This window comes from Macrobrachium rosenbergii, chromosome 57 (genome assembly GCF_040412425.1).
Source record: "Macrobrachium rosenbergii isolate ZJJX-2024 chromosome 57, ASM4041242v1, whole genome shotgun sequence".
NCBI classification, from domain to species: Eukaryota; Metazoa; Arthropoda; class Malacostraca; order Decapoda; family Palaemonidae; genus Macrobrachium; species Macrobrachium rosenbergii.
This window is the reverse complement of record NC_089797.1, coordinates 12,536,596-12,680,774: the sequence shown is the minus strand read 5'-3', so window position 1 is coordinate 12,680,774 and position 144,179 is coordinate 12,536,596. Positions and strand designations below refer to the sequence as shown.

General features: G+C 40.8%; 3 protein-coding genes across 8 annotated transcripts in view; 1 reads left to right on the top strand and 2 right to left on the bottom strand.

Annotated features, from left to right (window-relative positions):
• LOC136837099 (probable E3 ubiquitin-protein ligase HERC4) overlaps nt 1-5,472 on the bottom strand; it is a 91,889-nt gene extending 86,417 nt beyond the window's left edge. The window contains exon 1 of one of the 6 annotated variants that reach the window (XM_067101709.1): nt 5,231-5,472. Coding sequence is in view for 2 of the 6 variants with exons in the window: in XM_067101711.1 (XP_066957812.1) it covers nt 4,930-4,932 (3 nt within the window). In the remaining 4 variants the exon portion in view is untranslated. Of the gene's footprint in view, nt 1-4,929 lie in introns of all 6 variants that reach the window. The other 5 variants (XM_067101714.1, XM_067101710.1, XM_067101711.1 and 2 more) reach the window with 5 other exon arrangements.
• Nucleotides 5,473-36,520: 31,048 nt separating this feature from the next.
• On the top strand, nt 36,521-102,728 carry TM9SF3 (transmembrane 9 superfamily protein member 3). Its single transcript, XM_067101707.1, has 11 exons — nt 36,521-37,069; nt 47,228-47,423; nt 77,967-78,089; nt 79,315-79,553; nt 81,790-81,921; nt 85,409-85,575; nt 85,918-86,012; nt 86,703-86,833; nt 87,022-87,230; nt 92,278-92,508; nt 101,261-102,728. Exons 1-11 carry the CDS (start codon nt 36,995-36,997, stop codon nt 101,403-101,405), a joined length of 1,743 nt encoding a protein of 580 aa, XP_066957808.1. The 5' UTR covers nt 36,521-36,994; the 3' UTR covers nt 101,406-102,728.
• Nucleotides 102,729-111,851: 9,123 nt separating this feature from the next.
• On the bottom strand, nt 111,852-142,769 carry LOC136836950 (2-aminoethanethiol dioxygenase). The gene is made up of 3 exons (XM_067101472.1): nt 142,524-142,769; nt 122,938-123,072; nt 111,852-118,668 (listed from the first exon to the last, which is right to left on the bottom strand). The coding sequence occupies exons 1-3, from the start codon at nt 142,701-142,703 to the stop codon at nt 118,225-118,227; spliced, it is 759 nt and encodes a 252-aa protein (XP_066957573.1). The 5' UTR covers nt 142,704-142,769; the 3' UTR covers nt 111,852-118,224.
• Nucleotides 142,770-144,179: the final 1,410 nt, after the last annotated feature.

Below are 144,179 nucleotides of genomic sequence, written 5' to 3'. Positions count from 1 at the left end.
AGAAAAATTTTGGTGATTTTTGACTGGTTGTCAAAGCTTGGGGGGAGGGGGCTCATTTTGCTCATGGTGCTCTCACATGGTTCAGGGACAGGCCAGGCACCCAGCAAGCCAGTTACCACGCACATCTTGCTTGTATATGCATAGTCTGAAGCTCATGCACACACTGAGCACAGAGCAATGTCAAATCTACCAAGTATGGGTGACAAGTCTGCTCCAGTACCTATTACTGTGATTGTATTGCACAATTTGTATGTACCCAAGGCACCAACTGAAGCACCACAAACCAAGGAGGATCCCTTCCAATAACAGATTTCCAAGCCTGGATCAGCAACCCTTACTCACTACCTCTGGTAATAGGAGGAGGAGGAGGAGGAGGAGGAGGAGGAGGAGGAGGAGGAGGAGGAGGAGGAGGAGGAGGAGGAGGAGGAGGAGGAGGAGGAGGAGGAGGAGGAGGAGGAGGAGGAGGAGGAGGAGGAGGAGGAGCTTGGGCTTCCACTCCTTGCCCCTGCCCTATGAAGGCGTAGAAGTAGTCAATGATCCTTGAGCATCATCCACAACCAGACATACTGGAAGCTCAATGGCATCGAGCTCCCTGCAATTCCAGCAACAGTAGGCATTAGCAGTCTACATAGTAAGAGGAAGTGTACTGATCCCCCAGCTCCCATACATACCCACCTCTTGGCCAAGAGAGGGGTGTACTACTCAGGGTGGCAGTCAGGAGGACCTGGTAGGCTAACTCATCTAGCCAACTCCTCTAGCCTACCTACTCTACCAAAACCTTTTCAACAGCAGCTACAGCAGATTAATAAACATTGGGGATCCACCTAAACAGAGAGCATGGAGGTTTACTACAGCCTCTAACGCTCTTTGCATACCCATTAAAGGCATTCTTTCCCTCGTATACAAAACAGTCAAGAGCAAAAAACACTCCACATCAAAAATTAAATAAAATTTTTCTCCTCCTCAAGAACCTCTAACTGTGACAGTTCCTCCAGTCCTTCCCACTCTTGGCTGTACCTCGCTGTCTATGTTGTTCTGTCTTTCCACCAAAAAAAAGCCATAGAACTGCTACTGGACAAGGGCCTCGGCACTGTCCCACTGGTTCTTGCGGCGCTGTGACTCCTAGCTTTGCTCCAGTCAGTAGGGTGCTTCTCCGGGAGAACCCACAAGGCGACCTCAGGTCCCGCCTGTCATCACTCTCTCGGAGAGTGGCAATCAGAGAGGCGGGAAGTGGAGAGGGATGAGTCTCTGTCCTGCCTGTTAAAAGATGAACTTCGCTCCTTGTCAGATCTATTCCTGGAGCGGGGACTCCGGTCTTCTGCTCTTAAAACATCTGGGAGAGATGCCACGATGACAATAAGGCTCTCTAGGTGAGACATGCCTGCTAGCTCTCAACCCACTTCTCCTCCTTGATCTGCTCCGCCACTAATCTAGGAAGATCCACTTCTCATGCTCATCCTGGAGACTCACCTGTACCTACAACAATGAGAGGAGGTCCCACACAAAGCAGAGGGACCCATCAAGGAAAACTGAAGCTACCGACAGCGTTCGCCTACTACCTCTATCAAGTCCTGGGGAACATGAACCTTCTAACCTCTGGCACTTTGAAGGGAGGAAAGGGGGTCCTGTGGAATCTGTCCTTGCACTCTTCTTACAGGTTTCCCTATCCAACCCATCTGCCCTGAGGGAGGAAGCTGGAGGGTGGGAAGAATGGGAAGGCTCTTTGTTGTCCCTGGTTTCCTTGTGGTGGGAGACAATGATACAGGCCCACTATAAGCCTCCTGACAACCTGTGCTGCAGTGGTTTTCAGTTTTTCACCCAGAAATTAAGCATTTTCCTGATTACATCTTTGCCTAGGGGTTCTCCTGCTGCAATGACAGGGCGGAAGGAGGTCCTGCTGGAGGCGTCACTGGAGGAGGTGGTCTCAGCAACGGCAGAAATATTGGAGGACATGGACTAGGGTGAGGACTGGCTTACCAGGAGGAGGAGCTGCCCTACTTATGATGCCTTTTCTCATACAAGAACCACCAGGGTGACTACCACCCCACACACTCATTACGCATGGCTCCTCTAACCCTTAATGGACGGGCATCATCATATGAGTACCTATAACAGGTTTTGAGTGATGAACAGGCCAACTCATATGAGTATTAATAGTACATGCCATACGATTTGGATGGATGAATTTAGTGGGAAAGATGTTCATAGCACTTCAATGGTCGATAAATAACTTATGGCAACTGTGTAGCTCAGCACAGGACGGGGGTGATTAGTGTGCCTTGACACTTCATGGGGGAATGTATTGCCCCTCTCTATCCCATGACATCTTTTTATTTATTTGCTCATACATATACCCATGGATTGCTGTTGGCTTTAGTTTTTACCTTTTATGATAGTATGTCAGCTATAATCGTAATTTTGCAGAGAAAAGTGCAAAGAAATACTAGAAAAAACTTGTATAACTCACAAAAAAACTACTGCATCTTCCCATCTCAGTAAATCTCATAAATATTTTACAACAAATACACTCAGAATTTGTTTGTGATTTTAGTTCTTATCTGTTATGATACTGTATAAGCTTAATTATAATTTTATAAAATAAAATAAATTAGAAAAAACATGTATAACTTAGTAAAATTAGCAAATTTTTACAAGTGTCTTGTAAAAGAGGTCCAGAACAGGGTTGTAAATAGTTACTTTCAACTTCCGGTGGAAGGTAGGGAAAAATTTTATCATTTTTTTTCTTACGCCATGTGCATTTGCATATCTTCCTCTTTCCAGTGAGGTGTTTTTTCTTAAATTGGCCAACCTTAAAGTTTGCCCAGTCTGGGGGTGTTTAATATATAGCCTATTTAGCCCATCCCTTAAGGGCTAGACTGATTGTGGATTTACCACTATTGAGGACATGAAATTACACAACAATGAAATTCAGGTTTCGTGTCCTCCAAAGTAGCCATGACACGCAAAGAAGGGAGGGGGTGTGCGCACGTGCACACACACACACACGGGAGACACACTACACAGGAGGTCGACCATGTGACTTGAAGAAACACAAATATACCACTGACAAGGCCTGTCCTATGTTGCAAACAAAAAGGCACTAATATTTCAGTAACACATACACTGGGCTACTGGAAGTGTAAAGGACACTAGGAAGCAATGACCCTGCAATAAAACTGCAACAAGGGCATGAACACATAACACACCCAAGGGCAATCTCAGCGGAAACAGGAGATGAACACAGTGACGTGAGAGCAGGTACGGCTGAAAACACCAGAGCAAGGCCAGTTCAGGTCACAGGCTACTTAGGCTTACTCGATAGGATTTTGTTTTTCTAGTTGTCAGTGACAGCCAAAGCACGTTTTGTGCAAAAAACTCCTCCCTTTATGAAAGTGTAGGTTTGTATTTCCATCAGAACGCATGTTCAACTTTGCAGTTTGTAGGAGCACAGCAAGGAGTCCTCACTTAACAGAACAAGCAAAAAAGTGCATGAATACTTCTTTATGAAAGAAGATACTGTACCTGTAGTTTGTATTCCCAAGAAAACTATTATTTGACAATTCTCCCTAAATAATGACCCACCACCAACACATACGGACTTAAAGTTAAAATAATTATGAAAAAGGTTTATACCAAAATGTGGGTAATTCTAAGGAAGAGCTCCACACAGAGACATTGATCATTAATGAAGTTTTTTCCCAAACAATATAGAAAACGGGTATTTTTGATGCAGTACCGGTGAGATAACTAGAAAAATTTACTGAAATAATTTGAGAAATTTGCCATCTTTGTGTCTTTAACTAGAAAATCTATTTAAAACACCATGTTTAGTACCAGCCCTGTGGAGGTGACATAAAATCATAAACAAAAGACGGTAAATTTCTAACATTATTTTGGTCACATCTTCAAATTAGTTCATCTCTACAGTACCAAATATAATCTTTTCTACTTGTCCAGTTAAAAAATTTCTTTAATAAACAATATCTCAGTGCAGAGCTCTTCCTTAGTATTACCTAAAATGAGTTCTGGGACCAGAGTAGATGTGGAAATGGGTAGACTCTCACGACAGCCAAAGAAAAAGCATACTGTTACCAACAGGCGCCTAAACAGTACCTAGCTGCTCGCCTACCTGTCGCCAAAGGTTATTCACATAAATAGCATTTTTATTGTGACAGGAAGAAGCTTTACTTTAAGCTGTGTTCATCCCAACCTTCGGCTAGGGTCAGGCTATGCCATACAACATTGAGAAGGCGACAGGGGTGACACCCTTAGCAGGTAGGGCCTAGCATACATGGTTAGGTGAAGATAAATTGCTGAAGGTGAAATTTCACCATTATCGCACTTTTCATTTGACATTTAGGCCTAATTCTTGAAACGACCAAAATTTGCAATTTTAGGAATGCTTTACAAATGACTGAAGATAAAAAAAATGGGTTAGCCCTATTTCACTTTTATGAATTTGGACAATCTAGGTTAGGCTGGGATGGGGCTGGTGCTCTAATGTATACCTAAGCCTAATTTATGTTGTATGGGGGATTCCAGGGCAATTTCAAGTAGGACCAGGTCCATTGGGTTAGGTTTAGGGAAGAGATCTAACTTGGAACTCAATTGTTTAGGTCATTCACTCGTTTTTGGGTAACTTTTTGGTTCCCCTTCCCCAACACCCCTGGATACCCACTAAAGGATATAGTCACACATTATATAAGCTATGGCCTAAGGATTTGGAAAATAACAAAACGAAAGATTTACTGCAATAATTATGATCAAACGGACATAAAACACTACCATAAGTAACCAATACACACCAAATAATAAATTCCCTGTTCATGTATTTGATAAAATTCACCGTCCGTGTATCTGACGAAGAGAGTAAAATAGGCCTAGGCCTAGTATCACTAAATCTAGTCTGAACCTGCGAATTGAACCTACCATCTGCCTTAGTCGACCCTAGGCTACAGGTCATGTCCACACCATTACAAATTGAAAACGAACGACGTAAGGTGCAATAGGCCTAGGCTAAACTAAACCCTTCATAAAACCCTCTTACTAAACAAGATCCTAAGCGATGACACGTAGGCCTTGGCTACCTGCAGCGTAGGTCTAACCTGGTGCACGAAGTCGCACGAGTCAACATTTCCCCCCCGAGGGAAAAACTACGACAGTGAAAGTCGTCCTCCAGGTCCTTTTATGACAGGTCTTCGTGGCAGAGAGGCCTAAAAAGACAACTTACGTCTCATTTGAGGTTCGAGTTAGGAAATACCCAGCGGCCTATAAAACCAGACAGCCCTCCACTCGGTGACCCCAAAAGTATTTAGAAATGAGTCGGCGGTCGATAGGTAGTCGCAGTCGCTGGAGTACGAACGCGAACGACTATTCTAGGAGTTTCGCGAAAGCACGAGGAAAATCGTCGACACCTTCATATTATGCCCCAATACCCCCTTAAAAGTTCCCAGTGCCCGTCAGTTGCGACTCTCGCTAAGGATTTAAGGATTTTGTAGACAGCTTATATATTCTGTCCACATGTAATTGCTGTAAACAGTTTCAAAAGATGGGATGTCAAAATAGAAAATGGAAAGAACATCCATATTATTAATGTGATAAATTGTGTTAATGACTAGAGCGCAAGTCATGGCACTATTGTCTTAGTTATCGCAATTATTATCCTTCTCCTGGCATAATTGTTTATGTTTATTATGGTCATAAAAAAACAGCCTTCACTCTTTGAAGTAAGGATAGAGAATAGAAAGCATCCGACTGTCTAGGTAAAAAAAATTTTTTCACATAACTAAACAGCTAACACTAACCGGTATTATATAGTCAACTGAAAACACCATAACAATATATCTTGGGGTAGATGTTCCCAGTACTCATTATTTGCCACTCTATTAAGGAATTTGTAGACAGCCTGCTGGGTAGCCTACAGTTTCAAAAGATGGGATATAGAGAATGGAAAGCACATCTATATTATAGTACAGTACTAAACTACGTCTTCCTGTAAATGACTTTTGCAAGTCATAGTACTATTGTCCTCACAAAATTCTAAGGTCCTATATATAGTTATCGCATTTATTAACTTACTCTTGTCATAATTGTTTACGTTCATTTTAGTCATTAGTTATAACCAGCATTTACTCTATGAAGTAAAGACCTAGATTAGAAAGTATCCCATTGCCTGGGTAAAACAAAATTATGTATACAATTCAATAGTTAGGACAAAACAGTATTGCACATTTATGTTTAATAATACAGTAAAGTAGCGGGAAAAAGACTATCAAAAAGAAATAAAAACTTGCAACACGAAAATAATTGTTTTTGCTACTATATAACAAGGATTTGAAACATTTGATACTCCCCATCTACATAAGAATTTTGGAATTGATGTATCATTTAAGAACAATAAAACAGGTAAAAAATGCACTTCATAGAACTCTCCCAACACTACTAAAAGTGTGTATATAAAATTCCAGGTAAGTCTTGTAATAACTTATATAGTTGTCAAGCTGCAAAAACATCCTTTAAAGAGAATAGAACAACATAAAAAATGAGTGAAATATGCACAGGTGAACAGTGGAATTTTTGTACATGTTAATGAGAACAACCACACAACTCAACTCAACTGTGGCAAAAAAGACAGCTTTATCTAATAAGGCACTGGATGAAATATCGTTGAGTCTAGTTTTATAGCAGGAACTTATATTTCCATAACGTGAATAACAGCCAAGGCATGTATACAGAGGCGTAAGTAGGGGGGGCCAGGGGGGGACACGTGCCCTGGGCGCCGACCTTAAGGGGGTGCCAAAATGAGCCTGGGGAACAATTTATGCGGCTTACAGGGAGCTGTGAGAGAAAAAAAGGATTTTGTATCACCATCAACATTTGTGTGTGTGTGTGTGTGTATTGGCGTGTTACGACAACGCTGCAGTCATGGCAGGGCACAAATCTGGTGTGCAGCAGAGGATCATTGAAAAGAATAGGAAATCTGTATTTGTCAATTGTGACAACCACTCACTCAATCTAGCTGGTATTCATGCAGCCAGTGAAGAATCAGTTACATTAACCTCTTTTGGCACATTAGATGCACTGTACAGTTTCTTCTCACGCTCAACAGTGCGATGGGACAAGCTGAGGAAAGCTGTGCCAATCACACTAAAATCTGAATCTGAAACCCAGTGGAGTGCAAGAGAAGAGGCAGTTAAACCAATTTGTCACCACTTTGATGAGTTGGTTATTCTACTGGAAGAAATGTCTACTGATCTGAAAGAAAATGTAGATACAAGGAGTGAAGCCAGTCAGCTGTTGCCACGGACTCTTACCTTTCATTACTTTTCTTTTGGAATCTTATATTATCAAAAATAGACCGCATTCAAAAGAGACTTCAGGACCATCAAACAAACTTCCACAATGCTGCCAAAGACTTAAAATCACTTGAAATGTATTCCGATGAAAACAGAGAAACAATCTGTAATGAGTCGCTCAGAGCAGCATTAGAACTATGTGAGAATTATGATGTTATGGTATAGCTGAGGACCAGAATAAAGACAAGGATGCCAGGAGAAACAACTACTGATGTAGGTCTCAGCGCAAAACAAGAGATCATGCGTCTAATGAAAGGTACAATAGATAGACTGCATGCTGAAATGAAACAACATAGCACAAGACTTGAAGATCTAGACAACAAGTTTGGGTTTCTTCTAGGTGTAGAACAATTCTTAAAAAAGATAAAAGTTCAGGATTACAGGATGACGAGAGAGTTAAGGAAAACTGTTTAAATGTAGGTGAATTCTACAGTAGTGATTTGGATGATAATGAACTTTATGAGGAAATCTTAGACTGCAGAATGCTCTTGGCAAGTAGAACGGATGTTCAGATTTCTACTCCAGAGAGGCTCATCCAATTCATTATACAATATGGTGATGAAAATGTTTTCCCCAACTTAAGAGTAGCAATCCAACTTATGCTCACAGTAGCAATCTGAATTGCAAGCTGTGAACGTTCGTTCAGTAAACTGAAATTGATTATGACTTATCTCAGAGCCTCAGTGGAACAGGATAGACTTAACGCCCTAGCATTTCTTAGTATTGAGCGTGAAGAGGTAGAACTCATTAACTTTGATGATGCTATTGATAATTTTGCTTCAGCAAAGTCTCGCAGAGTCCCGATATAATTGCCATCAACTTTTATTTTTTCTAATCTCTTTACAATCAATGTTGCATTTTAAATGTTAAATCTAAGCAGTTTCAGAAGCTGACAAATTAGTTTTACTTTTTTTTTATTCCGTTTTAATGAAAGTTCTTTGATTGGTAAGAGCTATTAGAGAATGACCAGTCAAATCATTACTCTAACAATTTTGCGACACCGTAAAGCTTGAGTGCATTTAAAAATCTCTCTAAAACTGTTTTTATCAATTCTAATTTACACAATTTTTTTAGTTCAGAACTTCAGGATTATGTATTGCCTTTTTATTTTTTGACGAATAATAAATCCTTATTTCATTTATTTATTTTTGTGCAAAATAGTGTTGGCAAAATATTTGTATCTCCCTCAATAATGTTGGTATCACTAAACTCCATGACTTTAACTAACGAGTTTGCATCACTGTGAAGCTTGAGTGCATTTAAAAAATTTATCTAAAACTGTTTTTATCAATGCTAATTTCCACAGTTTTTCACTTCAGAACTTCAAGATTCTGTATTGCTTTTTGAGTGTTTTTTTTTTAATACATCCTTATTTCTTTTTTGTGTGTGCAGAATAGTGTTGGTTAAACATTTGTATCTCCCTCAATAATGTTGGTAACACTAAACTCCATGATTATACCTTCTGGTAATAAACAATGTTAACTTGTACTAGAAAACTCAATATACCTTCTGGCAGTAAATAATGATAGCTTGTTCTTCATGTTGTCAACTGAATCATTGTGATACAGACCCAGAATCCTTAAGATTTATTCCTTGACAAAGGACGCTATTTTCTGAGCTTGCCCTGGGCGCCAGTAACTCTAGTTACGCCTCTGCATGTATAAGCTTTTTCCTGTTAGTTTAAAAAAGCTTGTAGAATGTTTAGACTTTAGGGAAAGTAGTAGTTTATGGGAAAGTGTATAGATAGTGTATAAAAAAGATTATCACATTTGTAGATATAGTACCTGATGAGTTTATCAACCTCCCTTTTACACCTGTCATGTGTGGATTGTAACAATATAGTCTCCATTGCTTTTTACGTTCGTCTGTATTGTCCTCTGTCACCTGTTTTGATGTTATATATATATATATATATATATATATATATATATATATATATATATATATATATATATATATAACCCTGTGGTTATAATGGATATATAAATCATGTCAGAGTGATTATAATCTGCATACAATATATCTATCTATCTATCTATATTTATACCATAAAGTTGCCCATAAAAAAATATGTAAATTAATTAGAGTAGCATTATAACTTACTGCGCCTGTTTCCCTCTGCTGTGCAAACAGGTGTGCGTGCGTGTGTGTGTGTGTGTGTGTGCGAGTGTGTGTAACGGTCACAATGACCTGTCAACTTCTCGATTCCTACACGCTTTTTGGATGCACCTGTGGGTTTACACTATATTATTCTCTATGAAAGAGATTTTCCTGCAAATCCTACGTTACATTTATCACCATCGAGATAAGACGCTTTATATACACCAAAATGTCGTTTAGGTTTAATTTTTGCAGAACATTAAACCCTGCTTTGCCACTGGTATTGGGATAGCTGAAAATACAAGAGTTGGGAGAACGTTATTCAGTCATATGATCTGGGTGTTATAAAGGTGACAGTTGTTTACTAATCATTTTAATTTCTTGGTCTAATATTCTGGCGAAAAAATCCTAAGTGCTTTTAAAAATTAATTGCAGGCTAAGCCTATTTTCACTGAGAAAAAAGTTAATGTAAGGTAATGCAAATGTGAGTTTGTAAAGACGTCAGGCGTCTCTTCATTTCGCATCAATCACGTTCATGCATCACATTTATTAACATGTCGAGAACCTCATGTGTAGAGTTTCCTGGCCTTTCCGCCGATATATATTTTATCATTGGATGTATGTTATGTCTCTTAAAATTGCCCTTTGTTTGACTGTCAACAAATACAAATTGCTCGGAGTGCGGGTCATGACAATCGGAGGTCGGGCACTACGTTTCCGTCCGCACTCTGCTATGTATACCTGAGCCCAGGTAACTAAATCATACCCCCACCAAAATCACTTTCATGTATCATAATAAAGTTTTCATTAACCTACCCATCTCACAGACTCATCATCAACATATAGTTACGGGCTGCTCTAGAAGCAAGAGCCCGTGCTGGAACAAGGCCAGCTAAATCTAAAACAACAAACAACAACACTAAATCATTTACGGGCTGCTCTAGGAGCAAGAGCCCGTGCTGGCACAAGGCCAGCTAAATCTAAAACAGCATAAATAAATCATTACGGGCTGCTCTAGGAGCAAGAGCCCGTGCTGGCACAAGGCCGGCTAAATCTGAAACAACAAATAAATCATCCTTACGGGCTGCTCTCAGGGCAAGAGCCCGTGCTGGCACAAGGCCAGCTAAATCTGAAACAACAACAACATAAATAAATCAGTTAAAACCCAGTTCGACCTTTTTGTCCCCACAAGTTTTTTTTTTATAGAAAATGGATTTACAGAATATTCCGTGTTATCTCTAATGATTAAAAGACTAAAATGAAAGTTTTTTTTTTTAATTTGAATTCGATACCTGAAATTAAGTTAGTTTAATTTTAGAAATAATTAAAATTGTCCCTACTAGGATTCCAGAAACTTAGAATGTTTACATTTCTCCTCCATATTACGTCTTCGGGTTCTGTGGGATTTTATAATTACCGTTTTAAAGTATAACACACATAAATCAATTAAGCCGCACATCTGCAGCCAATTTCGTTTTGCAGAACGTTTCTCCGTACGAAAATACTCAGTTCGACACAGTTCTAATGATATGAGTGGTCTAAGTAGCTGGTTCATACCTAGACCTAACAATTCTACTTTCTGTAGGGTATATGCGCGTTTGAAGTTATGGCTGAAGTCTTCTGAATGTCTTGTGTAGGAGGAAGAAAATGTGCTTAGAAATAGAGAGAGGAGGACTGCTGGCCTCTTAAAAAAACAAATGCGGTAAGCATGTGGCAACGGCCGTTTCCTGTTTCCGCTGAGGAATATTTTTACATAAAAGTTTGTATTTTCGTAAGAACAGAACCCATTTTCCCTTTTACATAAGTGTAACTGTAAAAGGATAACTTTTTCCTCCCGATTTATCCATACAAGGATGGAGTACACGTAAATTTTCCTTTAAGTTATTTGAATTTCATATAGCTGAGAGGTACGTTTAACACGTTTATAACACGAGCTTAATTTATTGTAGGCAATATAAACTTTTTGGGTTGAGTATAACACACTTACTTATTTCCTACACTGGCTTATCGTTCAGGTTTCTTACAAATCATTCAGTTCCTCCCGCAAAACAAACAGAGCCTTCCTTGTTAATAAAAAAAAAAAAAGAAGACAAGCGATTACAGACACATTTATTCATCTCACAGGCAGTGTTGTACTTTCATAACATTCTCAGACTGTAATTAGATGTCTATGAATCTTGCAAGCGCTACCGACACCTTACCGTTATTCCATTATTCAAAGCAAAAATACAAGACTCACATTGTATCTTAGGTAGATTATCATAAACAGATGCAACAGCTTGCTCTGTTTGTGACTCAGTCAGTCACAAGTCTTTTTATAAAGATAATTTTTTTAACAAAGGCAATATTTCTAAGATGATGGCAAGTGACCCTTACAATCTTACTTTGGTACCGATTTTTTAAATTTTTATTTAGCAATCAGAATTGAATTACAATTCATATTCAGCCGAATATCACCAAGGCTTCTCACGTTGTTTTTCTTCCCAATCAACGTAAGTTCAATTTCATTTTATTTTAGTTATAATCACTCAAATGTCACCCACACTTTGACACTGGTTAAAACAGCGTTTAGTTTCTCCTTTGCATCCCTAATGTCGTTTTAATCAAACTTGGTGTCTCTAGCAAATAGCTGGAACTTTACCCACGCCTTTAAATCTCTGCAGTAGATTCGACAATCCAGTCAAATCTACCTAACGCACTTCCTTGGGTGACACCTCTTGTCAATATTTCACAAGATGAATATGAGTTTCCAGTCTGTATATAATATTTCCAGTCACGCAGGTAGTCTTTCGTGTAATCAAAGGCTTCATCAACAATTCCAATAGATCTTAAATAATTTATAAATTCATGCACAATTGTATCAGAACCAACAGTAAGATCGAGTAAGACCAAAATACCACATTTTCCTTCATCCATCATTCTACAGAGCATACAGCATTCTCTGTGGAATATATTTACCTAGCAACTGACTATCCGGCAAAGTATTTATTCTTTCCAGGTGAATAGGTAATTCTCCATTATTAAGTTGATGCTACTTTGTATTGTAATTTACTCGTTACCTCCGAGGTGCTAGTACTCGACATGGCGGAAGCTCAATGGGATGCCGTGTTTAGTACAAGCCCCTCGTGGATCAAAGATATCGTTTATTAATATAATTTGTCGACCACACAATACAGAAACGGGTGCATGTAATGCTTAGATCCCCGATGGGCTAGTACTAAACACGGCGTCCCATTGAGCTTCCGCCATGTTTAGTGCTAGCACCTAGGAGGTGACACGTAGATAACAAGCCAAAGTAGTACCCATAAGATTTGAATATCATGTGCACCTTTCAAAATGGTTAAATAGTAGCCAATCTTTCAGGTGTAGGAACTTGCACTCTGAAATACTGGTATTTATAACCTTCACTATTTAACCAGTGAGGCATGAAAAATTTTCATCCATAACCAATTCAGCTATTGGCGTCGAATCAATTGCACTGTTTGTTTTATTTCTTTTTCAATACTAATTACATAATTGTTATTTACACTATTTAATCTCGGCATTCTTACACCAGTTTCAGGTTCAGTACTAATTTGATTCGTCGTTTCAACAAAAGCGACAATTATATTCTGAAGTGTTTCCCTAAAAATTCAAGGAAAATGTCAGCCAGTTCCTGATTACTGGAGCCATTAGGGAACCTTTCTTCTTCTTTAACATTACCGGTTAAAATATCATGAGGTCTATCAAATTTATTCATATCTACTGGTGCTTCTCGGATAATAAAAGCGATTCTCTGATCTGATAGATTCAAAACGAGTAACTCGAGTTTTCTTAATAATTTTAAGATGAGAACCCCCATTCCTCCCCTCAGCTACTCTCTCACGTAATATGAATGGAAGTTGATTTTTGCTTCTCAGATAATAAAGCTCACTCTGTTTCTCTGATATAAAACAAAGCTGAGGTTTAAAAAGGTTCATGATAATTCTAATTACATACAGCATTAGGCATAGTGGTGTCCTAGAATCTAGAGTATGCCTATAAGGACAGGCACTTAGTTCTAGGACTATCGATTATGATAACTTAAATCAGATACAGCATTAGGTATAGTGGTGATCCAGAGCATACCTATAACGACAGGCACTTAGGTCTAGGTTTATCGTTTATGATACCTTTAATCAGATACAATATTAAGCATAGCGGTGTTCCAGAGTGTCTGCAAGGACAGGCACTTAGGTCTAGGGCTATCGATTCACTACATAGATTTGTTGCGCTACTTGTCGAGGTATTTAGCCTCCAGATGCGACAATGTGCGTATTAATATGAGCACAGTAATAACGATTGTCTTTTTTTTTTTTCCTTAGGTTTCTGGGCGTTTAGACTGACTGATCACGTCTGATCCATGGCAAGGGAGCTCGAAGTCAAGATTCGTCTACGACAAGTTACTCTTGAATAGCAAGGGTGTGCATCACTTCCCCCAACCCGCTACCCCATTTTTTAACCTAATCAGTGCTAATGATTCATGTGGTTTACGTACAATGTATCAGAAAACGATTGTAACTATTTTTTTACCTATAAAGTCTATAGTAAGATGAAAGGTAATGTGTCGACGATAAAGCTTAGAGATTGCATGATAGTGCATATTTGATATGTTACATGGATCCTCCAAGCTTTCGTGGACGAGGTAGAAATAATTTTTCCTTTAGCTTCTCAAAATTTTAGCCAAATGCTGGTTTTCTCAGATGCCCTGAATAAGTATATATATATATATATATATATATATATATATATATATATATATATATATATATATATATATACACACACACACACACATATATATATATATATATATATATATATATATACACACACACACACACACACACACATATATATATATATATATATATATATATATATATATATATATATATATATATATATATATATATATGACTCCCACCCCTCATCGGGTCTACACTACTCTGGTCCGGCTGCAGTACCGTGGGACATGCTTAAATGAGACACAGTGGGCAATTTTAATAATGATCTGTATTATCTGAAACTTACACAAGGGCCCAAGTATCTAAGAAACTAATCTCTATAGTAAGCGCGAGTTAGAAGCCGAGGGAGAAACCAGCGGAGGGCAGTAAGGGAAAGTGCGTCTTTCCCCTAACTTGGGCGAAACCTCACTGACTTTTTCGAGGGGACGCCTTTGAGCATCTTCCTCCAGCCCTCTAGTACCTCACAACCCCCAGTTTCTTCTCTCCTGGACGTGATTGGCTTTGGCATTCTCCTTAGGCCTATCAACCAGTCGGTGCCTAACGAACTTTTGGGGGGTTTCTGAGGGGAGGAAGGTTCCTTCTATGCCTGAGAGAAGATGACCGTTGGCCGGTCCTGTCATGGCGTCCTGCGACATCATCAGGACTCAGGGGAATTCTTACAAGGACCGAGAAGGGTTTAGCACTCCCTTCCCAGGCCCTTTGCGTCCCTGCAAAGCTGTGCCCCGCCCCAACCCCCGACCCTCGCGCGATCCCGCCACAAGCTTCGCCCTCACAGTTACTAACTTAACCAATTAAAATTAACTATCTCTAAGTGGGCCAGCTGACGTGTGTACAAGCCAAAGTTTCAAATGAATTGAACACGTCTTACAACCAACAAAAAATTATATTTATTCTTTTATTTACTTGTTTTTTTACTGATTTTTTTTTTGTTTCTCTTCTGTTTTGTGAAATCCAGCCAACCAACCTCACTCTTCCCTGGAAACAGATCAATACCAAAAACAAATTCAAAAGTTTTAAAAGATCAAGTCCTGCACTGTACTAAACATAAAAAATGGTGGTCATAACAATAAACAAGAAAATAATACCCTTTAACGCTGCCTTGGCAATCATAACAATATGGCATCACATTTTTAAGCACATTGAATCCCGCAAATGTACAGTTTTACCGAAAGAACTGGAAAAAAACGATAATCTGGAAATTTAGACATAACAACGTAATATAAAAACAGTTAAATTTTTAACAAAACAAGAAAAACATAATTTTATAGCATCAATTTACCTTTGAGACAACTACACAAAATAATAATTACGAAACCTCATAAATCACGCACAAAAATTCCAGCACCTGTGCGAATGTAACATAAAAGAAATCTTATGGAAAATGCGGCATCCAGGTTGGTATATTACCGAACACAAAATAAGGGACAACAATAACGAAAAATGAAAGCATAGACCATAATAAAGATGCTGCGTAGACTTCCACATAACCACAATGCAAAAATTAAAACACTGAAACATAACACAGGAAATGACAGACACTCAGACATTTGGAAAAATTAAAACACAAACATGAAATATAAAACATAAAACTTTTGGTATGACTCTGATTCCCCGGCAAAGACGTGGGACGGCATTTACAGATTTTGATCACTGACGCTTTTCATTCACTTATGACATGGGCTCGTGAGCACGCTCTTGCGCCATCAGCATGGCACCGACTGCGCGCTTGCGTGTGCCACTGGTTCTTCTCCCGATACCCAGCCAATCCCGGCTAGGGGGATACCGGTTTGTTGGTGTGGAGCACTAGGCTGTCCTCAAGCACTGCACGCAGGTGTGACAGGTGTTGCTCGGTTACGGCCCCAGTGCGGATATGCTGAATAACCGCAGTGGTGTGTTTGATCTCTTTCACACGATACGGTCCCGTATAGGCCAGTTCGAGCTTGTGCTTCGCCAGCTGCTTTCTCCTCAGATAGATTCTATTAATCCTGGCTTCCTTAATGGATCTAACGGTCTCGCTATCTGCCCAAAGTCCCTAATGAATTCACGGTAGTATACTGCGAGTCCGAGGAAGCTGGCTACATCCTTCGCATGTTTAGGCTGTGGAAATTCTTTATGCTGCACCTTAATTGGCACAAGGCTTAAGGCCTTCAGAAGTTATGATGTGACCCAGAAATTCCACTTTGGTCTGAAAAAATTGACATTTATCTAGGTTAATTTTCATGCCATGGCGCCTTAACGCTTCTAAAACCTCCAACAAGTTTCTAATGTGGCACCGATTACAGTGATATCGCCTAAGTATACAAAAACTCAACGGCCTAATATGGGGGCTAAAACTGACATCATTACTCGTGAAATATGAGCCTGAGCATTCTTTAATCCAAAAGGAAGGAAATTATATTCAAACAGCCGATTATTCGCTATAAAGGCCGTTTTCTCTTTACTCTCGTCACCTAAGGGAATTTGATGGTAACCTGACTTGAGATCCAGCGTGGTGAAAAATTTACTCTCCCTTACTTTAAGCAAAAGCTCTTCGATCGAGGGCAATGGGTAGGCATTATCTTTCCTAATGGCATTCAGTCGCCTATAATCAACACACAACTTGAGAGAGCCATCTTTCTTCTTAACAAAACGATTGGAGAAGCCCAGGGGGACTTGCTTTCTTGAATAATACCCTGATCTTGCAAGTGATTTATTGTTTCCCCGATGACTTGTTCGTGACATGCAGGAGTTCTATTTTAGAAGGTAACTTATTCATTCTTCCGGGGGGCTCATCTCCAGTTGCTATCACATCTCGGTATTCTGTAACTATGTCTCCTACATAGCTGCGGTAATTTAAAGGCGTTGCTTTAACAGCTGTTTACAGTAGCCTTCTAAGCCGTGGTTCGCCGCGACCTTGACTCTGTGTAGTCAAGGCCGACACTGCGTTATCGGCTGTTACATGGTGCATACTTCTAAATCACAAAGAGACTCACTGCTTAATTCCTACCTATTATTACATACATTAATAAAATACACATATTCTCCTTCCCATCGACGATGGTAGGAACCCCTGGCAACATGAAGTCTGCCCACTTATTATGGGGATTAATATATACGAGTGTACCTTCTAATTTTCGTGCAGGGGCGACAGGAAGGGAATAAAGAAGGGAGGGAGGGATTACCTCCTCTACCTCAGGGCTAGCGGGTACCACTCCCTTGTCCCCCTTGGATGCCAGGCCCACCTTGACGCACCGTCTCCTATCACCCAAGACGGAAAGCTGTTGGTACCGCCCAGTTCCCACTGCCATCGACACTTCACTCCCCCTCTGTCCACCCCATAGAGAGCCACCAGGTGCTCTCGCACAAAGCCACTTCCCAGAATAATGGGAATTCCTTCCTTGTGAGTTGTCGTACAACATGGAATTTGTGAGTCAAGACTCGTCCACCTAGGGCAGATCTGTTGGTTTACGGTTCGCTGGATCATTATCTGATGACCACTCGCAGTGTTTAACAACAGACATCCCTTCGACGCTATAATACTAAGCGTCCTCCGATCAAAGAAACGCATGATCCATTGTCCAACAAGGCATGATGGCATGTCTCTGTTCCAATTCCCGCCTCAAGAACAGAAACTGAATCTTCGTTCTCGCAAGAGTGAGAAGGTGTAGGGGACGTCTGCTCTGTTTCCCCCACAGGTACACACACCCCTTGGGCAGAGGAAGCTCTCACTGGCGGGAGAAGACTCCCACCTACCTACTGGCCCGGGGGTGGCACTACTCGCACTAGGCCCGCTTCTTCTTTTGCGGTCACCGCCGCCAGTGGCGGCTGAGTGGCCCTTGGGGTGCCGGAGGGTGGTTGTTCACAGGTACACTTCTTCCTCCCCTTCCCCGCCGCTTTCCCCTTCCTCTCGAGGGAGGGGGCGCACCGTCTGACGCGATGTCGTTTTTTGTACACTTGCAACTAGATGGTCGGTGGCACTGCACCTGAAACAGTGCTTTTGACCGCATGTGGCCCTTTCTCCCTCACTGCCAACAGAGTCCCCGGGTCGTGCCCACGCTCCCTCTTCCCCTGGCCCCACTTGGTCGCTTGGCATTGGGGCCAACTCCGCTCGAGTTGGTTGGGGCTGGAAGAGCGCGCCTTTGTGTCACGGACTGGTTGGCGGCGACGACGATGGGTGAGGGGTAGGACAACGCCCTCCCCTCTGCTCGCAGCCGTCTCTTCTTATCTAATGCCAGCTGAGCTGAGTCAATCGTAGTCTCCAAGGGCTGCCCAGGGCCGATCAGCAGCGCAGCTACAGAGGTGGGGAGAGCCTTCACCAACATCCGTTTGCAGAATTCCTCTGTCCTCCTCTGTCTGCTCTGCGTCCGGGGCCAAACTTTCACAGTCGGTCGAAATTTGGGCTATGTAATCGGCGTTACTCTCCCCGACTCGTAATTCTGGACAATAGCTGGCCCACATTTCCCTTCTGTCTCCCTTTTTCAGGGGGAAGCGTCGGATAAGGGTTCGTTTAAACGATTTCCAATCCGTTGCTTTGCGATTCCATGATCTTAGCAACTCGGCTGCGGACCCAGTCATCTTCGCGGTGGTCTGTGCAATTCTCTGGCCATCGGTCCAACCACTAGTGGCATTTTCGACACAGTTAACAAAGGCTTCGATCGACACGAAGTCCTCTTTGGGCCTCGAATTACCGAATTAGAGGATGGGCAATAACGGTACGGAAATTTTCATCGCTACACCACCAGGTACTACACCGGCCGGCGCCGGAGGTTACATTGCAATCCCCGACGGAGCGGAAATGATCATTCCATTCTTGCTACTACAGTTTCCCGCCGACGTAGAACCATTATTTGTACTACCGCTGTTCGGAATTCCCGACAGTGTAGTAGTGTACTACTGTTCTTTTGACTTGCGTTCATCGGGTTTCCGCCCCCCTGCCGTCTCCACTTTATGTATGCCATAAAAAGGGCTCTTTCACTTTCTTCGTCCATTTCGCTATTTCCCCCACTCCTTATCGGACTAAGTTCCACCGCCTCTCTCGTCTTCGTCACTGTCAGCCCTGTGGGCTCTCATGCTTTTTGTATTATACTCCAATGTGCCTCAGAATAATATCACTCCACAGTTATTGGATTAGCACGATCGCAGACCCACAGTTCTCTATATTTACTAACAATTAACGCCTCGCAGCAGACCCTACACACCTGACACCAGAAGATGCGACCCCCACTTCTCATCGGGTCTACACTACTCTGGTCCGGCTGCAGTACCGTGGGACATGCTTAAATAAGACGCAGTGGGTAATTTTAGCAATGATCTGTATCATCTAAAACTTACACAAGGGCCCAAGTATCTAAGGAACTAATGTCTAGTAAGCGCGAGTTAGAGGCCGAGGGGGAAACCAGTAAGGGAAAGTGCGAAGATGAGATATGTCAATATATTCCACGAGAGAAAAGAGAATAAAACACTCCAATAGCTGGATAATTTCGCCTTCCACCAGGCCTCTTCAAGAGCTTTATTACAACTAAACAGAACAAGTACATACATAACAATCACAAACATTGTCTCTCACCAAAAAAAAAATTAAAATAAAAGAACAGTTGTCAAAGTTAAAATTTGCTTCTCTTTCCTTCTTGGATTTTGTCTGTATTTATATATATATTCATCACGTTCCATATTTTCGTGATTCATTTATATATATATATATATATATATATATATATATATATATATATATATATATATATATATATATATATAAAATATATATATATATATATATTATACAATCATGAAGCTACAAATGTCGTTTAATATCAAATTTTGTAGCTTCATGATTGTATATAGATCACGGTGTGATAAAATATATATATATATATATATATATATATATATATATATATATATATATATATATATATATATATATATATACTCGTATATATATACTCGTATATATACACATGCAGTGCGAGAAGGGGAGACATGCCGTTTGTATGTACTTTTGTTTCAATAAAAATTTCCGGGCCACAATCGTCCCGTTTTCAAGGTTGGTGAACTGAAATGTAGTACACGTGATTGTACGACATATCTGTCATTCTCTCGCTGATGATGTCTAGCCCTGGTTTTGACAGCTAACCTCTATCTATCTATCTATCTGTATATATATAATATCTTTCTATCTATCTGTATATATGTATCATATATATATATATATATATATATATATATATATATATATATATATATATATATATATATATATATATATATATATATATATATATATACATATACATATATATACATATATATATATTATTCTGAGGTCATTTCAAGAACTGTCATTATGATAAACGAAGAAGTCCTGAGAACTGAACAAAGAAAAAAGGTTCTTAAAATTGCGTCCATGTTGCAAAGGGGAAAAAAAACCATAAGCAGTGTCCAAATCTTATTCTGAGGTCTTTCCAATGAGGAATTTTTGAGAATTAAAAAAAAAGGAGTTTCTGAAAAAATGCTTCTTTATTGAAAAAAATGAAAGAACAAAAATTAAGCAGTGGCCGATACTGCAGCTCTCCTGTAACGGAGCTTTCGAAAAGAAAACATGCAGTATCTGACACTGAGTTATTGTCCAAGGAGATAGTCAATTTATTCGCTTCTCCCTGCCCACCCCCACCCTCACCCACACCCCAAAAAATCACAGAAGCAGCCTGACAGTCTTCCAGGGCGCGAGATAAGAGAAAAAAGTGACAAAGAAAATTACTTCACTTTAAACCACAATGCAGACTGCCAAGCGATGACGAGCTTTCTTTTCCAATAAGACGATACGATCGAAAGGCGCCTCCTCTGGAACGGGACACTTTCCGCTACTCCGTGTAATATCCTGAAGGTGGGCTGGGCGAAGACCGCGATTTTTCCGGGAATTGGAGGATCCTGACAATAACAAGACTGTGGGTGCTTTGGTATATACCGAAGTCTGGGCAAATTGGGTTTATGGTTACCAACGGAGCTCAGGGGAATATTACTATTCTTGTATCCTGAAGGTGGGCTGGACGAAGACCCCGATTCCTCCGGCAATTGGAGGATCCTGGCAATCACAAGACTGCGGTTGCTTTGGAATGGAATGGAATATAAAATTCAGGCCAAAGGCCAACCTCTGGAACCTCTGAGGTCATTCAGCGCTGTAAGGGAAATTGAAAGTAAAACGGTTTTAAAGCTGTAACAAGAGGAAAACCTCACAGTTACACTACGAAACAAATGTTAGGAGAGGGTTGGGGAAAGTAAGATGGAAATGAGAGAATATGAACGGAGGTACAATCAGAGGAATGAAAGCGGTTGCAGCTGGGGGCAGAAGGTTATATGCTGCAAAAGAACCTTAAGTAATGCCTACCGTGCACCGCGTGAGATGCATTGACGGCACTATATCACCCCCCTCCCCTACGGGGTGTGGGTGCTTTGGCATATACCGAAGTTTGGGAATACTAGGTTTATGTTTACCAAACGACGCTAAGGAAAAGGATGATACTCAATAAGATTTGCATAACTGACAAGAGGGGATGATAAATAATACCATCTATTCACATTTCAAATGAGGGGAAAATTCAGTCTTTTATATTCAAATCTGTTGTTTTCAGTCTACAATGAATTAACTTCGACCTGCTTGTATGCTCTATGATACTTCTAAAACACTTTGTTTTCCGTGACGCAATTCATATATTGCTTTCAGAAAAGCGAAAATCAACAAAACATATATTTTTACGTTTTCAAACATGTTCTTCATGGAATACTAATTCAACAATATCTTTCACAGACGAGCTGGGTGCAAGGTAAACGAAATCTTTCGTTTTCACAGAACCAGTTACATCTTTGAAATAACTTGGGGCACCAATTCATCTTAGTACGAAAATTGACATTTTCAGGATTATTTTGTTTAATTGCCATAAATTAAAGGATGTAAAATAAATGAACTTAATAAAATATACTACTTCTTTCTAATGAACACCATAATATTCTTTTCATTGGAAGCTTGAATTTCAAGCCAATGGCCTCTGTGGTAGGCTTGTTCCATATAAATAGGGTTCATCCTCTGAATAATAATAATAATAATAATAATAATAATAATAATAATAATAATAATAATAATAATAATAATAATAATAATAATAATAATAACATAATGTACATTTCATATCTGACGTAGACTTCTCTCTCTATTTATTAATTTATTTTTTCTTTTTTAATAGGTGATCTCGTCTTTCTGTATTCCCATTATCTTCCGTTACTTTCATTCTAATGAACACCACCATGTTCTTTGGAAGCATGAATTTCAAGTAAATGGCCCCTGTTGTGGGTTCGTTCCATATGAATAGGGTTCATCCTCTGAATAATAATATTAACCATCCCAACAGAAACCAAAACAGCAACCGACTTAGAAAAGGTGAATAGAAAAACAAATCATGGCGATAAATCTGACATAAAAATCTGCTTAAATTTGAGAGGTTAGTTAACTGAGTATAAATTTTCTTTGGGCATCAGATTTACATATATATTTTAGGAAAGACAACTCTGGTACTAAAAGAAACAATATTATTTTATCTGAGAAGGAATGAATATCTATCTATCTATCTATCTCTCTCTCTCTCTCTCTCTCTCTCTCTCTCTCTCTCTCTCTCTCTCTCTCTATATATATATATATATATATATATATATATATATATATATATATATATATATATATATATATATATATATATATATAATAATAGAGAGAGAGAGAGAGAGAGAGAGAGAGAGAGAGAGAGAGTGTGTGTATAAGTCATTAAAATATTTCAACACCCCGACAAAATAATCTCGTTCAATTAATGAAAATGCGTCGAAGCATCCGAATTCAGTACAAATATAAATCAATTTCCCGTCTGGAATAAATTCAGGGAACACATCACACGCCAACATTTACACATCTACAAAAAAGATCTACTTCAATATCTTGAACAGATTCTGCTTCCCTCAAAATCAGCATTCATAAATAGTAGTTGGGTGAAATCATACATTGATAACCACCTTTAACATACATGAACGTATATCCTATTCATAGTTTTAATCATGAATCTTTTTAAGTTCCTACGTACACAGACAAAAAATCTAGAAGTAATAAGGGTCAGAAAGGTGTGAGTACCAATGAACCCCAAAAATATTTGTTTTCAATGCTAGGCTGACCTAAAGTGGTTCGTGACGGGACGACCATCGGAGTGAAAGATGAGACATTATTTGTTACGAAATACATATGAAACACAGAAGTCCATGAAGTCTAACCCCCGTAGGGAGGTAGTGCCGTCAGTGCACCTCATGCGGTGCACTGTAGGCATAACTGAAGGTTCTCTGCAGCATGCCTTCGGCCCCTATAGCTGCAACCCCTTTCGTTCCTATTACTGTCCTCCTTTCATATTCTCTTTCTTCCCTCTTACTGTCCACCCTCTCCTAACAATTGATTCATAGTGCAACTGCTTTGAGGTTTTCCTCCTGTTACGCCTTTCCAGGACCCACTTATAGCGCCTTTCATACCTTCTTACTGTCAATTTCCTTTTCAGCGCTGAATGACCTTTTAGGCCCAGGTGCTTGGCCTTTGGCCTACATTCTATATGAAGCCCAACAGAATTTAATTATGGTTATGTATTCCTAAGAATGAAGGGCAAAAGTGGGGAAAGCATGCACTCCATGCAAAGGGTCCTCAAGGAATATAAACAAGCCATTTTCCATCTGACAGAGCAAACGAACAGAAACAAATCCAGCCAGGGCGCTACACTACTGACGGATGAGCAGGCGACGGACAAAGCTAATTAGAAAATCCGCCTAGAAAAAACAAAAATACAAATGAAAATATCAGTTGAGCCTCGCTGCTAATGAGGAGGAGGTTCGCAATTATAATTCGTTGCGTTTTGGGTCGCGCTTAATTGCGAAAAATTTCCCTGTGAGTCGCTTGCAAGGGCATCCCCGTTCTTAGCCAAATACAGAATTTTCCTCGCGTCATTAACAATGGTTAAGGGCGTTTGAAGAGTCTGAGATTGAGGGAATATAGAAAATGGACAGGGAATGGCTTTTCTTTTTTGGGGGGAGGTGGGTAGAAGGTTGAAGTAACATTTAATGTCTGAATTCACTGTATGAAAGTATAAATCAATTGACACACAAACACACACACGCTCTCTCTCTTTCTCTCTCTCTCTCTTTACACACACACACACACATGCATGCACGCACACAAATATGTGTGTGTGTGTATACCTCACATACCGTACATCATAATGACGTCATTACTTTTTCAAAGACGCTGAATAAAAATGCACAAAGATTTAAAATGACTGTATTTAAAATACAGTACATGCATAAGAACCTGCTTTTAGTAACTAAGAGCGCCTATATCAATTCTCGGTCTACACCAATGCTTCCCCAAGCACGCTAAAATTTTACCTAATCAACGCTCACAATAAATAATGCTACTCAAACCATATATATATATATATATATATATATATATATATATATATATATATATATATATATACACACACACACACATATATATATATATATACTGTATATATATATATATATATATATATATATATATATATATATATAGAGAGAGAGAGAGAGAGAGAGAGAGAGAGAGAGAGAGAGAGAGAGAGAGAGAGAGAGAGAGCGAGAGAGAGAAATAGCTGTATCTTAGTGGAACGTATCATCAACCGATAACCAAAATACAAGACAACTGATTTGCATAAAACTGTATTTGACTTCAAAAGCTTCATAAATGAACATCCAAGTGTTAGGAAGGGATTATTTTTTATGTAAACATAAATAATAATTAAATATATTAATAGACAAATAAATAGTAATAGCGAAGGCTTTAAGTCAAGGAGACAACAAAATAATTGTGTTTCCTGAATCAAGTTAAGCCTCCATCATATAGATAAAATATAAAGAGAATTTTATGGTCTGTGGAAATGCATTAGGGAATGTCCAGGGTAAGAAACGTCTCAAAAGTTGATCAGTCTTTTCAATAGAAATAATTTGTGTGATCGACATCTTCAGCAACAGAGATAAAGAAAATTTGTCTCCTACGAAAGGAGATGGTAATGAATCAATCATTTCCTGATAATGACGTTTTTCATTAAGAAAAAAGTGACTTGAAAAGTAAACAAGAAGGAAAAAATAGAGACAATTTTTTTACAGCGAGCACCGCTTAGAGAAATTCTCTTCTCGTTCGATCTGCAAAAAGACTTTTACTCTCTCTTTCTCTCACTCTCAAAACTTTATGCTGTCCTCTTCCTCCTCCTCCTCCTCTCTCTCTCTCTCTCTCTCTCTCTCTCAAGACTTTATGCTGTCCTCCGGATATATTATATAAAATATTAGAGAAAATAGTGGATAAATATATTCCGAAGAAGAAAAGTAAACACCAGTCATGCATACCAAGAGACAGAAGGATCTTGTTCCAGAAAATCAGAAAGTGGAAAAAAGCTTTTGCAAGAGAAAAGAATGCATGGAAAGTGATGGAAATAAAAAGTAAGATAGAAAATGCAGAACAAAAGATTATACAATCAAAAGAAAATGAAAAAGGGACTTAGAAGAAAAGACCCTATAAAATATCAAACAAAACCCCAAAATATTCTACTCATATGTGAAAAAGATGAATAAAAGAAGAGTAGAAATAGGCCCTCTAAGAAATGAAGGGCGATTAATGAACGAAAAAAAGGAAATATGCAACATATTAGCAGAAAGGTATAAGAGAGAATGATACAGAACAAGAGATGAAAACAGGGAATATTTATCGGACATAGATATTAATGAAGCTGACATTGTGCAGGCTATCAAAGAAATTAAAAATGGATCAGCAGCCGGACCACACGGCGTACCTGCCATTTTGTTAAAAAAAGTAGTTCATTCTATCGCAAAGCTGCTCGCAGTATTAATAAGACAGTGTAGACGCAGGCAAGATTTATGATGAACATAAACTAGCATATCTCACCCCTAGTTTCAAAAGTGGATCAAGACTAGAAGCAAGTGATTATAGGTCTGTGAGTCTAACATCACATATTATGAAAGTGCATGCAAGGGTAATGAAGAAAAATATAATGAAACATTTAATGAAAAATTCTTGTTTAATATAGGTCAACATAATTTGTACCTGGATAAAGTACACAAACCCAACTGTTAGCCCACTAAGAAAACATATATAAAAATATGATAAACGAAAAAGATACAGACGTGGTTTACCTAGACTTTGCAAAAGCTTTTGACAAGGTAGACCATAATATATTAGGAAAAAAATTAGAAAACGATGAGAAATTGGATGAAGCTAAGGTATAAATCCGGTGTGCCACAAGGTACGGTGTTAGCTGCATTGCTGTTTGTTATTATGATTGCAGACATAGATAGTAATGTTAAGGACTCGGTAGTGAGAAGTTTCGCCGGTGACACAAGAATAAGTAGAGAAATTACCAGTGATGGAGATAGGAACTCGCTACAAAGAGACCTCAACAAAATATATGAATCGGCAGAGGTAAATAGGATGGTATTTAACTCTGATATATTTGAATCAATAAATTATGGTGATAAAGAAAGAAGGAATGGTATATGCATATAGGGGACCTAACAACGAGACAATCACAAATAAGGAGGCACTTAAAGACCTTGGTGTGATGTTGAATAGGAACATGTTATGCAGTGATCAAATAGCAGTACTATTGGCAAAATGCAAAGCAAAAATGGGAATGTTGTTTCGGCACCTCAAAACAAGAAAAGCCGAACACATGATTATGCTTTATAAAACGTATGTACGTAGTCCACTTGAATATTGCAATATGATATGGTACCCACACTACCAAAAGGTTATTGCACAAATAGAGAGTGTACAAAGGTCCTTTACAGCTAGAACAGAAGAAGTTAAGGACCTTGACTACTGGGAAAGACTACAGTTCTTAAAATTATATAGTCTCGAAAGGAGAAGAGAACGCTACATGATAATACAGGCATGGAAACAGATTGAAGGAATCACCGAAAACATCATGGAGCTAAAAATATCAAAAAGAGCAAGCAGAGGTATATTAATAGTGCCCAAAACTATACCAGGAAAACTAAGGAAAGCACACAGGACATTAATCCACTACGCACCAGCATCAGTAATGCAGCGATTACTCAATGCATTACCAGCTCATCTGAGGAACATACCAGGAGTGAGCGTAGATGTGTTTAAGAATAAGCTTGACAAAATATCTAAGCTGCATCCCAGACCATCCAAGATTGGAAGATGCAAAATATACCGGATGATGCATTAGCAATTCTCTGGTAGACATCAGAGGTGCCTCACACTGAGGTACCTGGGGCAACCGGAACGAACTGTAAGGTCTGTAAGGTCCTCTCTCTCTCTCTCTCTCTCTCTCTCTCTCTCTCTCTCTCTCTCTCTCTCTCTCTCTTTCTCAAGACTTCATGCTGTCCTCCTCTCTCTCTCTCTCTCTCTCAAGACTTTATGCTGTCCTCCTCTCTCTCTCTCTCAAGACTTTATGCTGTCCTCCTCTCTCTCTCTCTCTCTCTCAAGACTTTATGCTGTCCTCCTCCCTCTCTCTCTCTCTCTCTCTCTCAAGACTTTATGCTGTCCTCTCCCTCTCTCTCAATACTTTATGCTGCCCTCTCTCTCTCTCTCTCTCTCAAGCACATGAAGGTATTAGCGAAAGTAGGACCAAGGGGAGAGCCCATGGCCATGCCATCTACTTGTTTAAATAGTTTACTGTTAAAAACAAATGCAGTCTCCAGCAGTGCCAGTTCAAGAAGGGTCTTAAAAAGCGTGCGGATAAAATGATTAAAAGTGGACTCAGGATCAGGGAATAACTTGTCAAGAATGAGTTCAATGGTCTCACCAACTGAAATATTCGTAAACAGAGATTCGATATCAAGGCTGGTCATGAATAAGTCGGAATCCTGTTATAAAATAGACTCTATAAACTGGAGGGAATTATTGAGAGAGTAACTGTTCTTTGTTACTGGTGATGTTTTATCTAAAAGAGAGGAGTTCCTTTTGTCACTGGGTTTGAACTTCTGCTTATCAAATTATAAACCTAATTATACCAAATTCTTTTTACCCCTTGAATCAATATTTCATCGACTTAAAGCTCTTCCTTTTGATGCCGACCTGGGGAGCCTACAAAAGAGATTATTTGAATTATCTCAAAGTACTTTCAGGAAATTGAAGACTCGATGGGCACCTTTTTTCAGAAAAGAAGATTTCGACATTCGACACCTCTAAGATTTCGTCCTCTTTTTTATTCCAGGTATGTCGATGATACGTTTTTTCTCTTCCTCGACTACGTGAATACACTACACCCAAATATGAAATTTACTATAGAAAAAGAGGCGAATAACTGTCTGTCATTCCTGGACGTTCAAGTATATAGACAAGACAATTCTTTAAACACCACGAATTTTAGAAAGAAAGCTCTTACAGGACTCGGATCTAATTTTTATAGTAGCTGTTATTCTAATTTCAAGAGTAATCCCATTTTTACCCTTCCTAATAGAGCACTGGTCCTCACATCTAACTGGAATGCCCTTCACAATGAGATTTGATTTCTAGTTAACTTCTTTAAAGGTAACTGTTTTCCACCCAGGCTAGCATATAGAAAGTTAAATCGATTACTAAACAAACATTTTTCTAGGAGACCTGAAGTCCTAACGGTACAAAAAATTAATTTCTTTGCAACCTCCCCGTACATCAAATGACTTAACCTTTCAAAAAAGATTTACGGAAATTATCAATGAGCATTTCCCAACTATATCAGCCAAATTAATTCGCAAAAATCCTCTTAGCTGTGGCTCTTTGTTCAAAGGATCAGCTTTGTCCTTATATGTCCTCTGGTGAGATCTATAAATACACTTGCTCTAAATGTATTTCAGGGATTTACGTGGGATCCACCAGTAGGCTTCTTAATCACGAAACGTTGGCTATAAAATAAAAAAGACAGCCTAGTGATGTGTGGTTTTCATCTGTCTCCCTCTGAATAATATATATATATATATATATATATATATATATATATATATATATATATATATATATATATATATATATATATATATATATATATATATATAAGTGCTAGACATTTATTTGTGCATCTAAAAGATATTTATTAAAACATAATGATTATATCAATAAGTTCCTCATTCAAACTGATTTCAATAAATTTTCCTTTCCATGCATATCATTATAAATCGTTTTACATTTGATTGATATTAAATAAGTAATTAATAGCTTGCCCTCAAAATCTTGACTCCTACCATTACCTTTTAGTTGCAGCGAGTATACGAGCGCTGTTTAGGGTGCTGTATGATATAAATTAAAAAAAAAAACAAAGAAAAATAGGAATGGGTTACATTAACTAGGATAAAACAATGGCGTTGACCTTTACACCTCTAACAATTGAAGGAAATGAGGTATCATTGCTTTTCATTTAACCTCTACTTCTAGTAACCGCTCCTGACTCGCTGCAAATAGGCCATAGTGTCGAAAACTGAGGCAAAACAAAACGGATTGTTTTTCTGTATCCCCCCCCACCCCTGAATAGATGTGGATCCAACAAGTGAGCTATAGACTGGTTCATCATGTGGATGAATTACATGCACTGGATTATTTGCAAAGTAGAAACAATACGAATATCAAGGAAATGGAAGAATTCCAAGCTAACAACTTAGTCCCAACAACTGCTGCGGAAATTGCGATGAAACCACCACAAAATGATAATATAATAGTAATAATAATAATAATAATAATAATAATAATAATAAAAATAATAATATTATTATTATTATTATTATTATTATAGAGAATGATAATGCAATCAAGGGGACGATAACAAATCCTGCTCGCCATCATTGATATCGCTGCGGCCTAGGATAGGTACTAATATCAGTTAGTGAATATGTAATCGGCAAGTGGGCAGAGCCACAGTGAAGAGACGTTTTCCCCAAAAGTAAACTTCTCTTCACTGTGGGTGGAGCCTCATGACGTCATAGGTTAATGTCACTGTTGTGTTCAAAACTCTTACCTGCGATTTTGATGGCTCTGGCATAGGAAACACACTTTTACTCTGATAAGTACCAGAACTATTGAACTTTGATATTAAATAATACTTGCAAAAATTAGGTAGGGTTATAAAATATACTCTTGCCAACTTTTACCTTTATTCGACGCTTTGGTAAAAAGGTGTTGCCGAAAAACCATGTTTCATCAGCTCTGAATCCCTTAGTAGGTTCCAAATTATTTTATGACTTGTGTGGCTTGGTTGGCAGCGGTCTCGCCTTTCAATTGAAAGACCTGGGTTAGATCCTGATGTGAATCAGAAATATATGTGTATATATACAGATATATATATATATATATATATATATATATATATATATATGTGTGTGTGTGTGTGTGTGTATTATATGATTTGAGTGAGAGTGAAAATAGGTATATTCATACAGTTGTGATTTAGGGGAGAGTACTGTACAGAAGCAAATAAAAGCATTCGAACCATGACATAGAAGTTATTTGTACAGCTTCAAGTGCAATTATTACTAAGAGGTACATATATAAAGCTATGTAACATGCCACAGCCATACTGACCTGTAATTCAACATACTTATTTACATTGTACAGTCTAAGTTAGGCTAGCCTGTAAGAGTGACTTGAGACTTTCATAGCTAGCCAAGGCTTGAGCTGTATTTCAAAGTCTGTGGAGAGGGACAGATAGACAAATCAGTATTCCTAAAGGTTAGGCTATGGTAGGCTTCCCTTCGTTATTTGATGATCAGCCCTGGTAGACTAGCTAGTTGGTAAAAAATTACTTGTAGACTAGCTAGTTGGTAAAGTTTGCTTGCAGACTAGCTGGCTGCTAAAGTTTACTTGTAGACTAGCTGGCTGGTGAAGTTTACTTTTAAAGCTATAATGTAGTTTGAATTTGAAGTATCCTTTAGGGTAAAAATGATAATGGTAAAATTGAAGAATACTACCTTTAAGTGTTCTGGCCGATCAAATTCAGCTGAGTCCTCCACATACCAGGAGGTTTGAGAACTTATTGATAACATGGTAAATAACATCATGACACTTCAATAACACTTAAAACTGCAGCAGCCCTAGGGCTAGGCCTCATGATATGTACATTGCAATACTAGTAGTAGGAAAAATTGTCAGACAGACAGTAACCGTACATGCTAAGTTATTAGGCTATATGAATTTAATGTCAAATAGGCTTTAATAAAAAGCTTATTACAACATTCATTATTTTATTAGCTCAAAAAGCAGATGAGTAGTTGACTGAAAGTTGACTGTGATCTAACATGTTTACTTGAGGTTGTTTCAACACAGTATAAAGATTTTCTCTAATGAAAAGTATGTCACATGTGAAATGAGATCCCCTGTTCTTTTGTGATCCTGTTTCTGTATGTAATACAGTTGATGGCCCAACGCTGAGTGTCAGAGGTGGCTCTGTTGCTGCTGGTCTGTGCAGTCACTGCCATATCTCTGAGAAATTTGAGAATCAACACATAGCAATGGCGTCTTCCTTGCACGCGACAGTCATGTGACTGTCCGATCTCTCTCTCTCTCTACATCTATTCTGTGACATACCGTTACTATTTCCATTCAAAAGTTTAATGAACAGTAATGAAAGCAACAAGGAAATCTAAAGAAAAGAAGAATCAGTTCAAATGTAAAACACTCGCCAGACGATGGATGTACCAGAGGGAGAGTTGCAGGAACGCCCTCAATCTCACATCTCCAAAACAACTGAGTAACCAGCGACTCCGAGTGCCAAGTCTCCGACGCCGCCATTTAGGCAATATCAAAGTCATTTCGCCATGTTTCAGCAGCACCTACTACTGTATATCAAAAGACTCGCCATTAATCAAATGCAATCAGCAGCGTTTTATTACCGACTGGCTGAACATTTACAAAGACATTCCAAACGTTAACGTTTATGTCCACGTTCATTGTTTGTTGCCATTCTCCTTATTTTCACATCCAAAGCTTTGCAATTTCTTGATTCACCCTCGGTTCGGTATCTTGTCATTTCTGTCTCGTTCAGTTTATACCCCTTTACCTTTACTTCATTTGAATTATCTTCTTTTGTTACATGTTAACCAGCACAGCTACAACAAACTTTGTCATCATTTTTTAACTTTCATTCCTTTTCTAGATGTCCATGCCTCGGGCCTGACGAATTTCAGGTTCACATTTCAGATTAATGCAGGTTGCTCCACCTGCAGCAGGTGTCTAAAATAACAAGCTTATCTTCTTTATATCAACGACTGACAGTCGGTAACAGTTTTTGTTAACTGATGCAGTAACCACATCAGCTTCCGCTGCATAAAATTACAGATCATTATTTTTTATTTTCAGTTCCGATCATTATTGGTACAGCACCCTCTGCCATGTCACAGCATCCCGTCTACTTCTTGTACCAGCAAAATTGGAAACAACATTGCCGTCAGAGGTAGACTTTGTGTCAGTAATTCCAATATCCTAAAGGACATTAGTAACCGCAGTACTTGAAGTTTGTGAAGATCGGATTCTAATAAATTATTTTCTTTGACTTTATCTGCATAAGTTTTCTTCGGATCATGTCAAGATAAGCGAACCGAACATCTCTAAGTCAAGAACAGCGAACCCAATGATCCCCATGTAAAGAATGGCCAACCGTTTCCGGTCCGAACTCCAATTCCACATGAGGGCTAGTACTAAACACGGCGAAGCAAGTGATTCATCTACACTGTTTCGCCGTGTTTAGTACTAGCCCCTAGGGGTCAAGTGTATTTCGCCTTGTTTAGTACTAGCCCCTGGGGGATCATGTTTAGAACAGCGAACCCGGTTAGTCCCATGTAAAGAATAACGAACCCAGTAATCTTGTAAAGAATAGCGAACCCTGCTGCGAGTGGGTTTGCTAATCTTGACATGATCTGTTTTCTTCTTTATGTCAGGAGCTTTCAACCTCTTCATCATGATAACTCTATCTTCATCACGATATTGTCAGTCTCAGAGTCAATGACCCGGGGAAAATTCAGTATCATCATTCGCTTCATCCCTCGTACGCTAAAGCTCAGCAAATTTGCCATCCTGTTTCAGTAGCCTTAACATATCGCTCGGCAATCTCTTTATCTCGCGTCTCATCACCAGCAGTTGATGCTGCATAATCACTGCATTCATTCACTAATGAATGGGCTCTATCATTTCAATTAGGACAGAGCCACTTCAGTCTCCATATGTTATCGTTACTCATACTGTCCAAGGAAACGCTTTTTATGATACCGTCCATCGCATTCACATCCTGTTCAGTCATTATATTTTCTTTATTTTTCGGACAAGCCAGTGTTCCCCCTTCCACTGTTATTATAATAGTGCATTGTCACTGATAATTGTATTTTGTACTGAATTGTACTCCATGTACAACATAACCGATTAAAAAAAGAGGAGAACGATTATCGTGGTTCTTAATATGCCAAGCACGTTCGTTCACTAATGCCACACCTGGTGCTAAACTCATTCGATTTTGATGCTTTGTATGAGGTAAAGAGCAGCTCCACTGCTTGTAGCCGAATGTGAAATTATTATTATTATTATTATTATTATTATTATTATTATTATTATTTCAGTAGATGAAATCTATTCACAAGGAACAAGCCCACAAGGGTCACTGACTAGAGATTCAAACTCCCAAAAAATGTCGGTTTCAACCTAGCTTCCACCGCAAACCCCACATAGAGCCAGTGATTTTTCATCGGCCGGGGTGAGACGCGAATTCGCCATATCTGAGTGGCATGTCACTTCACTAACCTCTATACCAGCGGACCACCTGATAAATAATGTTCCTTTTTCCTCAAAAGAAGAGGCACTGTCGTAGATGCATTAGGTTAACCAGAAGACTGCAAATCCAGCCTGTAAGAAACTACAATGGTCCCATTCTATGTAAGTTCATATCCCATTCCTATACAGGTAATTATGTTATCTTAATGTTCCCATTAAACAAGAACATGATACGTCCCTCCGTTTTCCTAAAGACCCAATGTACCTCAGGCACCAACTTGACGAAAGACTTTGAAAAACAACCACGTTCTTTAAAGATGAGGATAAAATAAAACCCTTTATATTATTAAAAAAAAAAAAGCTTCAGATCTTTAAGCTTTGCGAGGACTACTGTCTTCATCATCAGAGGGAATGAAACTGGATTAAAATTCCTACAAAGACAGTTATTTAAATCAGGTTTCTGATTGAACTTATGACTTGTGAGCCATTATGGTATGTCGTGGTTATGCTGCCCATCTGCTACTCAGTGGGAGCGGGGGATGTGCCTTGATTCTACTCACGAAGGCTAGGCATTTGGTTTTCAAATTCCATCAGTCCGAGGAAAAGTCTGGATTATTAGCTTCCCTGACGAATCTTGAGAGATTAGTTTCTCTGAAAAAATTATTGCCGCTTATCCTAAATAAAACATGACAAGACTAGTGTCCAGCCACCGTTGGTATTAGGTTAATTAAGACCATCTCCACAACCCTATGGCACTTTACGTTATTGCTTCAGTATAAAGGATGATGGTCCTTAAAATCAATTCACGAAATCACAACAATGTATGGCCATTGCATTATTTCTATCATTAACATCAACGGCTGTTTTGTGCTCTCTAATGTGCTTGTCGATAATTCTTCCGGTCACTCCCACGTAAGCCGAATTGCAGTTGTTACAACTGATGACGTTTAGCCCGGCTTCGACAATTTCGTTTACTAACTTTGATTTTACAAAGTGATTTGCGGATAGTATTAGCAAAATGGAATGCAGATTTTTAATGTGTATCCTCAAGATTTTTGGCGACTTTTTCTAATTTACTTTAATACGGTAAGGGTTAGGCTTATAGAAGAGCATAACACAAATTGCCTTTAGAGTTGTGGCAGTACAGTAAGGGTTAGGCTTATAGAAGAGCATAACACAAATTGCCTTTAGAGCTGTGGCAGATTTGAGGGCCAGTATTGGATATGTAGGTTAAATGCAGTTGTCATTTTAGTAAATTCTGAGGGGCGCTCAAAGTATCAGACTTACTGTAGAAGGTTTAAAAAATGCCGGGATCAAAACTTGCGGTGTCGCTATGGGGGTGTTAGGGGTGCACCCCCGCCAGTGAGATGGTTGGCTTCCCCAAAGAACCCCCTTCCCCGTTGAAATTCCCTTTGTAGCTACACTTTAACCCTTTAGTGGTCAAAAGAACAATCATAGTTATAGGTTTTAACACAAATGACATGTTTGCTCATGATATTTTGATCCGACTTAATGTTACCAACCTATGTATGAAGTGACTGAAACCATCGTTACAGTTTTGAATAAGTGCAATGCAGTTTGCTGCTGCTGCTTAGACTTAATTTCCAGGGAGAGAAGATGAAGAAGAGGGAATGGGATAGGTTGAAATTTTGAAGAGATTTTGGAGGGTCATAAGTCCTTTGTGTTCTTGATGATATGCACTATTTTGGTACATTTACACGACAAGGATATTTTACTATAGTTGAAAAGTAAAACTTGATCATAGAAATTAGGCTAGTGTTGAATATAAGGTTGTGGGGAAATTTACATTACAGTACTTGATACATTTGCATATAGTAAAAGTTGAAAATTAATTGAAAATTGATCTCTGTAATTTCAAATACAGGTTTACTAATTAATAATACTATTATTGTCCTTCATCACATGGATATATACATTCTAGAATAATATATTTTACTAATTACAGAATTGGTACATTAGTTTTGTGTAATTTTCTTTGGCCCCCCAAAAATATCTTGGCCCGCCTAGGCGCTCCCACTGATGGAATGCCAGGTACGCCACTGATCAAAACTGAAGATAAGATAAAATATCGCCTCTAACAATGGTTCTGAAGTATGAACCAAACTCAGAACCTTCCATATTTGTACAATAGTTAACTTTTCACAGTTCCAAAATCTTGGTTGCAGGTTTGAGCACTCTTTAATTCGAGCCTTGGTTTTCTTTATTAAAAGACAGCAAACGCGACTTTGCTTGTGTAACATGACCAAATACATAAATTAAAACTTCGTATTTCAAATATAAGAATAAAAGTATTTATTTGCATTTTCTACTGAGGTATTTGCAAATTTACTCCTTGTTATATTTTTCTTTCGCATTTGAAGCAATGATGGCATACAGGTAATTTTGCTGATTTTGACATCATCTGAAAAGCCTCCCTACAATAATTCTCCCCTTATCAAATATCTCGATAAATAGTGATATCAAATCTCGATCGTAGTATACACCCACTTGTTAATCGCTATACAACACTAACAGTCTTAAATAAAATAAAAAAACTCGCTAAAACGAGGAAAACGACGATAAAAACTGAATATAATCATCGCAGGATGTTCGTCTTCTGATATTAGAGACACTCCAACACGGAATAAAGTGTTGCATATAAGGCTCTCTAGTTTCGCGTCGTGCTCCCGTTATACGAAGCATACGACTAATTATTCATGCACGTAGTTAGTATAATAGAAACACTGAGTTGTCATACAGATTTATTTATGCTTCTTGAAGATGGGCAAACAAGATCTGGCGATTGTATAGAAGAGAAAACAGCCGCGGCGGTTTGGCGGTGTTCGTGTTGTATGTAAGCAGATGTCAAACTGCTGCCATCTGCCGAGCTGACGTGGCGTGAGTCGAGACTCGAGATGTGCGAGTGTAAACATTCCTGAAAGACTTCCCAAATTTACCAAAAACACACGAAGATGTTGTCGTGGAGGACCTTATTTATCGTCTGCAACCTCCTGTTCGTCGTCGTAGGGGACGAGCACACCCACACGGTGAGTCACTGGACCGTAAATAAATACCGGAGGAAGGGGCCTTCCATGCATGTCGTGGCCCACAGGCTGACCTCACTCATCGGTGACCTGTGCGGAAATCGCGAATATGACGGGAATTTAAATGTATTTCGGTTCGTTTTGATGTTGATTTAATGTGGTTGATTATTGCACTTACGATAAGCCTGGGTTTGCAACGGTGATGATGTTGGCCAACTCCAAGTAGGCCATTGTACGCTCCAACTTTGAACCTTCAAAAATCTGTTTTTTTAAAAACAATAGATTCGCCGACGTAACCAAAGAAAGCTATAGAATACCATTTAATGACAATCCGTGTATAAGCTCTTGATAGACTAACCCTTTACTTGTCATTGACAAATTGAAATGGCTTTATAGGCCTAGAAACTAGACTAGGCTAATGCTAGCCTAGTAGCCCAAGCCTAGTTAATTTGATAACCTTGACTTCTTATTACCGGATAAAACCTTCTTGGGAAAATTCAGTTTGAACAAAATCCTCTCGATTGAGAGTTTTGCCCAAAGTAGGACAAATACACTGGTCAAAATGAACGAGTCAAAGGCCTAATTTATTCTGCCAAGTATGGGGGTAAGCCTATTGCCATCAGTGTACCCAGTGCGTTGCACTGTAGGCGTTCATAGGGCGCTCTGCAGCGTCCCTTCAGCCCCTAGCTGTAACTCCTTTCATTCATTTTGCTGTACCTCTGTTCACATTCTCTCTCTTCCATCTTACTTCTTACTCTCTCCTAACAATTGTTTCAACGTGCACCTGCAAGGTTTTCCTCCTGTTACACCTTTATAACCATTTTGCTTTCGATTTAACTTCTATATTCCATTCCCAATTATTTCTGTGTTTTTACTACAGGTTTATAATCTTTTTAATTTGCGCCCCAGGAAATGTGAACCAGAGCCTTTTATGTAGGAATATCCTTCAGCTTGAACCAGGTTAAAGATAGTCATTGAACTTTGAGTGTAGTTATTTGGTGGTCTTAGGGGGTAATTAAGAGGAAGAGCTCTGCATGTTGAGATATTGTTTATTAATTAAATTTTTGGACTGAACAATATAGAAAAGTATGTACATGATGCAGTACGGATGAGGTAACTTGGAAAATTTTCCAGAATATTTTAGAAATTTACTATATATATTTTTTACACAAAAGCTATGTAGGATGCCATGTTTAGTACCGTACCACCCTCTTTGGGGATTACCCTAAAAAAATAAGACTGTAAATTTCTTACATTATTTTGCTAAAGTTCTCAACGTATCTCACCTGTATACTTCATTTACACCCTTGTCTGTATTGTTCAGTCAAAAAACTTCATTAATAAACAATATATCCTTGCAGAGCTCATCCTTAGAATTTCCAGGACTACCCTCCACTCACCTGCCATCACCAGGCACTTGTTTTGCTGTTACCTATGTCTAGTGCAGATTTGTGCTGCACCTTCTGCTAGGCTGCCTGTTGAACTTGAGTATATTTTTGAAAGTATGTTGGTTGGGTATTTCTCATGATGAAAGAAGTTCAGTTGAGAGGAGGAGGTTAGGAAGTGTTCACCTTTCTCCCCAGGAGGGACCAATCCCTCCATCGGTTCTTTCCAATCAAACCCTCCCAGTTCTTTTCTTCCTGCCCTTACTATTCTTTTTCGCCTACCTTCTTTGTATACTGCTCCTTTTCGGTTATTCATGGGAGGGATGGTGCCTGCCATACACACTCCTCTGATGATGATTCAGGTACCCAGGCCAAGCTCTTGGTGATTCTAATGAAGAGCTCTGCACAGAGATGTTTATTAATGAAATTTTTTGACGGAACAATATAGTAAAGGGTAAGATAAATTGAGAAATTCACCAAAATTTTATGAGAAATTGTCTACCTTTTGTTTATGTTTTTATGTTAATCCCTGAGGGGCTTATACTAAATATGGCTCCATGCAATGCTTTTCTTCATAAAAACATAAAGGACAGTATAGGTATCTCACGTAATTTAAATAAATTTTTGAAGTTATCTCACCAGTACTGCATTATATACACCCTTTTCTATACTGTTAAATAAAAAATTCACTAATAAACACTAAGTAAAAAAATTCACTAATAAACATTATCTCTGTACAGAGCTCCTCTTTAGAATTACCCAGCTGTCTTGTAGTAGGGATGAAGCCTGTCCCTCCCAAGCCCAGACCAGTAGCCCAGTCTTCATCTGAGTGAAAGGGCAGTGAGCCTTTGTATCCCTCTAGAAAAAGAGGGAAGGGGGAGAAGAAAGGAGGATGATGCTGGGGCTGGCTATCCTTCTCAGCTGCCACAAGTAGGGGGATACCTGTTGAGCCATGGAGCAATGTGGCAGAGACAGGACAAAGTCCTGGGTAGTTGCAGTTCTGCACAGCAGCTACTAGATTCCCTTCAAGGACTGTCATTCTCCATTACTCAGTTACCGGTATATATTATACTGTTCCAGATGTATTCTTCAGACTCCAGAGTCTCTATCCCTTTTAGAAGATGTGGAGGAGATGATGGAGGAAGGCTTTTTAGAAGTCGTAAAGAACCACTGTCTGGGGTTTTGCAGTCTCCTTTTCCTGTTGGAGAAGGCAGCTGGTGGCCAGAGACCAGTCATCCACATTTCCCCTCTGAACGAGTTTGTCTCATGCTCATTACGGTATGGAAACTGCATTTTTAAATATCTAACTTCCCTGGTAGTTACATATATATAGCTTTATCCCGCCGATTAAATCCCATACGCACGGCAGAAATTCAAAATTCAGCGGCAGTCGCCGATAGATGGTCAGGTGGCCATACCTGAGCGCCCTCTACCAGGTACTTAGAACCATTCCCAATTGTCCTCAGAAATTCCCTGCCGTCGTTCTATCAACACGTTGGAAATTCGCTCTACTTTGGTTTGCTTTACTACAATTGGTGAAGTACCCATTACTTGTTTGGTTTTCGTTGATGGCTTTCGCTGATTTTGGATTTTCCCTGGATTTTTCTTTTCTCATTGTTAGCCTATTTGGTCGGTTTCTGACTGTAACAATTGTTCTTTGTACTTGCTTTTCAAGATGGCTGACTCTGTTGTTAGAATGTGTGTTAGGGGATGCAAGAACCGGCTTCCCAAGGCTGCTCTTGATCCCCACACAGTTTGTAAGAAATGCAGAGATCATGTGTGTCTATTTGATGATAGATGCAAGGAGTGTGAAAGTTTGTCCGAGAAAGAGTGGAGAGAGTATGATCGCTATGTGAGGCGATTGGAAAAGGACAGAATTAGGAGAGCTAGATCTTCCAGTGTCCTTTCAGCTAGGTCTTCTGATAGTCAAGTCCTTTCTAACTTGTCTGATACTAATATTCCTGATCCTAACCCTAAGGTTATAGTACCCGATCCTCCTGCGGAGTCGGGAGTAAGTAATCCGTCTTTAAAGGATATAATGGCTGCTATTTCGGCCATAGGAGTTTCTGTGCAATCCCTTTCTTCGGATAGGTAAGTGATGTGGGGGGCAGTGCATAGTTTGCAACAAAAGTTCGGTGACAGTGTTAGTGCAGTGGAGGGTGCGTCCGTTCGTGTCTGTCACGCTCCTAGCCCTAGACCTCTTCCATGCTCCCCAACCCTGGGAGAAGGAACGCCGACAGGCTAAGGGAGGTGAGAGACGTTGAACAACGAGCGGACGTCCTCGAACGATCCTGTTGACGCATCCCAGGGCGCTCCCCTATGCGCAGGAAAGGCGAGATGAGGACGTGTTCGTCTTCCTCGGATGATGCTAGACCCAGACGTGGTTGGCGTCAATCACTAGAATCTAGACCTATCAAGAGATGCAGGTCCCCTTCCCGCTCCAACAACCCTCTTGCAGCAAATGGAGCTCTCCAGAGAGATTCCTGTCGGAAGAAGACGGCGTTTCTGCGCCTAAACAGAGGCGTAAGACGCATATCTCGTCGGAGGAAGAAGACGTGTACATTACTTCAGTTCACGCTTCTCCCCGCCCCAGAATGGGACGTGTCGCAAGCTGCGTCACCACCTCTTCATCAAAAGATCCCAGCTAGAGTCTCCGAAGTTGTGGAAGCTTTTGTGCAGTGCCATCTCCAGTTGTTTCCCAGCAGCAAGTGGCACCTCAAGTAAAGTTCTTGTTGGAAGTCCAGCAGTCCCTTGCGTCTCTTTTTGACTCTTACAAGTCGCAAGGACTAAGAGAAGAAGCACACAAGAAGGAATCTAAGGACGTCAACAGACCCAAGAAGAGGGTAAGGCAAGAATCAGAACAACAAGACGCTAACAGCCAGCAAGACACAAACTCGCGGCAAGTTGCAGCGCTCATAGACGCTTCCCCGCTACAAGCCGCACGAGTGACGGGAGGGGACAAGGATCGTGAAGCTCCCTCGCAGCAAGTTGGACGCATTTATGGCCGCACAGGACAATGCAGCACGATACATACTCGTTCGACATCGAAATAGCGGATCCTTTGGAAGAGATCTCGGAAGAGGAAACTCAAGAAACTCTTCATGCCGCTGATCTGAAAAGACTCCTTACTCTTTTGGCGGACTTATTTCCTAACGATTTTCAACAGGCCGTACCTCGAGTCCTCCCTCGCAATATTTGATGGGTAGACCCAGAAGTCTTCCTCATTCAAGAAGACAGTGTTGGCCAAATCAGTGAAGAGAGCCTTTTCGACACTGAATGATTGGATTTTTGAAGAAGAAGGAACAAGGAAAGACAACTTTTTCCTTTCCCCCGACAAGATTGGCTTCTAGATCCAGCATGTGGTACGAGACTGGGGAAGCTCTCGGTTTGGGAGTTCCTGCCTCCTCCCAAGGGGACTTCTCCAGACTCGTTAACTCTTCACGGAGAACAGCCATGACAAAAGCCAAGGTTCTGTGGTCCACTTCGGAGTTAGATCATTTGCTGAAAGGCGTCTTCAGAACTATTGAAGTCTTCAGCTTGATGGACTGGACTCTTGCAGCTCTTGCAGAGGTTTCAGATCAGAAGAATGACACGCAAATGCACCTTATTGCCTGTCTCGATAAAGCTGTGAGGGACGGGTCGGTCGAACTTTCTGCCCTTTTCACAGCAGGTGTTATCAAGAAACGAGCTATGCTGTGTTCGTTCTTGTCTTCTGGAGTGACTATAGCTCAGAAATCTGAACTGTTGTATGCTCCCCTTATCTAAACAGCTCTTCCCTTCAGAGCTGGTTAAGGATTTATCAGCAGCCCTTGCGCAACAATCAACGCAAGATCTGATCACTAGGACTGCTAGGAAAGTTCTTCCGGCAAACTTTTTAGCCAGGAAGGACAAGGAAGCTCCTCCCTATGCGTCAGCCCTTTTTGGGAGAGCCCTTTCGAGAGGAAGTCAGAGAATGGCTGCTGGAGGACAACCGTCGTAGCACCCCAAGCAGCAACCCAAATCAAGAAATGATCACAACAACCTCCAGACACAAGTGGGAGCCAGGTTATCCCACTTTTGGCAAGAGTGGAGCCAAAGGGGAGCGGACGACTGGACAGTTGAAGTTTTGAAGGAAGGATACAAGATTCCCTTCCTAAGGAAGCCCCCTCTTTCACAAGAACCGTTAGAGTTGACAGCTACCTACTGGGAGCAAAGCAGCAGCTCTTCAAGAACAGGTGACCCAGATGCTATCAAAAGCAGCAATAGAAGAGGTAAAGGACCTCTCGTCAGAGGGTTTTTACAACAGACTTTTTCTGGTACCCAAGAACTCGGGGGGTGGAGACCAGTTCTGGACGTAAGTCCACTGAACAAGTACGTAAGCAAAGTCAAGTTTGCCATGGAGACATCTGCGTCAGTCCTAGCAGGCACCAGACAGGAAGACTGGATGGTTTCGATAGACCTACAGGACGCGTATTTTCACGCACCAATTCACCCGAACTACAGAAAATATCTGAGGTTTGTGCATCTCGGGACAACCTATCAGTTCAGAGCACTTTTGTTTTGGACTAAGCACGGCTCCTTCGTTTTCTCTCGAGTGGCATCGAACGTAGCTCACTGGTTACATCTAAAAGGGATACAGTTTCGATGTACCTGGACGACTGGCTAATCAGAGCCAGGTCGCAAGCAAAGTGTCTGGAGGATCTACAAGTTACAATGAATTTGACGCAACAGTTAGGTCTGGTAGTAAATCTAGCCAAATCACAGCTAACGCCTTCACAGGACATCATCTACCTGGGGATGAGGATTCAGTCAGTGGTTTTTCGGGCTTTTCCAGCCCCTCTCGCATTCTGATTGCTTAGAAAGGTGAAGCTCTTTCTAGGGAGATGGACCTGTTCGGCGAGGGAGTGGATGAGTCTGCTGGGGACCCTCTCCTCGATCGAACAATTCGTCTCCCTGGGAAGACTACATCTACGTCCACTTCAGTTCCATCTGTCAAGCTATTGGAAAAGAGGCCAAGATCTGGAGACGTGGATTCCGATCCCTCTGGGAATCAAAAATCATTTGAGTTGGTGGAACGACCCCAGAAAACTTCAATTAGGCCTCGAACTTCAACAAAAGAACCCCGACCTAGTGTTGTATTCAGACGCATCGGACATGGGATGGGGTGCAACGCTGGGGAAGGGCGAGATCTCAGGTCTATGGGAAAACCATCAAAAGAAATGGCATATAAATGTCAAGGAACTGGTGGCCATTCATCTTGCACTAGTCCACTTTCAGGAGAAGGTCCAGAACAAGATTGTACAGGTCAACGCAGACAACACCACAGCGTTGGCCTACATCAGGAAACAGGGTGGCACTCGTTCGATTCCCTTTACGAGGCAGCAAAAGATCTCCTGCTGTGGGGAGAAGCGAACAACTTAACTCTGATCACCCGCTTCATAGAGGGAGAGAAGAACGTCAGAGCGGATCTTCTCAGCAGAGGAAGACAGGTTCTCACGACAGAATGGACCTTACATCACGATGTGTGCAACAGGCTTTGGAATCTGTGGGGAGAACCGTCAATAGACCTCTTTGCGACACAGAGAACGAAGAGGTTACCAGTCTACTGCTCTCAGTCCCAGACCAGGAAGCAGTGGCAGTGGACGCCTTCCTCATGAATTGGGAGGGACTAGACATGTACGCTTTTCCTCCATTCAAGATCCTAGACAGAGTCATGAAGTTCAGAGAGTCGAACTACGCCCGCATGACCCTGATAGCTCCATTTTGGCCCATGAGACCATGGATCACGGAGGTGATGGAGTGGCTAGTAGACACCCCAGATCGTTACCTTGTCGGAACGATCTACTCAGACAGCCACATATAGAGAGATACCATCAAAATCTCCTCGCTCTCAACCTAACTGCCTTTCGACTATCGAAAAACTGGCAAGAGCGAAGGGCTTTTCAAGGGAAGCTGCAAGAGCCATCACGAGGCGAGGAGAACGTCCACACTCAAGGTGTACCAATCAAAGTGGGACGTATTCAGGGAATGGTGCAGGAAAAATAACATTTCCTCTTCCAGTACCTCTCTAACTCAACTGGCAGATTTTCTTCTGCATTTGAAAACCCAAGGAAACCTAGCAGTATCTACCATCAAGGGATACCGCAGCATGCTTGCTTCCGTCTTCCGTCACAGAAATATTGACGTGTCGGGAGACAAGGACCTCACGGATCTCATAAGGTCTTTTGAGACAGTTAAGAGGAAGGACAACACGACCCCCTCTAGGAATTTGGACGTAGTCCTAAAATTTTTGACCTCGAATAGGTTTGAACCTCTCGACAAGGCTTCATGGAAGGATCTCACTAAGAAGACCCTTTTCTTGGTCGCTTTGGCTACAGCCAAGAGGGTAGGAGAACTACAAGCCTTTAGCAAGAAAGTAGGCTTCAATGGGGAAAATGCAGTCTGCTCACTTCAACTTGGTTTTCTCGCTAAAAACGAACCCTTCTCAACCATGGCCCAGATCTTTTTCCATACCAGGGCTGTCTCATTTAGTAGGACAGGAAAAAGAGAGAGGCCTTTGTCCAGTTAGGGCCCTAAAATTTTATCTACAGAGGACCAGAAACATGAGAGGTCAGACAGATCACCTCTGGTGCTCAGTGAAGAAACCGTTACCCTTATCAAAGAATGCACTGGCGTTCTTTATCAAGGACTTAATAAGGGAAGCTCACCAAGAATGTGACGAAAAAAGCTTCCCAATCCTCAAAGTCAAAGCGCACAAGTAAGAGCTGTGGCGACCGATGGCTTATAGACACAACAGGTCTATGAAATCGATTTTGGAGGCGACTTTTTGGCGAAGCAAATCTATCTTCGCAGATTGTTACCTGAAAGAAGTACAGACCCAATATGAGGATTGCTGTTCCCTGGGTCCGTACGTGCCTCCGGCGCCGTAGTTGGAGAGGGTACTACTGCCTCTACCCTATAACCTTTTTTTTGTATTATACCCTTGCCTTTTTTCTTGATTTGAACTCACAGGTTGTCTGTGAAGGTTGTTGCAACCTTCCACAGTCTGGGGTTGCAAGTCTAAGTTAGGTTTTATGGAGTGTGTTATTTAGTGATTTTAGTGGGTCAGGTGGTCAGCTCTTTGTCCATGGCTATGCCAGGATAGCAAGGGTGGTGGTCTAGTCATGTTAAGGTCGAGGACCGTGTGACAGCCCCATAGAGACTTTCTACAGCCCCCTGGATGGGTCGCTGGGTCTCTCAAGGAATGCAGGCGAATGAGGCAGGATAATTATGAAGTCAGCTTCCTTATCAGGTAAGAACCAGAGTATGTTTACAGCTAATATTTAGTGTTTAGTAATTATACGAATTCCCAACGGTGTTTTGGTTCTCTAACCCACCACCAATGGTGTCAATCAGCTATATATATGTAACTACCAGGAAGTTAGATATTTAAAAATGGTATTTTCATTATAAAATAAGTTTTTAAATATACTTACCTGGTAGTTACATATATAAAAGGTCCCTCTCATCTTCCTCCCCTCTGAGAACAGGGGCATGGAATTTCTGAGGACAATTGGGAATGGTTCTAAGTACCTGGTAGAGGGCGCTCAGGTATGGCCACCTGACCATCTATCGGTTGCACCTGCCGTGCCATCTGGATAAAGCTATATATATGTAACTACCAGGTAAGTATATTTAAAAACTTATTTTATAATGAAAATACCATTTTGTGTGTGTGTTGTAGACCTTAAAGTTACATACTTTGAGGTATCTGTCAATCAGAACTCTTGGAAGTACCTCGCTTTTTCTGCAATAGGACTTTCTATCAATTTAAAGTCCTGCGAGACAGCCATATGATCTCTTGGGCGTTCACCTTGGTTTTGGCTTGGTGTTCTCTCATATTGCCAAAAGCTGGGGATTTTGGTAAACTGGGAGGCAAAGTAGCGGGGCATGCTCATAGACGCAGTAGCAGAAAGAGTCTTTCCATTTGACTCTTGTGTGAGTAAGCTCAAGGAGGTAGTCCTGACAGGAACAACCAGCTTGCCTTTGGCAGGTCATCTGTGGCCACTTGTCTTTGTTTGAGACTCATTTCTCAAGTGCCCTTGAGCAGAGATAAGAGAGGACTTTGCTTTGTGGCTGGGCTAGCAGAACCTCTTAGTAGAAGCTCCTTTTAGCTCTCCATCTCCGGAAATGCATCTATTCTCAGATGTATTGGAGGAGGGTTGGGTTGCACACCTAAACAGCTTGTTCGCTCAGATGTATGGCCAAAGGACGCAATTCATCTGCATATCAACATTCTGGAGATGCAAGCAGCATTGCTAACTTTGCTGGCATTCCTGGAACAGAACCACCTTAGTGGTGTATGCCAACAAACATGAAAGGAAACTTTCCCTTTCTGTTAGTTTTCAAGGCAGATGCACATGGGGGCAATTTGCCTGCTGTTGATCTATCTTGTTTTTATAGCTGTAAGTTATATGTTCTGTACAGCATTTATGATTTTTTTGGCCTATAAAGTAGAAAATTAAAATGTGACTACTGAATGCTTAGTTAAATTGTTGGGGATTAGGCTATATATAAACAGTCAGGTATTTTTACTAGTTTTGATGGCATTTGTAATACAAGATTTTTCGGTTTTAAAAATTTTTGGGAGATACTCAAAAGCTATGCATGCTAGTGATTTGTGATTGGCTAATTTTATATTTTTGTTGCTGAGGTAACATGTCAATACAATTTATGCCAAAACTGAATGAATCCCTGCATTATTTAAAAAGATATTGGGAAATCCCCATTGCTGAAATTTTTAAATATTTTATTGCAGTATAAGGATTTAGAAGAAGTGGTGCTATGGATGAACACTGTTGGACCATATCACAATCGACAGGAGACATATTCATACTACAGCCTCCCATTTTGCATGGGCCCAAAGGAAAAAATCTCACATTATCATGAAACTTTAGGAGAAGCACTTCAAGGTGTTGAACTCGAGTTTTCTGGGTTGGACATTGATTTTAAAAGTAAGTTCAGTTGTTATTGTACCTTTACTGTGTTTTTTTTTTTTTTTTTTTTTTTCTTCATTTTTTTAAGTGTGAATTTGATTGCCTATGCTGCAATTTGTTGTTACTATTTAGAATTTGATGGTAACTGTCAAGTATTTTGAGATTTGATTGTGTGTTTACCAGATGTTTAGAATTGTTCGAGCCATTGCCTAGTTGTTCTGTATCATGTATATTTTATCAGAGGCAAGGGCATTTATCATGTGGCATTATTGTTCTGACATTTAATTTTTGATTTATTAAAAGATGTAGTTTACCAATCCATGATATCACTTGTAAAACCAGATATTAATTTTCACTGTTAAGTGTATAGTGTGTTGTAAAAATTATGGAGATGGGTATAATAATATATATACAAAACCCACAAAATACCCATAACATTGTTTGTTTTTAAAAATAATCATAAATTCTTTATAAAAAATCTGAGAGAGACAGCGAGAGCGCGCAGTGCAGTGTATGTGTATGCTGTGTGCATATATACCTTGTACACACATGCACACTTACTGAAAGATGTGTAACTTTATATTGCTGTATTGTATGAACACTATCCCAGTGCAATACTGGAGTAATTAATGCCAATAGAAATAATGTATGAGAGAGAGATGAGGGGTGGGCCCATAGTAAGTGCTTAATGTTTCCACGTATGATGCTCTTAAGATAATTGATGCTCTTAAGATAAAAGCAGTGTGTGTGTGCTCCTGCTTACCTGATCAGGTAGTGGGGCCAGCCTGGCTGGTTTGGTTTCTGTTTAAGGTGCGAGAACCAAGCCAGGCTGAGTTGAAGAGGAATGTTCTCGAGGCCATTAAGCTCATTTGTGAGTAATGGTCTCAGGGAAGTTACCAAGGTTTCTACTCTGTACCTGGTGTCCTCCATCAAGTCCACACCATCCTTTCTGTTGGCCCCCCTCCCTTCGTGTGACCCATTCTGGAGGATGTAGATTCTCCGATCTCTGGATGAGGAATGATCAAAATAAAAGGAATTTTCATGAGAGCTTAGAGATAAACTTTTCAGCAGTTTTTGAAATCAGCACTTTCATAGTTGTTTAAAATATGAACTGTTTTGCAATTTCCATTTCCACTTATCTGGAAAAATATTTAGCATTCAGAACTATTAAATGTGCCAGGTTTTGGCAGAAAGACCTCAGAGATTTCACAAGATAATGAAAAAACTCATCTGTGCTTTCCAGCATTGAATGAAAAGCAGTTTGGTGTGAAGTAGCCCATTGTTCCTACACGAATACAAACCATCGGTCCTTACATAGGAATTATCATCAGCGCAAGCAGGAACAGGCAATTCTACACAACAAGTTTGTTCGGTAGTTGCACTACCGGTGGGAGGGACAACGGGTACCCTCACCATCTCCCTTTGCTGAGTTGTGCAACCACTTGCCTGATTGCCTTCGTCCAGAGCAGATGCACTATTGTCTTCCTCTGCCCAAATTTTTACCGACTGTTATACCTGCACTTCATTCTGGCGATTTCCTTCCTTTTTTGTTGTGCTTGAGTATTTTTGTACATGAAACTTACCCGTCAGATATATACTTAGCTATAGTCTCCGACGTTCCCGACAGAAATTCAAATTTCGCGGCACACGCGACAGGTAGGTCAGGTGATCTACCATACCCGCCGCTGGGTGGCGGGAATAGGAACCATTCCCGTTTTCATGTCAGATTTTCTCTGTCGCTGGTTCCAGCAACATCTGTTGTTGGTTCCTTCTGCTTTGATTTTCATTTTTCGCTTGCTGAGGATTATTTTGGACTGACCTTTGGTGACGTATTGGATCTTTGGCTTGGCATACGCTTTTGTGGACTGTTTTTGATTTTGGCTTTGGTATTTTCTTAAGAATGTCTGATCAGAGTGTTGCACCGGTGTTTCGTGTGTGTGTAAGGTCTGATTGTAAGGTGAGACTACCGAAAGCTTCGGTAGATCCTCATTCTGTGTGTTCGAGGTGTAGGGAGAATGAATGCTCTTTTGAGAACACGTGTGTTGAATGTGAGAATCTCACTGAACTGGAATGGAAGGTTTTAAACTCTTATTTGAAGAAGTTGGAGAAGGACAGAGTTAGGAAGGCTTCTTCCAGAAGCGCTAGTAGGTCTCTTTCCAAGGAGGTAGATTTAGATCCTAACACTCTTCCAGATTCTCCTGTCACTCCAGTTGTTTCAGCTCCTTCACCCTTCATCGAACCTGTGGATTAGTAAGTCGGAGATGGCTGCTATGAAGGCTTGATCCATTCAAGATGCAGTTGCAGATGCGCTATGGAAGAAAAGAAAGTGATAAGTGATAGTGATTTGTGTAGTGTCCCCAGTGTAGTGGAGGGGGCGTCTGACCGGCTCCGCATTGCTCCTAGGCCTAGACCTCTTCCAAACTCCCAGACCCAGTGGAGGAGGAATGTCGACAGCCGCAAGGGGGATGAAGAGCGCCCCAACGGTCAGGCGTCCCTTCGGCAGCGCCTGTTGACGCCCCAGGCTGCCTTAGATCGCCGTAGAAAAGGGATCTTAAAGAAGTGTTTCTCTTCTTCTGCTTCTTCGTCTCCTAAACGTGGTTGGAGTTCGGCTGAGGAGTCGCGTCCTTTGAAGAGGACTTGAAGGCTCCTAGAGGAGAGCCTTGGACTCTAGCCCTGGGCGCTTTCCTGAAGGCTCTCCTGTTTCAAGAAGAGGACTCAAGATCTTCCTCCTCTTCAACTGGTGTTCAGGAGTCCACCAAGCAGATCCTGGTAGGCCTCCAGGCTCAACTATCGCTGCTCTTGCTGGCTCTTTATCAAAGAGCTCCTCTCGTCGGAAGGATGCCTCTCTTCCGATTAAGTCCTCAAGAGACTCTCTTCTCCCAGCAAGTCGTCTTTTGTGAAGCGTTCTTCTCCTGTTAAGCGCCCCTCCAGCAGCAGGCGCTCCTCTCCTTCCAGGCTCTCCTCTCCTGGTAGGCGCTCCTCCTTGCAGGCGCTCCTCTCCGTCAGGCGCTCCTCTCCTTGTAGGCGCTCCTCTCCTGATAGGCGCTCTTCTCCTGGTAGGCGCTCTCTCCTGATAGGCGCTCTTCTCCTGGTAGGCGCTCCTCTCCTGGTAGGCGCCTCTCTCCTCGGCGCTCTTCTCCGAATAGCGCCTCCCAGGCAGCGCGCCATCGCCGCGTCGGTCTTCTCCTGTTGGAGATACTTTCTCCTCAGTCAGGACGCCCTGCTCGTTCGCCTCAGTAGAAGTTCCTCTCAGCCTCCCTTTCGTCTGTTAGGCGCCCCTCTCCCAGCAAGGGCTCCTCTTCAGTTCGAGCTGCTTCTTCTGTCAGGCGCCAGTCAGCTTCTAGGCGCTTCTCTCCGGATCATCGTTCTCCAGTGGACAAAGGCTCTTCTCCTTCTAGGCGCTCTTCTTCTGATAAATGCCCTGTTACTTCTAGACGTTCTCCTCCTCCTTCTGGCCTGGAGGCGTTATCGGAGGACGATTCTCCTAAGGACATCACAATCTCTGATTACAAGAGGTTGACAGCTCTACTAGTCCAGGAGTATGGAGATTCCCTCAAGCCTGCTTCTCCTCCTTCCCCTGGTTCTATGCTCTCAGCACCAAGGCAGCAAATCTTCCTCTCTTGTGAAAATGCGTCCTACGATCTCCATGAAGAAAGCTCTTAAAGGTTTCGGAGAGTGGCTCTCCTCAAAGAAGGATGCAGGCAAGACTGTCTTCTCTTTGCCTCCCTCTAGGCTTTCGGGAAGAGCAGGAATGTGGTACGAGACTAGGGAGCCTATGGGGTTAGCTCTCCCCTCTTCTGCTGGCTCAGATTTTTCTTCGCTGGTAGATTCTTCCAGAAGACTCTCCCTTAATTCGGCCAAGGCTTCTTGGGGACTGTGTGAACTGGACCATTTCCTCAAGGGCCTTTTCCGCGTGCTGGAAGTGTTCAACTTCATGGACTGGTCTCTTGGGGCCTTAGCCAAGAGAAGTCTTCAAGAGGATTCAGTCAGTATGGAGGACCTCAGCAGTGTGTTGTCTTGCCTGGACAAAGCTGTTAGGGGCGGCTCGATGGAGATCGCTTCCTGTTCGGCACTGGCCTGCTTAAGAAGAGGTCAGTATTCAGCTCTTTCCTCTCTAAATCGGTCTCTCCTTCCCAGAGGTCTTCCCTCTTGTTTGCTCCTCTTTCTAGCCATCTTTTCCCAACAAGAAACTGTAAAGGAAGTCTCTCGTTCCTTGTCAGGAGAAGGCTTCTCAAGACCTTTTAGCTCAGTCGTCGAAGAGGATGAGACCTGCTGCGCCTATTGCTAAGAAGGAGAAGCCCCCTTTCAGGAGCCCTTTCGTTCATCCAGGTCTATTAGGAGGCGTAGACCTGAGAGAAGATCCAGGCCTTCAGGACTCCCTTCCAGGAAGTCCAAGTGAAAATCAAGTCCTCCAGACTCCAGTAGGTGCCAGACTTCTCAAGTTCGCCAAGCCTGGGCACAAAAGGGAGCGGACGAATGGTCCCTCTCTGTTTTGAGGAAGGGTACCTCATTCCCTTCTTTTCAGGGAAACCTCCTCCTTGACATCAACTCCGAGGAGTTATCGGCGAGATACAAGGATCCTGTCGGAGGCAAGCCCTTCTTCTAGCCGTGGATCAAATGCTAGAAAAGTCTGCAATAGAACCGGTGCAAGATCTTCACTCCCGGGGTTTTACAACCGTCTTTTTCTTGTTCCAAAATCCTCGGGAGGGTGGAGACCGGTCTTGGACGTGAGCTCCTGAACTCTTTCGTCAGTAAAGAAGAAGTTCTCTATGGAGACGACGTCTTCAGTTCTGTCGTCTCTTCGTCAAGGAGATTGGATGGTGTCCCTGGACCTTCAGGATGCTTACTTCCACGTTCCCATCCATCCCTCCTCCAGGAAGTTCCTAAGGTTCATGGTAGACGGCAGAACCTTTCAGTTGAGGGCTCTTTGCTTGGACTCTCCACAGCTCCCCAAGTGTTCACGACCATTCTCAGGAATGTGGCTCACTGGTTGCACTTGGAGGGAGTGAGGATTTCCTTGTATCTCGACGATTGGCTAATCCGGTCCAGTTCAAAGAACCGTTGTCTGGAGGACCTTTCTCGGACTTTAAACCTGGTCCAATCTCTAGGACTTCTTGTAAACCTCGAGAAGTCTCAGATGATTCCTCAGCAGGAAATTGTCTACCTGGGGATTCGGATGGATTCTCGGGGTTTTCAGCGTTTCCTCCCTGGAAAGAAGGGAACGCTGCCTTCAAAAGGTGACAGACTTTCTGGAGAAAGACAGTTGTTCGGCGAGGAATGGATGAGTCTGCTGGGGACCATTTCCTCGCTGGAACAGTTCGTTTCTCTGGGAAGGCTTCACCTCAGACCTCTTCAGTTCTTCCTGAAAGAATCTTGGGATCGGAAGTCCCAAGACTTGTCGGATTCCTTCCAAATATCATCTCTGGTAAAGGAACATCTCCGTTGGTGGTTAGACCCAAAGAAGCTGGGTCTAGGAATTCCTCTACAACCGCCGAGCCCTCGCCTAGTGTTGTTCTCAGGCGCGTCGAGTCGGGCTGGGGCGACACTAGGCTCGGAAGAAGTGTCAGGCACCTGGGACACGGATCAGAAGGCCTGGCACATCAATATGAAAGAGCTGGTAGCCATTCACCTGCTCTTTCCAGATTCGAACTTCTGGTCAAGGGATCAGTAGTTTTAGTCAACTCCGACAACACCACAGCCCTGGCTTATATCAGGAAACAAGGAGGGACACATTCCTTCTCCCTGTACATTGCAGCAAGGAACCTTCTGTTGTGGGCGGGGAGAGAAACATCGTTCTCCTCACCAGATTTGTTCAGGGAGAAAGGAATGTGAGGCGGATCTGCTCAGCAGAAAAGATCAAGTTCTTCCCACGGAGTGGTCCCTTCATCAGGAGGTTTGCGAAAGGCTATGGTTCCTGTGGGGAGACCTCATATCGACCTCTTTTGCAACCCATTGGAACAAGAGGTTGGAGAACTACTGCTCCCCAATCTCGGACCCCAGAGCAGTAGCTATAGACGGCCTTCTCCTAGATTGGACAGGTCTAGACGGCTATGCTTTTCCCCGTTCAAGATAATAGGGAGGTAATCAGGAAGTTTAGTTCGTCAGAGGGCACCAAGCTCACCCTGATCGCTCCCTTTGGCCATCCAGAGACTGGTTCACAGAGGTACTGGAATGGATGATAGATTTTCCCAGGTCGCTCCCTCTCAGGAGCGATCTTCTCAAACAGCCCCACTTCAACAGATTTCACAAGAATCTTCCCGCTCTAAACCTAACTGCCTTCAGACTGTCGAAGGGACTGGTTAGAGCGAAGGGATTTTTCGCACAAGGCTGCTAAGGCTATCGCCAGAGCCAGAAGATCTTCTACCTTGCGCCTCTACCAGTCGAAGTGGGAAGTCTTTAGGAGATGGTGCCGATCTAAGAAAGTTTCCTCTTCCAGTACCTCTGTAATGGAGATTGCTGGATTTCCTTCTCTACCTAAGGGAGCAATGTAACCTGGCCGTTTCCACCATAAAGGGGTATAGGAGCATGCTGTCTTCAGTCTTTAGACACAGAGGTCTGAACATCTCGGATAATAAAGACCTTCACGACCTTATAAGGTCTTTTGAAACTTCAAAAATAAGTCCCCTAGACCTCCCAGCTGGAATTTGGACGTGGTCCTAAAGTTTTATGTCTAACAAGTTTGAGCCTCCTCGTTCTGCCTCTTTCAGGGATTTGACCAGAAAATCGCTGTTTCTTTTTCGCTCTTGCTTCTGCCAAAAGAGTGAGCGAATTACAAGCCTTGGAAGGTTCTGTAGGCTTTAAGAAGGACTCTGCAATCTGCTCCTTTCAGCCTCTCTTCTTAGCAAAGAATGAGAACCCTTCAAAACCTTGGCCTAGGAGTTTTGAGGTCAAAGGACTCTCCGATCTTTCAGGACAGGAGCTGGAACACACACTCTGTCCAGTAAGAAGCCTTAAACATTATTTGGAGAGAAAGAAACAGCTCAGAGGCAACACCGAAAAGTCTTTGGTGTTCTGTCAAGGATCCTTCAAGAGCAATTTCCAAGAATGCCCAGGCTTTCTTCATTAAGGATATTATCAAAGAGGCTCATCTTTCATGTAAAGAAGAACATTTTCAGCTCCTAAGAGTTAATGCTCATGAGGTGAGAGCCATAGCTACTTCTCTGGCTTTCCACAAGTCTTGGTCCCTCCAGTCTATTGTGGACTCTACATACTGGAGATGTAACTCAGTGTTTGCTTCTCATTATTTGAGAGATGTTAGTGTGACATATGAGAAGTGCTTCTCTCTAGGAGCTTACGTATCCATGGATTCGGTGCTGGGTCAAGGAGCTGAAGCTAATCCTATTTAATTTAGTGTTATTTTTAATTGTTTGTTGTGTTTTTTATGGTTGGTTGAAAAAGAGTGTTGTAGGTCTCTCTCTCTTTTTCATCTCTATATACTAACAAGGTTAGGCTTGGTCAGGTGGTCGGTTTTGGTTGTTAGCTCCTTGTATTTTTATTACCTAGCTCTGTCATGTAAGAGGATAGCCCCCATTGATATGATTCAGGTAGAGGGCTCTGTCTTGTAAGTGGGTTAATCCCCATTGACACGATCCATAACAGGCTCTGTCATGTAAGTGGGTTTTATCCCCATTGATATGATCCAGAAGGGCTGTCAGTCTTAGGTCACTTCCTCGCTGAAGCTCTTGAGGCATGCAGACTCATAGACAGTATCCATGAAGTCTTCTGCCCAATCAGGTAAGAACCATGGTTTTTGTTTATTCCTACAACATATGTTGTTTTCCCGTTTTTTAGTTCTTAGCTGTCTCTTGCCCTCCTCCAAGGGTGCCAATCAGCTAAGTATATATCTGACGGGTAAGTTGCATGTACAAAAATGATATTTTTATGATAAAATAAAGTTTTGTACATACTTACCCGGCAGATATATACTGATGTCTTCCCCAGCCTCCCCTCAGGAGACAGGTGGAAGAGAAAATCTGACATGAAAACGGGAATGGTTCCTATTCCCGCCACCCAGCGGCGGGTATGGTAGATCACCTGACCTACCTGTCGCGTGTGCCGCGAAATTTGAATTTCTGTCGGGAACGTCGGAGACTATAGCTAAGTATATATCTGCCGGGTAAGTATGTACAAAACTTTATTTTATCATAAAAATATCATTTTTTATATGTCTGTTCTTATTCTTGGATATAATGCAAACCCAAGAATCACCTAAGCTTAGACCTCACTTTTGCCCAGGTATTGGAGAGTGACATTGCAATTGCTTTTTTTTTTGCACCAAGTGCCGCAAGCACGTTTGTTCGATGACTAATACCTGTCCCGAGCATTGTAATTCGTTCCCGGAGCAGTGAATGAGGTTCACTGGAAAGAGAAAACCCAAGAAGGCTGCTCCCCCATCCTTGGAGGGGTAATCTCCTCCAAAGACGCCAGGTAGCTCCTTTTCTCTTCCCATTCAGCTGCTACTTCATCTTGGGGAGAAATTACTCCTCCAAATTCCCCTGATGCCTCGGCAATAGGGGGCTCTCATGGAGTGGCGGGGGCCTATCACAATCTCTCGAGGGCTTCCTCCATTTGCTCCAGAGGGGAGCGTTCTTCCCCTTGGCAAAGGGAGGTAGCCTCTGATATCCCATCTTTTTCAGGTCTGGGGGAGATCAGGAAGACCTTTCAAGATCTTGGGAACCTCTGTCCATCCTTAGGTTCTTCCAGGGGAACCATAGGTGCGGGGCTTGATTGCACACCTTAGTGCCTCAAACTTGCCTCCTGTCTCTTCGGCGTCAGTAATTGGGACTATGGTTTCAGATACGGGATCTAAGGCCGCCGTGACAGCTGTCATGGCACCCTCGATTAATCATCCAGTCCCATCAACATCGACACGCCCTCCGATGTCTCCCAACGTTTAGGATCTTTTCTGGGCTGAATTTATGAAGATGTACAAACATGAACGTAAGAGGACATCAAAGAAGAGGCCCCTTTCCCCTTCGTCGTCAACAGTGTCTTCTCCATCTGCTTTCACCTCCTCCCAAGCTGTTGGCCCAGCATTCAACTCTCCGGCTGGCCAATGAAGAATTAGAGGATTTCATTATAATGACTTACCAAAACACTGTAACAGCTTTTATCTCTTAAAATTCGACACGTCCGAGATATAAAATTTCAAACTTTGTTTGGAACGCTGATATAGTTGGCGGGAGACCTGACCCCACCGGATGCCAGTGGGGGTGGTGTGGAAGGCGACCTACCCACTGTCCCAGGTCAGTTTCAATCTCCGGCGTATTGTGAACGCATCTCGCACGTCCGTCTGTCTCAAACTGTTTGGTTTCCTGCACCTCATTGCGTTTCTTTCTGGCGTATCTCCTTGGTGAAGTACTCGATATCCTGTTTATTAATCTAGCTAGCGTAGCTCTGTGAATTTGGTAGCTATGTCGGATTCCAGTTTCTCTGGATCCAGAGTTTGCGCAGGGAATTTGTGCTCTTCCAAACTGGTCAAACTTAAGTACGACCGCCATTCTTTGTGTACGGCATGTAGGGGTCAGGAGTGTTCCCAGGAAAACACGTGTAGTGAGTGTATGGAATGGAGTCAGGAGTTTTGGCAAACGTACAGTTCCCATCAGGTAAAGCCGGTTAAGGATAGGGACAGGAAAGCTTTTAAGCGTAAGGAAGCTAGGCTATCATCTTCGCTGGTGGCATCGGCGTCATCTACCTTACAGGCTGTTCCTCCCTCCTCTCCTACCCCCTCCTCTACCGCTGCTCTTTCCCCACCTTATATTCCCCCCTTTTCTTCACCAGCTTCCCAGTATGTTTTCCCTAAAGCCAAGCCCAGCCTCGAGGCTGATAAATCAGAATTCGTGCTTTTTAGAAATCAAATGGAAGCGCAAATGAACGGTTTCATGGAGTCGGTCTTAAGTTTACTGAGTTCGCACCATAGTCCGACCGTTAGGGCGGGTGATGACGTCAGTGTTAGTGATAACAATGTTGTTGTTCTTGATCATGCTTCAGGCGAGTCTGCTCGTTTTTCTGACTCTTTTGAGCAAAGGCAGCTGTCCCACTCGCCTTCTGAGGCTAGAAGACAGTCCGGCGCTGGCGAAAAGGTCAGAAATTCTTGCCCACGAGCAGGCTCGTCCTCTAAGGCACAGGAAAGCCTTAGCCCTGGTGGTGAAAGTAGTAAGCTTGACTCGTCTGCGAAGTGTCGAAAAGATTCGGGAAGCCGCAAAAGTGTTTCTCCATCGACGCATCAATCTTCTCGCCGTCGCCGACATCACAGGATCGTGTCCCCGGGATCTTCGTCAAGACGGTCGTCATCGAAGCAGCACTACCTAAGGTTAAGTTCTTCAGGGGAGAGTAGCAGCAGTTCATCTTCAGTCTCTTCATCTTCCAGCTCTTCAGATCCTCCCCCTCCTCGTCATCGCAAGTGGGATCATGCCTCTCGACCCTTAAAGAGGCACTCTTCGGATAATTCCTGCCCTAGGGTTACTAAACTCTTTAAGAAAAGGACAGCTAGCCCTGTACCTGGTTACTCAGGGTGGGGTTCCGATCAAGAAGATACATTCCACACGCTCCCTTCCAGGTCACCTAGAGCAGTCAAGATGCCTAGCCCTCTCCAGAGAGGTCGGCCTCAAGTGCCCGGCCTCTTCCTTCCTCCTCCCCACAGGAAGCGTCGGCTCCTTTGGCTTCATCCTCGCCTTCACAGGAATCTATTCTGCTGGAAGAGAAACTAGAAAAGGTGGTCCATGTCCTTGGTATTCCTGGGGTCAAGAAGCCGTTCCTCCCCAAATCCTGGACGATCTGGGCACGGAACCGATTCTTTCTGGTGAAGAGGAAGGTCCCGTTGAATCAGTGCCTTCTTCTCATTACGCTTCTCTACTCAGCTTTCTGCTGCAGTCATACCCTCAACATTTTCAGCCAACAGCCCCCACCTCCACGTTGCGTCTGGGAAAACAATGCCCTACCACTTCCCTTCCCAAATTAGTACTCTCCACCGCCTCCAAGAAAGCATTAAAAGAAGTAGAGGCTTGGTTGGAAGCTAAGAGATCCTCGGGTAAGTCGTCGTTTGCGTACCCTCCTTCAAACCTGTCGAAAAGGAGGCAAAATTATTACAGCACAGGAACTTCTCCTTCACTGGGCTCTGCAATTTCAGCACAAGGGGGCTTTGGCTCCCTTGTGGACCCTTCAAGACGCATTTCCTTTGAGGCGGCCAAGACCTTCTTTTCTGCCCTGGATGTAGAACATTTTTCCAAGAACCTGTACAAGCTCCTAGAGATTGTCAGCTTTCTCGATTGGTCAATGGGAGCTATGTTTAAGCAGGTGGAGCAGGCTAATGTCGCAGAAGACGTCTTGGAGAGAATCACGGGATTCCTTTCCTGCACCGACATTGCTATCCATGATGCGGCAGGCGAACTTTCCTCCCTCTTTGCCATGGCCACTCTGAAGAAGAGGGAGACTTGGTGCTCTTTCTTATCTAAGGCTGTGACTTCTTCGCAGAAGACGGCGTTGATGTTCGCGCCTTTTGACAAGGAGGGCCTTTTCCCAGAAGCAGTAGTGAAAGACGTCCTTTCAGCCATGGACAAGAGGGCATCGTCACACATCCTGTCGATGTCTTCCAACAAACCGAGGCCTGCTCCCGCTCCTTCGACCAAGGTGGTATCTCCTCTTAACAGACATCCGTTTCGTAACTCCAGGCCCAAACCTTACTCAAGGTCCCGCTCCAACTCCAGGGGTCACAAGTTCCCCTCGAAGCTACAAGGTCGTCCTGCCAGTAAGTAAGAATCCTGTCCTCCATGCGCTGGTGGGGGCCAGACTCAGCCTCTTTTGGGAGGAATGGAGAGACAGAGGTGCAGATCAGTGGGTGGTTCAAGTGCTCCAGCTAGGCTACCGCCTTCCATTCGCCCAACCTCCTCCTCTCTCCACTTCTCCCATTTCCTTGACAGCATACTCAGGAGGCTCAGTCAAGTTTTCGGCCCTAGAGACAGAGGTCCAGTCTCTCTTAGGGAAAGCAGTCATCGAAGAAGTACAGGATGTGTCAACCCCAGGTTTCTACAACCGTCTGTTTGTAGTCCCCAAGTCATCAGGGGGTTGGAGGCCAGTTCTCGACGTAAGCGCCCTCAATCTGTAATTAGTGAAAACCAAGTTTTCCATGGAAACGAACCGCTCCGTCCTTCAGGCTCTAACTCGAGGGGATTGTATGGTGATCCTCGACATGGAAGATGCCTATTTCCACATTCCAGTACATCAGGACTCCAGGAGGTATCTTCGGTTTGTTTTCAAGGACAGAGTTTACCAGTTCAGGGCCCTCTGCTTTGGCCTGTCGACAGCCTCGCAGGTGTTCTCCAGGATTCTCACCCCGATAGGTCATTGGCTCCACCTGGAGGGAGTTCGGATCTCCTTGTACCTCGACGACTGGCTACTCCATTCATCATCAAGGGACCGCTGCATGGAGGACCTTCACAGAACCCTAAGGTTAGCTCGGGACTTAGGGATTCTGATAAACACGGAAAAGTCGAGCTTAATTCCTTTGCAGAGGACTCTTTATTTGGGGATGACTCTGGACAGTCTAGCTTTTCGGGCTTTTCTGTCCCCCAAAAGGGTTGCCTCCTGCCTTCAGACGGTGGAGAAGTTCCTCCTCGTGGACAGTTGCTCCGCCCGGCAGTGGATGGCTCTCCTGGGAACTCTGTCGTCAGTGGAACAATTCGTCAAGTTAGGCCGTCTGCACATGAGACCCTTGCAGTTTTTCCTCAGGGACTCTTGGGACAGAAGGACTCAAATGGACTCCACGGTCTTCAACATTCCCCCCGACGTCAAGAGGCATCTTATCTGGTGGAAATCACTGGAAAGGCTTTCGGAGGACCTAGATCTTCTCCCAAGACAACCATCTCTACAGATGTTCTCAGACGCGTCCAATGTTGGGTGGGGAGCACATCTAGCCAACCTCAGGACGTCAGGAGTTTGGTCGAACGAACAGAAGAAGCTGCACATCAATATCAAGGAACTGTTGGCCATTCACCTCGCTCTCCAGGACTTTTCGACCCACGTCTCAGGCCAAGGAGTCGCTGTTCATGCCGACAACTCAACGGCTCTTGCTTACATTCTGAAACAGGGAGGCACCCATTCCTTCTCCCTGTTCAAAACGGCAAGGGACCTTCTTCTGTGGGCGGACAGCAACAGAGTGGTCCTGTTCCCTCGGTTTGTGCAAGGAAAGCTGAACGTTCTGGCGGACCAACTCAGCCGTCGGAACCAGACTCTCCCTACGGAGTGGACCCTGCACCCACAAGTGTGCCTAGATCTGTGGAATGTGTGGGGCACTCCCATAATAGATCTCTTCGCTACCTCCAAGAACCATCGTCTCCCAGTGTTCTGCTCGCCAGTTCCGGACCCACTGACTCACTTGGTGGACGCCATGCTCCTAGACTGGACGAACCTGTTTGCCTATGCCTCTCCGCCTTTCGGACTCATCAGGCAAGTGATAAACAAAGTGAAGTTCCATCAGAATGTCGAACTAATTCTCGTTGCCCCGTTCTGGCCAAGGAAGGAGTGGTTCCCGGACCTGCTAGATCTCCTGATAGACTTCCCAAGGCTTCTTCCTCAAAGGAAGTCGCTTCTCAGACAACCCCACCTAATGAAGTTCCACCAGGGATTGTCCACTCTCGCTCTGACAGGCTTCAGACTGTCAGGAAGCTCATCAGAGGGCGAGGTTTTTCAAGCAAGGCTGCAGAGGCTATTGCGAGGTGCAGAAGGGACTCCTCTAGCAAATTATACCAGTCCAAGTGGACAGTCTTCAGGAATTGGTGTAGAAAAAATAGTATCTCCTCTTCTTCGACGTCTATAACTCAACTTGCCGATTTTTTCATTTACTTAAGGGATTCAAGAAAATTGATGCCATCAACCATCAAGGGTTACAGAGCCATGCTGTCCTCCGTCTTCTACCATAGGGGGTTAGACCTGTCAAATAACCGAGACTTGTCAGACCTCCTCAAGTCATTAGACACAACTAAGACCCCAAAACCTTCCCTTTCCTGGAATTTAGATGTAGTTTTGAGGTGGTTGATGTCTCCAAGGTACGAACCTTTACAAGATCTTTCTCTTAGAGACCTCACTAAGAAATCCTTTTTTTTCTGGTTACCTTAGCAACGGCAAAGAGGGTTAGTGAAATACAGGCCATTGACAAGGAAGTGGGTTTTTCACAAGGTAATGCTGTTTGTTCTTTCACCTTGAATTTTCTGGCCAAGAATGAGTCTCCTTCCAACCCGTGGCCTCAGTCTTTTACCATTCAGAACCTCTCCGAAGTGGCAGGCCCTCAAGAATTGGAGGCTTCTTTGTGCCCCGTCAGAGCCATCAACGCTTACTTAGCCAGAACGGCCAACATCAGAGGAGGTTCCTCTAACCTTTGGTGTTCAGTGAAAGACCCAACCAGACCTTTATCCAAAAATGCCCTTGCTTTCTTCGTCAAGGAACTCATTTTAGAGGCACACAGAAACATTAACGAAGAGGACGCACGCCTAGTCAAGTCCCACATTCACGAAGTGCGCTCAATAGCAACTTCAGTGGCTTTCCGTCATAATAAATCACTTTCGCAGATCACACAGAACACCTTCTGGAGGTCGAAATCAGTGTTTGCGTCTCACTACCTTAGGGAGGTCGAAGTTGAGTATCAGGACCTGTTTGCGTTAGGTCCTGTATCTGTAGCTGGCTTGGTTTTAGGGGGAACACACTAGGGGGTTAGGTTCTTTATCTTACCTTCCCCTTGTGGTTTTTAGGGTTGCTGACTTACAGGGAAGCTAGGGGTGCTCAGTTCACCTGGAGTACCCTCCATTCTAGTTGAGCTGCTGAGGGTATAGAGAAGGGGGATGTATTTAGCTAGTTTTTTTTTAGGTTAGGCGGTGAGGCCCGTTTTCAGTCTGGTTGCTTTCCAATTGCTCAGGGCAAGAGCAAAGGAAAGTCCCCCCTTGTCGTAGTCAGCGGTGTACTTCCCTGACTACTTGGGTTGTTATGGAGCAGAGTAGCTAGCAGTGCTTACGCCCAATGCCTCTGCAGGTAGTGGAGCTTCAACCAGTGGCAGTACCTCCCTGCAAAAGCCCATCTACCAGGTAAGGTGACTCCTACCTTTTTTTTTGTTGGTAGGGATCCATAGGATGCCCATGTTTAGACTTTGTCCCTTTTTTATAATGTGTAACCTTTTGATAACTGATACCTCATCCCCTGCCCTTCCACCTTAAATGTGGAATCAGCTGTTACAGTGTTTTGGTAAGTCTATATAATGAAAATGACATTTTTATGATAAAATGTTTCATTATACTTACCAAAACACTGTGACTTAAAGGCCTCCTCCTCCCCGCAGGGGGGACGTTATCTCAGGTTTTCACTAATTGTGTATGCCGAGATTGAAACTGACCTGGGACAGTGGGTAGGTCGCCTTCCACACCACCCCCACCGGCATCCGGTGGGGTCGGGTCTTCCACCAACTATATCAGAGTTCCAAACAAAGTTTGAAATTTTATATCTCGGACGTGTCGAATTTTAGGAGATAAAAGCTGTTACAGTGGTTTGGTAAGTATAATGAAACATCATTTTATCATAAAAATGTCATATTTATTTCTGGTAATAGAGATTCATTTCTCGTCATAATGTGGTTCGGATTCCACAATAAGCTGTAGGTCTCGTTGCTAGGTAACCAGTTGGTTCTTAGCCACATAATCCTTCGGGCCAGCCCTAGAAGAGCTGTTAATCAGCTCAGTGGTCTGGTTAAACTAAGATATACTGAACTTAACCTCCTCCCTTCTTCTTCTGAGGGTCCCATTATGTGGGCAAACCCGAAGAGAAAGAAGGTGGCGGCGCTAGACCATGAGAAGACCCCTTCTCCCTCTGAGGGTCCCATTAGGCGGACAGACTCGAAGAGAAGGGTGGCGGCTCTAGACTGTGGAAAGGGCCTTGGGCCCTCTCACGGCATGTCTTCCACAGAAGAAGCATGAAGATCTCTACAACTCTCCCCTGTCCCAAGATGGGGGACCAGTGTCTCGGGTGTCCATGGACATCCAAGGCAGGGAATAGAACTCTCCCCTGACCCAGGACGGGTGTTCCCTGTCTTGGTCCCTAGACACCCGAGGCACAGCATGTGCCTTTCCCCTGTCCCAGGATGGAACCTGCACCTCTGGTGTCCATGGATATCTGAGGTGCAGAAGCATTTCACCCTGGGGTCAACCACGACACGGCTGACACCCAGGGCACCGATACCAGACGTCTCTCATGCATAGTACAGAACCTTCTTCCATACAGAGCTCCAAGGCTCTGACCTGAAGGCTCATCCCCATCATGGTAGCAACATTGTGTGCAGCACACTCCCATTCCCTGGTTGATCTGCACACATGGTTCTCCTTGACTCGTGCCCCCGAAGGTTCTTACCCCCTGGGCTCCAACGGACCTGTGCTGCTTCAGTAAGCTTCCAAAGTCCCAGGATTGAGACATGGCCTATAGAGAGAATGTGGGGGTGGAATGTGCAGACGCTGCCCCCACCCGAGTCCCCAACCCAGGACACTGCTCCCATGAGCCGCGCCTTGGATGTTCGGAGAATCGGGTTCTGAGTCAGTGATGCGGACCGTAGGGTTCGCACGCCGGACAGAGCAATAGACCCTCCCCTGCCTCAAAGAAGAGTCCTGCATGTTATTAGGACAGACCATGCTCTTGCCCAACGCGGCGCAATTGTTCTCCCAGGGGTAGATCCCACTTGCGTTCGCTAAAATGAATCTACTCTCCTCTTAATAGCTTTTGCGTGTTTGCGAGGGCATGTGGGTTCTCCCAGGGACAACTCTTGTTCACCTTCGTGTGATGGGAGTTCTTCCAGACCCATACATCTGTTGTTCACAACCTTCCTCTCCTGCTTAGGCTTCGGCCTCTGGCAGGTCAACGAAGCATGCTAACCCCCTCTCACCTGTTCCTTCAACCTCCTTAGGACCGGAACGGACACATGCTCAGGTGTCAGAGAGGACACATGGGGGTTCCGATGAGGGTCTCTCACCTGCCGAGAGATAGCAACTCGGGAGGACGACAACTTGGAAGGTCCTCTCCCCAAGGCTGCGGATACCCTAGAGCTGCAGAGCTCCTACATAGAGATTGTTGAACTGATTCGTCAGTGCAACAATCTCGTGGACGAGACCATTGATAGAGCTGCCATGGTCGAAGCTTGCAGAATCAGTCCTTGGTCAGGTGAATTCTCTTGTATCTGGGAGAGAGAACTTACTTTGAGCCAGCCAATTGTTCAAGCTGCTTCCTCCACCACTACCCCGTCAGAAGAAATTTTACAAACCCTCGGAGAGGCCAATCCCGGCTGCACAGGTTGACCTGGACTTAGTTCGTCTTGGTCCAAGTCTGTCGCTAGAGCAGCTCCATGCGGAAAACCTCTCCCTCTCACATCAGGAGTCAGCGACCTTAAAAACGACTGCCATGGCAGCGTTTCAAGCAGTCTCTTGGATCGACCATTGGTCTACAACAGTAGCCAAGGTTATCACTTCCTCTTCGTCACTCCCCAACGAGGAAATGGCTAACCTTAACAGGCTGTTCCTGTCCAGAGGTAAGAACAATTATTTACCTAGCCCACCAGACAGCTAACCTATGGGCAGACTTGATACTTAAGAGGAGAGATGCAGCTTTCTGCTGAGTTCTGAAGTTTGTAAGTCCTGAATCGGTTTTAACCTTGAGGAACGGACCGTTGCAGGGTTCCACTTCTCTCTTTGACAGGGAGCAAGTGGACGTTGTGGTGGATCGTTGAAGGGCAGATGGCAATGACTGCCTCGTCCACCACACGGTACCAAAGGCCTCAGGGCCTTTGCGCGCCGCTGCAGCCCAACCCTCAAATCAGGCTCGCCCTTCCTCTGCAGGTCCTAGGAAAGCACAAAATCCTAAGGCCCCTTGCAAGATTATCCAACCTGCTTCAGCCCCCTTGAGGAAGGGTGCAAAACAGTATCCCTTTCGGTCCTCTGTCCATCCAGGGAGAGGAGGTAGGGGGAAGAAGGGAGGAGGATGCTAGGGGCAGTGTTCCCCTCCAAATACTGCCACTGATGGGGGGTTGCCTGTCGAGCCATTGGGCAACATGGCAGTGACACGGAGCTGAGTCCCCGGTAGTGAATGTCCTTCAAGTGGGCTGTTTGCTTCCCTTTGAGTTAACCCCACCCCTCACCAATCTTCCAGTCTGTCTACAAACATATGTTCTCGACTCTCCAATCCAAAGACCCTTGTTCTGCAGAATGAGGTGAAGGCAGCGCTGTGGAAGTCGTGACAGACCAGTCTTCAGGATTTCACAGTAGGGTCTTTCTTGTGGAGAGAGCATCAGGGGGATGGAGACTGGTCATAGACCTATCAGCCTTGAACCAGTTTGTTTGCCAGACTCGATTCAAAATGGAAACGACTCAGTCAGTGCTGGCAGCCATCAGGGAGTCTGACTTCCTCCTTACGGTGAATCTGCAAGATGTGTATTTCCAGATACCCATCCATCAGTCATCCCCCAAGACCTCCACTTTTTCCTCAGCGGGACATTGTATCAATTCAGGGCACTTTGCTTCAGGCTGTCAACCACTCCCTAGGTGTTCATGAGTGTTCACCCTTATTTCGACTTGGCCCCTAGTGCTGGCAAACTCTCGTTCGAAGTTGCTTCAGGACAGATCGCCGCCTCGATTTTCGTCGCAGCCTAGGTATTATGATAAATCTCAAAAAGTCAGACCTCTTAACCAAACAGAGGATAAAGTACCTTGGCATGCTGATAGATACGGCAGCAGTGAGAGTCTTTCCCTCAGACTTCCGCATCAGCAGTGAAGTTCAAGGAGGCAGCGCAATTATTCGTGTCCTGACAGGAACAACCAGCTCGAATGTGGTAAGCCGCTCTTGGTCACATGTTGTCTTTGGAGAAGCAGGTCCCTCAAGGGCGACTTCACCTTCGCTCGCTCCAGTAGGAAATGAAGAAGTTCTGGTCTCAAGCAAGGGATCCGTCATTCTTTCCCATTTCTCTCTCGAGAGAAGTGAGACAGGACCTAGCCTGGAGGCTAGATGACAGGAACCTCGTAATGGGATACCAACTTCACACTCCCCCTCATGAGTTGCTCCTGTTTTCGGACGACTCGAGGGAGGGATGGGGCGCACACCTGGAGGAGTTACTAATCAGGTATGTGGAATCAGAATGACAAGCACTTGCACATCAACATCCTGGAGCTCATGGCAGCCTTTTTAGCTCTCCAGCAGTTCCAGGATTGAGTAATGGGGCACTCCATGGTACTCATGAGCAACAATACTACGGTAGTGGCATACATCAACAAGCAGGGGGGAATACAGTAGTGTCTTTTCAGCTTCATCAGTTGATGGTGCAAGTACACGTGTGGGCAATAGTACACTCAGTGGAGTTGTCAGCCAGATACATCCCAGGCAAAAAGAATGTAGTGGCAGACAAACTCAGCCGTCAGGGTCAAGTGGTAGGGACAGAATGGTCCCTACACCCAGATGGCATGAAAAGATTGTTCAATCTTTGGGGACGACCAGTGATAGACCTCTTTGCAACACGGCACAACAGGAAGGTGCCCGTGTTTTGCTCAGTCATCCCAGATCCTTGGGCTGCAGTGGAGGACGCCTTTCATCACCCATAGGACAATCTCGACATGTACGCTTTTCCTCTGTTCTGTCTTAGTCATCAAGTGATCAACAGGGTAATGAGCATCACAAATCTCAGAATGATCCTGGTGGCTCCCAAATGGCTACACGCCGAGTAGTACCCAGACCTGCTGGCTCTGCTATCCGAAGCACTGAGAGAAACCCCCCTGTAGCACAACCTCCTCTGCCAACCCCACTTAGAGAGGTTCCACTAGTCCGTAGAGTCCCTATCCCTTCACGGTTGGAGATTGCCCAGCTTCTCCTACAAGCGAGACGCTTTTCTTACCAAACAGCATCGGAGATGTCCGGATATCTTTGGACATCTTTGCGGATGTCTTATCAAGGGAAATGGTCCATCTTCTGTGGTTGGTGTCGTGGAAGGGGTTTCTCTCCGGTCAGAGCTACTGTTCAGCAGGTAATGGACTTAACTAGTCTTCCTTCGCCTAGAGAAGCATTTAGGAAGAACCAATCTGTATATCAGGTGCTGAGAGCAGGTGTGTGGTCGCGTCAGACAACATTCATCTCCTTTTACCTGAGGGGCAATGCCCATAGGTCCTTGGACACCTTTTCTTTGGGTCCTGAGGTGGCTGCTCAAGTTGTGTAGCTCATCCAGTTCCCTTAGCGGGACAAGTAGCATCTGGTCTGAGATGTATGGTAGTAGAAGTGAAAGTGTGTGTGTGTGTGTGTGTTTTACTGGCCTCCCTCCATTTCCTTTCTCATACCTTTCCTCTTACAGCGGGCAGAGGATAGGTTTTCAAGCCAGCATATGCTGGACGGACAGAGATGCAGGTGACTGATCAGCCTTTCTATTTGTTCATTGTTATGATCTAATAGAAGCAAGGCCTGCCCTCTCTCTAGCGAGGGTAGAGAGGGATAGGCAATAAAACTAACCCGTTAATTAACTTCCAAACCTTTTTCGGAGTCATGTTGCTTTCACACCCATTACTTTGAAAAGCCCAGAAGTCTGACAATCGAGCACACTTTTGTTCCCCTGATCAGAGGCATGGGACTGCTGCTTCCGTTCTACATTGCACGACCAGGAAAAAGTCCTAGGTGAGGCAAACCTCCAGTTGATAGGAAGTCTATCCATATCCTCCCACCAGACAGTAAGTCTTCCTATGTAAAGACTGATGGTTTGTATTTGTGTAGGAACAAATGACCCATTTTGGAAGTAATTTGTATTTTTCCTAACATACAAACCTGAGGTCTTTACATAAACTGCCCATCTCTAGCCACCCTTCGCTCTGTTACCTGAGCTATAAGGCAAGTGGTTGCGCAAATCAGCAAAGGAAGGTGGTAAGGGTACCCCTCGCCTCTCCCACCAGTAGTGCAACTACCAAACAACCTTGTTTTGTAGAATAGCCTGCTCCAGCTTGCGCTGAAGGTAATTCCTATGTAAAGATCTCAAGTTTGTATGTTATGAAAAACACAAATTACTTCAAATTTTGTCATTATAAGGAAAAGATAATAAGGCTAGAATCAGTTAGTACTCTTTTCAAACAACTTAACCCTTAAACGCCGAGCCTTTTCAAACAACTTAACCCTTAAACGCCGAGCCTCTATTTACGAAAGTGTCTGCCGTATGCCGGCGGCATTCGGGAGTTAGCGCCGGAGCAGAAAAGAAGTTTTTTTCAAAAAATCAGAGCACGCTTAATTTTTAAGATTAAGAGTTAATTTTTGGCTCCTCTTTTTGACATTGGCTGAAGTTTAGTATGCAACCATCAGAAATGAAAAAAATATCATAATCATATATAAATATTGAATTTAACACATACAACTTACCTGTTAGTTACATATAGCTTTAGTCTTTGACGTCACGGCAAAATTTCAAAACGCGCGGCAGCGCCAGTCCGAATATCGGGTGATCGCCCTTACCTGCCCTCTGTCGGGGTACTAGGAACTATTCCAACATGCTTCAGAATAATTTTGCCGTCACGCCGGCGACATTGTTGTCGGTACTCGAGCGAAATTTCATTGTATCTGCCTACATCGAGCTGTTTTCACTTGGTGAAGTACTCTCTTGTTGGTTTGCGGCTTTGCCAGTTATTTGTCACCTATTTAGTCAGGTTTTCTGATAACTATGTCAGATTCTGGGTCTTATACCTTTAGGGTATGCAGCAAAGGCTGTAAGACGAGGTTGGTCAAGGCTAGTCTTGATCCTCATTCAATTTGTGTGGCTTGTAGAGGTCAGGAATGTTCATATGAGAGGAAGTGTGATGAATGTGTCAGTATGACTGAAAAAGATTGGAAGGCTCTATCTAAGTATGTAAAGAAGCTTGAGAAAGATAGAGCCAGGAAAGCTTTAGCTAGAAGTTCTTCTTCTCTCTCTCAGAAACCGAATCTCCTTAGCTATGCAGGAAACTTCTATTAATATCCCCGTGGCTACTAATATTCCTATTCCTGACTCTGATATCCCTGAACCCGTTACCGTGTCTGAGTATCAAGTCCAGATGGACGCCAGATTTAACCTTATTGTGGGCGCCATGGAGGATATTGGCGTTAACGTGAAATCCCTTCATGAGCGTATGGATTCTTTCCAAAATATTGTGAATAATTTAAGTGCAGTGCAAAGTGTTAGTGTGGTGGAGGAGGTGGTTGCTCGGCCTACTCGTTCTCCTAGACCCAAGCCTCTGTCAAGCTCCCTGCTCCTGGGAGAAGACATGCTGAAAGTCCAGGGAGGCGAGTGGGGTCTGCTCACGAGCAGCCGCCCCTCGAACAGTCCTGTTGTTTCCCAGGCTGTTTCAGAGCGCCGTTGGAAAGGCGACTCAAGGAAGTGTCTTTCTTCAAGCTCCAGTGATTCGCCTGCAGAGGCTGGAGATTTCCACGAGTCTAGACCATTGAAGAGGTCCAGGAATCTTTCGCCTTCAGCGGTTCAGAAGAAGAAGCCATTTCGCTTATCACAGCCTTCCTGTAGTTTTTGGGAGAGTCCGGAGAGATTTTCGTCGTCTGAAGAATCTTCTCCCAGGCGCAAGGCTCATGTGCGCAAGAGGTATAAGACTTCCCATTCGGTATTGCCCAGCGTTCCCGGTGTTTCTCCTTTGGTTTCACGTAAGCCTATTGTGGCTTCTGCGCCTCTTCCTCATCACGATCCTGGCTCTACTGATCATCGTTCCCCAGTTGGATCCTCGTCTACTCATGACTTTCTTGAGCGATGCACAAGAAAATTGGAAGCATTCTTGGCGGGCTCGGAAGGCCTGGTTCTTCTCCAGCAAAGCCTTCTGAAGTGTATTTGATGCCTCCTCCTTCGTCTCGAGCTCTCGGAGCGCCCAGTACGAAAGCTCCTCCTCGATCTGTGTCTCTTGATCCTCCTTTGGTTCAGGCTCAGGATCAGGCTCTTACGCCTAGTCAGGCTCAGGCGCTCCCTCAAGATGTAGCGCTCTCAGGCTCAAGCGCCTCAGGTAGCGCCTGGTGAGGCGCCATCCCAGGCTCCTTTTGTGGCGCCAGTTCAGGCTCCTCTTGTGGCGCAGGCTCCTCTTGTGGCGCCAGTTCAGGCTCCTCTTGTGGCGCCTACTCAGGCTCAGGCTCCTCGTCAAGCTCTTATTCAGGCTCCTACTCTTCCTTCACAAGATGTGTGTGTGCAAGCGGAAGGTTTTTCTCCTATTTCGTCTGAGGAAGAAGTTGTGGAAGAGTTTCCTGTAGACGAACCAGACTCCTCTCGCTCGGATTACAAGAAGCTTCTTCGCTTCTTTATTGATAATTTTCCTGAGGATTTTGCACCTGCGGCCCGGCTTCCCCTCTCTCAGCACGCAAGAGACTCAAACCTCCTACCTCTTCCTTTATGAAGTTAGTGCTTTCTATTTCAGCTAAGAAGGCATTAAAGAAAATGAACTCCTGGTTGGAAGACAAAGCGTGATCAGGGAAAACCACTTTCTGCTTCCCTCCTTCCAAGCTTTCTACTAAGACGAAGGCTTGCTACGACACTGGGGAAGTTTTCTCTCTGGGAGCTTCTGCCTCCTCTCAGGAGACTTCTCCAGTCTCGTTGATTCTACCCGTCGTTCTCTGCGATGAACTCGGCTCGGATTTTCTTCTCTCCTTCAGAGTTGGACCACCTTTTGAAGAACGTTTTCCGAGTTTTGGAAGTCATCAGTTTTATGGACTGGACTATTGGCGCTTTGGGTAGGAAGGTAAAGTCTTTTGGTCTTTCCGAGCGCATTTCGATGATTTCTCTTCTGTTATGTCCTGCTTAGATAAAGGGATTCGTGACGGTGCGTCCTGAGTTAGCCTCCATCTTCACGTTAGGAGTTCTTAAGAAGCGACAACTTTGGTGCTCTTTTTGTCGCTCAGGAGTTTCTAGGACTCAAAGATCGGCTCTTCTTTTCGCACCTCTGGATAAGAAGTACCTTTTCCCTCAAGAACTTGTGGCCGAAGTGTCGAAATCCCTTACTCAGAAGTCCACACAGGACCTTTTGGCGCAATCCTCTCGTAAACCAAAAGCTCCTCAACCTTCTCTGCCAGCGCAAACTCGTCCTCTAGTTAATCAAAATAGGCCCTTTCGTGGCAGGCCCCTCACCCGTACAGGATCTAGTTTCCGGGCAAAGCAAGATTTGTCTCCAGGGCTATCAAACCCTCAATTAAAAAGTGATCTGCATGTCCTCCATGCACTAGTAGGAGCCAGACTTCAGCAGTTCTGGCAAACTTGGGAGGAGATCGGAGCGGACCAGTGGACCACGTCCGTGCTAAAGGAAGGATATTCTATCCCCTTCCTCAAGAGGCCCCTCTTGCAACAGAACCTTTAGCTTTGACAGCATATTCCAGCAACTTAGAGAAATGCTCGGTTCTGAGTGCGGAAGTAGACTCCATGCTTTTAAAAGGAGCGATAGAGATCGTGGAAGAAGTCAACTCTCCAGGCTTTTACAACCGTCTTTCTTGTTCCAAAGGCCTCAGGCGGCTGGAGACCAGTCCTGGGCGTAAGTTCTCTCAACCTTTTAAATGGAGAAACCAGTTTCTCGATGGAGACGACGCAATCCGTCCTCAATTCTCTTCGTCCGGGGATTGGATGGTCTCAATAGATCTGCAGGACGCTTACTTTCACATTCCGATCCATCCCGCGTCCCAGGAAGTTTCTTCGCCGTTTTCCAGGAGAAGACTTATCAGTTCAGGACTCTGTGCTTTGGTCTGTCCACAGCCCTCAAGTATTCACAAGAGTTATGTCCACTGTTGCCAAAGCTCTTCATCTCAGAGGAATAAAGATCTCTCTCTATCTAGACGATTGGCTCCTTCTGCTCCCAGTCTCAGTCTCAGTGCTTGGAGGATTTGAAAGTAACTCTCGACTTGACTCAGAAGCTAGGACTTCTAATCAATTGGAAGAAGTCTCACCTATCTCCCTCACAATCCAGGATCTATTTAGGAGTGAGACTGAAACAGTTCCTTTTCTGGCTTTTCCGTCAGATCAAAGAATCTCGGACTGTCTCGCAAAAGTCCAGAACTTTCTGGATATGGATACCTGTTCCGCAAAGGCTTGGATGAGCCTCCTGGGAACTCTGGCGTCAATAGAAAAGTTTGTCTCCTGGGGAGACTTCACATGAGGCCCCTTCAATTCTACCTCAGGGAGCAATGGAACAGGAAAACGCTTCCAGACTCCTTCTCCTTTCCAATCTCGGACCGTATCAAGGAGGATCTAAGGTGGTGGTTAGATCAAGAAAATTAGAGAAAGGTCTCTCTTTTTCCGTCGAACCCAACCACGAACTGTTTGCAGACTCGTCAGAAGTAGGATGGGGAGCGGCGTTGGGGGTAAAAGAAATTTCAGGTTTGTGGAATGCGACAGAAAAAGAATGGCACATCAACAAGAAGGAGTTGAAAGCAATCCACCTGAGTCTCGTACACTTCCTACCTTTCGTACAGGGACAAACAGTTCTGGTTCATTCAGACAGCACCACAGCGTTGTCTTATATAAAGAAACAGGGGGCACTCATTCTTACTCCCTCAGCGAGGTAGCAAGAGACCTCCTTTTGTGGGCAGAAAAGCACAAGATTCTGCTCCTAACGAGATTCATTCAGGAGCCCTCAACGTGAGAGCGGACTCCTTGAGCAGGAAGCACCAGGTTCTGTCCACAGAGTGGATTTTGCACGAAGAAGTGTGCAAGTCGCTGTGGAGACTTTGGGGTCAACCTCTGGTAGACCTGTTCGCGACGAACAAGTCGAACAGGCTCCCAATCTTCTGCTCTCCTGTCCCGGACCAAGCAGCCTTCCAGACGGACGCAATGCTACTGAATTGGTCGGGTCTGGACCTTTACGCCTTCCCCGCCGTTCAAGATGTTAGGTGCGGGTGTTGAGGAAATTTCAGCACCACTCCAACACCAGGATGACGTTGATAGCCCCCTTCTGGCCTTCCAGGGATTGGTTCCCAGTTCTCATGGATCTCTTGATCGACTTCCCGAGGAGCCTTCCAAACAGAGTAGATTTACTCAGACAGCCCCACTTCAGGAGATTTCACGAAAACCTGTCAAGTCTGCGGCTAACTGCGTTCAGACTATCGAACGTCTTCTCAGAAGCAAAGGATTTTCAAGAAAGCGGCTCAATCCATCGCTAGAGCCAGAAGACCATCTTCGATCAAGGTCTATGAGTCCAAGTGGAATATGTTTCGTTCATGGTGCAAAGATCATGACATTTCCTCTTCCAGAACCTCGTGACGAGATTGCGGATTTTCTTTTGTTCCTCGGGAATAAGAACCTTTCTGTATCCACACTTAAAGGTTATCGTAGCATGCTGGCTACTGTTTTTCGTCACAGAGGTTTGGATATCTCTAATAACCAAGATATAACGGACCTCATTAAATCCTTCGGTACCTCTAAGAGGTCAGATGCTAAAGTTGTTTCGTGGAATCTTGATGTAGTCCTGAAGTGGCTTATGTCTGAGAAATTTGAACCTATGGATTCTGCTTCTTTAAGAGATCTTACGAGGAAAACCCTCTTTTTAGTTTTGTTAGCTACAGCTAAGAGAATCAGTGAGATCCACGCCTTGGATAAGAGAGTAGGATTCTCTGCTTCAAAAGCAATTTGTTCTTTCAAACTGTTTTTTATGGCCAAGAACGAGACCCCTTCGCACCCGTGGCCTCGCTCTTTTTGAGATTCCGAGTCTGTCGGAATTGGTAGGTAAGGAGCAGGAGAGGTTCCTCTGCCCAGTCAGAGCCTTGAAATATTATTTAAGGACTAAAGATATTAGGGTCCTTCAGATTCCTTATGGTGTTCGGTCAGGAACCCTCTTAGACCAATGTCCAAGAATGCCATGTCCTTTTTATTAGAGATCTGATTTCTGAAGCTCACTCCAATATTTCAGAGAATGATTTGAAAATGTGTAAAGTGAAGGCTCACGAAGTGAGGGCTATCTCTACTTCTCTCGCTATAAAAGGAACCTCTCCCTTCAAGATATTGTGCAAGCAACCTACTGGAGGTGTAAGTCTGTATTTGCTTTGCATTATCTCTCGCAAGTGCAGACAGTGTTTGACGAGTGCAGCACGTTAGGGCCCTTTGTTGTATCTGGCACGGTAATGGGTAAAGGGGTAAAGGAGGATTAACCTACCTTTACTTACTTGTTTTTTGGAGTGTGAAGGTTTTTATGGTTGTCTGTGAGGGTAAGTGTTGGTTAGTTTTACCCCACAGTTGGTTTTGGTTTTTATGGTTATACTTTTTCTTTGGTGTTGGGTGACCCCTTTGTAATTCATGATGTTTGTGCTGCGCCTGAGCAGGGGCATACTTGTGGTATTGTCACGGCCATGTCCTAGGTGACTGATACCCAGCTTAAGCAATCTGCGACCAGGTCATTATACCCCGCGGTTGCTCTGAGGATAGCAGGTTACTGAGGCAGTAACTGTGGAATCAGCTACCTTAGCAGGTGAGGAACTAAGAAATTTTCTACATTAATAACCTTAATGTTTCCAACAACTCTTTTTAGCTGTCATTGCCCCACCTCCTAAAGGTGTCAATCAGCTATATGTAACTAACAGGTAAGTTGTATGTGTTAAAATGACATTTTTATTCTAAAATAATGTTTAACACATACTTACCTGTTAGTTACATATACTCTAAAGCCCACCCTCCTCCCCACGGGGACAGGTAGGCAAATTATTCTGAAGCATGTTGGAATAGTTCCTAGTACCCCGACAGAGGGCAGGTAAGGGCGATCACCCGATATTCGGACTGGCGCTGCCGCGCTTTGAAATTTTGCCGTGACGTCAAAGACTAAAGCTATATGTAACTAACAGGTAAGTATGTGTTAAACATTATTTTAGAATAAAAATGTCATATATATGACAACGCAAAAAAAAAATTTCATATATAATTGTATACAAATCACGTTGTGAGCAAAACGGTTAAAGCTAATGAGTTATTTTTTTTTCTTTGTATTGTACACTAAATTGCGATGATTTTGGTATATAACAAATTGTAAAATGATCAAAGCAACACAGAGAAAATGTTATCACAAGATGCATGAATTCGTAAGCGCTGATGTAAAAAAAAGTTTTTTTCAAAAATTCACCATAAATCGAAATATTGTGCTAGAGACTTCCTGTTTGTTGCAAAATGAAGGTAATTGATTGAATATTACTAGACTGTAAGTGTTTTTAGCTTACAATTGCAGTTTTTTACCATTTCGGTCGAGTTAAAGTTGACCGAAGGTTGAGTTTTTTCTAATCGTGATTTATATCAAAATATTTCAAAACTGATAAGAGCTACAACCATGAGTTATTTTTTTGTTGTATTCTACATGAAATTGCACACATTTTCATATATAAAAATTTATGTAACGACTAATATAAAATGGTGCAAATATTACGACAAAGTGACGAAAGAATTTCTGAGATGTTCGGCCAAGTTACCGCGCGGACGTAAGGAAAAAGTTTTTTTCAAAAATTCACCATAAATCGAAATATGTGCTAGAGACTTCCAATTTGATGCAAAATGAAGGTAAATGATTGAATATTACTCGAATGTAAGAGTTTTAGCTTACAAGTGCGTTTTTCGACCATTTCGGTCGAGTCAAAGTTGACCGAAGGTTGAAATTTTGGCACATCATGATTTATATAAAAATATTTCCAAACTGATAGAAGCTACAACCATGAGTTATTTTTTTTTTGTATTCTACATGAAATTGCGCACATTTTCATATATAAAACTTTATGTAACGGCTAATATAAAACGGTGCAAACATTAAGACAAAGTGACGAAAGAATTCCTGAGATGTTCAGCCGAGTTACCACGCGCGGACGTAAGGAAAAAGTTTTTTCGAAAATTTACCATAAATCGAAATATTGTGCTAGAGACTTCCAATTTGTTGCAAAATGAAGGTAAATGATTGAATATTACAAGAATGTAAGAGTTTTAGCTTACAATTGCGTTTTTTGACCATTTTGGTCGAGTCAAAGTTGACCAAAGGTTGAAAATTTGGCACATCGTGATTTATATGAAAATATTTCGAAACTGATATAAGCTACAACCATGGGTTTTTTTTGTTGTATTTTACATAAAATTGCGCACATTTTCATATATAAAACTTTATGTAACGGTTAATATAAAATGGTGCAAAAATTACGACAAAATGACGAAAGAATTTCTGAAATTTTCGGCTGAGTTACCGCGCGGACGCAAGGAAAAATTTTTTTCAAAAATTCACCATAAATCGAAATATTGTGCTAGAGACTTCCAATTTTTTGCAAAATTAAGGTATATGCTTGAATATTACTAGAATGTAAGAGTTTTAGCTTACAATTGCGTTTTTTTGGCCATTTCGGTCAAGTCCAAGTTGACCGAAGGTTGAAATTTTGTAGTCGACGTACGGTATGTCCGCTCGTCACCCGACAGACAATTTTAGTCGACTTACGATACGTCCAGTCGGCGTTTAAGGGTTAATAGTTTTATTTTGTCCGGTTGTTGGTCTCAACAGTTGACCTGTAAGTGAATTTTCGCTGAAGAAAATATATGCATAAAAAAGTTGCCTACCTGGAAAGCTTTTTGCCCCCTGCTATATATAAAATGATAAGTTAAGGAGCCTCTTGATGATTAATACTCATTTTATGTAAGAAATAAGTGCCTTGAGGAACATAATGATCTGTTGGTTAACCCTGACAGTCTGGCCTAAAATATATATTAAGCACACCCAAGACCAGGCTAAATTTAAGGATGGCCAATTAAAAAAAAGCAGATCAATGGAAAGAGGAAGATATGCATGTGCACATGACATAAGGAAAAAAAAATTAAACAAAAATTCTCTACCCTCCATTGGTAGTTGAAAGTAACTATTTCCAACCCTGTGCTGGGCCTCTTTACCAAGAGAGTCTTAAAAATAAGCTGATTTTACCAAGTTATAAATGTTTTTTCTAATAATTTTTTAAATTTTATTTTGCAAAATTATAATTGCAGCTGACACAGTATCATAAAGGATAAGAACTAAAATCAGTAACAAATTTTTAGTATATTTATTGTAAACTATTTATGACACATCCTTGAATGGGAATAGTGAACAGCATTCCCCTTCGACATCTCAAGACAAACTGATCTCTCTCTCCTGTACTGATTAGCTATTACAGTTGCCATGGGTCATTAATATATTGCCCATGGAAGTAATCTGAACACTTTTCCCACAAATTTGTTCAAACTGTATAGCTTGAAATGTTGCTCGTCAGAGGACGATATCCAGAATTTACCCTAAGCTACAAGTAGTCGTCATTTGACGATGCCCGCTCAGAAAGGGTTAATCTACTTATTCAAAACAGTTGTGGGTTTTTATACAGAAATAAATGTAACATTCATAGATTATTACCAAAAGAAGCTGTAAACATTGTAGTTGAATGCAGCTTGAATGAGTTGAGTTCAACTATTATGGTAAACATATTTGCTTTATCTATCAAGCCTGTAGTTTGGTAGGTTAGGTAAAATTTGGGGAAGAAGTTGACACTAAAAATGCTGTTTGCCATGTAAATTTGGTCCCACACTTAGTGTAATTTTATTTTTTTCAGGTGATGTTTCAAAAACCACTTACTGTGAAGTAGAACTAGATGAGCTTCGTCTAAGAACGTTCGTGTATGCCGTGAAGAATCATTACTGGTATCAAATGTATATTGATGATTTGCCTATATGGGGTGAGTTTTTGCTACATTCATATGAACTACAGTATTTTAAGGAAAATCTGCAAGTTTTATATCACCTAAAAATTTTAGAAAGGGAAAAGTTGCTATTAGGTTAATCGTGATTCTAATTTTTCATGTACCAATATTCATACAGAGGGATAGACCATTCTGCACATAAACCCTAACTGCGAAGCTAAGTTTGGAAGGTCTGTGAAGTACTTTATACAGTACCGGCTGATGAAGTGTTGGCCATTGTCAGGTTTTCTGAATTACTGTATTGCTAAGTTTTTCATATCCTCATTTTTTATTATTTGCAACCCTAGAATTTTTTGCTAGACATTTTTTTTTTATTGTCAGTGCTTCCTTTATTTAATTAATGTACTATTTTGTTGCCAATAAAGCCTAGCCACTTAGCTTTAAACTGTGAGCATTTTGTTTTATCTTGATATTTTCTGATAGATACTGCTTTCAATACAAAATAATTTCCACATTAAATATTCTTGGCCTAAAGTAAGTCAAGACCAGCTATTGGTAACAATAATAAATACAAGGCTGAACAGAACAGATTGTAACATAAATTGTTCTTTATAAAAGATAATTATAGTAAAGCAGAAAAGTTGTGGCTGGGTGACTATAGGACGCTAAACAAAGAATGCAGACAAACGTTCTGTCATACAAAGGAAATGTTAAGGAAAGGTAACATTGGTTGACAGTGCCTAAAGAAAAATTAACATCAGGGTGCATTAGACAAAGAATGTGAATAAAAAATACTGCCATGGAGGCAGATGTAAATGAAGGGTACCATTGATTGACAATCTGTATAAAAAAAAACTAACCATAAGACACACTAAGCAAAAAATATGTTTATTAGATAAGCATACCTGGAAGTAGTTTGATCGTGCTTTGCAGTTGATATGCTAGTGGAGAGTTGAAGAGGTAAAAGATGGTGAATTGGCAGTGAAAAATGGTAAAAATGTAAAGATTAGCAATAATTGATGAATACTGGAAACTGTTGAGAATGCGAAGCCAAAAAGTAAAATTGCCAGCTACCCTCTGCTGTATGTATGCATGGCATTGCTTGAGAATTATCACACCATTCCATTTCACTAGGATAATTATTCACAGTCAAGATTTTTGGTACATTGCGCAGTATTTCTATTTGAATATTTTTTCTGTTTTTTTATGATAGTAACATTATTAGAAATATTTTATCGTATTTTTTCTTTGGAATTCACAGGAATTGTTGGAGAGATCGATGAAGCAAACGATGCCTATTACATATGGACCCACAGGAAGTTTGATTTAGGCTACAATGGTAATCAGATTGTAGATGTCAACCTTACTTCTGAAGTTAAACAGAAGCTTGAGTTGGGGGCGAAACTAAAATTTACTTACGAAGTTAACTGGAAAAAGTCTGCCATCAAATTTGAAGACCGATTTGATAAATATTTGGATCCCAATTTCTTCCAACACAGAGTAAGTAGAAATATTGTATGTTTGCCCTTGGTGGATTTCACTAGATAGATCAGAGTTTCAAAATATATTCAGACTGTAAAGGAATATTAACTGAAAATATTTACCTATCCATTCTTTATAAATTAAGCAAAGCATTTGGTTAAGGTGCGAATACCCTGTTAACCCTTGGCTCAATGTGATTGTTTTCTGTCAAATTTTGCCTCTTGTGCAGGTAGCTTTTGTTTTCAAAACTGCTACCTTCTCGACTGTTTCACTTTCTGTAGGAGCTGGTTCTGCACGACAATTTTTGATGGTTACTGCTGTATATATAGCCAAATAATGATCTATCTTCTCCAGTGCTGTCAGGCCTTCTGGTAACCTTATTTTTAAAGATCCTAAGCCTCAGTTGACAGCATTCTTTGTGAATATTACCTTTGCTGTCCCCCTCTTCCCGTCCCCTGTTGTGAGCTGTTAATGGTTTGTTGATATATAGGCATCTAGTAGTTAGATCATATGGAGTTAAGTTTGCAGTCTGAGATGAAGAATAAGTCCTACACCAGTCTGTTGGAATTTAGGTCACTTCATCCATTCCAGGTCAATTGTCTGAATTTTTCTGTCCATCTGAGTTTAAGAGATGGCCAAGGGACATGATAGAATGCCGATTGCCAGGTATATTGCAGGTAGTCAGTTAAAGTTAAGTATACCTTAGTTTAAGCAGACCACTGAGCTGATGGAACAGCTCTGTTAGGGCTGGCCCAAAGGATTAGACTTATTTTACGTGGCTAAGAACCAATTGGTTACCTAGCAACGGGACCTACAGCTTATTGTGGAATCCGAACCACAATATAGAGAGAAATGAATTTCTATCACCAGAAATAAATTCCTCTAATTCTTCATTGGCCAGCCAGAGAATAGGGTTAGCTGGTTGACTCCTTCAGCAAGCTGGAACATTCCATGCCAGCCAATTGTTGACTTACCAGGAAACCCATAACTCACTAATTATTTGATCAAAATGTTACTCTGACACAGTATACAAGACACCTTCCACTAATTTTTGATAATATAGTGCATAGTCAAACAGCTTAAATTAAGGTATTTACCCTTAACTTACGTGGTGTTGCCAAACTATGCATTCGAACGTCCTTTATCCCATCCCATCCCTCCCTCTCCCTTCCCCTCCACATCCCTCCATCAACCCACCTTCCTGGCCCCCCATCTCCCCCCGCTTCCTGTCTGTGGGAGATAGCGGATGTTCGATTGTGTAGATTGGTCCTGCTGACTCGTGTGACTTTGCCTTTAAAAGTCAAGAGTAAATTCCTTAACTAACATCATTTGACGATGCACTGTATTACCAAAAATTAGCGGGAGGTGTCTTGTACCTTGTGTTAAAGTACCATTTCAATCAAATAATTAGTTTGAAAGGTATTTGAGAAAAACGATGACTCGTGGTCCCTGAAATGGATAATAACGTTGTATGACTTAGGTGAATTGTCTGGGGGTAGCCATGCATTTTTGGCTTTAAGAGTCTCCTGGTCAGGTATAGTCTTCTCAGATTTGGAGTTAATGTTGTAGTCAGTTCAATGTTTAAAGGCTAGTACAGTGATTTTTGTAGCTCTGTTGTTGTAGCAGACTGAGGGACCAGAATTTATGACCTGGTTCATTGACAATCAAGCTTGCATCCAAACTGTGGAAGTATGCTGAATGGCCACCCTCAAGCATTTGTGTGGAAATCTGAACTTTCTCATCTGATTTGCTGAAGACTGATTGAGTGATGTCTATAATGGTGAATTCTTGACTGAGGCAGTAGCTGTTTCCACAGATCCTGAAAGATTTCTATGATTTGCTGGTGGTAAGGAGTTGGTCTGTAGAGTACACGCGCTGGACTGCCTTCTGCTACCAATTGTTATTATTTGCAGAAATTTATTGTGTTCAAAGTAGTTATTTAAATTAATTGAAATATAAGTGATAAGTTCTGGTAACTTGAAAAATAGTTATAACTTAATGAAATTATTGCACTTTATTTAGTGGAGATTCAATACATTATGGCACAAATTTCAGTGCATTTTCTATTATTAAGAAAATACATCAGGGTATTGATGTAAATTTGTGATGACTGTTGCAAGTCAATCAGGGTATTCATTTAAATTTGTTGTGATTGTTGCAAGCCAAGGAGTATCATATAGCAGTCAGATTTATTGACGTAAACATTGCTTGTTTGTCGACAAAATGAAGTTGAACTTTTGCATATCTTTTTCAGATTCATTGGTTTAGTATCTTCAATTCCTTTATGATGGTGATCTTCCTTGTTGGCCTTGTGTCCATGATTTTGATGCGAACCTTACGCAAGGATTATGCCCGATATTCAAAGGATGAAGAGATGGATGACATGGTAAGTCATAATGATTTTAGCATTTTAACTACATCCCATACTTGGGTTATATAATGATGGAATGGTTACTCTGTTGTCAGGTATTGCTGGAGTTGTTGAAAGAATGTGGATAACGCTACATAATGGAATAGTTATTCTGTTGTCAGGTGTTACTGGATAGCTATTGAAAGAATGAAAGAATGTTCATACAGCTAGACAAATTGGTTAGCCTTGACAAATTGGTTAGCCTTTTCACAACCCTTCAGTCTTAATTGTACATGCAGCCTTTTGTCTAACTAACAAATTTATGTAGTATCATGGGAATTAAGGATCCTGGAACCACAGGTACCCATCATTCATTTGCCTTATAGTATTCAAGTATTCCTGTAGATTACACCTTAGGAGGTTGTAATCTGTTGCTGTCCTCTTGCCTTCTAGATTGCTGGCCTTACAGTTAGCAGTTGCTAATAGTAAGTAGTTATGCTTCTGAAGACAATGATTCTTTGCCTGTTAGTGGTAGTTTCAAACTGTTTATTTTTAACTTTTTGAAACAGCACTTATTTCTCTGGTAAAAAAGTTCAAATATGTAAGAATGTTCAGGGTAATTATTAGTTGTGTAAGGGTTAATAAAATACAGTATGTAAATAGTACATCATCATGTGTGGTGTTAGCTTTGGTATTTTGTAGTTTAAAGTACCACCTGTGTTAGATTACTCACCAAATGGGCTTTGAAGCTTCAGTTATCCAGGAAAAAAAGATGGACAGATGGTCCCTTAACACTACCACAGTAGCAGAGTAGTACTCCATCTTTTCTTGATTGACATGACCCCTGCCTCTTAACCATTGTAAAAGGAGGACTGATATGTAATGAGTGAGTGTCTTTCATGATGTAAAACAGTTCACTCAGGAGAGAAATTAGATTTCACTAAGGATTTCATGAAGCTATAGGGTAATCAGGATATTGTCCCAGGCTTGTTTTCCTGAGTTTTGATACCCTATCAGTAGCCAGGTAAACATTTATGATCATGACTTAATGTAATACCATTAAACATTAAATATTCAGGTTAATTGGAACCTCAAAAGTCCAGGTAAAAAAATGCAATGCATTACTGCCCTAAAACAATTCTGTATTTTGCTTACATTTTGATCTATTTATTGATTTGTTCAATTATTTTGTCTTTTCTAATAACTGATCTCTTCTTTCTATATTTCCTATTACCTTCTCTTACTGTGCTTCCTTCAGATGAACACCATATTCTTAGGAAATGTGAATTTCTTTCTAGTCAGTGGCTCCTGTGGACTTGTTCCATATGAAAAGGGTTCATCTGTTGAATAGTAATAATAATATAATGGACATGATGTGTGTGATAATCAAGTTTTGTTAGCATTTGCATTAGCAGAGTTTTCATTTGATTCTCTTGTACTATATGTCACGCAGTTGATTGCAGAACAAAGAGGAATTCGGCTAGACTACAAAGGTAGTGGCCAGGCCGAGCTGAAAAAAACGCTGATCATTGGCTACTCAAGTGTGAATAGTATGACCTGGCCAAATGAAGGTCTTTTTGTGCAAATGTTTTAAAGTGCTTTGGTTAGCCTGGGGCCACCATTGAAAGGTTTTATGTCAAAGTCTTGAGTTTTTTTTTTTTATTTCAAGCCATATACCACCTTGAAACAATAGAAATTTGGAAATAGTCCCAACTATCATTGCTAAGAATTAGAGAGAAAGTGTTGAAAAGAATATATTTCATGACATATATATATATATATATATATATATATATATATATATATATATATATATATATATATATATATATATATATATATATATATATATATATATATATATATATATTGGGAAATCAAGTAGAACAATTGGTTTCTAGAGTCCACCCATAGTTGAGACATTAGATGATGTAATAAAGTATTGATGATATGATTGATCTAATGTGACTTGGTTGTTTTACATTTTTGTCCCTAGAAGGGATCTTTCATTTGGAGAGACACCTATAGGATCACTGGAAATTAAACTTCCACACAGAAGAGTGAATGAAGGAAGTGGATAGGAAATCCTAGATTTGTTGTAATTCTTTTTTTGAATGAAAAATTTTAGGAAAGACTCATAAGTTGCATGATCAGTTGAAAATTGCTGCTGTGCTGTAAAGGTCAGCAGATGGACTTTCTATGAGGAATGAAGTTGTGTTACCATAAAATAGTCAAGGACATTGCCAAACTATCAAAACTTGATACTCATTATACCTAGATCAATACATATGCAGTTATGCATTGATTAGAGGAAGAATTTTATTTTGGCATCACTAAAGAAAGTTGTTTATAGTGGCCCATCATTCAACACCAGGCCAAAAGCATTGGAGTTTCTTTACATAATTTCATGAAACTTTCCTGTCTTGTGACTGGACAGTTATTTTTAAATTTAGTTTTTTATGCTTTTAATGAAGCTAGGATACACAAAATCTGTATTTTTTTCTTACATTACTATAGTATACTAACAGGTGGAATGACAAAAGACAACCAACAAGACATAGGGATGGCAGAATACGTCCTCCCCACAACTCCTTATTCAGGGTCCCTTCACACATCTAAACCTGTACACGTGCTTATGCAGCATGAGAAAAAACTGTGATTAACAATGAATGCTATAAAAATAGTATAGAGAATGAATGCAGCACAGGCAGTCCCCGGTTTACGAAGGGGGTTCCATTCCTAGGCCGCGTCGTAAACCGAAAATTGTTGTGAACCGAAAAATCGTCAAAAATCCCAAGAAAACCTTACTTTTAATGCTTTGGCTGTATTAAAAATTATGTAAACTGCATTTTTATTGAGTTTTTCATTAAAAAAAAACTCCAAATTTTGATTATTCTGCCGTTTTGGAGCCATGTTTCTTCTGTTGGATCAGCGTACGATGCATTGTAACCCTGGAACATGCGTCGTAAACCAGGAAATAATTTCTGATGAATATATTTGAAAAGCGCCATAACCTCGGAACGTTGTAACCCGGCCCCGTCATAAACCAGGGACTGCCTGTACAAGGAAACAAGTACTATTACTGTACTGTATGGGATACTGTTGAATATAAAAAACTAAGAGGAATGAAAGGCAAACGTGTAAATACCAAAAGACTCTCTGCCACAGAACATTATATTAGTTGTCAAGTATCCCATAACTTTAATTATTTGTAAATGCCTCAATAAGTGCTTAGTGTCTGTCAGGGCCCTCAGTGAGTGTACTTTCAATTCTGTTGCTTTCTGTTTTTCTTATATATATCACTATCCAAATTTTCATAGTTCAAATAATTTTAAGTATTTGACATGTACAGACATTGCAGTATTACATTGTAAATGGTAAGTAATACATGCTGACTTGGTTAGAGCAAATGATCAGGAAACACAGTTTCGTGACTATTAATGATAAGTAGTACATTCCTATGTTGGTTAGAGCAAATGTACCAGAAACATAGTTTCATGATTATTTCTCTTATATTCCACAGGAACGTGACCTAGGAGATGAATATGGGTGGAAGCAAGTACATGGTGATGTTTTCCGCCCCCCATCACATCCAATGCTCTTTTCGGCATTAGTAGGCTCAGGCTACCAAATGTTAACAGTTTCATTTCTTGTTATCCTGCTGGCTATTGTTGGAGAACTTTATACAGAGTAAGTTGGTATGATGTTATTTTGTGTCACCACAAACCCATTACTCATAATTGGTCCCCAGGCATGGTATTTGAATGATATGCTTTAATACTAGTTCTAGACTGAAGACGGTGACATTCGTATCAAAAGAAATTTGAAATAAATATTGGTGTGTATCAAGGATCGATGCCAAGTCCTTTTGCTGTTTGTCATAGTAATGGAATAGTTCTTTTTGTTATTGGTAAAATTGAGTCATTTTTTACATTTTTAATGGAAAGTGGTGATGGTTTGATTTAATATATTTTTAGTGGATTCATGTAAAATCTTCTTAAAATACTTGGTTGAAAGCAAGTTTATTTTCAGGCGTGGTTCAATGGTAAGCATTGCTATCTTCATTTATGCTGCAACGTCTCCTATTAATGGCTATTTTGGAGGATCTCTGTATGCAAGGATGGGAGGTAAGCTGTATGAATAAGCAAGAGTCATTTTGTGGAAAGGTGTATCCCATGTAAGGTACAATTTTATAAAGTTGCAAATTAAAGTGCAAATACATATAAATGCACAAATTAAATTGAATACCAGTTACAAAACAAAGATCTTATAGAGTGCCATTGGCTTATGTGAGCCAGTGAAAGGCACTGTTGCCTGCTTGCACTTGGAGATTGTAAAAACTTAAAAAAAAAAAAACTGGGTGGTAAAATTAATCGTAAATTGACAGGATCTATGGATAGGAAGGATGAATTAATTGCAAGTTTAAATGTCTAACATCTTGTACCATGGAAAAAGATTGCCTGCCAGCTCATTACAAAAATTGTTATGAAAGGAATGAGAGTTAAATACATATTCAAAGGAAAGCATAAAGAGTTAGGTTCTGAGTTCGAAAAACTACTTTAGTAATTATTACAAATAAGTTTTGAACACCTAGGGAATGGATACATAACTAGTAATACTTGGCAAAACATTTCTTTCAAGAGTTCAGAATGTGGGGAAAATGAAATGTGCTTAAACTTTTGTACTGGGAAAAAAAAAAAAAGACTGGTATATATCATAATGTTTGCACCTATTGTAGGTACTTGGTTCTGCCTTATGTGTAGATTAAATAATGATTTTATTGAAGGCATTAAATGTCTTTTTTTTTTTTATTATAGGTAAAGTTTGGATTCGTCAGATGATGCTGTCTGCTCTTTTCCTTCCAACACTTGTGTGTGGCACAGCCTTTTGTATAAACTTCATTGCTATATACTACCATGCCTCTAGGGCAATTGCATTCACAATTATGGTAAGTCAGTGTTAACAGTATTGAGATTGTCACTTAGTGTTGCAAGGTTTTCTTAGCAACTTTGGTCACTCTTTCATGGTTATGAAACTATTCAGAAATAGTAAAGGATAGTGTATTGCATCCTCACTACAGAAATGTTACCCTCATTTGATTTTGTCATATTAATTGTGTTGTTGAATCTCTTTCAGCTTGCAGTTATATGCATCTGTACATTTGTAATACTTCCACTCACACTGGTTGGTACTGTATTGGGCAGAAATTTAGCAGGACAGCCCAATTACCCTTGCCGTATAAATGCTGTGCCCCGTCCCATTCCTGAGAAGAAATGGTTTATGGAGCCATTAGTCATAATACCACTGGGTGGAATACTTCCATTTGGATCTATTTTCATAGAAATGTAAGTATAGCAGAGGGTTTATGTAGTAGCAATGGTTGAAATAATGCTACCAAATTTTTGCTGGAATCTTTTTATAAGTGGCTTTTTCAGATAAAATGTCAAAGGTATCACAGATGTTGTGTGTCAGGTTTGAGCCAATACAGTATTATTTTTCTAAGGCAGTAGGAAAGCCTGCTGACAGCCAGAGAAACAGGTTACTTCTTTGGTAGAGAGCCAAGTTTTTTCTTAATGAATATTTTTCTACAAGTATCATTGGTTACTGATAACTGTTTGGAGAGACTGTGAAGGGATGGACAACAAAAGTCTAGTAGGTATTGTGTATTGGAGACAGTTGTGATGATGAGGGGTGAGGGTTGAGTTTAACTTCAGTGGGTATTGTCTTTAGTAGAAAGAGTTTTTGCATGGCGTTCACCTGAGCAGCTGTTTTGTCTCAGGTTTGGAGAATTGAGAGGATTCTCACTTGCATGTCAGTCTCAAGATGGGTGCAGCATGTCTGGCTCTGCGATCCCTTTTGGTTTAATTGATGGGACACTCATTCATGTTGGTGAGTGACAACATAACCATGGTGTCATGCATCAACAAGCTGAAAGGTCCAGTCTCTCACTCCCCCTCTACAGGTTAACTAGGCAGGTGCACAAGTGGGAGGTTTGCCACACCATCAATCTGTCTGCATGATATATTCCAGGATGTCAGAATTTGTTAACCGATCAGCTCAGTCACCTTGGGCAGGTCAAAAGGACAGAGTGATCCTTACATTCACACATTGTGGAAATGCTGTTTGAAGGTTTGAGGAACCTGGGTTATCAGCCTTTTTAACACCAGGTATTTACCTACAGGGCTTCCAGACTCTGACTGTTTTGTTGTTAATTGCAACTTCCTATGACCTTTTAACATGAGCCATGGTAGAGCATACTTAAATGCAGTTCCAAGCTGGCCTTCCCAACTCACACAAAAAAATAAGTTTCCCAATAATCCTGAAGCAGGATTAAAAACAACCCATACTCTGGCTGGACCCTGTTATCTTCAACGTCGCAGATGGCAGGATGTACAAATGGTGATTGGTGTCAACATTCCTCTGCTCACATACATGACTATATGGGCAACTTTTCTGGATGGGAGATCAACACCACAGCCATGATGTCTTGAATTGTTGGAGAAAAATTGCAACCTTTTAAAAAATTAGCATTTTTCATGGGTATGCAGACCTGGAGTCTTGTCATTCCCACCTCAAACCAGCTCCACATTTGTCCCTGTTTCTGAAGGAAGAGTTAGCACTGCTTACTGAGGGTGTGGGTGGGTGCCCCAACCCTGTCAGTTCCCTTCTGCTAGTTAACTACCTTGTTACCAAGTTTCAGTGACCATACCAGCTTTTGCCAAATGTATCCATATGGAAAACTAAAGATTTTTTAGTTGGTACCACTTGTAAACAACTAGTATGTTCAGCTTCAGCAGAAAGGTCCTTTTACTTGGATGTTGACAAGGCTCTTTTGCAGTTAAGGGGAACTCCCTAGTTTGACCTGGTTGACAAGTTGTTAAGTGCTGGATGTCTGTGCTGTTCCCCACAGCCAGACCCAATGTCTTGGGCAGTGGATGCCATACATCAGGCATGAGACAGATGGGAAACTTAATTGTTTTCTGTGTTCAGTCTGTTCAGACAGGTACTGGTAAAGCTCTGTGCTTCCGTGAACTCATGGAAGATGCTCTTTGCTCCATTTCGACTTCAACCAGAGTGGAATCCCAGATCTTCTAGAACTCATTGTTGATCTTCCCAGGCTTCATCCCACTTGGAGCTGTCATCAAAAACAACCTCGCTTCCTTGAGTTTCACATTCAATTCAGTCGCTGTATTTAAACCATGAAAAATGGACTTGATTCATGGCTTGGGGTGAGCAACAGAGTTCTCATCCTCTTGAAGGTATCATTTCAGTCCTGGAGGGCTTTTTCTTCCAGTTATGTAATGATAGGAAACACTCTCCCTCAGCTAACGAGGGCTGTCACTCTGCCTTGTCTTCAGTCTTTATTCTGCAGACTTTGGCTTGGGAAGTAATAGAAGTATTTCTGATCTCTTAGACCACCTTAGTAAATCTAATCGTTGATACCTCCAAGTTGGGAGTTGTCATCAGTTTTGAACAGCCTTACTTAGATCATTGTACAAGCCTTTGTGAAATGTGTCGCTTGTAGATTTGACTCTTGAGACTGTTTTTTTTTTGCTTACAATGGCACCTCAGTGTCAGTGAACTGCATGCACTCTCTGGAGAAGTTCTTAGCTTTAGCCATGGTTCTCAGTTGGTCTTTTATCCCAGTTTTTAACCAAGATTTCTGTCTTCTAGCAGGGATAGTTCTCTTAATGGTCTCTTTGCCATATCATGCTTTACCTTATACAGCTCATGAGGACAACTGTGTGTTTTGTAAGAGCTCTGGGATCATACCTTCAGCATATGAGGTCACTTTGCTGTTCTTTATATTGTCCCTCTGCATATGCTTTGTCAGGCTCAGCTGGTATCCAAGAATTTTATTTCTTATTGATTACAACAGGTTCTTACTCAGGCTTACCCTGCAGCATCACAAGGCGACCTAACCATTCTCACGATTAGAGCCAGTGAAGTCTGTGCCTTGCCATCATGTCAAATTCTATGTGATGTAACTCCCAAGGTTAGATTTTTATTTGTTGGTTCCCATCATTGTGGCAGGCCATCTACTTTCAGTGTCTTCCTTATCCTCAAAATATATTCCTTGGATGTTTGGCACTTTTTAGAGAATGGTGCTTCCTGGTTACCTGCCTTTACATGTCATGTGTTGAAAGAATATCTGTTGGATTCTTCTTTCAGTGTATATATGGAAGAGCCCATCTTTTGGAGGTTCTTTCATTGCAAGCTTACTGCACTGGGTAGTGTTCCTTTTAGCCATGCCCTTGCCATCTCCCCATTGTATCCTTGGACTGGACAACTGGTAGCATGTCTTCCTCTGTTGACTTCACTTGTTTTGTCCTACCTAAATGGCAGTTCAGTCTGTTTTATGGTTAATGGGTTGTTTTAACAAACTGCTTTTTCATAACAGAACTAGTTTTTATATAAACTTCAGTGCCCTCCATCATCCCCTCTGATGGGGCTTGGCACTGGTGAATGACTTGGCTAAGCAAACATGGTGGAATAGTTATGTTTGAAATGCTGTGCTTCACACACCTGGATGTGTTTTGCACATTTTAAGGTTATTTCTGAATAATGGATTTATATAATGCTGGTTTTGTTGTAAAAACTGTTTTAGATTGCTGACTCCTTGATGCACATTTCTGCACTTTTATTTTTCACCTTTTTGTCTTGAATTATTACCGTAATTCCTAAAATGGATAGTGAATATTTTAGTGACAAGTGGAACCTTTGGCCTTTTATTTATCTTTTTATTGAATATTATGAGTATGGCAGTAAACAAATTAACAAGCTGCAATCCTGGAGGATATATTTTGAAGAGTTATTTTGTTATGAACAATGAAAAACAAAAAAAGACATGTGAACCATGTATTCCTATATCATATACTGTTAACCCATAAGAGGTTACATACTTGTAAACAAGGTTTAGTCCCCCAGGTTACAAAAAATTGAACATTATTTTCTTGGCTTAATCAGTGCCAAATGGTTCCCAAAAGAAAGAAAATAGCATTTAAAAGGCACACAACCCACATTTAAAGGTCCATAACCAGAAGTTTACATTAGGGGTACATCCCCCAGTTGGCTGCTGAGACAATTCTTGTGGTGGTGTTGTCCATTTTCAGTTTTTTTCTCTCTCTCTTTTTGACTCTCCATACCTCTCCGTATAGGTCGCCTAATACACCATTTTTTCCACTAATACGAACAATTTATAATATAAATTTCTCATACAAAATTGAAATTAGAAACAAATTTATTTTACTTTTTATTCAGTAATACAACTTACAAACTACATTTTCTTTTTTCTTTATCACTTACAAATTTCTAAGTGATATTCTTCAAAACATGGTTCCAGACATAGTGGCTTATATTCAGGGCAGTGGAAGCAAGTGTCTTCTCTCTGCTGTGGTCGACGATTTGTATGTCTGCAGACATAGCAAGCCCTTTGTACTCTGTTTTTTGGAGCCCTTTGTACTTTGTTTTTTGGCACCTGTTTGCACCAGTATCGTATGAATGAAATGACGTGCAAAAAGTTGGGTTGGATCTCCAGCAGCAGAGCGATGACCAGGTGAGGGGCGTTCAACAGCAGGTGTATCACTTCAGTTATGAAATCTGGCAGTGTACATTTTTTTATGGTTCTTGACCGTAAACAGTATTTGTGCATCCAACATCGTGATATCTAATGTGAAAAAAGAAAGTTTCTTGTACCATTTTAGTGTCTTGCAAGCATAATCAATAGGCTCCTGTCTTCCTGGAATAAAGATACTGAAAGAGGGCTGGAGATGTATACCAATTTGATTTTGTCAAGATAAGGCTCCCTAAAGGTTAGCACTACACCATTTCTGACATGGCCACCCATACCTCCCCTCCCCTGTACAGTTCATAGAGAAATGGATGACGAGCTAGTCTTCCCCTTGGTGGTGGTGGTGTCGAGGATGGGGTAGGGGAATCAGATGGGATGGGAGGATCACTAAGAGGATTATATTGCCATTGGTGTGATGATTATTATTATTATTATTATTATTATTATTATTATTATTATTATTATTATTATTATTATTAAGATAAAAAATAAATGGAAGTAGCCCCAATTGAATAAAAGAGCCCAAGTCAAATCAAAAGTAGCCCAAAAAAGTAGCAAGTAGCAAATTGTGAAATCTGGTCACCAAAGGTTTAAAAAGCAGCCCCATTTGCAATTTGGAGTCCAATCTGGCAACCCTGGCATTGTTGTTATTTGTAAGACTCCAATAAACAGAAGTGTTTATATACATAAAAGTGTGTATTTGAATAAGTGGAACACTTTTAAAGGGTTTGGAATAGCATATATTTTGAGGAGGATGTAATTTTATAGCAAAAGTTATAGTTTTGCTGGTGACATTTTTTAGTAAAATTTCTCTTTTGCAGGTACTTCATTTTCACATCATTTTGGGCTTACAAGATATATTATGTATATGGTTTTATGTTGCTGGTGTTCGTGATTCTCTTGATCGTTGTCGTATGCGTGACTATTGTGTGTGCATACTTCCTCCTGAATGCTGAAGACTATAGATGGCAGTGGACAAGCTTTCTTGCTGCTGCCTCAACTTCTGGATATGTTTACTTTTATGCAACATATTACTTCTTCTTCAAGACTAAGTAAGTACAATAAATTATATTGTTAAATTTCATAAGTGAAAATATTAAAATTGTAACTTCGTCATCTAGTTTAAATTACAATCTACTTTCAGCACATTGAATCTTCAGCTTAGGCCAGTCCCCTTCTGTAAGCATATAAATTCCTCTAAACCTGTTTCCCATGCTAAACACACTTTTGTAGTTTTTACGTATGGTGTTTGTCGACATTATGAATGGTGACATTTCAAAAATGTCTTATATAATATTTTTTCATATAAACTTAATAGTTTTAATTAGGTTTTTGAACAGTTAGCCCATAATTTTCATGCATGAGATAATTAGCCTTTTGAAAAACCAGTAGCCAGGATCAGTCTTTGTCATACGATAAAGGAGCTGCAAGGAATTAAGTGAGGCAGGGAAGTGGGAACTTGCATTGCCTGCAATTTGTATGAAAAATAATTTTTTCAAGAAAGGATGTTTTCCACGAACCCATCAATTATAAGTAAAGTAGGTTGGGAAGAGAAGTGTTAAGATGAATGACCCAAATCTCAATGTAGATGTGAAGGATCAGACTGCTCAAGCTGATTAGCATGTATCTGTATAGTATGTGGGAAGGATCAGGCTGCAAAAGTTAACTAGAGTCTTTCAGTTTAGGTGGGAAGAATCAGGCTGCTAAAGCTGATTAGCCCAAATCTGTGTAGGTTGGAAGGATCAGGCTGCTTAAGCTGATTGACTGAGCCTCTGTAGTAATGGAGGCATGTAGGTTTTACATAACTAACTTACCAAGTAATTACATAGCTAATAGTTCTACCTCGCACGGCAACTTTTTTTGAATTCCGTGGTAGTGTCTTTTAATTGTTTTACCTAGGTGACAGCCCCCACCCTCTACGGGGAACATTGGAACCACACAGCACCCAGTTGATACTTCATTTCTGCTGCCCTCATTGTAAACACGCTGCCATTTGCACCAACTGTGATTGGATTTGTAGTCGTTATTTCATGCTTTCGGTGGAGTATACTGTTTTGTTTTGGTTACCCAATACTATGGTTAGTCTTTCCTTAGAATTTGGACCAGCTTTTCTTATCATTATGTCAGATTCTAGCGGTTCTAGTGTTTGCTATTGCAACAGCATAGGCTGTAAGGCTAGCTATTTAAAGCATGCTTTGATTCTCATACAGTCTGCACGATTTATATTGAATGTCCTGTGTGGGATAGTAACCAGTGGAAAGTTTTTAACTCTTATTTAGGGAAGTTAGAGAAAGATAGAAAGAGGAAGGCGGCTTATAGAGCCAGGAAACGATCTTTTAGCTTAGAGGCTGCACCTAGGCCTAACTTAGAGGTTAGCCCTGTTATCCCCCCTTCGTCTTCTATTCCTACTTTCTCTCCTAATACTGGCCCTCCTACTGCACATCCTTCTACTCCCGTGCCTGGCTCCCTTGCTTCCGACCTTGATACCATTCCCAGTCTTGAAGCTAGAATTGATAAGAAAATTAATTTAGTTGTTGGGACTGTGACTGAATTGGGGAATTCTCTTCAAGGGATTTTACCAAAACTGTCTTTAGTGAAAGTGCAAAGTGATGGTTCAGTGCAAGTGGAGGAGGCAGCTGCTCGTCCTATCGACTCTTCTACACGAGGTTACTGTCCTGCTCCCCCACACCAAGGGAGGCCGAGGGGGTTTGCCCACAGGTAGTCATCCCCTTAACCACACCTGGTGCGCAGTCCCAAGTGTTGGTAGGCAGCCATTGGAAAGGCTTGGCCAGGAGTGTACATGGTTTGTCTTCAAGCTTTTCTGACGATGGCGGTGCAGACAAGAAGCGCTGTTCTTGTTACCAGAACTCTTCCCGTCCTCAAGCGCGCTGCAGCAAACCGCACTCAGAGTCCAGATCCGATGGGAAGCCCAGTGCCTGTTAAGAAGCATAAGCATATTGTTTGCAGTCCCTGGCCTTGATGCAGTTACATAACGGCCTTCTGTGTCCACTTCAGTCCATCAGCACCCTCCTCTGTCCACTTCGGTAGATCTAGAGTCCATCTCCCGTCCGCTCGTCTTCTGTCCACATGGGACAGCTCAGAGGATGGCTCACCTGTCCGCCTAACTTTTGTCCACGAGCGTCCACACCTGTCCGCATTGGACCATCCAGAGAACATCTCACCTATCCGCTTGATTTTTGTTCACAAGCACTCACACTCAGCTCCCAAGTGCCCAACTTCCAGACATTCCAAGTTACCTTGTGAGCTCCCGGTGCCAACTACCAAGCACCTGAAGCCAGCTCCAGGATGCCTAGCAACTGCTCCCGGACGCCCATCGGCTTTGTTATCGTAGGGACTGCTTCCCCCTTCACCTTCTCCTGTCAGACCTTTACCTTTGTCTGTGGACCCAGATGAACCTGCTCTGGCTCTGTTCTTAAGCCTGTCCAGGATGACATCCTGTCTCAGATCTCTTCAGACGAAGAGATCAAACAAGAACCTGTGGCTCCTTCGGCATTTACTACTTTATTGAGGTATTTGATGGCGAACTTTCCCTCCTCCTTCGTCCCAGCTGCCCTGTCTTCACCAGCCTCGACTTTCTTAATGAGGAACCAATCAGATGACTGCTCGTCTCCCCAAGTTGGTTCTTTCTTCTTCCTCTAGGAAGGTTTTTAAAGAAATGGAGAACTGGCTGTCCGCCCAGAGAGACCAAGGGAAAGTGTCCTTCGCTTTTCCTCCTCCTAGATTGATCCGCAGGAGGCACCAGTATCATGCAAGCGGGGAAGCTCCTTCGTCGGGAGTCTCTGCCTCCTCCCAAGGGGACTTCAACTTGTTTGACAGACTTGTCTTGTCACTCGACTTTTGCTTTAACCAAGAACTTGTTTTTGTCCGCAGAACTGGACCACTTAATCAAGGACATCTTCCAAGTTTTTGAAGTCTTCATTTCCTCAGTTGGTTACTGGCCGCATTGGCCAAGAAGATCGAGGATCATCAGGACCTGGACAAGGATTCTGCTTCAGACTGGTGGGGGTTTTGTCATGTGTGGACAAAGCTGTAAGAGATGGCTGGGGTACCCTCAGGGTACTCCAGAAACAAGAGCTATGGTGCTCCTTCCCTTCAAAGGGAGTCGCTCTCTTGCAAAAATCAGCTTTGATCTCTCCGCTGGACAAAAATCACCTCTTCCTTCAAGATACAGGGAAGGAGATCGCCACAGATCTTCAGAAAAAGACAACATAAGACTTCCTTACTCAATCGTGTAGACACCCCAAGGAATTGTCGTCCTCTCTTCAAGCGAGAACCTTTCCCCCTCCAGCAACATCCCTTTTGTGGAGAAAGGACCAGAACGCCTTTCAAGTCCTGCCCACCGGCCATTTTTGTGTCCAAGAACCCTAGGAAGACCTCCAACAAACCAGCTCAGAAGAAGTGAACCAGTAGTCCTCCATGTACCAGTAGGAGCCAGACTCTTAGGTTTTTTGGGAGAAGTGGCTAATAAGAGGAGCAGAACCTTGGAGTGTCAGGGTTCTGAAGGAAGGCTACATCATTCCTCTTCTGGGGAACCCACCTTTGGTGACCTCTCCCATCAAATTGTCAGCCTGCTCAGCAGGCTCCGAGAAACATTTGGCCCTACTGGAAGAAGTCTCCCTCATTCAGAAAAGAGCCATAGAGGAGGTTAAAGACACCAACACGGAGGGATTTTACAATTGTCTCTTCGTGGTTCGTAAAACACCGGAGGAGGTGGAGACCAGTCTTTGATGTGAGCGCCTGCAATCATTTCGTCTTGAAGACAAAATTCAAGATGGAGACAAGTCAGTCGGGCCTTGCTCCCATTCAACAGGGTGACTGGATGGTAGATACGCAGGATGCATATTTTCATATCCCGATTCATCCAGTGTCCAGAAAATACCTGAGGTTCATCTTGCAATGAAAATTGTACCAGTTTCAGGCCCTCGAGTTCTCACTCCTCTTTCGAAATGGTTCCATTTAGTAGGGATCAAAGTGAGTCTATATCTAGACAACTGGCTATTTCGATCCCCATCGAAGGACAAGTGAATGGAGGACACACACAAGACTATTCTTCTGACCCAGGAGCTGGGCCTTCTTTTAAACCTTCAGAAGTCCCAGTTGACCCCTTCACAAGAAATCCTCTATCTGGGGATGATACTGAACTCTCAAGCTTTTCAGGCTTTTCATTCACACGAGGATTTCCAATTCCCTTCAGACAATCCAAAAATTCTTATCTCTTTTGTCTTGCACGGCTCAGCAATGGATGAGCCTATTGGTGACCCTGGCCTCCATAGAAACCTTTGTAAAATTAGGTAGGTTACATATGAGGGTTCTCCAATTTTACCTGAAGGCCAGCTGAAACAGGAAAACGCGGCCAGACAGTCACATCTTCCAGATCACCCCAGAAATAAAATTAGACCTACATTGCTGGCTGTCAGAAAGAAGGCTGTTGGAAGGGAAGTCCCTTCATCCACTGAACCCAGACCTGAACTTTTATTCTGACGCTGGGGAGCATTGTTAGAGAATCAAGAAGTCTCCAGGACATGGACTCCAGATCAGCAGGGCTTACACACCAACGTAAGAGAACTGAAAGTAGTGCATCTAGGCCTTCAGAGTTTTGCCTCCCAAGTCCGCAACAAGACTGCAGTGGTTTATGTGGACAACACGACGGCCTTAGCCTACATTCAGAAGCAAGGCGTGACCCACTCTTTCTGTGTCAAGCAGCGAGAGACTTACTGCTGTGGGTAGAACAAAATCAAGTGATTCTGGTTACTCGGTTTATCCAAGGAAGACTAAATGAGATGGCAGATGAGCTGAACCGTCTAAAGCAAGTCCTTCCCACAGAATGGACCCTAGACCCCCAGTTTGCCTGGACCTGTGGAGATTATGAGGCAAACGATGATAGACTTGTTCGCCACCTCCAGGAACCATCGTCTTCCTCTGTATTGCTTGCCAGCCCCAGACCCCCTTGCATGGGCCACGGACACCATGCTGCAAGATTGGTCGAACCTAGACCTGTACGCCTTTCCTCTCTTCTGCATGATCAGGGAGGTCAAGACCTGTACGCCTTTCCTCTCTTCTGCATGATCAGGGAGGTCTTGAACAAGTTCCATAGGCACAGCAATATGACCATGACCCTCGTAACTCCCTTTTGGCCTCTGAGAGAGTGGTTTCCAGACTTCCTTCGTCTGCTGGTAGACTTCCTCAAAAACCGCCTCTTCTCAGACAACCCTGCTTTAGAAGACACCACCTAGGGTTATCCATTCTTGCTCTGACAGGATTCAGACTGTCTGTAAGCTGGTCAGAGCAAAGGGTTTTTCAAGAGGAACTGCAGAAGTGATTGCTCAGTGCAGGAGAAGATCTAGCCTCATCTATCAGGCTAAGCGGTCAGTCTTTCGGCAGTGGTGTCAGTTGCAATATCTCATCTTCTACAACCACTGTAACTCGGATTGCAGATTTTTTCCTCTTCCTGAGGAATGGAAGGAACTTGTCTTCTTTGACCATTAAAGGCTGTAGAGCTATGCTTAGCTCAGTCTTTAAACATAGAGGGTTGGATCTCTCTTCAAACCCCGTTATCAAGGACTTGTTGAAGTCTTTTGAGACAACAAAATCTAAAAAGGACAATTCTTTGGTATCCTGGAATGGCTGTTGGGGCCATCATTTGAACCCCACAGGACTTCTTCCCTTAGGGATTTGACTCGTAAGACTCTTCCTCTTTTCATTAGCCACGGCTAAACGCATCACCAAACTTCAAGTCATTGACAAGAAAGTAGGCTTCTCTCAAGGGGACGCAGTTTGTTCTTTCACCTTAGGTTTTTTTTAGCGAAGAATGAGGTCCCATCCAAGCCCTGACCTCGGTCTTTCATGGTTAAGAACTTATCAGATATCCTAGGACAAAAGGAAGAAGAGAGGGTCCTATGTCCAGTCAGGGCACTGAAACACTACCTACATAGAACAGAAAAGATTAGGGGTACTTCTAATAACCTCTGGTGTTCGGTTAAGAACCCATCTCGCCCTCTGTCAAAGAACGCTGTGTCGTTCTTTCTGATATTTAATTAAAGAAGCACACTTCCAGATCCAGGAGGAATTTTTACTGAACTTTAAAGTAAGAGCACATGACTCGAGAGCGACGTCCACTTCTTTGGTGTTCAGACATAACATGTCCCTGTCCACTGTTATCCAGTCCACTTACTGGAAGTGCAAGTCAGTTTTTGCTTTTCGCTATTTGAAAGACGTAGAAACCATGTTTAGTGATTGCAGTACCCTGGGGCCTTTATTGGTTGGTGGCGGGCATGGTATTAGGTGAAGAATCATAGAAAGTACTTTTTTTCTCCTATCTTTTCACCTTGAAGTAGGGTTTTCGAGTTTTTGAGGAGCCTGGGGGTATGAAGTACCTGGAGTATCCACCACTTAGTGGATAGTATGGTTTTATCAAGTGTTTTCAGATTAGGTGAATCAGTCTTAGTGGATAGGATATGGTTTTATCGAGTGTTCGGATTAGATGACAGCATTGTCTGGTTTTTTTTTTTATCTTGGAACTGCGCCCAGGGCAAGGGCACCTTTGTAAACTTTGCTAGCCATTGGACATTATCCCGCACTGCAAAGTTCCCTCCTAAATAGAGGCACCACAGGGCTATACCACCATGCCACTACAGGTCAAGACAAGCACCAACCAGAGGCAGTACGTGCCAGCAGTAACGCTCTTACCAGGTAAGGAAACAACAAGCATTGCATTCAATGCTGGCAGATTTTTCTATTTCAAAGTCATTATCATACTTTAATGTTTTGGAGTAGATTATATCCATGTATCCCACATCCATTCAATGTGGGATTCAGCTATGCAATTACTTGGTATGTTAGTTATATAAAAATGACTTTTTTGTGATAAAATAAAGTTTTATGTATACAGTACTTATCAAGTTATCAAGTAATTACTGTATTAGAGCCCTCCCTCCTTCCCTCTCAGGGACATGAGGGCATAAATGAATTGTCAACCAGCTGCCGTGTTGTTCCAGTGTTTCCAGTAGAGGCAGGGCTGTCACCTAGGTAAAACAATTAAAAGATGCTACCGCGAAATTCAAAAAAGTTGCCGTGTGAGGTAGAATTATTAGCTATATAATTACTTGGTAATTATATATAAAACTTTATTTTATCATAAAAATGTCATATTAGCCTGAAAGCTCCTTGAGATTTTATGTAAGCATCCGAACATAAATGTTAAGGTATTGGCTTTAAAGAGTTTTACATGGTATTTGCTCTAAGAAAGCTCACTTTTGTAAATACGTTGACTTGGAACAAATACCAGAGGAGAGTGGCATATATAAAAATGCCATATCTTGGTTGTCAATAATTATTAAATATAACTTTATAGTAACTTTATAACGTAACAGTAAGTGCGTTCTAGCTTGCTCCAAGATTTTTGGAATAGTTGATCTTTTGAAAGAAATTCCCTTAAAAGCAGGCATTGTTGACAGCTTAGAAAAGATTTGGTATAGTTACAGCATCTCTTGTCCACCATTGTCCCTGCTTTTACTGTAATTCTCTTCATGTGATTTAAGTGTAGCAGTGACAGTGTGGTGTATTATGCACATGGTGAAAGAGGTTCGGATGTTGTTAAAGCTGCAGTTTAACCCCTTATGGGGCCCCAGGTTCCTGACTACCAGCCATCTGTCAAACATTTAAATCTTTTTATAAAGCTTATTAATGGTTTAATTTTTCTTCTTTTTAAATATGAACAGTATTTTACATATTTAAAATATATTTTAAGATTTGGAGGTGTTACAGAAGGGTTAGAGACATCCACTGTGCTATCAAGAAAGAGAGAACTTTATTTCAACTCTTATTACACATATTCCTGTTGAATTCATATTGTGTACTTACAAATGAAATCAGCACATTGCCTCAGGAGGACTAGATATTCCAGAGATGAGACTTACAGACTGTTTTTATAAACAGGTCAGTCCAAACAAAAGGACTCAAAAACATGACCTTCCACTGAGTCAGGCAAATCATCCTTTAGTGCTGACAGAATGCGACAGCGTTTTTTAAACAACTCAGTTGTGAATACCATTTGAAATGTGAATGTCTGGAGGTGCCAGTCTACTTTTGTAAAATTTTACTTAGGTGTAAATTGTAAATAGTTGGTCACATATATCCTGGGATGGGTAATAAAAGCATATATTTTACTTTTATGTGAGGGCTTAAGAGAGTCATCACACTCCTCTTGTAATTTATTCTTCTACTCATTCTGATGTGACATCCCAAGATGTCAAACATCTCTTACTTCAGTGGTGTGTGTGTCCTCTTGTTCATCCACCATCTATGGATAAGAAGTTCTTCAATTTGACCGTTTATGGGACTCACCCATCAGTGATGAGGTTGTGATAAGCAAACCAAATTTATTAAATATTTGTTTTAAAATTCATTACTATAATGATTTCTTGTCTCCCAGTACTTGCTAATCCCTTGACTCCTCACTTTCTGTTTACAACAAGACAGTTGACTGATGAATACCAGAAGCTTTAATGGTACATGCAACATTTAAGAAGGGAATTTATTATCCTGAAGTTGATCTGAGCAAGTGTGGCAAAAATATACTTAAGTAGTGGTTCAGATGTATGGAACAAATTTTAAAAATGTTTCCTAAACTACAGGTATGAAACTACCTAGTTGTTATTTAAACAAAATTTTATTTATAAAATTTTACAGGTTTCATAGTGTTGGAGCAAAAGCTTGAATCTCTTAGAATTGTACATCTCAATGTAACTCTCGTATTGTTATGTATAATATGAATATCTTTTCCAGGATGTATGGGTTTTTCCAGACTACTTTCTACTTTGGTTACATGGCCCTCTTCAGTGTTACATTAGGTATCATGTGTGGCACTATTGGTTACTTTGGCACCAGCAAATTTGTACGCAAAATATATTCTACCGTGAAGATTGATTAAAGTTATATAAATATGTTTGTAAAATTGGACAGTATGTTGAGATATCCTGAAGAGCGGTTATACTGCATGAGAGCTGTATAACATGTAATGAATTGAAAATATTGGCGTTCCACAAACTTTATTAGTGTGATACAATAGTGAATATGAAATCCAGTTAATTATTGCACTGAAAATTTTCATTGGAACGGTGAATTGTAATACCAGGATTTTATATAGAAAGATATTTTAGCACTGTGGCCCATTACACAGAGCATTACTTAATAGAAGTGTAAATTATGACAAGTCCAGTGTGTGACATTTCTATCGTTCACTGGAAATTGGTGGAACCTGTGATATTAGCACAGGTGTACATTCCTGAAGTGGATGTTTTCCAGTGAATTTATTGCCATTGTCTGATCCATAGACTAATAATAATAATGCCAAATAAGTATTTACTATTATCATTTAATAGATGATGTACTTTATTGTACTTGGCTTCTGCTCTATAAAAAGTGAATTTGATTGTTTCATTTGTCTTGTATATGAATATACACTTTTGTATATTCTTTCCCATGATTAACATTTAAAAACATTTATACTTGTGATAGTCCATCAAAGTGCAGTTGTTCAGAATTGGCAAACATACAAGGACTGAAGAGCTAGGTTCTGATGCTACAGGTGTACTGTTATGCAATGTTTTTCAGTTAATTTATCAATAATATTTGATAAAGTTAGTGTGATTAAATTTTATAATAGAGGTCAGTTGTATGCAGTGTAATGAATGCTGTGGTTGGGAGATGGTACACTAGTGTGGCATTATTGTATTTTCTAAGAATCCTCTCTTTTAATTGAATTTTGTATAAAGTCTTGCAATTTGTTAAAATGCCAGGAGCAACTTTTTTTTTCAGTTTCTGGGTGTGAAAGTCATAAATTGGAATTGGTCTGCACAGGTTTAAGAGATGAATCTTAGAAGCCTTAATTGTTTTTGTTATAGTTGTTAAAAGAAATTGATTTCACATTTTATCAGTGTGCTGTGGGTGATCATTACTTTTCAAAGATATATTTATTTATTTTTATTTGTTAGCACAAATACTAGCTGCATTCCTGTGACCAAACCATTTTCTATGTGTACTTGTAAATACAGAAAATGATTATTTACCCATTTTGTTACATGACTATGATTGTTTGGTGATGTAACTTTTGTGCCACCAAGTTCATGACTGTGTGGCAAATGCAGTGGTAATAAGTGAAAGTGCCTGCCATAATGGAGCACGAGCTATTTATTTCCTTTAGATTACTTGCTAAACAGATTTTTAAAAAATATTTAAAGGTTTTACCTGTAAATTTGTTGTTTTCTTTGCCCTTTACTTATTTGTAGTAATTTTTACCTTCAGAAGCCACAATACTGTACCCTCATCTAAAGAAAGATAGTGGTGGCCATTTGGTCTCTGGATGGGATGAGTACACCCTTGCTTTGGCTTTACTTTAAGTAGATTATTTTAAAAAATATTTTTCATACAATCCCATTTCTTAAAATAGCACTTACACCGTCACAAAATTGTCCCAGACACCTCAGTCCCTTCTTAAAAAGAAAGAAAAAATGCAGACAGCAACGCTGAATGTGTAAGTACTTCAATTTACAAACAAAATGAAAACAAAAAAAATTGTAAGTTGAATGTAAGAAATTTTTCAAAGTTTATTAAGATTTTCAGTTAACTTTGTTATTGTTATGAAAAGTCAAAGTATAAGACTACTCCAGTCTAAAAGCTTGTGTATTTATATATATATTTGTGCACAAGGCACTTACTGTGGGTTTCTCTCTCTCTCTTTTAACATTTGATGCAGTAGTCTTGTAATTAGTACTTTAATGTATTAATGCTACATATATGATTGTATACATAAATGTATGAATAGCATTAAGGAAACTGTTCACTTACTGTGTTTGCTTGCTTTTCTCTTTCTCTCCGTCAAAAACTCTTTTTTTTTCATTAAGAATTTGGGAGAGAGAGAGAGAGAGAGAGAGGCAAACACATTAAGTGCAGTTTTCTTGATGTAATGCAATGCATAAGTATGTATACACAAGCACACTGAAAAATATGTGTATGTAACATTGATACATTACTGTATTTACAATACTGTACTGTATTTAATAAATATCAATAAATATATTGCACACTGTAAATGTAAATTCATAGTGTGCACATAAGTACACACGTACATTTATACACGCAGTCCAGCCAACAGGGTAGGCTTACACATTGACTGTAAATACAAAAAACAGTCATTTATACAACTTTAGCGAATAAACTTATTGAAACTAATTCTAGTGCACAATTTTCATTTTGTTTGCAAATTTAAGTACTTGTATATTAATGTCATCATTAGAGGCAGAGGAGATTGAGGGGAGGGGCCCCAGACTCCTGACTAGTAAAGGTGAAAGGTGAACCCATCTAGGTCAGCTTAATCCAAATACACACAGGAACAGTGAACGAATTGGCCGATTGGCAATTAAAGCCTGCAAAAGTCTGATAGTCTGCTTGAAAAAGGAGAAAGCTATCCACAGGAAGGCACAACAAAGTTATTTTTTTATATGGTATACCAAATAAAAATTTAGGAAATCCCTATGCTGTCCAAACACATGCCTACTTGAGCTTAGGCAATTTATATCTTGAAATCTTAGGTAAACAGGTAATGCCATGTGGTTACTGATCAAGACAATTATACTGATCAGATTTTAAATTATATTAACTATCAAAACTTGGAGTGAAATAACCATCCACAAAGCAAGAGAGAAGAGGGATAAACAGACATTATAATTGCTTACATAACTAGCAGTTTTCATGTGCAGTTCTTGTAGTGTGTGCAATACCACCTAACAGACAGGCTGGTTGCAAGTTTGCACAATATTGAGCAATTGATAAACAGGTATGTTACTGAGGAGTAACAACACTCACATGATCCATGAGCTGTGAGAAATCAAGCATGTTGAGAGGCAGGAACTCGCATTCGTGCAGTATGAAAAAAAACTTTTAAAATAGTTTTACCCCTAAAATCCTAAATTTTTTTTATAAAATTAAATATTTCAGTACAATCCCATTACACTTTACCCTTTTCTGCATTTCAATTCCAAGAGAGATCAGAACCAGCTCCTCTTATTCCCATAGGTTAGTGCATGCACATCTGCATACCGTAGCTGAGATGAGGCTATCATGAAAAAAAAGTAATGGATCTGTATTGAAATTGTTTTTATAAAAAAAAAATTATATTTGTTTCATCACAACTTACAGTAGGTGGAGGGTAGTTGAACCTCTTATAGTAAATTAATGATCTGAAAGACCCCCAAAAAGTCCTAGCTCCCTTCTGGAGGCCAAAGCCCAGTGAAAGCAAGAGTGATCAAAGCTTCAAACTAGCATAGAATCCCCAGCCACAACCAAGAGATATATGCCCTGCAGTCTGAAGGGCTGGTTCCAGGCAGCAAATGTTTCACCTAAGTGACTGAATGAAAAGAGCTTCATTCAACAAATGTACATGAGGTGGCACAAAATCTGATGAATGGAAGCTCCAATCGGAGTAAAGAACACTGTGTCAACAGAGATGATGGTCCACTTCACTTGGATGGGAGAGAGGGGCCCCTGGGAATCTCTCTGGAAGATGCCAAGAGCAGGTGGAATGGGAAAACCTCCTGGAATGAGATCCATGAGGAGCTACAAAGGTATCTGAGCCCTGGAGTGATCAGCATGCAGAAAGAAAGACCAGGGTGTAAGGGGTAGCTGTCTAGAATGTCCAAGGGGTGCTGGAAGGATCCTCTGCAAAGAAGTAAAGACTACTGGTTTCTACTGTATGTCTCTGGTAGTTGATTTTATCTGTCAAAGGATCCCACCATCATGGAGGGCATCTGGCCAACAGCTTGATGGTGTGTTAAACTGTCTGCTCGTGCATCTGCTTCGCCAACTGGTAGGTGATGTTATTGCCATTCCCCATTTGCTAATGAAGTCACTACAAATGTATCGTCACTTAACACTAGGGAGTGGCTCATCGAACATGCTTGCCTTCCCAAAATGTTCATGTGCAGATGAGAATCGTCCTTGGCCCATACACCAGAGACAAATGAGCTGCCCAGGTGTGTGCCCTGATCTCTCTCCAGCGCGGCTGTGAGCTGACATAGTTCAAGTGGTGTTGAGTTCTGGGAAACTCTCATGAGGAAGTTCCTATTGTCCAACAAACATGCAAGATTCAGTCTGATCTCTCTGCTCATGGAATGAGCCGAGAGAGAGAGGATCACTTGGAGCTGAACAGTGCCATGTCAGTTGTCACCAAAGCGAGTGCAGAGGAAGTCGTGTGAGATGAACTTCCTCAAATACAGCAGGTGGCTGAGGAGACCTGCCAAAACTGGGCTGTTTGGCAGCAAATGGAATCTAGGTGCTTTATCTGCTGCTTGGGGAAAAGACAAAATATGAGCCAGCAAACTCTCTTCTGAAGTACCTGCATCTCTGAGAATGTTGGAACAAATGAGACAACTAGGTAACACAACAGAGTACTATACCACTCAAATGGGTCCAAGCTGAAAGTAAGGATGGAAGCTCTTGTAAACACCCACGGGGCTGTTCGCCAGCATAAGCTTTGACAAAGTGATGGTACTTCCTGGGCTATACCAGTTGCTCTGGTACCTGCTCACAGGTCAACTGCCTCGTATGACGTGTGACTCCCCATGTTTGGTTATGCTTGAACTAGCAGGCGGTAAGGGTGAATGAGTATCTGCACTGTCATGAAAATGCAACACCAGGTTGGTGGCGAGCCACAGGTCAGGAGGGAGCAGCATGACTATGGACAAACACATCATTGTAGTACGGGTGAGTACCAGGCAGAGACTTGTTACATGTGAACCCCTCCCCGACTGTGTATGTACCGAACAAAAGGGTAGTGCTGGCTCAACTGAGTGCGTTCCAGGAAACACAGGCAGAAGAGCCAGGAGCAATTTTCTTGTCATACAGAAAGTGGGTGAGTTGGGCAGGACACACTAATGAGCATACTCAGTAACCCTATGCCAGCCAAATATGGTGCAAGGGTCATCCACAGATGGTCTAACACAATTTATTGTCTCCTGGGGCCTGGAAAGGCCACTTATTGGAAATCCTAAGGGACTTGGTTATCTTCTTCCTATGGGAGAGAGATGAGGAGGGTATCTCCCACAGGAAGGATGACAACTACTGGAAGCTCAACAGTGCTGAGCTCTTGGCAGCTGCAGCAACACCAGACAGTATCAGTCGATGCAGTAACAATAGGTATACAGTACTGACCCCCTACCTCCAGCACAAATCCACCTCTCAGCCAAGAGTGATGTACTTGGGGGAGGAGTAGGGAGGTGTTTGACAGCAAGTAGGCAGTGGTAGGCTAACTCTTCTAGTCTACCTCCTCTACTGAAAACTTCCCATCAGCTGCATATTTACCCCTACAAAGAAGCAGTAAACAGTGGAGATCCACATACACAGAGTGCTTGAAATTTCACTAAACTTGCTAACAACGCCCTTCACACCTCTGAATAACACTTATTTTCCATGTAAACAAAATACTCAGAAAAGATAAGTTCAGCTTAGCGGTCAGCAAGAGTGCATCGGCTCCCTCACTCAACAGCAGCTGAAAAAAGTCCTTGGTGACAGCAAGTGGGTGAGGGGTGTTCTCTCACTGCTCTTAACTATCAGTTAGTTACCTTGCTACCAAATTTCAGTGATCAGTTACAGCTTGTGCTGAGGAATACTCTTTCATAACAGGGATGGTTTGTACTCCTGTAGGAACAAATGGACTTCCTCAAGGTTCTATTACTCGGAAACTATTTACATTGGCAATTAATGATATCACAAAACTTACCAAGATCAAAATTAATGTCTATGTGGTTGAATTTGTCAAATATTACTCACAAGCAAATCTGTGACTCTCCATAACTGAAACTGATTCAAGGGTTTCCTCAGTTGTACTTCAATTCTGTGTGTAGAAAACAAAGGCTATTATGTTCTATAGCAATATGAAATCAGAATAAAGATGTGAGGGGAAAAGTAATACCAATCAGTCAAACCAAGCGCTTGGGTCTAGTATTAGATCTAAACAGTTAAGTTCATGTTGCATAAAAGATAAATGCAAAGCTGCTTTCAAACATTAGAAAACTATCTCATGCAAACTAGGGACCCACCAGATCAACATAACTGTTGCTAAGTAAAGCAATTGCATCATCAGCATTAAAACTGGGAGACAAATTTTTGGATCAGCATATGATTTGATATTGAAAAATTTTTGTTATTTATTGTGATGGCTAAGAATCTATACCAGAACTTTTAAGACTTTTCCAAATACATCAATACAAGCAGAGAGTGGTGAGCCCCCACTGTCTCTACACTATGACCTAATAACTGTGAAGTGCAATAAAAATATAAGCAAGTGATTCTTGCTCTAAAATGTTTGAACAAACATTTCATAATTAACAATTCTCCACCCTTCCCAGTTTAAGCTCACTGTCCCTCTCAAAGACAAAATGCCTTGTAGAAGTCACATGGCTTACCATAGAATATCTATAGTATTCTGTGTTGGGAAGAATCTCTTTTCTCCTGGTTCAGTCTAAATCTCTCTCTATATGCTCTCTTTCTTTCTCATTCTTATTTTAACCTCTTTCAAAGCCATTACAGGCAGTCCCCGGTTTACGACGGGTCCGGCTTACGACATTCCGAGGTTACGACGCTTTTCAAATATATTCATCAGAAATTATTTCCCGGTTTACTACGCATGTTACGGGGTTACGACGCGTCGTACGCCGATCTGATGGAAGAAATATGGCTCCAAAACAGCAGAATAATCATAATTTGAGGTTTTTTGATGAAAAACTCAATAAAAATGCAGTTTACATCGTTTTCAACACACCCAAAGCATTAAAAGTAAGGTTTTCTTATGATTTTTTACGATTTTCGACGATTTTTTGGTTTACGACGATTTTCGGTTTACAACGCGGCGTAAAAACGGAACCCCCGTCGTAAACCGGGGACTGCCTGTAGTAATAGCTTTGGTGGTCTCATCAACTTGATAATGTTTGGACCTGAGAGATATTATGATAAGTCATACTGATGTTTTGAGGGTGGGAATATCTCTTGAAACTGGTCCAAAAATTCCAGAGGTAAGACAATTCTGGGGCTAGGACTCTTGACATCCAGTCCTGCTTGCCCCCTAGATGATTAGTGGGGATGATTGTATTTATATAACATGCTCGGTCCCATCAAGTGGAGTTGGCCTACACTAGAGCCACCCTTATCATGTTGGTGCCATCCCTCTGGGGGTAGGGTAGGGAGGAGACATTTGGATGTCAACTCATACTTGTATCATTGGTGGAGGAATGAGCTCCATGAAAGGTGAATGGCATTTCTTTCTTTATGGTTTTCAGATAAGCACTTTTTTTTTTAAATACCACATGAATAGCTTTCCAAAAATTTTAAATACCCCTGATCCTTTAGAAGATTGCTTGACACTGATGATGAGCCATGGTGCTAGTAGGTAGTCCCCGGTTAACAGCGGGCTCGGTTAACGGCGATCCGGTTTTATGGAGCCTGTCTAGCGACGAAAATCGGCAATTTTCGGCGCCGAAAATCGCCAGTTTCTGCTTATCGGCGCCGATAATTGGGTATTGGCGCCAATACATACCTGACGGAGGCGTCGGTAACCGAAAATCGGCACTTTTCGGTGCGATAAGCCCTGAAGTTCGCCGAAAAAGCGCGAAAATCACCGTTTTCAGTTATCATCACACCCTCAGAATGGAACCCCGCTGATAACCGAGGACTGCCTATATAGAAATTGGTATAGATTCCTCTCTCCAAAGTAACTCACATTTAAAAGACAACTTGACCAAACAGAGAATATGGTGACAATGGAGAAAATGCTAAAAGCAAGGGCAAAAAAACTGCTTTAATGTTCCAACATGGGTTACTGTGGATCAGAGAGCTCAGCAAAATAACTAACAATGAGAAATAATGAAACTCCAGCCTCAGATAAACAGTGGCAGTGGCTTTAACCTTAAATGCAAGATCGGGCAACAAGGACTTTCAACCTCAACAACTTAAATACTGAAACAAAATTAAATAGATATGATGAAAATTACTACAAAAGAACATCAAGTAAATTTTGCAACTCCCAAAATATTAAAGATGTTAACACCTAATTGAGAGGAAGGCCTCAGTATTGATTACAACCCTCAATGTGGATGTCATAAGTGTTTCATGTAAAAACTGCATGCCCCGCCAACCCTGAATGAAAAACCATAAGTAAGGTACGTAATTACCAACTTCAGTACTACTGTAACAGAATGACACAAATAATGGATAAACCTGAAACATACGATGGGCAGTTTATGTGCAGTATGTCTAGAACAAAAGTGTGGAGAATCTCAAATTGAAATCCAAAAAATCACTGACAAAATAAATGTCTAAATATGCATGGAGTAATATAAAATAAATGGACTCAATTTAGGAATCCTTTTAGATGAATACAACAATTGATATCAAAATATAATCCAATGTGTCTATGCCTTCAATACATTGGGCAATATGACAACAATTACCAATAAGATAGTCAGTCCACGAGAACTGACAGTGAACTTTGAACAGCAATATATGTTCAAACCAAATTCACATATAATCCAAAATGTAATACAGAACTCTTCATTCAAATATTCTGCAATAACATTACACAATCCTGGAAAAAACAATAATTTGCAACATATACAACCAACTAAGCTTAAATCATAATAAATCTGATTTGAATGTTATAGTAACTATTATCACAACCATTACTGTTACTTGGCGACTTCAGTGCACATATCCCTTTGTGGAATTAAAGTTGACATAGTTGGAGCACCCAACTGACAATAATGTGTTGTTTAAATAAAGATGATGTCCACACATTTTTCAAATACCTATACCATAGGTGGCATGTTTTAGACGACATATAATGGTCTAGTAATCATTATCCAAACATTATTGCTTATAAACACCATTAAATAACTCCAACCCACATTGTAATGTAGATGAAGAAGACTGGGAAAAGGGTACTGTTCATACCTTTTAAGACCCCATAATGAAAATAAATTTATCAAAAAAATTCCATAACACATGCTGCACAGATGCACACCCAATCTTCCTCTAGAAACAGTATAGAGAGCTCAACAGTGATCATGAGAATTATCAAAATTAATTAATCAAAAACATGAAAAATTTATAAACTGAACAGTTTAAAAGAGATGACACAATACCCTCCTGAAGTCTAATCCCCTCTGAGTTGACATAATTAACAAAATGATTAATTTATCAGTATTTATTTATTTATTGCAGCCAACGGACAATCTATTATCAGCCAAATTTAGAAAAGAGGAGGAAAAAAGAAAAATAATTTTATAGATCCAGTACATCTCTACTACATTGCAAAATACACCAATGCAAGATATATGGAAGAAATTTTAAGATATTAATGGATTACACATATAACTACCAGGAAATGCTTTAATAAATAATTGAAAAAAAGACCACAATACATGTGATATCAAATTTAACAGGAAAACACTTGAAATATATCAGCAGTGAGCAACCAATAACATTAAAATTAGTTACAAAGCAGAATTAAAATATATTACACAGCCTCAAACCGAAGATATGCTGAACATATTCTTGATATTTCCATGGAGGAAATTGGCAATGGGATCTCTTCCATATGTTTCCAATTTTATATATAAAAACCAAAGCCGTTATGTTTTATACAGGCATCAGATGGAAAATGAATTAAGACATGGACCTATAAATGAAAAGCAATATACATTTTAACTTAACCACAAAATTCTTAGGCTTAATCTTTGATATCCAATTGAACTGGAAAACATCCTTCCCAGGTTATTTACTATCTTTTAGAATGAAAAATAAATGATGTAACCAATATACTGTAGAAGGGTATGAAAAGAGAAAATATCAAACTAAAGCAATGATGCATCAGAAACATTACAGGCTACTGCTTAAGAGGCTCAACAGCCCTGACGAATACAGCATTAGTTTCAATTGAGGGACTTAAATGAAACATTTTTGAGAATTTTTAAAGTTTATTTTAAATCTGCTCATATAACAAAGTCACTGTACTGTAAGAACTACTTTCGTGGCTGAATACGCAACTGCATCAATTATTTTTCATTTGAAATTCACATCAAGTTATCGTTTTTTTTTTTTAGAATAAGAAAATTTCCTTGTACAGTACACACAAAATAAAATTATAGCATATACAGCACTGTGCTGTATTGATACACAAACCAATGAAATGTATGATTTGTGTCATAAAAATAAGGGAAGACATTGAACAAGTCCTAATACCAATATTAATGCACAATATTTTCCTGCTGTTTATTTTCATGCACTTTACTGATAATACTGTTTTTATTACAGTCTAAGTTGGTCATGCTGAGAGAGAGAGAGAGAGAGAGAGAGAGAGAGAGAGAGAGAGAGAGAGAGAGAGAGAGAGAGAGAGAGAGAGAGAGAGAGAGAGAGAGAGAGATTAAAAATCAGAGAGAGATTAAAAATCACAGCAGACAAGAAAAACTCAATTAAAAATTAAAAATATCACTGTATCCAAGTTGACCATAGTTCCATGCATTGCTAAATTAAAACCAAGTGAATGTGTTTTCAGCACTGACATAATTGTTTGCTGTTGGTGAATGGAATTCTGTGCATGCAGAGTTCCCTACTAGACTTTTAACCTAATTTCTGGAATATATAAAAACTATCTTTAAATTAGCATGTCTTATACATGTTAAACATAAAAGGCAAGACACTAGGTGAAAACATCTCTCTGATCATGAATTTATAATGCTGGAAGTGGTGGTAAAGAGTTAAAACAGTCTTTATACGAACATAAAGCATGACCACTGCTCTTACTGATGTATCATTATCATTCTTAATAGCAAACCAAGTGTCAGCAATGCAATACAGAAATCTCAAGTGTCCTAGACAGGGATGAACTGTCTTCAGTTCTCTCTTCTCTTTTCCTATTCTGCCTATTAGTGCGTGTGCATGTTGCCCATCCACTCAATTGAAAACACAATTACTGTAGTGTAAAAAAGCAATAGAAGGTAAGATTTCTATAAATCATATTGCACTTGTAGTGTAAAAAAGCAATAAAAGGTAAGATTTTTATAAATCAATTGCACTTTTTTTTTCATAAAAGGCTACTTTTAAAAGACTGAAGTGACACTACTTATATACTAAACTATGGTGTATTGAAGTTATTTGATATTAGAATAATAGCAGTTTGGAGGAAATTACCCAACTGCTTAGTTGCTAATGGTTGCTTATAGCTGAAAGGGGTAAGTTCTTCTGGAACTTTTTTTTTTGTGTTGATATGTTATTTTTGAAGTTTATTTCATTCTTGTATTCCATTTACAAATGAATTAAATTTCAAGTAAGTTATTGGGTACTTGGGGACACAGTATTTGCAGTGGTACAGACTGCTCTTAAACACTACTATTTGGTTACAATAGCTATGGCAAGCATTCTTGAGATTTGGCAAATCTCAAGGGACTGGGAACCTAATCCTCATAGATAATAAGGGCCAACTGCGATAAATACTGTAGACCTCTGTACTCAAGACTTAATTTCTGGGAAAATAATTAATTTTACATAGGCAACCAGAGACTGCGTATATAGTATAAGCAAGAGCAATCAGTAGAGAGCATACCTATGGTGCCAGGTTTCACTCGTGTATGTTGTACATATCCATATTCATTATAACTGGGGAGGTTTTGACATTATCAAATGAAAAAATTTCAATGATTTGTACTAAAACTAACCATCTGGAGGGAATCACCAAATAAATGAGTCCACCTGGATTCATGCTCAATTGTTTCGTTCAGTCTCAAGATATTTTGTTAACACAGACACAGGTGAAAATATTACATTCTATCCAACTCTGTCAGATGTAATAACATTTAATGCATACTGTAGCATGTAAATAATATGTACATAAAAGATGAGTGAATAAGCATTAAGCATAATGATGAAATAATACAGGTTAAATAAAACTGAGATACTGCATGTACTGTAATCATAATAAGTGTATTCATAAGAAGTTCAGTAAATAAAGTACAGTACATATGCATACCTGTAAGGTACATTCTAAGTAGCTCCACCAACTTACATCTGGCTTACAACAGATCTTTAGGAATGTAACCCAACAGCAAGTAGGGGACAGTATTCATTTGATACCTAGTATTGTGACCAAAGCACAATAACTAACTGTAATGAATACATTACAACAGCAAGTTCAAGGAATAGAATACAATATAATTTACAAATAGTTCTGAGATCACATTTACTTTTTAGAATTGATAATATTGAAGAGATGGTATTCTTTCAAATTGTTTGTGAATTATACCAAATTCCTACAAATAGTGGTTTTATTGTTATATACAATATGTAATGTTGCAGTACAACTTGGCATAATACAAAATGTCGCAGGTTAAGGAATCATAGGCACATGACAAATTTTAAATCAATTTGTATTTTTCACATCTAACAAGCCTTTGGTCTTAACGTAGGGATAAATTCTCCGGCGCTAGCTGGAGCAAATCAAGATTCACAAGCTTTCTTATAACAAAGAGTGAATGTGACTTCATATCCATGGTATCTTGACGAAAACTGACTAGATGCAAACTCACTGCCTGAATTGGGTTTCTTTTTCATGTTCTTATTTTCCAGACATATGGTCACGAAAGCTTTATTTTAAAGTACACTTTACTGTTTTCTCCTTTTCTTTATCCTTTTTTTGTTTCTGGGTTTCCTATCTTCAGTCATGGTCTGCAGGTATAAATTCTTTTGACTTAGCATTTTTGTGCATTGTATTTTGAGATTTCTAACTTGCTTCTTGCTTTGCTTTCCTATACAAACTCAGAATTTTATATTTTGTAATTTATCAAATAAGAGTTAATTTAATTGTACGCTGTTATTTGTTTATATGGTACCTATTTCTCATCTCACAGCATCTCATCAAACTATGGTTTGCATTGTTTTAAAAAGATATAGTCCACGACGAAACCAATGCTTAGTCCACAGTTCAAGTGAGTTTGCAATTTTACATACCTTTTTCATTTGCAGTTTTTCTTGGAATTTTCATTTCTGACCTTTGCATGTCTTCCATTTAGAATTGCAAGTTTTTTTCGTTATCTCTGTTGGTAATCAATATTTTCTTGTAAAGATAATAAACTTAAGTGTTGGACAGAACATGCATTTGATGTTGGTTTCCTGTGAATTCCTATTTTATACAGTGTTATATAACATGGAAGAGGCATCCCATCAAAATCAGGCTAAATGGCATTGACATGAGTTTTCTAAGTTATGTTGATTAACTTAACATCATTTCAAATCTTATTCTAACTGGCTATGGTGTCAGGTAATCAAAGGAGACATTATTTCTATGGCCAGTGAGTGCTCCAAAAACAAATCTACACAAGAAGGATATTATACAGATTGAAATATGGTTACTGTATTCTGAAGATTCCCTTATTGTGTGTTTTTACCTATATCAGAATTAGCCAGTGACGGGATGTCTGTGTTGCTGGAAGGAGTATACTGCAGGGGTATTTTTAAAAATTTTTGGTACATTTTGGTTCACTTCATCACCTATCTCTTAAAAATTCCTCAAAATAAATAAAAGTACATTATTCAGTACCTCATTACAAAATTTTACTAAGGAACTTTGCCAAAGATTGCCATGGCTGAAGAAATTTTGATTTAGGGGCAATGTAGATGAATTTGGTTACTTTTGTTAATTTTAGAATGCAAAGGATATTGTAACACTCATTTTTCTTCACTTAGCTTTTATTTTGGTTTCCAAACTATAATGGAAAAAATCTTTTCATAGTTATTTTGATACTGGTAAACTCATAAATGTACAGAAATGCATTCACTATGTAATGAACTGAATATGAAAGCAAAAAGCACTGTATTTCAATAATTGTACATCAGTATATAAGTGTTACAAAAAATATGGAAATGGTTTTAGTTATTCACTACTAATTTGAAAAACCTTTAAATCTGGTTTGTTTTCAGTACAGTTTCAAACTGTGGTGAGGCAATACTGCTAGACGACTTACATTCCGTCTCAAACACAGTCTCATTACATTCAGAAATATTCCTGCATGCTATCAGTTAGCAAATTAATTCTATTTCACTTTATTTCACCCCATTTTTATGGCTTCATAATATAATTGTCATGGCAAATGGGTATATTGGATTTCTGAGAGGAGAAAGAAAAAAAAATACGGAATCCAGGCATGATTTGTGCTTTAAAGCAGAGCCTTGAAACATGACATCACGGAAGAACCTGTTTACTGTGAGTGTAGGCATTCCTGATCTTAATATCAGTAATCTGGAGAGTGACAGTGACAATGATGATGATGTATGGAATGGAATGAAGAAAATGATGTAGACGATAAAGTTGAAGATGTAGGTGACAGAGATGACTATGTAGGCGATAATAACAGTGGAGGTGAAGCATCCACAAGTGATTCAACACCTGTTTCTGCTGATCCTTCCAGTAAGTAAAAGCATTAAATAAAATAAAAAAAAGTTTAAAGTAATCACAGCCCAAAAAATTACTTACTTTTTTCACAAAAGTAATAATTTGATAAGTATAATAAAATTTTCATAAAACTACACAAAAGAGTAATTATATTAATTTAATTTTTTCACATTCTGTCCCTAATTTTATCATTAATGATTTCTTACCTGATTAGTGGGTACTAATTTTAACAATTTAAAAAATTATTAGTAATTATTTTCAATAATTACTGACTTTGCAATATTTATTAAATTTTATAAGCACGCGTTAATGCAGTGAATTTTCCATTCTTAATCTTCCTTTGCATTATACCAAACTGCAATAATGATATATAAACAGTACATACTTTTTCATGTATACTATTATATTTTTAAAGCAAAAGTTACATTTTTGAAAAATGAACACCTGTAAACAAAACTCACTGTGTGACAATTTAAATGAAATTCACAGTAACACAGTTAAAATGAAACTCACAGTGTGACAGTTTATATGAAACTCACAGTGCGACAGTTTAAATGAAACTCACAGTTTGACAGTTCATCATAAAAAATATCAAAATCTCCGAATCCATCATTTAACACTACTATTATTTTTTCCCTGCTATTTCCAGCTACCACCAGTAATGACATCCATTGAAGAACACTGCAAACGACAATCCAATTAATGTGATGTGGTTCTTACCCAGTATTAATTTTTTTACCAACTCACGATAGCACCATAAAGTACATACAATGAGGAACACTGTACAAAAATAACATCATTCATATTCATGGTTACAAAAACTAAACAAGTTGGAATATTGGAAAAAGTCTGAATGTGATGTAAGCAAAACAAAGAATTGCTGAAACTTGATATTCAAAGAATAATGTAAGGATCAATGAAGAAACCCAAGACCCATAAAATTAAAGAAGCTCCAACAGCAAAAATGTATAGAAATCCCCAAAAAAGCAAAAATAAGAAACTTCCTTATCGACAATTTAAGCAAAGTATTCACAGTAACATAATGATGGCGAGTAGCCCACTTACCAAGCAGGAAAAAAAAAACTGATAAGGAAATCACATACTGTGTTACTACAGAAAACACATCAGATTATACTAAAACTAATGAAGTGAATGCAAGAATTGAAATCAACGACACACCACAATAACTGAAAATGGAGTGATTCTGGGAGAGAAAAACAGTGAGCGTCTGCTTGAAGTGAAGCTGCACGAAGAAATGAGGTACAGTAGACTCTTTCTGGGGTGCAAAAGCATTTTCTCAGCACGTGTAGTGGGGGTCTTTCTTCCTTCAAGGTCTATCAAATTGGTGCAGCTTGGAGAAATTTGCACATAAGAAGGCTAACTATTATTAATGGGTTTTTATGAATAACTTCAATTTTGAAGCTTAGCCTGGTTTTGAATTGGGATGCCTCACATTCATTTCTACATTATCATGCGCAAAAATCATGAGAATACAGGTGCATTATTAAATCAAAATATAAATTTCTGTATGGGAAAATTGGAAGAATTTACAAAGATGTATAGTATTAGCCATTTAAAAAACACGACAAATTTACAGGAATTTTTACCAGCACTGTATGGATGTGCTGTTTCTGCAGTTGATATAAATATATGAAAAGGAAAAATTATCATTCTCAGCTTGTAAGTACTCTGATTTTATGAAAAAATAAATACATACAGCAGAGATGTAACACAAAATAAAATACTGTATCTGCAGTAACTATACAGAAATCAAACAATAATAAGGCAACAGCAACATGACAGCATCAAAAACTTCAAAATCTCAAAAATAATTTGGTATAATCATTACTCAGTCCAACTTAGGTTTCATATGTACTGATATGCTCTTCATCGTAAATGGATGCAGTATAACAACCAGAATAAAGAGCTTTTACAGTCACACTGCATCTCATATATAGCAATTAATAGCTACTTATAAAAAAAGGGCCTCCTGAGATCATATTATACTTCATTAAATAAAATCTCCATAAAATCTTGTCCTGTTATATTAAAGTAACAGCTTTATATTGTAATATCACTTATGACCATTACAAAAAAAGCCTCTCATAAACCCCATCTCACTCATCCACAAAAATAGTGGAAACCATTAGGAAAACAATGACCCAATAGCCTAAGAGCAAAATAAGTTCTATAAAAAAAAAGTTGAAAGAACAGTACTCCTGATGAAGCACTACTTAGTTCACTTCACCTAAGATAATCCCTAAGAACCATTTTCTTCAATGGCATTTCTGTCTATGATAGGTCCAGTATATTCAGCCTGATCACACCAAAAATCTGTGGGAGAAGGAATACTTACTAAGAAAGTCAAGCTACCAATTGACAAATAAGGAACATTAAATGATTCAACTTCTTGGTAATAATGGCAATCTCTCTCTACACCTAATCGCTTATCTGTACCATAAGGAGGAGAGAGGATATCGAGGAATGCTGCAGGGCCATCAATTGAATGTATTTCGTGGATATTTTGAGAGTTGGGAGTAAGACGACAAGCTTTATCACTTGCTGTTACCAACACTTTCTGGTGTTTGGTGGCTGGGCAAACTCCAGCACTTGGCCTTGTATTTAGAATTTCCTGCAGCTTCTCTTCTAAAGATTCGGTATTTGTGTGGCTGTAACTCTGAACAGATACTGAACCATGGATGACCTGAAAAATAAAGCATATATGGTGTAAGATCACAACCTCTAGATGAATCTAATATGAATATATGTTACTAATGTAGTACACATACTCTGTGAAAATGAATGACTATGGGGTGCTGTCTAATGTACCTTACACAGCTGTAGGCAACACAGAAAATTCTTTACTGTGTTTCTTCAGTCCCTCACTGCATTATTTTCTGTCTTCTACTTTTCATTTCCTACCTTTGTTCTCTTCCCAACTGGCTGTCCAACTTTCTTATCTTTGTAGTTCTCCCATTTTTACCTGACAAGTCCTTCTACATTCTTTCTCATTATACTGTATGTTCAAAACATCTAAGGCTGAGATCTCAAGTCTTATTTGCCAGCCTTTCGACACCACACATCTTGCTTACTTCCTCATAGACAGGAATTTTCCCTGATATTCTGAAGAGGATTCTCATCATTCTAGTCACACCTTTTCAAAATCTTCATTTTCTTTGTCAGTGCTCATGTTTCTAATACATACAGTGTAAGTCTTACGCACTACCCCAGAGTCTTTGCTGTATATACCACCGGGGCATTTTCATTTGCTTGCAGTTTAGCTTCTTTCCAATTCAGCCCTGCTGCAGCTGCTCTTGCATTGCAGTATATCACCAAGGTACCATAACTGCTTTACCTTTAAGATCTGCCTATCTATCACAGCATGGCCCTTCACTGTCCAATCTTCCCCAATCCTTTTGTAATACATTTTTAACATTCAAAAATCTCTTACCCTCTGTACTTCTAGTAATCCAATACATTTCTTGTGTCAACTGCTGTTACATTTGGTACAAAGTACATAGTTCACCACCATGCCTTCCAACAAGACCCACATGGCCACTTTATTGACAGAACCTGTTCCCCTTTCAGTCACCAGAAGCTGTTTAATTTAAGTCCATTTTGAGCATCTCTTGTGACACCATACATAACATTACTCATCTTTCTCACAGTATATTACATGGCTACTTTACTGAGTGAATTTTTTTCCAATACTTTCCTTCTAATCATCATGTGCTTTTGATGTGTTTTTGATTGCTCATACAGTGCTACCTTTTTATTCTCTCCTCAACATTCCACTTGTCCATCTCTTCAACTTTTTGATGACCTCTTCCTCTGATTCTGCTGTTAACACTAGATCATATACATAGGCTGTAGCAGACCCAGAGTCCATCCCTTCTGCACTCCTTTATTACTGCTTCCATTGTTGTGGAAAAAAAATAAATGACTCTCTGTTGTTTACTAATGGAAACCTGCATTTAAGTGAAACCCTTTTGATATGTATGTATTACTGTCTATTCCAAATCTTTTGTTACATTGTACCTGTAGTAACATCAATTGCTTTATGTCTTTCAGATAAACTCTGCTTACCTCAATACCCATTCATCTCATTTTCTACATTAAAATTTCTTTACACACAAACCTATGACTTTATGTTAGCCTTATCTGCAATAGCAGTTGTCTCCAGAAATGGTACAGGAGGAGTCTCTTCTGCCTTTCTAAATAAACATCCAGCTCCATAATACATGGTGAAACTGGTAATATGAGCAACCAATACTTGAATAGGTAGGAATGAGGGTCTATTTTCATCAACCCCAACTGGATAAACACCCAAAAATGTATAATTTATGTCCCTCAAATAAAATCTGACAAAAGTGGAGAGGCACTTACATGTAGCCATATAAGTAACAAAAATTCACATTTGTTAGGTACTTTAAAAGCAATCAATTTACTATGACACTTACCTCATGATTGCAAACTTTTAGGTTGGAAGTTTGAGACTCAAACAGTGGAGGAATAGGCAGACTGAATAACATTCGAGCCAAAAGAAGATATAGGGTAATAACTTTGCACTAGGATATGGCAAAAGATAAAAACAACACAGAATCATAATTTTTAAAAGCTGAAATTCCCCAAAAGGTAACACCTAACAGTGCTGACAAGGCATAACAGAAGATCTTTCATGTTAGAAAGCCTTATAGGTGAGGCATGAATAACAAAACTAGGTGCTGATTGAGAAGTGAAGTTGCTTGAGTTCTGGTTACACAAAGTACTTAGAGTGAACTATCCAGCTAAATTTTCTGTAAAGCCTGCAGAGCTTTACTGATTAAACGGCATCAACTGTATACAGTACTCTAAGTGTACAACTTTCTTTCATTATTCCAAACCTTTTCTTCAATCTTCAGCCACTATTTACATTCTCTTGATAATACCCCAGCAAAATTAGCTTTGCAACTTTTCATCTGCTGTGTTCATGAATAATCTAATTTTGATCTCTCATAACTGACACAAGCCTTCAGAAGGGGATTTTAAAATTCCATACACTACTACTCACTATGTCTAAACACAAAATATTTTACATGTGCAACTCCTGACTTTTTAAAACCAACTTGTTCATAAGTAAACTTCTTCCTAGTTTCTTTACCTTGCCCATTGAGAATTAGCATACTGAAAAGTCATCATAAATGACATAAGTGCAAAGCCTCTACAGTTACCACTCAATAAGTTCACTTCTTTTAGGAACCTTAGCTATGACTTCCAGTTCCCAAATGTCTGGCTTTGTTTCCTCATTCCATTTTCTGTAAAAGTCTGATCAGTATATGAGGTGTCATTTCAACTTCATCTAAATCATCTCAGACGTGATTCCTTCATACCCTGATATTTTCCATCCTAGGTTTCTTTATTAATTCAGTCTCAAAACTGTCAATTTATTCATAGGCACATTTAGGTCTTCAACAGCTTCTAGTATATCAATCAAATTATTCCCTTCATATCTCTTATTCATGACATAAAAATGTTCAACGCAGCATTGTCTTTATTCTTCTGTGTTTTTACTCACCCATCCCTCCTTTTGACAGTCATTTTCCTTTTCTGATATTCACCCAATAATACTGTATAGGAATCCTTCAATTATCCAGATTAATAGAGCCAAGGGTTTCGTCCACTGGCACGTTCGTGAATAGACTTTCTACATCCAGCAATGCAGGTAGAGCTCATGGACTTAGTAATCAGAAAACAGGGAGTCCTCGGTTATCGGCGGGGGTTCTGTTCTGGGGGCGTGATGATAACCGAAAATCGCCACTAACCAAAAATTGGCGATTTTCGGGGCTTATCGGCACCGAAAAGCGCTGATTTTCAGTCATCGGCACCTCTATTAGGTATATATAGGCGCCAATACCCAATTATTGGCGCTGATAAGCGGAAATCAGCGATTTTCGGTGCTGAAAATTGCCGATTTTCGTCGCTAGACAAGTGCCGTAAAACCGGATCACCATTAACCGAGCCCACCGTTAACCGGGTTCTGCCTGTACTGATGAAACCACTGTGTACCAATGGGACACGCCAAGCTCTCAGCAAATACTACATAGATCACACCACTACCCCTCTAAGTAAGCAACTGCAAGCTCAAAGCTATGTAGATGACCACAACCATAAGCTGACACTAGAAGAATTATCAGAATTCACAGAGATCGTGCACACAGAAGCCCGGTTCCACAGACTGCAAATAGCTGAGGTTGTGAGTATAAATCAACAACAGCCTGCATTAAATATTCAGAAGAACACAGACTTCATCCTCCCTTCTTCAAGGAAACCACAGGATGTCCAAGAGAATCCAAAGGGAGACACGAGTGACAGAACACCCCTGGACCTGACAACAAAGTGAATCAAGACTACCAGCCAGAGACGTGAATCACGCCCTTGCCCTTGCCCTTGGACGCAAGTCTTGGCATAGGACACATCCTATGGAGCACCAAGAATGCCCATGCTGCCGCCTAGGCGGCCAGCAAGAGAATGAGACCCGCCAACCAACAAAAATTCAGCACCCCAATGATGTCATGTTTGAAAATCAAGTGTCCACAAGCAGTAGACCTAGTGCTTTGTGGCTATTTCCTTACTCTACGAATCTTCCTTTATCCTTATGCAGTGTTTAGTCACCAAACTTTGAAAGAGTTAGGTTCTAGGCTGTCAAAACTTAAGACATGGTACTGTAGAGATATATTCACCTTTTATTTATAAACAGCCTTTTACGGTAGATGCTAAAGTCATTACTAGTTCACTCAAAAGACATACTTTATTCCCAGATGGCCAAAAGTTCAAAAGAAATACCACAATGTATTTGTGAAAATTCTGTATGTGATGTACAAACTGTGCTGATAAAAATTAATCAGAAATTAGTAAATATACTTAACAAGATAATATATATAAAAGAATTCACTACAAAGTACTACTGTAAATGATCCATTTTAGATACTCCTACCTTTAACATTCCAAACATGCCCGGATGATCATGCAATGGCAGGCGAACACCACGTTTAAGAATAAATACACAGATGGTAACATCATTATCCTCATAAACTTGCATGTATGTAACTGGGGCTCCATCAGTACTAGCCTGAAATATTGAGTACAATACAATTTATCCTGCAAAGCAAACAATTACACTCATTTTAAATTTCTGACATTAAAGACATATTTCTATTTGACATCTGATATATATCTAGGGCAGCATCTTACATACCTCTTCAGAATGAGGTTTTAACTGCCAGTGGTAATCAAAAAATATCTTAAATACCTAATTCTTAACACTCAAATTAATTTTTTCACATACAAACCAATTATTTTACTGTAGCCTTATCTGTGGTAGTAGTTGTTACTTGACATACCCCATATTACTTGAATCTTCCTTTCCACCTATGTATCAAGGTTCCTGGGCACCCACAGTGCTCACTGATCATTCTCTGTGTAGTCTAAACCAGCTACTGCTTGAGGAGGTTGGGAGGAGAGCCAATCTTTACTTTGTAAAGAAATGTAAAAAAAAAAAAATTATTTTACTTTCATATATTAATTTGCTTCCAAATACTCCAAAACTTTATATTACACTGATTAGCCACAGCACTTAGGTGGGAGGTATCATTACTAGAAAATTTTTAGAGCTCAGAATCTGAAGGGGAATTGAACTTAGGTACAGTAACCTGTTGGATATAAAATGAATGGAAACAAGAGGCATTTTGAGATTTGTAGCAGGTGAGTGATGGGGTTAAGGATCTACCCATCCACTTAGTAAACTCACTTTTTCTTTGACAACAGGGACAAATGTGGGGATGGTTGGAGATGAAATTTAATAGAAAAAAAAACTTCAGGTTTGCACAATATATCTTAAAAAATTCCAGGTTATCTTGAATCTACAATTTTTTCCTACAATAAGAAAAACCTTTGTCTTGCACAAGTGACTCATTCCTGAGGCAGGAAGTACAGTCCAGAGATCATGACAGGTGTTAAACTCCGAGCTGGAAATGTCAGCTTCCCAGTCAGGTACAGTATGTGAGCAGAGGAAGGATGACTCCTGTAACCACCTGCACATCCTGGCATATGTGACGAAGATGATCGGGGCATGTGCCAGTGTATGACTTGTTTCTGACCTTACTCTACGAAAATTGGGAAACATGGCAAATTTTTTAAGTAATCTATATTTTTCCTAACATACAAACCTGAGGTCTTTACATATGGGATTAACTTTCAGCGAGCTGGAAATCTGGCTGTTAAACTTTTGCAAGGTTGTTATGGTAATAGCTACCAATGGCAGAGCTGGATGCACCGCCTACCAAATCAGTGCACATTCACTCCTACGCAATTTACCTTCTGGCCCAGGTAAGAGAATGAGGGGTGGTAAGACCTCAGGTTTATATATTGGGAAAAATACATTTTACTTTAAAAATTTGCCATTTGTTCCTACACAAATACAAACCCTCAGTCTTTACATAGGGGAGACTTACTTTTGGAGGGAGGATTCTAAGTAATTCTCTGAACAGACTGGTAGTTCGGCTCACCTGGGTAGTCTCTTCCTGGTCATGAAAGAGCAAAGGAAGGAGACCATACCTCTGATCTACTGAAAAAAAAGTATACCTTAGTTTTACCAAACCATTGAGCTGATTAACATCTCTCCTAGTGCTAGCCCAAAGGATTAGACCTATTTAATGTGCCTAAGAACCAATTGGTTACTTAGCAATGGGACCTACAGCTTACTGTGGAATCCGAACCACATTATAGCGAGAAATTAATTTCTATCACCAGAAATAAATTCCTCTAACTCTTCATTAGCCGGCCGGAGAGTCGAACTCGGGCCTAAAAAGTGCAAAGCCACAACTCTACCGACTCGCCCAAGGAAGAGCTTCCGATCTATTGAACAAGATGGACGTTCAATCATCAGACTTCTGGGCATTTGGAATTAAAGGAATGTAATATCCTTGATACGAAAGGGTTTGGATGAACCCACAGTTTTGGAGCCAATAAAACTAAGAATAACCAACTGGTTTGCTCATAGTCAGATTATAGACAGGATACTCAGTCGTCTACATCATCTGCATGTACGCCCGTCCAGCACGTGATGGCTCGTTCACTGTTCCTTTGCCCACTGGAAGAGGAAGGAAGACGGGAGAAAGGGAGGAGGCCAGTCCCACACACACCTTGTCCTTGCAGCGCCAAATCTTAGGCAAGATGCAACCTGTCCCTTAAGAGCTGGGTGAAGTATATGACTTGTTGAGCATCCCCCATAGGATCCAAGGAAAAGGAGTCTAAGGACTTATGGGCAATGTCCCAAGGTAAAAGGAGATGAATATGATCTAAACGATTACATTCCATCCTAGTGCTCGACTGACAGGTTCTTCATGAATGCAATGGACAGACTGATGCCCCTGGGCTCAAAAGATCTGCCCCAAAATGTACTGATGTCCACCAGGAAGTTGCAGAGTACGCTCATTTGATCATCCCACTAGTCAGAGAAATGACAATATGGACACCATTTCTTGGCCAAATCGAAGCTAACGAATGAGTTGTTGGCATTGGGCTGAAAGCCTAGTCTTTAAGGAGGCAACATAGGCATCATGCTATCATTGGAACCAAAGGACCATAGAAGTGGAATGATCCATCTCACTGATCACCTTCGAAACATATAGAATGGCAAAAAGCGTAAGCTTCCAGAAGTAAATGGATACCAAAGATGTCTTGCTCATTCAAGGGTGCGAGAAGACAGAATAGAGCAGCGCCAACTTCAGTAAGTGGAGAATAGAAGGACTATGATCAAGCTTATTCAAAGGCTGAATGAATTTCTGGAAGTCAAGGTGCCAAGATCAACTGTCCTTATCTCCTGACTTCAGCGCATGAACTGTTGTAATTACACCCATCTTGCTTGGGATGTGTCTGGTTGGCCACTGTACTGAATGTTCTTCTGTCTACTTGTGTAACTGCACTGCAACAGAGTACTGCAGATGAAAAGACACTAGGACCTTTTGTTGAGTATGGAACTAAGTTAAGTTAAGTATACCTTAGTTTTACCAGACCACTGAGCTGATTAACAGCTCTCCTAGGGCTGGCCCGAAGGATTAGACTTATTTTACGTGGCTAAGAACCAATTGGTTACTTAGCAACGGGACCTATTGCTATCACACTGAGGAGTGACTATCTTTGGATCTTGAGACTCTTGAGAGTCTAAAAATAACTGTGCTAAAGTTCCAAGAAAGGAAGTGTAGGAGCCTGCCACCCTGGTCAATGTTCCAAAGAATGAAAAATCTCTGGACTGGAGGAGGATAGCGTAACCATGGCACTACCTTGGTGTCACTGCTAGCAAAGGAGTGCCTATTCGGACCCTGAGACTCCTGAAACTGTCTTAGATCCACATAGCATTTTCTCCCTTTAGGGTTGTGGCAGAACGACGGCAAGTTGTAAGCCCAAGACTTGAATCATGGATGCAAAAGATGTCTCCCAGGTGCCAACAGCATCCGAAGTTTCTAAGTTAAGTATATCTTAGTTTTACCAGACCACTGAGCTGATTAACTGCTCTCCTAGGGCTGGCCCAAAAGATTACTTATTTTATGTGGTTAAGAACCAATTGGTTACTTAGCAACGGGACCTACAGCTTATTGTGGAATCCGAACCACATTATAGCGAGAAACGAATTTCTATCACCAGAAATAAATTCCTCTAATTCTTCATTAGCCGGCCAGAGACTCTAACTCGGGCCTAGCGAGTGTTAGCCCACAACTCTGTCAACTCACCCAACGAGGAACTAGTTTCTAGGTCACTTACCCAAGTACAGTAAACCCCTCGTATTCGTGTTCTCACGATTCACAGACTCATGTATTCACAGATTTCTCTGTGGAACGTATCTACCAATTATTCGCGAAAAATTCGCCCATTCGCAGTATTTTTCACTGAGAAATATTCACTAATTACTGTATTTTCATTTCATTTTCATGACTAAATGCACTTTTTGTGATAAAACTACTAAAATACTCGGGTAATGCTCGAGTTACGATAATTCAACTTACTATACTTTGATTTTGCAATGGGGTAAGAAATTAATACCGATACAACAATATTATTTATATATTTATAAAATATTTTTAAATTTCATGCGGGCGCAGGCAGCAGCGCACAATCAGGCAGTGAGAGAGACCAAATCACAATGGACAACTTTTTCTCCATCTCTTTATCCCATATTCTAGTTAAAAAAGTAAAAGAGAATGATAAAAGTATTGTTAGTAACATCACGCTTGCATAAATGCATATAGCCATAAACAACTGGCCGAGAAACTGTGGTTTTGCTTATAACCGAATCAGATAACAACAGCTGTTTACCTGGTATTTCAACCATTGTACGGAAATTAACAATTACCGTAGGTTACAGCACAAATGACATTAAGTAGAATAGGACTGATATATTTTTACATTATACCCTTATTCAGTATGGATAAAAGATTGTCAAGGAAAATTACTGCTAAATTTAAGCTACAAGTTGTAGCTGAAGCTCAGAAAACAATGTCCAAGCTGCTAATGACTATACTGTAAATTATCGTGCATCAGCAACATGGATGAAACTCGATCATAATTAAAATTGGTGAGAAAGTATTTTAATCAAAACTACTAGGCATGAAAGAACACACTGTTATTTTTATACCGATAAACGATAAATACGTAAAGCTCGTATTATGATGAAATCAAGTGAAAATATCAAAAGGAATCTTGAATTTTTTTACAAAAAACAAACGCCCCCAAACGGCCATCGTCATTCGTCATCTATTATTAACGGAAATAATAGATAAATTAATTTCACAACGAGACGTATTTTAGTTATATTTTGGCTTAAAAACACTTCGTATAACGAAAAATAACCTTGCCCCATATAAATAAAGTATCTAGAGATTCATTTACGCTAACTAGAGGCAAGAAAAGCGTTCTGAACTGAATTAAATACGGCGAAATAAGCACCGCATAAATGATTTCCAAACCAAAACATTGAGACGCTATGACCGCAATTTATAATACAAAGCAATATAAGAATATATACAATATTATTGGATACAGTGAATTAAGGCATAACATTTTAAAAGATCCATGGAAAAGATGCATATTCGTTATGTTGACGTTTGTATAATATGATATGTGAACACAGAGTACAGTATAATGTAGGCTACGCTACCGTTTATGTATGCAATATACCATAGAGCAGGCTAAGCTAATTCTTGTTTGTTATTCAATTTCACTTTGCATGAACCTCCAGAATTAGCTGATATTAAAAATTACTATACCTTGTATGTATAGAGTATACTTTATAGTGTAGGCTAGGCTTCCATATATATATACATGGTACCGAATACCCTAATGTAGGCTAGGCTATGTTCGAGGTAGGTTTTCGTATTTCTAATGTTTTTTCCAACAAACGATGGTTTTTTTTGGAACCTGACCCCATCATAAATATGAAAATACCTGTATAAGCATTTTTAGTTTGTTTTGTGTGTGTTTGAACTATCAAAATAGGCAGTTCTAAGTGTTTTTAGAAGGATTCTAAGTATTCGTGGGTTTTAGCTATTCGCAGGGGGGTGTGGTACACATCCCCCATGAATACGGGGGGGCTTTACTGTACTAACTAGTCCCAATGTTTCTAACCATGGATGTGAAAGACGTCTCCAAGACGTCAACAGAATCCAGTGCTACAGGTTGTAAGAGCCCCGACGCTGCCTCTTCCAAACACGTGTGTGTTCGTGTGTTTGTCAATCGTCATCATCGAAGTGGACAGGACAAAGCAAGCGTCTCGTTTTCTTTTTCTTTCTCTACAGGAACGCGATTTCAACCATACAATATTTCCGTCTGTTTCTCCCTAGCCATTGTTGTCTTAATGTATGTACAATCACCACTACAGGCAGTCCCCGGTTTACGACGGTTCCGGCTTACGACGTTCCGAGGTTACGACGCTTTTCAAATATATTCATCAGAAATTATTTCCTGGCTTACGACGCATGTTCCGGGTTACGACGCGTCGTACGCCGATCCGACGGAAGAAATATGGCCCCAAAATGGCAGAATAATCATAATTTGAAGGTTTTTTTGATGTAAAACTCAATAATAATGCAGTTTACATCGTTTTCAATGCACCCAGAGCATTAAAAGTAAGGTTTTCTTATGATTTTTGACGATTTTCGACGATGTTCCGCTTACGACGATTTTCGGTTACGACGCCGCGCAAGAACGGAACCCCGTCAGAAACCGGGGACCGCCTGTACTTGCATTGCCATGCAAGCATTCTAATCATGTACTCATAATGTTCCAACGAATCTTCTGTATCAAACTGTACGTGTGTTTCTGTTTGTGAAGACGCCAAGTGTCTCTCCATTTCACATATATTATGCTACTGCATTGTATCCATTAATCTGTCTTGAATCTCAAGCAATTGGCCATATGTAGAATTTCCTGGCCTTTCCACTGATGTATATTTCATCACTGTATGTTAATCATGTCTCTTGATATCGCCATCTGTTTGTCTGCCGACAAACACAGATGTCTGAACCTTTTATCTCTGTTTTACCTGTCTGTGTGTAGACGCTACATTACCGCTCGCACGCGTTGATAACATCGAAGATTCTGTACACTGATCTCAGTAAGGAACTACCAATAAACCAGTAAACACCCAGCCAGTATGTCACTCATACCCCAGTCCTTACAAGGTCACCTATCCAAGTACTGACCTGACCCAACCATAGCTAATTTCGCTGATTGGACAAGAAGCGATATTTTCAATGTGGCATGATCAATAGCTGTTAAGCCCACAGTCCGTAGAGACAGAGCCAAATAGTTACAGCTTCAGAGTGTCAAGATTGAAGGACTAATTGACCATCTTTCTAGATCGAACAATTCTTCGAAACGTCGAGGTGTCAAGACCAATTGTCACTAACATTGACCATAGTGACTGAACTTGTCTGTCATACATCCATCATCCTGGAATGTGTCTGGTTGACCGCTGTGCTGAGTGTGGTACTGCAAACCCGTGCACCCGTACCATCAATTGAGGAGATGATAGGACAGGAAGGTAGACTATAATTGCAAAATCCCATGCCTGTGACTTTGTGAGCCTTGCCTGGGATACAGAACTTTCCACACTGCCAGATGATCTGTACTCCTGCTTGAAGACTTCCTTAAGCCATAATGACATTGTGTTTTTGTAAACTGTACTTCATTCTAGTCCCTGATGATACTAATAACAGTCATTGACAGGTGTCAGATGTTGAGTACTACACAGGTGTAGTACCATAAAACTTGAAATGGATATATCATCATCTGCAGTCTTGACAGGACTGACTTAAAAAAACAACTTATATCTCTCATCAGGGACTGATCGGTTCTGAGTTTTCACTATGAACTCACGATCAAGATTGAGAGGGATCCACCTTCCCTAGAAGTGCTGCACTAAGTAGAAGACCCCATGCAATATGCCTACCCTCTTTGGTGATGCTACACCTTGAAAAAAAAATCTGGCTGTCATAATTATTATTATTATTATTATTATTATTATTATTATTATTATTATTATTCAGAGGAAGAACCCTATTCATATGGAACAAGTCCACAGGGGCCATTGACTTAAACTTTCAAGCTTCAGAAGAATATGGTGTTCATTAGGAAGAAGAGAAGGTAAAGAGAAATACAGAGAGAGATCTCACTTATTAAAAAGAAACAATAAATTAGCAAACAAATAAAATGTATTAAATGCAAGGAGAATGGCATTAGGGTAGTACTACATTGCATCTTTGCTTGAAGTTTTGAAGTTCCAATTGCATGACATCCTCTGGGAGACTGTTCCACAGTCCAAAGGTGTGAGGAATAAAGGACCTCTGGAGCTAAGAAGTTCTACAGCAAGGCACATTTACTACATATTGGTGCTACTGTTCATTGAATCTGGTTGCTCTCAGCAGGAAAAGGGATTCAGGGATCAATTGAGAATGTAAAAGATCTGTTAAAATACAACTTAAGAAAAACTGACAAACTAGAGACCATCCGTCGATGATCCAAGTCAAAACTGCTAATATTAAGAATGGGTCCAAACAACATCAGCTAGAATACCTACTGAGTAGCTGACTGAGTAAAGCTTTGAACTGACAGACTGTCTTATCCCTAAAGAAGCAGAGGTACTATCCAAGAGTTCTGATGGATGATTACCTACAAATATGCACCCTTCATGCACTGAAAGTGGGAAATCACCATCCATGATTGAAGCCAGATGCTGAACATGGGGTTTCTGAAGTGAATGGAGTTTGATGAACTATATCATTCAGAAGAGAAAGGTTAAGGACTGGTCTCTAGCCCATGGTCACCTTCTCCACCAGCATTGCTGGTATAAGCACCAACAGAGCAAGAGATCTGAATGATCCTGGAGAATAAAAAGGAAACACATTATTCTTCAAAAGGAAATCTGTAACCGTCCTGAAGGATACAGACTACCTAAGGCTGCCCCCTTGGTGCCACTTTGCCCAGCAGCAAGATTGTCATGTCTCTACTTGCAGCAGAATCGACTGACAAACTGATATTTCATTGTCCACTGAGATATGTTACTGCATCACTTATCTTACAGTCTACAAAGCAGCCTAGATCTAGTATGGATTCATGATATCAGTGATGAGATGGTTCTGGTTTTTGTTTGCTTTTCTTCCATTAAACAATAATGCCTTGACAAACATCATTTCCATGGGTAAAAAGCAGAGGAGTTTTTTTTTTTCTCTATTAGTTTGAGTGAAGTTTGGTACAAATTTGTCACCCCGTGGTGTGTTAGCTACGGCCATTGCTGGACCTTAATCCTCTTGTTGTAGCACACATCCTTTGATGCACAATATAGCATAAGGGGACTACTGGCGTGGATCATGTGATGATCCTCATTTTGTGCCATATGTTTAGACAAATTTTGCAGAAAAACATTTAAATCACTTGAATGGGCCATAAATGACTGAAAGGCAACACTTATGGCAACACTCACACCCCAGTTCAGTAAGGGAGAATAGTCTCCCATGAGATTTCATGGGGGAAGGTACTACATCTCCCCATTCCAGTACATCTCGCATATATTTGTCCATAAATATCCAGTAAAACCCCGTATTCGCGGGAGATGCATTCCAGAATCCCCCCGTGAATAGTTAAAATCCACAAATACTTAGAACCCTCCCCTCTCTAAAAATGCTTATAACTGCCTATCTTGAATGTTCAATTACCAATGTACTATATACCTAAAGTACCATCCTACATTAAATATACCTTAAATTATAAAAGAAGGCATCGTGCTTAAAAGAAGAAGAAGAAATTATTATCCTATTACTGTAATAATCTTTGAAATTATATTATTAATATCATTTCAAAGTCATCTTAAACATTAGTACCCTTAAAAATATATACATATGTACTTCTAACCCTTCCTGCCAAGAGAGAGAGAGAGAGAGAGAGAGAGAGAGAGAGAGAGAGAGAGAGAGAGAGAGAGAGAGAGAGAGATTATCTCTGTAATCTCTTGAAGAATGTTAATCCATTTCTCGATATGTATTCCTTTAAAATTTTACATAATTTATTAATTTATAAACTAAAATCTTACTAATTCACTCTGGTATTTTCTTTAATGAATTTATATTATTGCTGTTTACATTACTATCAATATTTGAAAATTAGTAAATATGACATTTTTATAACAAAATATAGTTTTATATATATACTTACCAAATAATTACATAGCTAGTTTCTACTTTATGCGGCAGCTCAAAATTCGAAATTTGCGGTAGTGCTCTTTTGTTTTGGGTGTAGGTATACTACCCCGCCCACTATCGGGGAAGAACAGGTACAACGTAGCTAAAGAGCTCAATTCGTATGCTCTATGTTCATGAGAGAGGAGGGGGGAGGGCTCTGATCATGTAATGATTTGGTAAGTATGTATAAAACATTATTTTATTACAAAAATGTCATTTTTATATAACTTACCAAATAATTACATAGCTGAATCCTACATTAATTGGAGGTGGGATAAATGGACATATACTACCCCAAAAAAACTCTGATATGGAGAGGAATTTGGAATAGAACATTAGCTAGCATCTTGAAATGCTTGTTGTAACCTTACCTGGTGAGGGAGCAATGGCAGACGAGTACTGCCTCTGGTCATAGCTCCTCTCAACCTGTAGAGGCATGGCAGTAGAGCCAAGGGTTGCCTCTACTTGAGTGGGACTCTTCGTTGGGTGGGTCGGTAGAGCTGCGGACTGTCACTCGATGGGCCAGAGTTCAATTCCCTGGCCAGCTGATGAAGAGTTAGAGGAATTTATTTCTGATGATAAAAATTCATTTCTCGCTATAATGTGGTTCGGATTCCACAATAAGCTGTAGGTCCCATTGCTAAGTAACCAATTGGTTCTTAGCCACGTAAAATAAGTCTAATCCTTCGGGCCAGCCCTAGGAGAGCTGTTAATCAGCTCAGTGGTCTGGTAAAACTAAGGTATACTTAACTTTAGCTTTGCAACGTAGGTTAATCGCAGGTTGCCAAAGCTAACAATCCCAAAGGGTCACATAAATAACATGTGGATATGCCCTTGCCCTGGGCGCAGTAAAACAGAACAACAAAGACCAGATAAAATTGACCTACACCACATAAAATTTTAGTCCAAAGCCATAAAATACAGACTGGTGACACTCACGACTCAGTGTCCACCACACTTCCCAAGAAGTACAACGATCCTTATTCAAGGAGAGTGGATAGAGGAAAAGAAGGCACTCTCCTATCCTTCATCCCCCAATACCATGCCAGCTGTGAAGAACGAACCTAATGTACTGCATTGTTCATACACTGCTTCAATGGCAAACACTGACTTGCACCTCCCAAATGATGTTTGCAAAATTGATGTGGAGGTTTCTTTCGGTAGGCGACCATGTTCCTGACACTTTCATGTCGTTGAGAAGGGCTCCCCAACCCAGATCCGAAGCGTCTGAGTACAAAGTTAGGTCAGGGTTCGTTGCAGCCAGAGATCTTCCTGTTGTGAATCTGTCTTCCGCTAGCCACCACCGGAGGTCCTCTTTTATTTGGGGAGTGATGTTGAAAATGAATGAGTCCGGGAATGACTTCCTTTTCCAATTGGCCTTGAGGTAAAATTGCAGTGTTCTTGTACGTAGCCTGCCTAAGTGTGCGTTCACACCAAATGCGTCGCGTCAAGTCGAGTCATGTCAATTCATTTGATGCAAGTCATTTTGACTAAACCCTGTTCACACCAAATGCGTCAACTCAAGTCAAGTTTGTACTCATTTGCATCTTATTTCTGCGACAGTAGCACAGTAGCCTTTTATGAGAATGGGTGCATATTCTCTTGGTGAAATTAATGCTCTGGTGTAGCTTTGGCATCGCAAACGTAAAAAAAGTAAGCCTAGAATCTGGGTGCATCATCTGAACATCAAGAGGCCACAATTTGGAAATTTCAACCATATGAGAGAGAGAGAGAGAGAGAGAGAGAGAGAGAGAGAGAGAGAGAGAGAGAGAGAGAGAGAGAGAGAGAGAGAGAAATCAACGAAGTTATTTTTCCAAGGTTAAAAGAAAACATTGAAATCACGAGTACAGGCAGTCCCCGGTTTACGACGGTTCCGGCTTACGACGTTCCGAGGTTACGACGCTTTTCAAATATATTCATCAGAAATTATTTCCTGGCTTACGACGCATGTTCCGGGGTTACGACGCGTCATACGCCGATCCGACGGAAGAAATATGGCCCCAAAACGGCAGAATAATCATAATTTGAAGGTTTTTTTGATGTAAAACTCAATAATAATGCAGTTTACATCGTTTTCAATGCACCCAGAGCATTAAAAGTAAGGTTTTCTTATGATTTTTGACGATTTTCGACGATTTTCCGGCTTACGACGATTTTCGGTTACGACGCGCAAGAAGAACGGAACCCCGTCGTCAGAAACCGGGACCGCCTGTATTTCATTACCAGGTAATTTTGGGGAGAGCTCCACATTTACTTTTGAGGTTTAAACCATGTAAAAAACTTTAATATCAGGTTTTTAGACCACATGAAAAGTGGAAAACCTACCTAACATAACAGATTACATGATTATTACAAATGATAGGCTTATGGAAAGAAAAGGGATATTGATAATTTAAGTTATTTTGAGTGTCTAATTTAGGTTAGCCGATAGTCCATAGTAATATACTGTACAGTCAAAATGTATTGCTCAAATCATAATAAATGGTTTACAGTGAATAAAATTTTTTACTTTTACCTGTGCATGACATTGCAGCAGCAACTTCTTTCCACAAAATGGCAATGAAGTCACGATCATGGTGTTTGGGGTCACAAGCATCATAAACAGCAGGCCGCCCCCAGCCAAGTTTACCAGTGGTTCGACCAGCATAGCTCCGATCGGCACTTGACACTCACTATGACTGACGTTAAAAATAGGTCCAGCTGTATTTGTGACTTGACTCGACGGGACGTGACGTCACTCGATGCATTCAGTGTGAACGGTTTCTTTCAAAGGCCCATAGAAAGCAGTGTTAAACTGGGTTGGCGATTCACGGCGAGTCATGAATTAGCCTGACTTGACGTGACGCGACGCATTTGGTGTGAACGCACCCTAATGGAACAAACGTCTCTATGGACGAGAGGGTTCCTAGAAGACTCATCCACGCGTTGGCTGAGCAGGAGTGGCGAGTTATGAAGTCCTGGACTTTCCTGTGGCAAGTTAGTATCCTTTGTTGGGATGGAAAAGCCCGAAAACTCTGAGAGTCTATCATTATCCCAAAACATAGAATAGACTGAGTCGGAACTAAATGTGAATTTTTGAAGTTTATTAAAAGACCTAAATCTTGGGCAAGACGAAGAGTTTTCCTGCAGGTCCTCCATGCACTGAGATCTCAAGGGGGGCCGTAGGAGCCAATCATCCAGGTACAGAGAGATGTTTATCCCAGTAAGGTGTAGCCATTTCGCTAGGGGAGCGAGTACCCGGGTAAAAACTTGAAGGGCCGTGGAGAGTCCGAAGCAGAGTGCCCGCAACTGGAAGACTCTGTCCTGGAACACAAATCTCAGATGCCTCCTGGAGTCTGGGTGAACTGGAATGTGGACGTAAACATCTTGCATGTCGATCGTAACCATCCAGTCTCCCTGATGGATGGCCGACAAAACCGACTGATTTGTCTCCATTTTGAACTTTGTTGTTTGAACGAAGAGGTTCAGGGCACTGATGCCCAGGACAGGTCTCCATCCTCCCGATGACTTGGGAACCACGAAGAGGCGGTCGTAAAACCCCCCCGTGTTTACATCCTCGACTACTTCCATGGCTCACTTTTCTAGTAGGGCTGACACTTCCCAAGATAGGGCCGAAAACATCTCTGAGTCTACCGAGTAGGCTGTTAAGCTGATGAGAGAGGTTACTAAGGGAGGTTTCTCCCTGAAAGGGATACATAGCCTTCTTTCAATACTTTCAGCACCCACAGCTCCACATTCTTCTTTCTCCATTCTGTCCAGAAATGGGAAAGTCTTGCTCCCACTGGAACATGGAGGACAGACATATAATTTTCTAAGTGTTGTCTGGTTAATGGGTTTCCTAGTTGGTCTGGAGGTTCGGAGGTTGGCTCTAGGTCGGGACTGGATGTAACCTCTAGAACCTCGAAAGGATTGTTGCTGCGGGGGCAACAACATTCTAGTTGTTGTTCTTGTAGTGGCTCGTGAAGAGAACTTAGTTCTTTTGGTGGATTGAGTGAGGAGGTCTTGAGTCGACTTCTTCTGTACACCCACTGAAATCCATTCCAGGGTGTCCTGCGGGAACAGACTATTCTTGTCTAGGGGTGCAAAAAGAAGCAAAGAACATTCCGATGGGGTGACTCCTTTTGCCATGTACAAGCACCACAAATCTCGTTTTTTTAGGACTCCTGTTGTGAAGATGGTTGCTAGCACTAGTGCTCTATCTCTTACAGATCTATCCGCACATCCCAGTACTCGCAGCCAGTCCGATGCAAAGTTCTCTTGAAGGGACGTACAGTCTTCTATCTTTTTGGCTAGGGCCCCCACCGTCCAATCTAGAAAACTAAAGATCTCGAAGACTTTAAATATATCTTTAAGAAGACAGTCTAATTCCGAGGCTGTGAAGAGAATTCTGGCCGTTGAGAAAGCAGAGCAACGAGAGGCATCTAAGATACTGGAGAAGTCCCCTTGAGAGGAGGCAGAAATTCCCAAGGACGGAGCATCTCCAGTTGCATAAGACAGATACTTCTGCCTTATCTAACGAGGGGGAGGCGAACAGAAGACCGCCTTCCCGACTTCCCTCTTCTCTGCTAGCCAGGCATTCATGCAGCCGAAAGCTTTCTTCGACGACGAAGACAACACCATATGTGGCAGTCTGGCGGTACCTGGTGGTTGTCGCATCAAGTAGGCCAAACCGGGCGATAATGGGACTACTGGAGAGAAGAACGGCGGGTAGCAGACCAGGAAAAACCTGAGCAGTGTCAAGTAATGAGAGGCAGGTTGCTCCTCTTCTGCAGGTTCCTCAACAGACAAAGCGGGTGATCTTGGGGGTTCCACGGTGTCTTGCACTACTGGAGTTGGCTTTTGAAGAAGGCTCAACACTTTATCAAGCCAAGGTTGAAGCGGTGCCAATGAGGGATCTTGAGGAACATGGAAATTCTCTTGTGGCAACCGATACTGGAAACTCTCCTTGCGGGGTCACGGAGAAATTAGAAGTAGGGTGGACTTCGAGAGAGGCACCCCCAGCGACTGGACGCACGGACGTTGGGCGCCCACCCGTTGTTGAAGCAGACACTGACTCCTTGGAAGCGACTGCATTGTCCGCGGACACTTGGCACCCCAAGGATGGGTGCTCGGCGATCTGGCGTTCCCACTCCGAGCAGTCAAACACGGAACACGGGCTCTTCTAACTCGGAATCTGGGAGCTCACGAACAGACAAGGCGAAAACTGCGCGCTCATGCGATGGGCACTTGGACATTGGGTGCTCTAGAGATGAAAGCTCGGATGCCGAACAATCTAAGAGTTGGCGCTTACGCACACCACTAACGTACACTGGGCACTCGTACTCTTGGTGCCCATGAGCTGGACTGACACACAATCGTTCGGGGTCGGAACGCACTTTCGCACCTGAATGAGAGCGAGAATCTCTTGCTGGTGACTCCCAAAAACTGCAAGAAAGGAGAGGGCTATGTTCTCTCTCTACAGCTTGCTTACGAGACGGGGGCGAATCAGAATCCACTGAAGCGCCCTGCCTTTTCAATAGCCTAGAAACACTGGCAAAACGGTCACTGCGTTTCTTAGAGGCGGGAGAATCTGAATCACTTGAAGACAGGGCATGCGCATCCATTCGAGCACCTTTCCAACGGTGTTCTTCTGCAGCATGGGATTGGCGAAGAAGAGGCTTGGATGAGGCGACGACTGCTCATGGGCAAACCCCACCGACCTCCCTTGGACTGCCAGTTTGCTTCCTCCCATGTTGGCAAGGGGAATTTAGCAGGGACCTTGGTCTAGGAGCATTGGTGGGACGAACAGCCGCCCCCTCCGCTGACACTTCACTCAACACTACACTATTAAATTTGTCCATAGGGACCTTCACAGAGTTCCCAATCTGGGAAACAGTATTGACAAGTAAATTAAATTTTTGATCTACCTGTGCTTCTAAGCTGGCAATGGCATTGGGTTCAGCAGAATGAGAGGTAGGTAATGGAGTGCCAGGAAAAGCTGGAGGACTGGAAATGGGAGAAAAGCTGTCACAGGCATTGAAGGGATAGGCATAACTTCAATATCAATTCCTCGAGAATGACCTACACTAGCGGAAGCCTTAGCTTCGGCCCTAGCTGTAGCTTTCCTAATTCAGTCATGCTGCAATTTGTCTAAGTGTGTCTGTAAAGTCTTCCATTTACTCTTCTCCCAGTCTTTACATTCGTCACAATTTAACTCTGGAGAACAAATTTGTTCCCTACAAGTACAACAAATGGTATGTGAGTCATATTTTGCAGACGTGGGTCTAGTTTTGCGACCCTTGCTGCAGTATCTAATACTAGACAAACTAGAGTCAGACATAATAGTCAAAATTCCAATTAGACAAGTCACAATCGAAGAAATAATCCAAATTCTAGCTAAGCTAGATAGCTGCACTACCAAAAGCAAAGAGTACTTCACCAAGGATGATCTCCGACCATCCGGCGAAAACGAAACAAGAGCTGCTAATAACTGGTGTTCAGTCATTAACCGGCAGAAACGAATTGAGCTCTTTAGCTATGCTGTACCTATTCTTCCCCGATAGTGGGCAGGGCGGCATACCTACACCCAAGACAAAAGAGCGCTACTGCGAATTTCGAATTTTGAGCTGCCGCGTAAAGTAGAAACTATAGCTATGTAAGTATTTGGTAAGTTACTTATATAAATCATTTATTTATCATACAAATAAACATACACCTCAGTAAGAGAGAGAGAGAGAGAGAGAGAGAGAGAGAGAGAGAGAGAGAGAGAGAGAGAGAGAGAGAGAGAGAGAGAGAGAGAGAGAGAGAGAGAGAGAGAGAGAGAGAGAGAGAGGAATTATTTTTTATTATTTGTTACTATTTAATCTTATCAAACTTAATATTAATATTTGAAAATTAGTACAGTAAATCCCCGTGTCTGCGGTCTCAATATTCGCGGACTCACCTATTCGTGGATTTCTCTGTGAAACATATCTACCAACTATTTGCGGAAAATTCGCCCATTCGCAGTATTTTTCACTGAGAAATATTCACTAATTGCTGTATTTTCATATTTTCTTGACTAAATGCACTCAGGATAAGCATTTTTTAGGGTTTTTTGTGTATAAACTATCAAAACAGGCAGTTCTAAGTGTTTTTAGAGGGGTTTTAAGTATTCGCGGATTTTTGCTATTCGCAGGGGGGTGTGGTACGCATCCCCCGCAAATACAGGGTGTTTACTGTATTGTAAATCATTATTCTATCATAAAACATATACTGTATGTAGATACAATACAGTATTTAATCACAAAAATATGAAAATACAGAATATTGCTTAATGAAAAAGTCCATGAATGGGTGAGTTTACTGTGAATAATTTATAGATGGTTCCAAAGAAAATTCTGCAATTCGCTGAGTCCGCGAATTGTGAGAACATGAATATTGGGGGTTTACTGCTCAGGTTTTAGTTATCTTTTATGATATTACATGAGCTGTATTTGTCATTTGTCAAAATAAAGTACAATAAAATATTAAAAAGAACACAAACTCGCTAAAAGGTACCAATTCTTCCCATCCAAGGACAGCCATACCTCATGTATTCGCATTTCTGGATCCACAAAAATTTTCATTGGAAACTAACTAATTTGCATCCGCAATTTTTTCACTGATCTGCTTATAGTATGTACATGTTTTCTTTCTTCTATTGAACTGTTTATCTTCATTACTATATGACTTCTGTGACACATGAAGTTTATCTAGTTTACCTTTCTGACAATTACGAAGAAAACCTCAGCCATTAAGTATACAGTCCCATTTATTACTTGGTTTTGCGTTACTGTGAGTGCAAAAAGAAAACGGTAGCCAATGAATTAGCATAGGGGTAACATTAGTACAATATACCATAATGTAAATGATCTAGTGTGGCAAATACCCATTAAGCAATACAGTACTGTATTCTATTTTTAAGTCAACCATTTATTTCTTATTTTAAGGATAACATATTAAGCTAACTTTTAAATGAAATTTAAGTGCTTTGGGAGCATGATTTGGGTCATATTTAGGGTTTAAACTCAAGAAATAAGCATTTGTTAGCATTTTTAGTGACTCGTACCAAACATTCATGATTCCTGATCTGCGGCAGGTTGTGGAACCTAACCTCGCAAATGTCCGAGGTATTACTGTACATCTCTTATACTGTATATTTGTCCATAAATATACTAAGGGATTGTTGCTGGTTTTAGTTCTTATTTTTTATGAGATTATGTAAGCTGAATATTGTAACTAACAAATAAAAAATACTGGGTAGAACATGTTTCACTCATAAAATTAGCATATTTTTACAAGCATCTCAGGAAAAGACCTGCAAAGGGTTGAGAATATTCACTTTCAATTTACACTTTCAATTCACTGTGGTAAGTAGAGGAAATTTCTCTTTATTTTTTTTATACCACAAGCATTTGCATATATTCTTTTTTTTTATTGACAGACTTTAAAGTTTGCCAGTCATGGTTTTTTATGTATATATGTGCCAACCTGTAAGGGTTAGAAACAATTGATAAAGAACATAACTCTATCTTTACCTCACATGTCTGTAAGGGATATTTCCCATGCTGGCCTATAATGACATTTTGTAAATGGAAAATCAGAACACCTACTGTAGTGTTACTTAGTCAAAACTAATTCAGAGAAAAATCACTAACTTTAATCAGTTTGGACATGTGAGAGTTCTGTATATGACTAGTCTACTTAGTAGATAAGTGACTGTAAATAAGAAACATGCTACAGCATTTTTAAGTTGTTGAGTTGACCACTTTCACAAGATAAGTTATTTCACTTGAATACAAGTTCTTGATACTGCAGTTTCTTGCTTTGTTTATAACTCTCCTTAATATGCTTAATATGCAAAGCATACTAAAATCTATCATAAATTTACTGTTAATGAGATATTTTGAGTCTGTATGTGTTTTGATGTTCAAGGCCATTGGGTGGTAGGCTACGAAAGACGATATTCATGCAAGTGGGGCTGGTTTAAAAGGAAAAAATTTACCAAAATCAATGTTGTTTTTGGACGTGTTTAGGTTCTGGAATGAGCTGGCCTAACTATTTAAGAAGTCAGTGATTCTGGCAATGTAAATATGTTTTTCTGATACGGTAACTGTTCAATTGGTTGGGATGAACCTGACTTCCATTAATATGAAAAACAATTAAGTGTACCTATTATAGCCCACTGAGCCTTGGTCAGGTTACATTAAGAGTGTTCCAGGTTTGGCCCCTGGCCAGGTGAGGATCCAGCACCCTAGATAGAGTTAATGAATTTTAGGATGCATTGCTTAACTCTGCCCCTGAACTTCGAGTTAATGCTTACCAACATGAGCTATGTATTCTTTCAACAGATTATGTTGCAATTTATGCATTTTACACCTGTACATTGCACTGCAGGATATTTTGGCTCTGCCCCACTCAAAATCCCCAGTTTCCCACTGTAGTCCCCAAATAAGCTGAACAGGAGGGGGGGCTACTCTTGTAGGATGGTTTTCACAAGTTCCCTAATTTCTATGCCCATAAAACAGAAAATAGAAAATATCAAGGTGATTATCTACGTCACTGTTTCTTAAACCTAACAAGGCCTAGGCAAGACTTCATGCGGACCTTCTGTGCAGAAGACCAACACAAGATAGCCCTAGTCCTCAACACTAGGAAAATAATAGCCTACCCGGTTCACGTAACTGGCGTGATATTACAGTATCATAGTAATGTCCCTTAACAATAAAATTACATTCAAGAACTCTGCTGAGCCTAAAAGCAACTGCCATGCAAACACACGGCAACACAAACTTACGTTGAACTGTCCACGGTCACTCAGCAGCCTGTGATCTAAATTTATGTCCTCTGGGGTAACTCTGTTCACCAGGTTGTAAAGCTGTTCATAACGGCTGTTGAAAACTGCCTCGGGGACTTGAGAGTCTCTCTTGAAAGTGCGAATTGCAAGTCTTCCAATTTGCTGTATAAGTGACGTCATGATTTGTGCAATTCTCAAGCACTCTTGTTTCCTCACCAAAGCCAAAATAATAAATACCACCGTTCGATCATGAATGAATAAAATTTTCAGGATCAAAAATACAAAGCATACTATTTAAATTTGGTAAAATTCTGTCATAAACTAAAAATGAAATCTTTAAAAATGAAAAAAAGAAGATTGCCTGTTTCTTTACTCTAAAATTATGAAGAGCATCAAATTTACTTCGATTCGAATGAGCAATCAGCTGTTTTGTGTTACTTTTAGGTTCGAGATACGTGACAATTGCCGATTTTCAATGTCATGACATTACTAGCATCGACTGCAGGACTGCAAAAACTACAAAATACGAGATAATTGTAGGGATCCATTTCCTTGCGTATTATTATAATGCTAAAAGGTTAAGCATATCGAAATAACCGGATCCTTCGTAAATACAGACTCCCACGGGTTTTAACCCGGTATATATCCACCTTTGGTTAATTTAGTACAAGCTCTTTGGAGATGACCGTAAAAACACAAACAAAAGACTGCAAATATCATAAAGATAATGACCCCAAAGAGATATTAGTCCTAGATAATGAACCCCGAAAACTCTTGGGGGTCACTATCCAGGAAAGATCCAAATAACCTTTTAACCTTTTAGCTTAAAATATCTTCGAGTTCAGTTCACGTTGAATGATAAAGTTCACGGTCCGTCTAGCTTTGCCTACTTTTTCTTTGCTAGTCCCAATACTCTATTAATTTAACTGTATTATTTCTTCAGTGCCCTCAGTCAGCGTTCAGTTACTGTATGAGTATTCTAAAAATCTCGTTAATACTATTAATATCATGTTATTGCTCTGCATCCATTGGGAAAATTATCATTTTGTAATTATGACGATAGGTATTAATTTGGTGTAATTTGGTGAACCTGATTAACGTACATACATAGGTGTAAGATCTCCTGATTAAAATCCATTTAAATTAAGGGGCAGCTACCAGACATAATGAGTTTAGTTAGCGGCCTCTATTCCTCTTTTCTTTTACAGCTCATGACCTTCTTGTATGCCTGCGGAAGACTTACCGTGGCGCAAATATGTGGCATCTGTACCAAGACCGTCCTATTGGACTCTTTCCTCCATGATGATCTGTACAATGAATTCATTTTAGTTCGGTGGTGAGTCATTTTAATTCATAATTTTTCATTTCAACTTCTGGGGTAATTTCGTTGACTTGGAAAAAGAGAAAGAAAATCCGACTCGGTTACATTTCTACTATTCCACAAGAAAGGAGACAGGGGTATCTCCGCACAAAACAGAACCAATTCCAGCTTCAGCTGTGTCAAGCATAAATTAACGTAAGCAACATCACAAAATTAGACATTTGCAATTTCTTAAGAAACTTACTGCTATTAATATCTTCAAGAAACTTTTTCATAACAACAAAATGTCACCCCCTGATGAAAGCTTCACCTTGCATCTTGCATGTATGTAATAT

Excerpts from the sequence above, each read along its gene's own strand:
- TM9SF3 (XM_067101707.1), top strand. The coding sequence starts at position 36,995 with ATGTTGTCGTGGAGGACCTTATTTATCGTCTGCAACCTCCTGTTCGTC. Across the intron at positions 81,922-85,408 it reads ATGAAGAGATGGATGACATG|GAACGTGACCTAGGAGATGA; the intron begins GTAAGTCATAAT and ends TATATTCCACAG. Across the intron at positions 85,576-85,917 it reads GTTGGAGAACTTTATACAGA|GCGTGGTTCAATGGTAAGCA; the intron begins GTAAGTTGGTAT and ends GTTTATTTTCAG.
- LOC136836950 (XM_067101472.1), bottom strand. The coding sequence starts at position 142,703 with ATGACGTCACTTATACAGCAAATTGGAAGACTTGCAATTCGCACTTTC. Across the intron at positions 123,073-142,523 it reads GTGACCGTGGACAGTTCAAC|GCTAGTACTGATGGAGCCCC; the intron begins GTAAGTTTGTGT and ends TCAATATTTCAG. Across the intron at positions 118,669-122,937 it reads GCATGTTTGGAATGTTAAAG|GTCATCCATGGTTCAGTATC; the intron begins GTAGGAGTATCT and ends TTTATTTTTCAG.